At 34.9% G+C, this 144,179-nt stretch overlaps 4 protein-coding genes and 1 pseudogene across 12 annotated transcripts; 1 reads left to right on the forward strand and 4 right to left on the reverse strand.

The window, feature by feature from the left end:
* Positions 1-23,762: 23,762 nt before the first annotated feature.
* Positions 23,763-26,532, reverse strand: LOC7460199 (uncharacterized). Of its 2 annotated transcripts, none has more exons than XM_002307293.4 (5): positions 26,304-26,532; positions 26,133-26,159; positions 25,911-26,033; positions 25,344-25,593; positions 23,763-24,967 (listed from the first exon to the last, which is right to left on the reverse strand). In XM_002307293.4, exons 1-5 carry the CDS (start codon positions 26,363-26,365, stop codon positions 24,155-24,157), a joined length of 1,275 nt encoding a protein of 424 aa, XP_002307329.3. In that variant the 5' UTR covers positions 26,366-26,532; the 3' UTR covers positions 23,763-24,154. The 2 variants fall into 2 exon arrangements, with proteins under 2 accessions (XP_002307329.3, XP_006383570.2); XM_006383508.3 differs by having other exon boundaries at positions 23,763-24,964; positions 26,304-26,530.
* Positions 26,533-30,959: 4,427 nt separating this feature from the next.
* LOC7486543 (uncharacterized) lies at positions 30,960-33,437 on the reverse strand. The gene is made up of 8 exons (XM_002307294.3): positions 33,271-33,437; positions 33,085-33,172; positions 32,753-32,932; positions 32,469-32,651; positions 32,216-32,383; positions 31,970-32,124; positions 31,698-31,824; positions 30,960-31,231 (listed from the first exon to the last, which is right to left on the reverse strand). Exons 1-8 carry the CDS (start codon positions 33,312-33,314, stop codon positions 31,220-31,222), a joined length of 957 nt encoding a protein of 318 aa, XP_002307330.1. The 5' UTR covers positions 33,315-33,437; the 3' UTR covers positions 30,960-31,219.
* A 3,030-nt stretch (positions 33,438-36,467) lies between these two features.
* On the forward strand, positions 36,468-72,250 carry LOC18099583 (protein SABRE-like; annotated as a pseudogene).
* A 580-nt stretch (positions 72,251-72,830) lies between these two features.
* LOC7468843 (GATA transcription factor 24) lies at positions 72,831-77,996 on the reverse strand. Of its 8 annotated transcripts, none has more exons than XM_052453364.1 (10): positions 77,489-77,994; positions 76,875-76,961; positions 76,669-76,802; positions 76,051-76,161; positions 75,847-75,961; positions 74,778-74,837; positions 74,365-74,430; positions 74,207-74,277; positions 73,820-73,904; positions 72,831-73,291 (listed from the first exon to the last, which is right to left on the reverse strand). In XM_052453364.1, exons 1-10 carry the CDS (start codon positions 77,795-77,797, stop codon positions 73,226-73,228), a joined length of 1,104 nt encoding a protein of 367 aa, XP_052309324.1. In that variant the 5' UTR covers positions 77,798-77,994; the 3' UTR covers positions 72,831-73,225. The 8 variants fall into 8 exon arrangements, 6 of the variants coding, with proteins under 6 accessions (XP_052309324.1, XP_002307331.2, XP_052309325.1 ...); XM_002307295.4 differs by having other exon boundaries at positions 73,820-73,900; positions 74,209-74,277; positions 77,489-77,992; XR_002982047.2 differs by having other exon boundaries at positions 73,223-73,291; positions 73,820-73,900; positions 74,178-74,277.
* Positions 77,997-111,168: 33,172 nt separating this feature from the next.
* LOC18099585 (GATA transcription factor 25) lies at positions 111,169-123,544 on the reverse strand. Its single transcript, XM_006383511.3, has 7 exons — positions 122,968-123,544; positions 122,676-122,750; positions 122,462-122,595; positions 113,683-113,790; positions 113,482-113,587; positions 111,648-111,704; positions 111,169-111,560 (listed from the first exon to the last, which is right to left on the reverse strand). Exons 1-7 carry the CDS (start codon positions 123,244-123,246, stop codon positions 111,453-111,455), a joined length of 867 nt encoding a protein of 288 aa, XP_006383573.2. The 5' UTR covers positions 123,247-123,544; the 3' UTR covers positions 111,169-111,452.
* Positions 123,545-144,179: the final 20,635 nt, after the last annotated feature.

The raw sequence follows: 144,179 nt of genomic DNA on the forward strand, positions 1-144,179 counted from the left end.
GATGTTGTTTTTTGGTTTTTTACCTAAATTAGGTCATTAATCTCTTTTTTATTTCAGCCTCTAATCTTTTAATTTATTCAATTAAGTCAACTGAACTTTGATTCCAAGAATCAATTCAATTTCACCCATGTTTTCAATTGAATTAGGTCCCTAAATTCACATGTCTTTTACTCGAAGGTCATTGGTTTTGAATTTTTTTAATTTGGCCCTTAATTGACCCCCGACACTTTGATTTTCTTGCAATTTCATCCATGATTTCACCCAATTGAGTTTGAAAAAAAATTAAATTTGGTCCTCTAAAATTTCAATTTTCTCAATTAAGCCCAAATTAAGCTTCCAAACTTAATTTTTCACCAATTAAATCCCTAATAAAATTAATTTGACCAATTAAAAATCTAATTAAGTCCTTTCACTTAATTAATTATTTTAATTTGACCCAAATTAATTCTTAAACTTAATTAAACCTTTGATTGGACCCATGATTAAATCAAATTGACATATTAAAAGTTTAATTAAATCCTCAGACTTAATTTTTATGTAGATTTGTCTAATAATAATTTAATTTGACCTTGAATTTGCATTGTCTTTCAATTTTTGGGTACAATTAGGTTTTTGATTTTGTTCAAAATCTCAGTTTGGTTTCTCCATGCATTTGAAATCTTTCTCAACATGCTCTTACCAAGTTTCTAGTCTCTTTTTTTTCTTTTTAATTTTAAAAGAAAAATATATTTTTAGGGAAAATTCAAAATTGAGTTATGAGAATTATTATATTAAGATCTTGAAAGAACTTTCTCCATCATGCTTCCTATTTAAGTTCACATCACTTAAACATTTGAATTTTTCCTTACGTGGAGCGTATGTAGGAATTGGGTTGGCCAGCAAGCAAACCGAGATATCATGGAATTGGAGTTTTAGTTATATGGAATCTCAATAACAAGATGAACTTTACAAATATATATATATATAATCTCAAATTAATAAACTTTAGCAAAAATTCTTTAAATTAAATCATAAAATATATGAGATATCATTTGTATGGGTACAAGCATAAAATTTAATAAACGATTTATTAATTATATAAACACCTCTTTTTGGTATATGTGTATATGTTATTAATACATAATCTTGTTGTGAAGCATGCAGTTACCAAGTTTTCAATGCTGTGCTTAGCCTTGTGGAGGTCCTAGCTAGGTTCGAAACTCAACGTAAGCATTTTCAAATTTTTATTTTATCTATTGTCGTTAAACGTTGATTATGTATAAATATATTGTATATATTTAAACTTAACTTGAAGCAAAACTATTATATATAACTAGAACACAGATTCCAGCACATATAGATATATGTTAGAAAGTTCAAACAGATAAATATAAGTGGGGACTTGCATAGATAAATTTGAAGATAAACAAAATACTTGGACTTTGATATATAGATATATACACATATAAATAAATACAAGTACAAATAAACAAAATGATGGGGACATCAGACCCACTCTGCAAATTACACGGGTATACGGACAGAAACGACGTAGGATGGCCCAGCCTGTCACGCTTTGGTTGGGAGACTAAGCTCATTTAGGCCTGTCTCATTGTTATTTTATTTATTTGAAATTATTTATGTTAAACAATTTGATTTGATGGGCTGGGCCTAGTAGTGAGATATTTTAGGGTTTTACTATTTATATATTTCTTTGTCATTTTATGAGACAGTTTTTGATGATTAATGAAAATATTGCAAACTTTGCATATCTCTAATCCCCTTTCTTCTCTTCTTTAGCTTTCTTCTTACTCTAAAGCTTCTTTCTTTTCTTGCTTTAATTCTTATTATTTATTGTCCCGCATCAAATTTGGTATCAGAGCATGGCTTTTAATTGTTCTTACAATTAAACGATCCACATGTTTATGCTTAACCCTATATCCGGTTTGATCTTAAAAAAAATCATATTGTTCTAATTACAAAAAAAAAAAGCAACACTGTTCATCAACACTATTCATCATCAACGACAGTAATCAGATTTTCAGCAGCGATGCCTCAGCCCATCATAGCGGCAAACCCACCACCGAAAAGACCTGCACATCAGTCCACCGATCCACGCTGATTTACAACCTCCGACACAGACTAACGACAACCACCAGATTGACACCGTAAGAGACATCAGTGGATCTCCGGCTTCAGCAACCACACCAGCGGCACAAAACCACCAGCCACAGCCACCCACAAACCTATCACCTCCAGTACCGACTGGTGGTTCATCCCAGCAAAGGCAACGCCTCAGCCAGTGTCATCATCTTCAGCGCCAGCAAGAGAGCTTCAACTGACACCATCCACAATACCATCGCCCTCAACCATTAGCAACAAACAGAGCAGTAGAACCGACCGGCAGCAACCACCACCTTCAATAGACTACAGTTGTCATCGCCTTCAGCAGTCATGCCGCGCCGCCAGCAACAACAAGTTACAGGAGGTAAGGAAGAAGGAAACAAAAGCTGGTAAAATAATTAACCATGCCACGTCACCAATCCGAAGCAGCATCTGCATCATCTACCACATCAGCAGATCTTGCCACATCAGCATATCCCGCCACATCAGCATATCATGCCACGTCATCTGCCACATAATCCTTCACTGCACATCATCTGGTCAGAAATTCTTTTACCCATTGAAAATCATCATTCCTTGTATGCTTTTACACTTGTTAACCAAGATTTAACATTAATATTATTCTTTGTGCTTGCTCATAAAAAAATTACATAGCCCGTCTTTGAATTAAATTACCTTAATTTTGAGCTTGTTTATTGGCATTGAAGATCTGATCCTTTTAATTAATTGTGGAGCTTGGTTAAATTCATGGAAAAACTGAAACATTGTGTTTGGATTACTTGTGTGTATTTAGAGGACTTACGTTGTGTGCTTGTGAATTTTCCTGGTTTAATCTGTCATTACTTGTCTCAAAGATCTAAAAAAATAAAAATAAAATAATAAAATAACTTTTTTTTAATATTAGCTATAATTTTATTTTGTGTTTTTTACTTGCAAGTGTTGTTTGTGATCTCAGTCTTAGGATTAGTTTTTGCATGAATTTACGTAGTGGTCATCTAGTACACAATCTAGAAGTCATAGTTACCATGGACCCGAACTCTAGTAATGCTCTTATAGATATTCAAGAGCAATTACAACTTATGTGAACGGAAGTGAACAACATGTTCAATCAAATGAACAACCTTTCTAGGAGGGTGGAGTCCATAGAAACTTTGCAAGTAAGATGGTCTAGTGAGAGTGAACATTCTAGTGACAACTATAGAATTCCTCAAAGACCAGTTCCTCGTAAGAACCGCCAACGTAACCAACATCAGGGTCACAATGACTTTGATGACCCTAATGATAGTAAGCATTCCAATTATTACCGTCAAAGACCAGTTGATCCTAGGAACCGTCAATACAACCGCAATCAAGGTCATCACGACTACGATGACCCTGATGAGCGAGTCATGAGGCATATCAAAGTAGAAGCCCCGACTTTTGAGGGTCAACTTGACCCGTGGATCTTTGATAGATGGATCCGTGACATGGATCAATTCTTTGACTGGTATAATTTATCTGAGAATAAGAGGATAAAATTTGCAAAGATGAAACTTAGTGGGACCGCTCAACTCTATTAGGAAAGTGTGAAAGAGTCTTTGGATAGGGGATGTCAACCTCCTATCTTTAATTGGGTTGAAATGAAGATTAAGTTAGAAGAAAAGTATTTGCCTTGTTCTTATAGAGGAAATATTTTGGACCAGTGGAACAACTTGAGGCAAGGAGGCAAGTTTGCCAATGAATATGTGGGCATAATTTGATGAGTATAGGATAAGGTGTGCAGTTAGGGAGGATGAAGTGATGACTCTAAGTAGATTTCAAAAAGGCTTAAATGATTATCTTAGAAGAGAGGTTGTGCTTAGAGGTGTGTCCACCCTTGATAATGTTTATACCCTAGTACAAAATTATGACTTGGTCACAAAAAGCCAGTGGACGAGACATCAGGACACTCGTAGTATCCCTTCTAGATCCCAACTTGGTAGTAATAACTTCATATTGGGTGCCCCACCTCATAAACCCCATCCTTTGATTTCCCAGATACCTGGAGAAGACAAGGGTAAGGGTATTTCTCATGAAGCACCTAAGATAACCTCAAGAATTCAGTGTTTTAAGTGTCAGGGTTTTGGTCATATTTCCTCTAGTTGCCCTAATAAGACTTTGTTCATCAACGGGCAAGAGGATATGGGTGAAGAAGATAATTATGATGATAAGGTATATGAACCCAATCCCGATGATTTTCAAGATCTAAATGATGAGGAGGATGAGTCCAACTTGCTAGGATGTGTTAGGTCTATATCCACTCAAATCAAGACAACTAGGTTAAGTGTAGTTAGATGTGCTCTAACACAACTTAAAGGAACTGAGGATTGGAGAAGGACTGTTATTTTTTATACTTACATTAAATATGGAGATAAAGGGTGTAAGATCATCATAGACAGTGGTAGTTATATCAATGCAATTTCCTCGGGTAGTGTATCCTGCTTAGGCTTAAAGTCTGTTCCACACCCTAAATCTTATAGTGTGTCCTGGGTTAATGATACATCTATAGCGGTCAAAGAGAGATGTCTTTTTCCCATAAAGATCTTGGACTATCATGATGAAATTTGGTGTGATGTCATTCCCATGGATGTAGGGCATGTCATTTTGGGTAGGCCTTGGTTATATGATTTGGACATTACAATCTTTGGACGATCAAATTCTTATTCATTCACTTTTCAAGGTAAAAAAATCCAACTTATCAAATTACCCCCAAGATCTAATGATAATAGTCCGAAGAAGAATAAAGTGAAAGAAGAAGGGCTTAACATAATAAGTCCTATGAAGTTTGATAAGAAGATTTGTGAGGAGTCTGTTGTGTTTGTTGTAGTGGTTAAGAAGATTGTAGAAGACTTTTTAGAAGAGCCACCTGAAGAGGTAAGAGGAGTGTTGAAAGAATTTCTAGATGTTTTCCCTTCTAAACTACCTGATGCTTTACCCCTTATGCGTGATGTTCAACACGTCATAGATCTTGTCCCTGGTGCCACATTACTAAGCTTGCCTCACTATAGGATGAACCCGAATGAACATGCTGAATTGCAAAGGCAAGTATGTGAGTTATTACAAAAGGGATTTATACGAGAGAGTTTGAGCCCTTGTGCAGTACTTGCACTGTTAACACCTAAGAAAGATGGATAATGAAGAATGTATGTAGATAGTCGAGCCATTAATAGGATTACAATCAAGTATTGCTTTCCAATTCCTTGATTGGATGACATGCTAGATATGATGGCAGGAGCCCAGATCTTCTCTAAGATTGACTTGAAGAGTGGGTATCACCAGATTAGGATCTGTCCCGGAGATGAGTGGAAAACAGCATTTAAGACTAATGATGGTTTATATAAATGGTTAGTCATGCCTTTTGGCCTTTCCAATGCACCAAGCACTTTTATAAGAGTAATGACGCAGGTGCATAGGCCATTTATGGGAAAGTTCTTGGTGGTATACTTTGATGATATTCTTATTTATAGCAAAACCAAGGAAGAACATTTTGATCACCTTATTCAAGTTTGTACCACCCTAAGAAAGGCAAGTTTGTTTGCAAATGTCAAAAAGTATTCCTTCTTTACAGATTACGTGGTCTTTTTAGGGTTTATAGTGTCATGGAAAGGAGTCGCTGCTGACCCCCAGAAAGTCCAAGCGATAGTAGATTGGCCTGAACCTAAGACTATCCATAAGGTTCGTAGTTTTCATGGGCTTATAACTTTCTATCTTCGTTTCATTAAAGGATTTAGCACCATCATGTCGCCTATTACAAATTGTTTGAAACAAGGTGAGTTTCAGTGGAGTAAAGGAGCTAATAGGGCATTTGAGGAGGTTAAGAAGAAAATGATGGAGGCCCTGGTAATGCGGCTACCTAATTTTACTAAGGTGTTTGAAGTAGAATGTGATGCTTCGGGAGTCGGTATAGGTGGAGTACTTAGTCAGGAACGTCACTTTGTAGCCTACTTTAGTGAGAAACTTAATTAGGCAAAACAAAATTACTCAACTTATGATAAGGAGTTTTATGCGGTGGTTCAGGCCTTGCGCTATTGGCGCCATTACTCGTTACCACAGGAGTTTGTTCTTTACTTCGACCATAAGGCTCTCTGCTATCTTAACTCCCAAAAGAAGCTCAATCACAAGCATGGTCATTGGGTTGAATATTTGCAAGAATATTCATTTGTTTTGAAACATAAATCTGGAATAGAGAATAAAGTTGCAGATGCTTTGAGTTGTCGGGTAACGTTGTTATCTGGAATGAGTGTTGAAGTCACATGATTTGAGAGACTCAAAGAGGAGTATGAATCTTGCTCAAAATTTGGAGAAATATACTTGACATTGAAGGATGAGAATCATCGTGTTATAAATGATTATCACCTCCAAGATGGATACTTATTTCGGGATAATAAGCTTTGTATCCTGAAAACATCCGTGCGTGAATTTTTTATATGAGAGATTCATGCTGGAGGTCTCTCAGGACATTTTGGAAGGAATAAAACCATCGAAGAGGTGGAACGTTAGGTTTTTTGGTCTAGTTTGAAAAGAGATGTCGTGAAATTGGTAAGTCAATGTCGAACTTGCCAACTAGCCAAGCATAGAAAACAAAATACTGGTCTTTACACCCTGTTGCCCGTTCCCACTTGCCCTTGGCAAGATGTAAGCATGGATTTTTTGCTTGGGCTTCCACGTACTGCAAAGAAACATGATTCTATTTTTGTGGTAGTCAACCGCTTCTCTAAGATGGCCCATTTTATTCCTTGTACTAAGACCACAGATGTTTCCAGAGTTGCAAAACTCTATTTTGATAAGATTGTCAAGTTGTATGGTTTCCCCCAAAGCATAGTTTCGGATAGGGATGTTAGATTTACAAGTTATTTCTGGAAAACCCTTTGGCATATGGTGGGAACTAAATTAAATTTTTCTACTGCTTACCACCCCCAAACTGATGGTCAAACTGAGGTGGTTAACAGGAGTTTAGGTGACCTTTTAAGATGTCGAGTGAGTGATCATAATAGGAATTAGGATCTGATTCTTCCTACGGCCTAGTGTGCTTATAATAGCTCTATCAATAGGTTAATAGGCATGAGTCCATTTGAAGTTGTACATGGTTACAAGCCTAGGAAACCTTTAGACCTTCTTCCCATGTTCATTCATACTAGAGTGTCTGAGTCAGCTGAGTTTTTTGCATGTAGAATTCAGGATTTGCATATTGAGATCACTAAACAGATTCAAGCAAGTAATGTGCAATATAAACTTCAAGCTTATTTACATAGACGACATCATGAGTTTAATGTGGGAGATTATGTTATGATACGGATTAAGCCCGAGCGGTTTCCTTCGGGAACTAATCGAAAATTACATGCACGTAGTGCTAGGTCTTTCAAAGTGCTACAATGGGTTGGTTCATATGCTTATGTTCTTGATTTACCACATGATTTTGGCATTAGCTCTACATTTAACATTGAGGATCTAGTTGCATACCATAAGTCACTGCCTATCCCAAATGATCCATTTGAAATACCACTTCACTCCCCTCCTGATGATCCTATTGAAACCTCTATCCCTTTCACTTTGACATCAGCACAAAAGGATAATATTGATACTATTATGGATGAACAAGTTGTTTTTAACAAGAATTATGAGGTTCAACGGTTTCTAGTTCGCTTGGTGGGCCGACCTGATTCAGATTACACTTGGATCACTAGAGATACTTTGCAGCAGATTGATCCAGATCTTTGGGAGTATTATCAGAGTTGGCCAGTGCTACACTCGACGGGGTCGAGTTTCTCCAACCCCAAGAGAGTTGGTGGGGACACCAGACCCACTCTGCAAATTACATGGGTATATGGACGGAGACGACGTAGGATGACCCAGCCTGTCACCCTTTGGTTGGGAGACTAAGCCCATTTGGGTCTGTCTCATTGTTATTTTATTTATTTAAAATTATTTATGTTAAATAGTTTGATTTGATGAGCTGAGCCCAATAGTGAGATGTTTTAGGGTTTTACTATTTATATGTTTCTCTGTCATTTTGTGAGACAGTTTTTGATGATTAATGAAAATATTGCAGACTTTGCATATCTTCAATCCCCTTTCTTCTCTTCTTTATCTTTCTTCTTTCTCTAAAGCTTCTTTCTTTTCTTGCTTTAATTCTTATTATTTATTGTCCCGCATCACAAAACAACAGGACAAAAATAGAATTTGCAATTTCAATTTTCTATTAAAGCGAACGTACAGAGGCAATGCAAGTAATAAATATTTAAGATTGTTTTCCCCTTTGAACCTCGATGATCTAACAGAACATAAAACTTGAATATAAATCAATATGTAAAACAAAAATTAGCTTACAATACTTATTGTTCTTCTTACTCTCATCATTTACAAGAACGTACATGTTAGACGTATGAATTAATAAGATATTAGTTGTCAATAGACTTTATACAAACTTGGTACTATTATACATACATTATTTGAGATAATAACTCCATTCGAGGGTGTTTGGTATTGTGGTAGTTTTTATGGTTGTGGTTTGAAAAAAATTGTTTTATAAAAAGTACTTTTAGTTGAGGTTGGTTTGGAAAAATATATATTTGGTTAAAATTGTGGTTGAAATTGAGGTTGAACAAAAAGTAGTTTAATGTATTTGGTTAAGAATGCTTTTGAAATTGAGGTTATAAAATAATTTAAATATATATATATATATTAATATTGATGGTTTTTAATTTAAATATTGTAGATTTAACTATTGTTATTATATCATGAAATAAATAATACTTTATATAAAATATTTTTTATTGTTCCATTAAAGTATTTACAATTCCATCACATATGAAATATATCCGACAAGGACTATAATTTTCACAAATTTCTTAAGAGCGTCATTGAATAATGTTTAACACTAGTTTTTCAAATAAAACACAATTAAAATTTTTTTTGTTTTGTTTTGTTGGGTTGGACTCAGTTCAATGCATTTTTAGCTTTGAACCGGACCGGTCCGACCGGAACAGTGGAGAATGTCTCCACTGTTCACGTGAATAGTGGAGGCATGCTCCACTGTTCATTGAAAAAAACCCATGAACAGTGGAGCCATGCTCCACTGTTCATGGGTTTTCTCAGCACAAGAAGTAGCAGAGAGTTGCTTCTTGTAAACCTGTGGCACAACCACAGTTGATAATTGACCCTACCAGTAAAAAATTGTTTTTTAAGCATTATCAAATAATAATATTTATGGCTACGGGTGAACCTCACCCGCAACCACAATATCAAACGGCGTCTAGAATAACTCCATTTTAAAAACAAAAGTTTTCACTCTGATATGCTGTAAAAAAGTAAAAGAACGTTTCTGATTCTAATTTGCTGATAAATTAGTAGGTTCTGGTACAGGATATGAACTTGTATTTCATGTAGGCTACTTACCTGGAGTCAATGTGTGAGCTTCGAGTTTCTGTCAAAGACCAAACAAGGAATTAGTCAGAATAATTTAATTAGCACGCCGTAATTGAAAAATATTACACATCGAGATTCAAAGAGATCCTGAATGGAATATGACTACTCTTAATTACTTGCCAAACAAGAAATAACATCCCCAAGAGCTAGCAGAAAGCGATCTGTTTATATTTTGAGCATCCTTGAGTCGTTCCCCTTGAACCTCTGTGTTTGCTAGCTAGCCTCTCACTGCCTGCCGAGTCCACAAGCCATAGCTTGCTCATAGTGCACTCACCATTTACCAAGTTCTTTGCTCTTAATTACCACTGTGCAAAGCATGCTAGCTAATCACAATAAGAATATGGTAATGCCAATATGTACATGAATATCACATTTTATTCTGTCGACATATATAAAGCAAAGTATCGGTAACGAAGAAATAAAATTGCAGTCCAAATAAATATAGAGAAAGTTCTATCTTGAAGCTAAACTTAATTTTAGCAATGAAAACCTTAAAACTCAAGCATGAAAAAAACCAAGTTCAAATAGGCACTGGCTAATGTGATTGGCTGCTACGTTCATTCACATTGTTTGACCCCACAGCCCAGACCTGCTTGATTTCTCAACTTTTGCTTCAACTATCCCTGGCACGTGATGATTGTCGCACGGGTGAGGCGTCGTGGCGAAATAATATGATTCCCACTTTAAATCTAAAATGTAAACTTATTTGGCAAATATGGGGAGACAAGAAATTCTTGTCGTCTAATGGTCGAAAATGGAATGGGAGTCGCCACCTAGTATTTTGGTCACTAGGAACCCTAACTGGTCTCAGAGATCTGGTACGGGGACTGGTTGCGTAATGGGAAGGTATTAGCACCCCAAATACGCCTTACCTAAGGTAAGCTGCATTGTTTGATTGTCTGATAAAAAGCTAAGGTGTTATCGTATTTCTAGTTGTTGGTCTGTCTATGGTTGAAGAAAAGTCCTCCTCGGTAAGGAGGTTCTTATCTTATCGGGTAATTATCTTATCGGCTAAAAACCTAACCGTTCTAACATCTATAGGAAAAAAATATATATTAATATCAGGAATACGTTTTACGTATAAATTCGTAATTCCCAATACTAAAGGAAGACAAAAAGATTTTTTTAGAATTTTTGAAATATTGGCCTAGTTCTCGTGGTTCTAACAAACTTGTTGTTAAAATCAAAGTGCATGCTAATACATATATATCTTTTTTGTTATATGAAAATATGATGTGATGATTTTTTTTTTTAATTTTGGAGAGACTAGGCCGTATGCATTAAAACCAAAAACATTTTTTTTATGTATTTTTTTTGATGTTTTTTGACGAAAACCGGGTATTTTAATACTGGATTTGTATCTTTACGGTATAAAAATATAAACCAATATTAGGAAATTTTGATGAAAATATGCCGAAAAATCAACCATATTTTTTAAGGATCTTTCAGATTTATTGAAAGCAAAAACACATTTTTTTTTACAACTTTTCGATGTTTTTGATACTGGATTTGTATCTTTACAGTATAAAAATACAAACCAATATTAAACCATTTTTGATAAAAATATGCAGGAAAATCAACAATATTTTCAAGGATTTTTCAGGATTTTTTTTAATTTTTTTCGATATATATCTATATAAAAATAATATATAAAACATTATAATAAATAATAAATAATGTTAGGTGGGCTGGGCTGGGCCGGCCCAACTAACTGGGCTGGACTCAGCCCAAAAAAAAGGGTGGGCCGATCTCGGCCCATCAGGGATTTGGGCCAATCTCGGCCCAACAAAGTCTTTTATTTCCGTCTGGGCCAGACCTGGCCCAGACAGCCGGGATGGGCCAGAGTCAGTCTGGCCCACGAACACATCAGAAATGGGCCAGAACCAGCCTGGCCCAGTGAAAGGAACCCATCAATGCTGGGCCAGAACCGGCCTGGCCCAGCATTGGAAAATCAACCAGTGGGGGGAATTATTTTCCCCCCATCCTCCTGCATGCAGAACGAACGTTCTGCATGCAGGAGGAAAACGCAGAAAACCAAAAGAAATAAAGGGGGAAGAAAAGTGTACCTGATGCGGAGGAGGCGGTGCCCTGCTGGTTGAACTGCTTCGCTGGCGGCGCTGTGGTGGAGGCCGGTGGCAGTGTCGTGGCTCACGGACGGCAGCTCCAAGCAATAACTTTACTGTTTCCAGCGATGGAGAAAGCGGCTCCTGTTCTTCCCCTCTCCTCCGTTCTCCTCCTCTTCTTCTGCTGCATTTCCTTTTCCCTTTATTCCGGTTTAGGTGATGTTTCTTTCCAAGACCCGACCTCGTCAGCACCCCTTTTTTTGTTTCTAACCCTCACGGTCCACTCTCCTTTACCTCTAACTGTCCCTCTCGGTCGGTTCTTTCTTTTCCCTTTCGGTTCGTTTTCCCTCTCTTCTAACCCTCCAGTCCCTCTCATGTTTATGGCTTTCCCGGTTTTCTTTCCTTCTTTGGTCCGTTTTCCTCTCTTCAGTTCGTGCCGTTCTCTCTTTTCCTTTGTTAATTCTCTCTGCCTCTCCCTCTTTTTCTCCCCTTCTCTCCTCCTCGCGTGCTGGCGTTGTGGTGGAGTATTTATAGGGCAAAAAGGAGCTGGGGCGTCCCTATTGCTACCCTATAGCAGCGCCTGGGGAGCAGGGCTTTGCTGCCCTGCCACAGCACCGGGTTGGCAGGCCAATGGGTGGGGCTGGCATGGAGCGGCTCCCTTGGTTTTTCCATCATGAGAGAGCATGGGGGGTCGGTTTTGGCAGGCATGTGGCGTGAGAGAGAGGTAAAAAAACAAAACTTTTCTTTCTTCCCCTGCTGCACGTTCAGGGGAAGAAGAAAGAGGAACAGTGTCGTTCAAAACAACACCGTTCTGGTATTATTCTCTCTCTTTTTTTTTTAACATGAAACGGCGTCGTTTTGGACAAAACGCGCCGTTTCATTTAAATAAAACAAGGCGCCAGAATGCGTCAAATTTCAAATCAGCCCTCAATCATCTTTTGTTTATTTCAATCGCATCCCTTTCAATTTCCGTCTCCGCCCCTATAGTTGGCCTCGTTTTTCACTTCAGTCCTTGGCCTCTGATTTATGCAATTGGACCCTCAATTGATCAATAAACTTTCAATTTCTTCAATTTGGCCCCTGATTTTGTTAATTACAGCCCCTATATTTACGCGCCTTTTCCAATTTGGTCGTTGGTTTCGGATTTTCTTAATTAAGTCCCTAATTGGCCATTAAACTTCAATATTTATGCAATTAAGTCCCTGATTTAACCAAATCAACTCTCAAAAATTATAATTTAACCCCAGAACTTTAATTTCTTCCAATTAAAGCTCAAATTGACTTAAAAATCAATTTTTCTTGCAATCAAACCCTCTATAAATTCAATTAAACCTTCAATAAAATCCAATTAAGTCCATAAACATCCAAATTTGGACTTTCCTCTTCAAATTAAATTTTCTTTTCCCACAAGGCTCTCATCATTCAAGTATATACTGTAAAAAATTTCAATCCTTGTATTTTTGAACCTCCTTAATCAATTTTTCTGATCCTTTTCTGAGCGCTCCAACCTCCTATTATTTTTCTAATTTCTTTCGGCTATATATTTATTTTTATTTTTGTTTTTGTGTGGGGACCCAAAAATGGGTTACAAAGAAATATATAAAGCAAAGTATCGGTAACGAAGAAATAAAATTGCAGTCCAAATAAATATAGAGAAAGTTCTATCTTGAAGCTAAACTTAATTTTAGCAATGAAAACCTTAAAACTCAAGCATGAAAAAAACCAAGTTCAAATAGGCACTGGCTAATGTGATTGGCTGCTACGTTCATTCACATTGTTTGACCCCACAGCCCAGACCTGCTTGATTTCTCAACTTTTGCTTCAACTATCCCTGGCACGTGATGATAATACCTCTTAGTCGTTGAGGTGGCAAGCAAGTCTCTGATCTGCTCATTGTAAACTTCAAGTACGCTTGTAACTTTATTCTGTAGACCACATCAATTTAAGGCTATAATTTTAAGCAAAAACTCTCTTCACTTCAAATTTCAATACAAATTGCATCTAACCTGATCAGATGAGATTTTCACTTCAGCATCGGAATTGTTGCACGCTAAAAACTCTTGTTTAACAGAAGAATCTGCATTCAATTTATAAGAGAAGACAGACCTCGTCGATTGATACACCGAAGGTCTATCACCTCCATTAATTATGCTTTCATCTGTTCTTAAAACATCTCCTCCTTCAAAACTGCAATCTTTCTCAATATCAAGATTGATATTCCCTTCTTTTTTTATAGCCCCGCCTCCCGCATTTACAAATGTCACTGGTCTCTCTATATCAAACAAACACAAAAACTCTTTTAAGTTTCTTGTTAATAATTGTAACATTAAAGAAAGCAAAAGGAAGGCTTGGTATTCATTTAAGAAAACCTTTGAAATGGGTGGTGTTTATTAACCCTGACTGGATCAGTCTCGAACCCGAAACGCACAGCATGGAATCCATGAAATCTTGGCCGTCAATTGGGTCAGCGTCCATTTTCTTGGGATCTCTAAAGAATTTGGGTTAATGGCGTTTGTGGGGTTCTGGTGACAAGTAGTGTTTTCATAGGGGTTAGAATTTCTGACAGAGAATTTTGAACAGTCGTCTGTTGTTACAGGCATTCCATTAAGCAGATTAAGCAATAGAGATGTGCAGAAGTAGAAATGCAGCAGCAAGGGTAGTTAGTAGTTAGTTGAAGTTAATTACCGTAAATAAATGGTTAGTTACAACAGCAGCCTTAGCTGCAGTGTATAAATAAGAACAAAGTGAATAACGTGAGCGACAAGTAAAAATAAGACAATGTATTTCTTCTTCTATGTCCTCTTCTCTGATTCTCTCCTTCTCTTTTCTCTCAATTTCTTTCCTTGTTAAGCCATTAGCTTAACAATTGGTATTAGAGCTTGCACAAGAGTGTAATCATTCACTCAAATCTAATAAAAAATGGAAGAAAACAACAAGTTTAAGGCTATAGAGGAGCATTGTAGGAAGCTTGATTACTAACTACAAAACAATATCCATCAAGAATTCAGAGATTCCCTAGTGAATCAACAAGACAAATAGCAAGAGCAGTGGGTAGAACAAAACAAGAGGAATGATCAAATCAATTCCCAAATTGAAGTACTCACAATCCAATTCCAATCATTTCTGGATAATCAAAGGCAAGATATGAACAGAGGAAATAAATTTAGAGGAATCTTGAATACTCCTATTGCAGTACATGAAGTTCATAATCATAACAATCAGGAGGAAGAAATACTGGGATTTAGAAGCAATGTTCGTGGGGGAAAACACAAGTAGCCAAGAATACCACAAGAAAGGGTACAAGCCACCACTTCCAAATGCAGTACATGAAGTTCATACTCACAACTATCAGGAGGAAGCAGTACTGTGATTTAGAAGCAATGTCCGTAGGGAAAACACAAGTAGCCAAGAATACCGAAGGAATGGGTACAATCCACCCCTACCAAGGGTAGACTTAACTGTTTTTTTTTTTTTCGAGAAAATCCTGAAGGCTGGTTAAGAAGGTGCAAGAAATTTCTAAAACTCAATATTGTTCTTGTACAACAGTGGGTTGAAGTTGCATCTTTTTATTTGGAAGGAAAAAAATATGGTTTGAGGGATATATGAGTGGAAAGGATTGTGTAATAAGTTGGGATGAGTTCTCAAAGGCTGTAAGCGAAAGGTTTGGCAGTAAAAAAGATATAATGGAAGAATATTTCAACAAATTATTGCAAGAAATTGGTATACATGAGTATGTTGAAAGGTTTGAGAAATTAAAATCTTTAATGAGTGCATCCAATCCCTTTTTTCTTGAATCTTATTACATTTCCAGCTTTATTAATGGAAGATATCACACCAATGCTAAAAATTCTTAAACTATTATCATTAATGGTGGCCTTTGAGCAAACAAAATGGCAGCAAGAAGAGTCCAACAATGCCATGGATAGAAATAACAAGATGATGCAAAGTAATATTCCTTTACCCTATACTGGAAGAACAACAAGCAATATTCATAATAAGCCTCTTATCCAGTTTAAGAATGAGAATCAACAGAGACCAAGAAATTCATTTGAAACATTATATGAGCAAAGGCGTAGATTAGGATTGTGTTACAAATATGGAGACAAATTAAGCAAACAAAATGGCAAGAAGAGCCCAACAATACCATGGAAAGAAAGAACAAGATGATGCAAAGTAATATTCCTTTACCCTATACTGGAAGAATAATAAGCAATATTCATAATAAGCCTCTTATCTAGTTAAAGAATGAGAATCAACGAAGGTCAAGAAATTCATTTGAAACATTATGTGAGCAAAGGCGTAGATTAGGATTGTATTACAAAAATGAAGACAAATTTACACTTGGTGACTAGTGTTTAGTAAAAGGGGGTTGAATATGATTGAGGGTAACGAAGAAGAAGGGGAAGGAACATCATATGATGAAATGGAGAATGTTAATGGTAACAGTATAGAAAATGGTAAAGTTAAAGAGTTTGGGTTATCATTAAATGTCTTGGCTGATAGCTATGCACACAACACCATTCAAATTAAGGAAGGTTTTCAAAGAAGATAATTGATCATCTTGATTGGTAGTGGAAGCATTCACAACTTTATTGATGAACAGGTTGTTAGAAATATTAAAGCTGCTACAATAAAGACTACAATAAAGACTACAATTATAGCAGTCCCAGTAGCAAATGGAAACATCATGCTATGTGATTCACATGTACCTGTTATTCTAGGATTAATGCAACAATAATACCTAAGGGGAGTGAATTATATATTCCACTGATAATGTCAAATAATACAAATATATAACATAATAGTCAACAATATAATTAAAGTGCTTAAAGTAAAAAGATAACGAAAGAGAGATTGCGAACTTGATTTTTAACGTAGTTCAACAAGCCTACATTCACATCTCAAGTATAAATAATACTTCAGTATTGTACTCTTTTACTAATTCAAGTGAAAGATACGGTACCTTATGTATCCACACCAGACAATTACACCACATAAAGATGTCCTCTTTTCAAGATTTTCTCTTGGTGACAATACCTCATTAATACCAAGAGTTTTCCAAACTCTTAATTGTTTACAATTATGATTTGTTTATAACAAGATTCACTCTCTCAAGGAGTAAATTATACAATTGAAAACTATAATCTCTAGATCTTATTCAATAGCATTTAGGATGATTGAAAGTGTGTAAGTGTAATGAGTGTGAGATTTAATGCTCTTGTGCTAGAATATGAAGATTTAATTTAGCACAACTTAGAATATGTTAGGATTGATGATTTCTAGTTGGTTTTTTCTTTTGAAATAGTTTCTATATCATGTATGTTCAGAATTTTTTAATAATTTTGCATAAAAGAGAGCTATATATATGTTTCCAAAAGAAACTAGTCATTTATAGTCGTTGGAATGCCTCTAAAAGCTAAAGTGGTTGATCGATTCAAATGACCATCATTTGGTTAAACGGTTCCTGCGACATTCTCAAACATTCATCATGGAAGACCAGCGATCGATCAGTTCATTTGGTATGCCCAAGCAGTCAACCAGTTCAGCTTAAGTACTAGTTTTGGCAATTTTAAACCTGGTGAAACTTGAACTGATTAAATGTATATCAATCATGTTTATGCATGCAATGTGAAGTGTGTGAGTTTATTTTAGTTTGATATTGAGTAAGATATAAAGATTTAACAATAAACTCTAAAATGAATCCTTAATAGTGAAGTCTTCACTTGCTTTGCTTCTGACTTGTTGATGAATTTCTTCATTCAATTCCATATGCTTTTTTATATGATCTTCGTATAAAACTTGTTTAAATTTAATTTCATCCAAGCATATCATTAGTTCATTTCTCATTTAATTGTTTTCATAAAAAATACAAGATATTATAAATATTAATATCCAACCTATAGATTGACAATCTTTTTATTTTTTTATGGTGATAATTAATGTATACTTATAGACATAAAGATATGTATCCCCCCTGTATTTTGTAATATAGTTCCTTGGAGACTTAAACTATAATATACAATCTATAAATATATCTCCCCCCTTTAATTATGTAAACATGTATTTATATCTATTCTTTTTCCAATGTTTATTTTTCTATTTTCTCTCCCTTTTTGTTATCAACAAAAGTAAATAGGGAAAGTAAATAAGAATAGAGAAATGAGACATAGAAACATAACATAATTTTCAAAATACAACATTCATTACAAAAAAGGAAAGAAAGTAAAATGAAAAACATGAGAAGTTCATGGTACAATCATCTAAGATGGTGGATAGTAAGAGAGCAAGTTAGCCATTATATCCTTGATATCTCGTAGGTCGCCAACCATATGCTCTTGATTAGGGAGGATATGCTCTTGTAATTCTCAAAGATAACTCACATCAGTCTCACTATGGACTAGGCGATCATCCATCCTGGATCTTCATGAATTAGTACCAACATCTTTAGGAAAGGAAGCCGAAGGTGGTGTCTCAAACATATTAGCAAATTCATCATCACCAACTTGTCCATCTTTTTCATCATGCTCTTCCTTGCAAGTTTGGTCTTTAGGAACCCATGCATCATCCTCATTTAAGAAAAATTTCATCTTTGTTAGAGAACTATTATCTATCTCTAAATGTTTGGAATGTTGCATCCGATCTGTATCCATGAATTCAACGTTGAAATGCTCAAGGATAGTTGTTAAGCATTGACCATAAGGTAACGACTTTTTTTTTTTATCATTTTCCATTATCAAATTCTTCATTATAATATATGGAAAATTAATTGGTCTTCTTCTAATCATACAATCGATAAAGCATAAGTCCATAAAAGTCACTTCATCAAATGGCCTCTTCTTTGGCAAAATATTATGTGTTATGACCCTATAAAGCAATCTAAGTCTTAGCATCAAGTCTTGACTCTTAATCTTTACATCCGATGTAAGATTTTGTCTCCCGATATGCATGATAACCGCTTCATCATATATAAATCCCTCAATTTTAGGGATAACTTTCATCTCAAATACATGAGGTCCATCATTTGAAATAGCTAGTATGTTAGCCAATACTTTACAATTAAACTTAATGGGCTTGTTTTGAAGGCTACTCGTGATCCTAGGTTCATAGGTTATTCTCATATTAGCAAAGGACATTCTAATAAAACAGAGATATGAAGCATTTTTCATATTGTATATGATACTCCAACTCATTTTCTCAAATAAAATTTCTATCTCAAAAACACTTAAATCATCACTTTTACATCTTTTAATAGCAATGGACCTATTTGAGAAAGTGGGCATGTACCTTTCTACACTGTCATTTAGAGGAGATTGAGGATCATTGGCCTTTTTTCTCCTTAATTCAATTGTTTTTGTGTGTTTCTTTATTGTTATTCATGTTTAAAATTCAAGAAATTTACTTAGAAAGGTTGGGTCTAAATGAATTTGAGAGTTTTTATAAGAGATTTTTGTGTTAGGGTTTTAGAAATTGATTTAGAAAATTTTTCTTTTGTTGGTTAGTGAAGACAATATTATACTATCGAGAGATCAGTCAGTCGATTGCCTTAATTAGTTAAACTAGTCAACTAGTTTAACCTAAACCTTGAAATTTCCCAAATTTATCTTTTGATCTTTCTTATACACTTAAAAAGGATCCTTTTTGTGTAAAATTTTTGCCTAAAACATAAAGAAATAAGGGGGTTAAAAAATTTAAAATTTAAGCAATAGCAAAGGTTTTTGTTCTTTGAATCAATCAATTGGCCAATTGTCTCAGATGTATAAACCGGTCAACCGATTCACACGAAAATCATATATTTAAGTTTTGATCAAAACATGTCTTGTGAGACTAAAAAAAGCCTTTTGTCCAACTTGCAGTCTCAAAAACTAAACTCAATATAAACTTTAAAAAGCTATTGTTCATCTAGTAGCGAAACCTTTATTTTTCTGTTTCAAATGGTCAGTTAAAATGGTATGATGAATCGGTCAGCTGGTTCATCCCAAATTACATTAACAAAGAACTTTTCTACAAAACAATTTTTTTTATGCTAAAGGGGTATATATTTTATCACTTAAACATGTTCAACTTATATCCACTGACACACAAACATAAGACCTCAAATATCATTAGTATGTATACAGCTTAAATTCCTTTGTATTTCACAAAAGTGATCCTTACCTAATGACTTTGTAAAAATATTTGCAAGTTGATGTTCTGTGCTAACAAATTTCAGTACAATATCACCTTTCAACATGTGATCTCTTAAGAAATAATGTCTCACTTCAATATGTTTTGTACGCGAGTATTGTATAAGCTTCTTAGATAGAATTATAACACGTGTTATCACACATAATAGGGATATGATCAAAATTAAATCCAAAGTCTTCTAAGGTTTGTTTCATCCATAAAATCTAAACACAACAACTACCCGCCATAATATATTCCGCTTCAGTTGTTGATAGAGTTACTGAGTTTTGTTTCTTGCTAGCCCAAGATACTAGTGATGATCTTAGAAAGTAACATGTTACTCTACTACTTTTTCTATCAACTTTACATCCCACAAAATCCGTATTCGAATAGCTAATTAAATTCAACTTGCATCCTTTTAGATACTACAACCCTAAGTTAATTGTACCATGCAAATATTGAAAAATACATTTTACAGCATTAACATGAGATTTTTTTGGACATACTTGAAAACATGCACATAGACAAACAATAAACATAATATTGGGTCTACTAACAGTTAAATATAAAAGTGAACCGATCATACCTCGATATTTGGTGATGTCTACATTCTTATCGTTTTCATCCATATCAAGCTTTATTGATGTTCCAATGGGTTTATCGGTCTTTTTGACATGTTCCATCCCAAATATTTTTAGTAGATACTTAATGTACTTGCTTTGATTGATGAAGATGTCATCCTTTGTTTGCTTGATTTGTAATCCAAGGAAGAAATTTAATGCCCTTATTATGCTCATTTTGAACTCATCTTGCATGTATTTTGCAAATTCCTTACAAAAAGATTCATTAATAGCACCGAATATAATATCATCAACATATATTTGTGCAATCAAATTGAGTTTGTAAAAGTAAATTTTGATCCTCTGAAATTCTATTATTCTCAATTAAGTCTGAATTAAGCTTCCAAACTTAATTTCTTACCAATTAAGTCTTTAATAAAATTAATTTCACCTATTAAAAATCTAATTAAATTCTTGCACTTAATTAATTTTTTTTTAATCTTGGCCTAAATTAATTCTTAAAATTAATTAGATCTTAATTAGGCTTATGAATAAATCAAATTGGATTATTAAGAGTCTAATTAAGTCCCCAAACTTAATTTTTATAAGAATTTTTCTGATATTCATTTAAATTAACCTTAAATCTACATTGTCCTTCACATTTGGATCCTTCAATGGTGCAATTGAGCTTTCAATTTTGCACTTAAATCCCTCTTCAGTATGTCTTTGCCAACCAATTTGCTTGTCTTTTTTTATTGTTTATGTTAAATGTTTTATTTTTTATTATTATTTTAAAAGAAAAATGAATTTGGAGAACCTAAAATTGAGTTATGACAACATTAGAGACAAGTAATAATAAAAAAGTGTATTTCTTCTTCTGTGTTCTCTTCTCTAATTCTCTCCTTCTCTTTTCTCTCAATTTATTTCCTTGTCAAGCCATTAGCTTAACATCTGTTTGTTTGCAAAGGAAAGAAAAGGGAAAGAAAACTTGTGTATCTTTTTTTCTGCTTGTGCTGATGAGGCTGTAGGAAAGGGAGATATAACCATTGATTGTTGCTACTTTTATTAGGCTCCTACTTTCAATTAGAGAGCATTGGGTGTAGGTGACAAATTATACGTCCTGTTGTAACCCAATTTTGGCCCATTAGCTTTTTAATTTAATTTTACAAGGTTTAAAATGTAAAATTAAAATATCAGAGATTTATTTCGATGAAAAATGTGATTTGTAAGCTTGCGTGAAAACTAGGGATTACAATGTGCTTTTGTCATTCTATCCTTATCTTCAAGATAATCCCTATCTTAAAGATAATCCTTGTCTTCAAGATAATGATAGTTATCCGCTTTCAAATTTGATTCTTAATCAAATTCAAACTTCAAAGAAGAGAATGAGTTTGATTGAAACTTTGTTTCTCGCACGCGAAGGGACTCTTGTACTATAAATACAGATCTCAATGTATGCACAAGAAAAGGGCAGAAAAAACCCAAGAGGAGGCCATTACTAGAAACCCTACAAAAAAGATAAATAAAAAAATAAAAAAAGACATTTACAAAAAAAACAGCCAGAGCAAGCCCTCCATGGCTTTTCTTTTCCTCTCTGGCTTGAGACCAAAACCGCCACCACACCAGCCTTGGCCTCCCCTCTCAGCCGAACAAACATCCCCAACCATCATCATCGTCTTCGCCTTCGTTTCCCAACAATAGCACAAAGCAACAACACAGGAAAGAAAGACTAGAGAAGACACTGAAAAACAGAAACAGAGGGGAAAGCAGCAGCAGTCGGGCAACCCTCCATCACCATCGCCATCGTCTTCGCCTTCACTCCGCAGCTGCACCAGCCTCAACAGCTCTTCCACACCGGGAACATCCAGCGGTCCTCCATTGATGCAACTGCACTGATCTCAGCAACACCGGAAGCCACCATCCTCAACCGCGACAGCCCTTTACCCTGTCGTTTTTGTCCTCACCAGCGCAGCGTCTTTAACAGGCCCAGCACCGCAAGCTTCCCTCTGGCAGCAGCGGCATGCAACTCCAGAACGACCACACCACAGAGAACAACAAGTGGGATTTTCAACCGTCAGCGATTGCTCGATCACCATTATCGTCTTCACCCACACGCTGCAGCTGCACCGGACTCGTCCTGTATTGTTACAGAAACAAATTCATAAAAATGAGAAAGCACAAGACAAACGGAGAGGAGGGAATATCAGTGGAGAACAAGAAGAAACAAAAGAGGAAGAGAAAGCAGCCGACTAGTCTTCCTCCACCAACGCCTCCAGCCGCTGCCTCGCCAGGTAAGTCTTTCTTCCCTTGTTTTGCCAAATTAATTATCTTACTACTGTAGCATGCATGCGTGAGTTGTTCACGCATGCATGCAATAGTGGCCAGTCGGGTCACTGGTTTGGACCAGTGACCCGATCCTTTTTTTTTAGTTTTGAGATCGGGCTACATAAATAAACAAAAAAATGATAAAAAAGAAAAAATAGTTAATGTTTCTTTTAATACAGAATTTTACGAATTTATTCACTGGCGTCAAAGTCAGGAATACTGTACTTTTTAGGTTGTGCAATATTTATCAACGCCAGAGTTGAAAATATTTGTAGTTGATTATTCACTGACGCCAGAGTCAGGAATATCCTAGGTGGATCATGAAAAGCGTAATACAACAAACTCTTAGCAATTTTAAGACAAAACAAGCAATGCAACTTGCCTTGGGTGGGACGCTTAAGGGGTGATAATATCTTCCCTTTCACGTAACCAGTCCCGTACCGTAGAATCTTTGTTGACCAGTTAGAGTTCCTAGTGACCATAATACTAGGTGGTGACTCCTTGAACAAGACCTTTTCTCTTAAAAGAACAAGATGTCAGATATCTGTTCTTTTTCTAGAACCAGATAATTTTTTAACGAGTCGTCGTAATATCCGGGTGTGACACATCCTTCCCCTCCCTTCTTTATTTAAAAAAAAAAAAAAAAACAAGACAAAACAAACCCCTCCACTCCATTAAAAGAGAGAAACAAATTATCCCCGTCAAAATAACATGCATCGGAAAGTTTTATAACACACCTTGGTTGCTTCATTTCATTTTATAATTCCCAAAAAAGAAAAGAAAAGAAAAGGAGAGCATGATAATCTCAATGGTTGTATGTTGTTCTGCTATCAAGTGCAAAGTAGAGGTGGGGAAGTGGGCATCATAATTTACTTCTCTCTGATGTATTGTTGCTGTGAAGTTACATGGGAACTTCTTTGCCGGTATCAGGGCCAAGAATCACCACGAATCATGATATGCTAATCTTTGCCGCTTTTGCGCAAGCGTTCTTTTGTAAAAGACAATGAAAAGGTCTTTTGTTTGCAAGTATACAAAACCAGATTTGTATTGGTCTGTGTGCTGGTTGGGACAAGAGCTCCAAATAAATCACGAACATCCCGGAATCTGAATAAACCAAGATTTCCTTTCAGAATAGAAATTGTCTTAATATCATGACCTACAGAGACCTGATGATGAGAGGTCATTGTTCCTGCTGGTTGTTAGGGTACAACTACCAAATGAACATCACCGGACAAAAGAAAAAAACGCTGTTTCATTGCTAACCCAGCAGAGAGAGCAGATCCAAGTTGACGATATATGTGTGTTAGATGCTCTTCATGTCACCGCTGCTTCTTGTTTCAACATCCACCATGTTCAACCTTGGCCTAACAATACACAGCTGTCCTATAGTTGGCCTCTTTAGAACCATAATACTGCATTTACAGTCACAACCCTATGTTATGGAGTAATATCGTCTTCTATTCTAGTTGTATGAACAATGTCAGGTGGTGTCTGAAGTTACCGTCTACAATATACCATTCCTTCGGCGTCATCCTTGATAATGTTGTTAAGGCTAGTAGGAAAATCAGCAGGCCACAAAACTACATCTCTCTCAACAACCATCTTTGCAAGATAATCAGCTGCTCTATTAGTTTCTCGCCATGAGTGAGAAACCTTGTGCTTTTTGAACTTCTTTAAAAGAAGCCGGATCTGCTTCAAGCAAGCATCAGCCTTCCCACTGTAAGGCTGCTGCCTGTTAATGGTATTCACAACACTCAGTGAATCAGACTCAACCCAAAGTACTTGAATGTGCAGATTCAAGGCAAGAACTAGACCTCTCCATATAGCCCACAATTCAACCAAGAATATATCATGTCCAGAAGCTTTAGATACAAAACCGCATATTGCATTACCCTCGTAATCACGGAACAAGCCACCAATACCAGCATTCTCACTATCTATGGATCCATCGGTATTTAATTTAATCCATCCAAAATCTGGCCTTTTCCATTGACACCATCTAATTGATCTAGCAACAGGGCCTAGGAGGTCGCTCCATGTTTCAAGATTGGCCAGGTTCCCAAGAAAAACCATCCTAGGTTCTCTCTTTGCTGTAAGAAGAGACTTGGAAGTGTCCCTCGCCAGTTCTTCTGCACGTAGATTTTCTTCATTAGTCTCGTGTTCCTTCCCTTGAAAGTGTTTCTTCAAAAAAATTTCGCTGGAAGTGCTGAACAGACAAACAGCACAGCTCCACTCCTTTTGAACTTTCTTTGGACTTGTTGGCCCAGCAATTTCCTCCTCCACGAGGTCATGATTGGGCTCGAATATCTGCTGGCAAAGACAACACATAGAAGCAGCTATTGAAACAAAAAGATAGAATGGCATCCTCATCCAGTTTAAGATAGCAATTTAGCACATTGCCCAAATTTAAGAGTGGACAGGAGAAATGTGGTCAAATTAAGTCAAACATGCAAGCAAGATTGATAATAAACTGAAAATACAGCTCATACCAAGGCACAAGGTCATATGATGGCTAGGAAAAACCACTAAAGAAATGCATCTTGGCAAGCGGTTTCATATCAAGGCTCTATCAGTAAAAACTACTGGAATTATGTTTGGATTTGTAGGGTTAAACAATATATTATCCCTCCGTGTATTGCATGGCTCTAGTGTTTCCATTACTACAATCATCAACTCATGGGCGTACCTGGAAAACGGATTTCTCCAATTCTTCATGCCCATCCCCGATCATGTTTGTGTCAGCCACGTCAACAAAGTCGTTATGCCTCCATGATGGGAAACAATTATTCCTCGGCAGGGATAAGTTGATCCATTTCATTGAGTTCTCAGATAAATAAGGTCTCACAAAGTACATGTAAATATAAGAAGCACCACCAAAATAAGGTATCACTAGCAAGACAGTTGCTACACCTTTCACATAGGGCCAGAATGGAAGCCTGTAGCGAAAATCACAGTCAATCAAAATGATTTGCCAATAAACACCTTATAGACGTATAGAAAAGAAATATTTCAAGCCCAGAAGCATGCAATGAGCTTCAAGGACAAGCAGCGGTCTCAAGCAATTTTTTATTTTTATCTCAAAGATAGAAGAATCATCTCAAAAGCAAAGAATAAGAAAATCCAAGTCAAATTCCCCAGGATGTGCCCTGACTAATTTGTATCCCACCCGAGGGCTTCAGCCCTCCAAGCAATAAAAAGAAAACGTAAAGGTTAATTTAATTGTGAGAGAATAAATAACAAGGATTTAATTTACCATAATAAAAGCTTGGAAAGTGCCTGCTCCAATATTGTAAAAAGAGCAAATAAAACCCAGAAAGTAAGGCATTGCTGATTCTTGGAGCAGGAATCACTCTTCACCGCCAAAAATGAAGCATACCTGTAAACTCAAAAAAGAAAAAAAAGATGAAAGGAAAACTTGCTTAGAAAATTAAACAGAAGGAATGAAGAAGAAAATCAAGAGAGAATCTCAACTCACAAGGGACAGACGAGAGTAAACGAAGGCCTGCAAATTAAAAGGAAGGGAATCTTGAATTAACACACTGACAACGTTAAAGATCGTGATAAGGAATGAACCATGAGAGATTTTGCATCAGATGACTAAAGCAACAAAATGGTTTGTTACAGGTAAAACAGAGAGATGAATTACCAGGAGAGAATATCAAAGAAGCTTTCAAAAACTTTAAGGAGAAAAGTAGTTGTCCAAGCCATGTCTTCAACCTCTGTTCTCACTGATGTCTTAATGGCGAAGATGGATGTGGGAGGTTTAATAGTTTATCAAGAAAGACTTTTAAAGTCAAGCAGGCACTAAAATATTTAGTAAAGTTGCAGTACGGGAGAAACTTCGCCAAATGCAAGAACATTGGCGTTGCTCTTATAAAATGTAAATAATAATTTCCAAATTGTTGATTCTTTTCTTGATTTATTGTTGTCTTATGGAGTACGCTACATCGTTCCCCGCACTGCGTCATGGGTTGGTTGATTTTTTCTTAATATAAAGAAAAATATACGGGATCAATTTAGATTAATTTGAAGTAATCTTTTAAATTGATTATTAGAAAATGATAATTTTATATAAAATAAATTGAAATAAATTATAAAATATAATTTTTAATCAACCCAATATTAAATATAAAAATTTAAAAAAATAAAGAAAAAAGTCTCAGGTCGATTTGAGCTATCTTGTCAAATTCACAACTCGGGTCATAATACCAAAATAACCTCATATAAAATAAATCAAAATAAATTATGAAACACAATTTTCAATTAACTCAAATTTGAAGGAAAAAATTAAAAAAAAAAAGAATTCATTAAAAAAAAGGATAAAAAAACCTAAGTTAACCCACCAAATTCATGACCCAAGTCATGAGACTAGGATAACCTCATAGAAAGTAAACCAAAAAAATAAGCTCGGTCAACTTAAATTAACATACCATGTTCGCAACTCAGGTCATAAAACTAGAATAACCTCATGGAAAGCAAATCAAACAAATTATGAAGTCAAATTCCTAATAAATTCATTATTGAATGATGAAATTGGAAGAAAAAATCAATCTACAAAAGACACAATAAAATGACATGAGTCTACCGAATTAACTCATAAAACCAGTGATCCAAATCATGAGATCAAAATAACCTCATAAAAAACAAATTGAAACAAATAACAAAATTTAATTTTTAATCAACTCAATGTTAAAGATGTTGAAAGATGAAACTAAAATATTATCAATTAAAGAAATTGTTTTTTTTGTTGGGTTTGTGCTTCAAATGTTTTCCTAGTATTTTTAGAGACAAAAAGAAATTTGAGTCAACTAGGTTAGCTCGTCAAACCCATAACATTGATCATGAGACTTAAATAACTACATAAAAAACAAACTGTAACAAATTATAAAACTCATTCTCTAATAAACTAATATTAAGAGATAAATTTTTTTGAAAAAATAAACTAAAAATAAATATTATTATAATAAATAGTATTTTATAAAATGATACACTGTAAAATCATTACTTCTTTTAATTTTTCTTAATAATTTTTTAAATAATAGTTTTGATATTATTCAACCCAATAGAACTGCATGCTTCTCTTATAAAAATATAACATAGTATTGGCTAAATCATTCATTTGAAACATATCTTTCCCAATTCAAAAAAAAAAAAAAAAAGAAGCTTTTTTTTATTATCAATTCAATATTGATATTTTCTATTCAGTCACTTAGATACAATTTTTCAATATTAAAATTTTATCATAGTCCATTGAGTGCTTTCTCTCTCTATACATGAATTGAGTATTCTTTTTCACTACATTCATTAATTTTTTTTTATTTTATTTCTACTAGCATCATCACTCTCTCCCACCCTCTTATTAAAGGTTTTTTTTTTTGGGGTAAATAACGTGATCAAAGCCCAAATCTACAAAATCAAATGAGAAGACTAGCTCCCGTCATATCTGTATAGAGCAAACAAATAAGTTTCTTACGAGGAAATTATACTTGATTAATTGAAATAAAAAGTACAAATATTCGCTAAATTATACTTCATAATAGAAAAAAACTAATCAAGGTGCTTGAACACAATACCTTTTTCTGATAAATTAATAAATAAGTCGTTAATCAAAATCCCATGTTAGATACCATATACACCAATCAACATGAATCTCATTGTCATAATCTAATTTTCAAGTTTTTTCAAATTTAATTTTTTTTTAAATTAAAAAAAACTCACAACTTGTCCAGAGCAGGTTGAGAAGGGTTTCAAATATATACAGAAACCAAACTTGAATTTTAGATAAATTAGAAGCTCAATTGTATCTCATTGTACCTAAAACTAAAAAAATAATACATATTTAAGATCAAATTAAATTATTATTGAATGAATTTGTATATAAATTAAGTATAGGAATTTAATTAGATTTTTAATAGGGCAATTTGATTTAATAATGAGTCCAATTAAAGTTTTAATTAAGTTTAATAGTTAATTTGGGTCAAATTAAAATATTTAATTAAGTGTAAAGACTTAATTTACTTTTAGTGGGTCATATTAATTTTATTACGGTGAAAAATTATGTTTTAGTCCTTGTTGTGACATCCACTTAGGTACAATAAAATGATGACTTCACCGAGAATTTTAAAATTTAGCCCAATTACTTTTGATTGCCATTTTATTTACTTGATTATTTTCTATAAATATTTTATTTATTGTTAGCTTTGTTCATTTTTTTTCATGTTATTTAACTGCTGCATACACATGCATTTTATTTTCACTAAGTAAAGACTTGATTAATTAATTTTTTTTAAAATAAATAATATATGGATATTATTTAATGGGCAAATAATAATTTTTCATAAATAAAAATTTTATGATTCCCTATAAATATAAAGTTATGCCTCTTATTTTTTTTAAGATTGTTTATTAGACAGAAAAACTATATAAGTTACAAAATAGAGAATTAACATTCTAGGCATAACAATCATTCTCTTTTAAATAAGAATTTAGGAGATTTCTTACAACATCATGAATTACTATTAGAGGTTGGAAAATTGGACGGCTTGTGTGGTTTACGACAACCCAACTTTTAAAGAATGATTCAAAGCCAGAAAAGATCATATCTTCAGATAATAAATCTCCAAGCAACTCTAGATTACTCTAGATTTGTCTAATATGATCCTAGAAACTCTTGAATAATTTTATTTTATTGTTTTCACTGCGTATATGATGTTCATGATATTTGAAAACCCAACATTGCTAAGCTAAGATCTCTTGAGAAGTGCAAATAAATTTTTTGAAATGTAATAATATAAATAAAAATAAATATATAGGGCATGATTGCTTGAACTAAGCTTTAATAGCTGTAATTAGGACTGATGGCAACTCATCATTAATTCTCATGGACTTGAAAACTGCATGTGCCAATTTTAGTTAATTTATTTATCATTTTCCACTTGTTGTGAAGTGAAACTGTCATAAGCAGCGGATCTAATGCTGATGAGATGCTATCTGGAGTTGAGTTCATGATATGGCCAGCAACAGTTGTGATACTATCTAGTACTGCTTTTTTAACAGTAGTTAATGTTGCTGCATAAACAACTTGATATTTTTTTAAAAGATAAAATTAAAAAAAATTTAAATAAAAAAAAATCCTAGCCAACCAAACCTACAATCTGTAATAAAAATAACATGTAAAAACAATATATTAATTAAAAAAAACCACAAGGAAAAAAAAGAAAAGGCAAACAAGGTTTTTAAGAATGTGGGGAAAGGACTATTCAATGCTATAATATTTTTCTACATGATTTAGTATCTTATTAATATTAATAATAATTAATAATGCCGGAGTTGAACTTGAAACATACTTGAATTACATAATTTGCAAGTTTATAACCACACCAAGCACTATTTCTAGGTTATAAAATTAGGATAACCTTAAAAAAATCAAACCAAAATAAATCATGAAACTTAATTGTCAATCAAACATAATATTAAATAATAAAATTAAAAAAAATCAATTAAAAATTTTTTTAAATCAACTAAACTAACATACCAAACTCTAATTTATTTGGGATTAAAACAACAAAACTCACTACCCTAATCATGAGACTAAAATATCCTCATAAAAAACAAATCAATACAAATTATAAAACTCAATTCTCATCCAACCTAATATTAAATGATAAAATTGAAAAATATTTCAAGTAAAAAAACACTAAAAACAACCTAAATTAACTCGAATTAACCCATTAAGCACTATTACTGTGTCATAAGACTAGATTAACCTAATAAAAAATAAATAGAACAAAATTCTCAATTAATTCAATATTAAAAAATAAGATAAAAAAATTAAATAATAAAAAAAATCTTAGCTAACCAGATTAAACTATCAAACCTCCCCATCTATATTGTGAGAATAAATCATGAGAATGAGAAAACATGTGAGGAAAGTCCATTAATTGCAAAAGAAACCACAAGAAGAAAAAGAAAAGGAAAATGATTGTTTTAGGAATGTGGGAAAATTACTATTCAATGCAAAATATTTTCCCATATATTGTTAATGTTAGTAATAATTAATAATTAATAAATAGTACGGGCGAAGAACTTGAAACATACTTGAATTACATCATCTGCAGGTTCGTAACCAAACCAAGGACAACTTAGATCACAAATTGCAGGTGTAGCACAAATGCATAATAAAATATTGAGCATCTCCAATAATAAAAGTTATTTAAGAAAGTTAAAAGGTAAATTTTTTTGTTCTTATGAAAAAAAAATATGAGAGAAGCCATTTATATTTTAATATATTTAATATTAATACTTTTTGTTTTTTTAGAAAAACTTAATTAATAAAAGATGAAATCTTTACATAATCTATTTTAACATTGAAGCTGCAAAATCAGAAGACAAGACAAAAAAAATTAGTTTCTGGCTCTCCCACTGGAGATGCCCTTGCAAGCAGAAACTACATTTTGATGAATTCACAAGTAGGCATCCTTTTAAGCCACGAATTTAAAATGCTGCTCTTGAATCCCTTTTGGCTTTTACGCATCAAGAGCACAAACTGATGATGCGTTGTCATTAATACGTCCTCTGCAACAAAAATAAAAAAATAATAAGTCCACTGCAAATTAAAAAAAAAAACCGGGACATCTAATTCACTTGAACATAAACTGAAAAGTTTGTACAGATAACATAAACAAATATACAAACATCATGATAGCATAAACAATCTATGGATTAAGTTATCCAAACTCTGATGAAAAAAAAAAAGGTTAAATATGATTATCTAGCTGGAGAAATCACACCAAAAATACCAAACACATTTTGTCATAAATTGGCATTCATGTTCGGCAGACAGCTAGAAGACGTGATCACATTCATTCTACTTGGTGAAATCAATATACCACAATTTCACTGCAGAATTTGATTACTGTGAACTAGATCAAGCTTGGTATAAGCCACCAGAGAATCAGCATTGTTATCCAGCTGAGACAATAGATTGTCGTATAAGGTAAAGAGCACCAGAAAATATTTCATAAAACACTGAATGATGTACCTTGCGCTTCTTTAGTTTTCCCATTGCACTGCCGCCATTACTGATGGTTGTTGTCTGCTCATTTGTATCATCATCCAAGGCTAAGGTTTTGATTTCATCATTGAATCCATCAGTCAAACCAAGCAACCTGGAACAATGAAATGAGAATTCCATCAAGTCATGAAAAATATCAGGTTCAACTGGATAGTTAAATAAATTCAGCAGACCAAAATTAAAAAATAAATAACCCAAAAAATGGTAAGAAATAATCGATGTTGATCCATCGTGTATACCCATTTCTTGACTTCTTCAAATCCTTTTGCTTCCTTTTCTCCTTCTTGGTCAAAGGAACCCGTGTAAATAGTTCTTCTTCTTGTCGTGCTCGATCTTCAAACTGTTCCACATATCTTTGGGATTCCCAACTATCGAGTCCAGCATATTCTTTAACCTGATTTTACCATCATTGACAGGTGATCCAGTGAACTTGTGAAAGTAGTCTTCAAGCTTACACAATACCAGAAAAACAGTAGACAACAAACCTCAGCGGGTCTATCCTCCATATCATCTATCAGTTCTTTCATAAAACCATGTTTAGCTTTTCGAAGAGTCTCTTTCTGCCTTCTCAGAGCATTTCTTTCCTGTTTTGACATCTTATCCTCCTCCATAATCATGGGGGCAATTTTGGGTGGTCGATACACACCACCATTCTGCAGTATATAAACATGAACTTAGCAAACAAAAACCCTCAGATGTTTCAAAAACTACTAATAGATATATTTGTTAAGAACTGACCTGAGCCAACATATCAGTTTTGCTTTCAAGCAAGTCTGGGTTTGGTCTATATTTCAAATTATCCTCTGGTTTCTTAGATGCCTTAGATTCGTTTTCGCTCACATCTACTTGATCTCTTGCAGAACCGGCATCCCTTGTGAGCTTTTGAATTTGATATTCAAGTTTTTTATCAATCATCCGGATCTGTTAATAAGCATTAAAGTGAACACAGTAGTAAGAGCCACTTAACTGGTACACAGATATGCTTAGAGGAAAAAAAAAGAGAAGAAGAATGATATTCATACCTTCTCCAAAAACAACCTTATCTCCACAAGGCTACGAACTACAGGATGTTTCTCAATTGACAAACCTTTTGCCTTGCGTATCAAATAAAAAACCAGTGATTGGCAATAACTTAGTAGCAGTAAATGTTTAGCTTCAAGGTAGCTTATCCCTTCCGTAGTCGGAAAATTATTCGTTTTTACCTATTAAATGACAAAACAAGAATCGTAAAAGAAAGAAAGAAAGAAAGAAAAAAATAAACTGATTGCACGTTCTTTAAAAAAAGTGAGTAAAATCTCAGTATCAAAAGCAAGAATTCGTTAAATTGGTTAGTTTAGAAGCTCTGCTTGCTTACCTTGGCAGTTAAGGCTTGAACTTTATTCCTCACTATATCCAATCCTTCTTTTATTTCTTTCAACACTGTAGCTAACTGTGGAGCTTCCCTGGTCAAAAACAAAAACAAAGAAAGAAATGGAACCCATAAATCATTAAACCCTAAATCAAATTATCATATTGAGAATCGAAAATCTCAAATACTCACTTTTCTTTGACTTGAATCTGTTCTTCTTTGGTAGCCGCCTCCATCTTTTCGTGATCAACAATGACACAGGAGCTAGGGTTTTAGAGTTCCCCTTTGCGCTCTGAGGGAAAAGGAAAAGGAAAAAAAACAAGTTCTGCTCTTCTCTTGAGCACAGTGTCATATAAAATCTGGGTCAAATAGTGGGGCTCTTACTGATATGGGCCTCTGTTATTATCGGTCTGCTGTGCTATAATGGGCTTCTAAATTGAAATTGGATAAATATTAAAATAATAATTTTAAATTTTAAATTTTAAATTTTTAAAAATTATTTTAAAAATATAAAAATAATTAAAATAAAAGCATGAATACATGAAATTTATTTAAAAATTTATTTTTAATATAAAAGCATGAAAACTATTTAAAAATATAAAAAGTAATTAATTTGAAAAAAAATAAAAATAAAAAACACTAATAGTCTGTTCCTCTATCTTCAGTCTTTAAAATCTTCTCCAAACAATCCAACCAGGAAGGGCACAGGCGTTTGGCATAAAATCTCCATGAACGAGACGATGTTTGTTTCCCTAGGGAAATCCCAGCTACACCACTACACACCTGATTAAAATCATCAAATCAAAACGAAAAAGAAAAAATTTGAACAGGCCTCTATTTCTATTTTTATGTGTGTGTGTGTGTAATCAGCGAGCGTCTCACGGATCGGATCAACACTTGTATAAATAATTAAAAAGAAAAAACGAACGCGACCAACACGAGTTGCTACTTGTTATCAATTGACTCGCTAAATGGAAAAAAAGAAATGCGAAGAAATTTAGCTTTTCTAGGGTTTCGATTGTGATGCATTCGTGGTGGGTTGTGTCACGACTAGAACCTAAGAATTGGTTAACTAAACTCTTAGGCTTTGATTATGAGATAGAGTACATGAAGGGCAAAGATAACTTGGCAGCAAATGCCTTTTCCAGGATCTCAAGTACTGAATTGAGTGCCTTAACACTATCCTCGATTTCCACCAACATCATGGAGGAAATCAGACAGACTTAGGCAGCTGATCCAAACCTATAGAAAATCACTGAGGAATTGAGAAAGGATGCCAACTTGCATCCTGTCTATGCATGGGTCAATAACACTCTCATTCGAAAGGGAAGGGTAGTTATGGGTAGAGATTCACAACTACAAACTAAGCTCACCACCTTTTACCATGACTCTGCAGCTGGAGGGCATTCAGGAGCAACTGTCACTACAAAGAGACTCGGTCAGGTGTTTTATTGGCAAAAGCTGCAGAAAATAGTAAGGTAATATGCCCGAGAATGCTCCATTTACTAACAAAACAAGACTGAGAATGTGAAGCTTCCAAGAATTTTACAACCTCTACCCATCCCTATTACCCCCTTCATTGACATCAGCATGAACTTCATTGAAGGCCTACCCAAATCAGAAGGGAAGGAAGTCATCCTGGTAGTAGTCGATCGGTTTAACAAATATGCACACCTCATGGCTCTCTCCCACCCCTACCCTGCCCTTACAGTAGCTAAAGTCTTCATGGAGCATGTCTACAAACTCCATGGAATGCCAGCCACTATCATGAGCGACAGGGACATCATTTTTCTCAGTCAATTTTGGAAGGAATTGTTCAAACACCAGGGCGTTAACCTGCAATACTCTACCGCCTATCATCCCCAATCGGATGGGCAAACAGAAGTGGTTAACAAGTGTATAGAAGGATACCTACGGTGCATGACAGGGACTGCCCCAACTTTATGGGGAAAATGGTTAAGTGCTTGCGAGTAGTGGTATAACACCAACTACCATACTTCAATAAAGAAGACGCCTTATGAGATACTCTATGGCATGGTGCCTCCAATTCACATTCCCTACACTCACAAGGACTCTCCAGTAGAGGCCGTGGATCACTATCTCACACAACAAGAGGAAATGTTCAAAGAAATCAGAAGTAATCTCCTACAATCTCAACACCGGATGACCCAACAAGAAAAGAAGCGAAAGAAGTTTTTCAGTGGGAGATTCAGTCTATGTCAAACTATAACCCTACAGACAGCACTCAGTTCACAAGAGAGTTTCCCACAAGCTATTAGCAAAATACTATGGTCCCTATACAGTCACTAAAAAAATTGGCACCGTAGCATATGAATTACAATTACCTGCCATAACGGCTATTCACCCCGTCTTCCACGTCTCTTAGTTGAAGAAACACGTGGGCCATCATGCAGTCCAATCCGATCTTCCCACTCCTCATCATCGATCCCTGCTGCAGCCTTTACAGATCATCAAGAGAAGAATGGTTAAAAGAGGAAATACAACAGTCACTCAATTATTAGTTTTATGGAAGGACCTACCCCTGACAGAAGCCACCTCGAAAAATATTGATGATTTCTGCTTCAGATTTCCTGAGTTTCACCTTGAGGACAAGGTGGTGATCATAAAGGGGGCATTGCCACAACTGGAACCTAAGAAGATGAGGGCTAACGCAGAAGAAGAGGGATTTAATTCAAATCAAGCATAAACGACAGCGTTGGGAGGAAGCGGCAAGGAATTTAAACATTAGTTAAACGGTTGTGTTTCATACAGCCCAGATGATTCTAAATAAAATTAGTTGAAGCCACGTGTAAAGGCTAGGTGAAATATAGAAGCAAAGGAACGTTTTGGGTTATGTTAAATACCCTGAGAATGTAACATATAGTACACAATTAATATAATAGAATTCAGTATTCCCTCCTACTTTCTCTCGTTCTCCTTCAGTGTGTTAGGGGAAAAAACCCATGCAGGACACATGACACGTTCTTCCTCCCTTCTTCTAAACTTCTTCTCTTCTTCCATGGCATTCTAATCATCCTCTAGAAACGAACTCACAGCAGGTTGTGACATGAAATTATGGCGCAGAGAGATTGCTGTATTTGAATTTTATATTTGGATAATTTAAAGGTTTTGAAGTCGAGAAATTACGAAAATGGCAGCCTCGCCTGTCAAGTTTCTCTTCCCTTTCTTGTTTCTTTACATCACATTGTGGTTGCTCATCATGTATGTCTCTCGATTATTTAAGATCGTTTTTATCGATATTTTATTTGATTGCTTCAAGACTTGGATTGATGATCGTTGGCGTAAATGAGTTAAAATGGTTGGTAATTCAGGCGCGTGAATGAATGTAGTTTATGACGATGGAAGCAAGGAAGATACCTCTGACATGAATGACATTGATCAGAAAAAAGAATATCCCTGGAACTCCTAGTAGCTTGTCTGATGCAAATATACCATCCTCCATGACATGGTATTGGGTGATTCAAGGGCTTGATGTTCATATCTTGCTGCCATACAGATTGCAGTTGCGCGCCATTGATGATTCCATTGAGGATATATTGCGAGGTTTGAAGCTTATAACTGCTGCTAAAACTGCACTGATATTTCCTATGAAGAAAGAAAGCTCAAAGCCCAAAAAGCCTAGTTCAACAAAATTTGGAAGTGTAAAGTTTTGTATACGCAAGCTTACAACTGATATTGAGGAAGAGCCAAAGCAGGGTTGGCTTGATGAACACTATCGTCTGATGAAGAATGAGGCATCTGAGCTCACTGTCAGGTTGAAATTCTTTGATGAATTTATTTCCAAACTAAACAATGGTCCCAAAGCTGCTGAAACAATTGATTTTAGTCAATAAAGAAAGGTTTGTGTAATGGAGTTGAGATTGATCTACAAAACCCTTCAAATATTCAGGAAATGCGAGAAGGAATAAACAATCATTTAGATTGTATTACCATGCATGTCAAAAGCTAGTAACATCAGAAGGTTCAGGCGCCTGTGTGGAAGGATTTCAGGCTGGTTTCAAGCCCAGCACTGCTAGGGCTTCTCTTCTTTCTATTTCTGCTAGAGTTAAGAAGAGCTTGACAAGAATTGATGGTGGAGAAGCTGGGATGATAGAGGATCTAAAGAAACTTGATCCTATTTTCTCAACTTTATGGGAGTAATATTTTATTGTGTACATGGACTCTAGCTGTTCATTTAAGAAATTACACGTTTCCTCTTTTTGCTGCTACTTCTGGTAAATGTGAAGGCTGGATTGTGCTGGTACAGTAGGTAACATTCGAAGCTGCTTTCCACACCCTTCTTCTCCTTCCTCCCTACTCCATGATGCTTCAAGTTTTCTTCTCGAGTCCATGCTCATTTACTTTGTCTAGCTTTTCTCCATTACCATATTGAAAGAAAAATGGAAATGAAATTGACTAGCAATCACTTATTTGTGTCATGCCACGAGTTTGAATTCTAAAAATAAGATTTATCACAATACTGAGCAGATCTCAACTTGTTTTCTTGGAAGTTTAGTTGGTTGCCATAGTTGAGATTAGATAGATTAGCTGTCCTGCTGAAGTGACAGTACCAAACCAAAAACATTGTGATGTATGTTGACAAATAACTACTCTTAAAAAAGGTCCAGTTATTTAAATGTACGTGGATAGAGAAATGGCATGCTTTGGAAAGAGGCTATTCCTTTAACTAAAATACCCCTGGTATTAACTGTAACTGGTTCGAAGGCATCATCCGACAATCTAACCTATAATGATACTGATAAGCCAAGAAGATCTCAACTAATGCCTATCAAGAATCCCAGGTTCATAGAGTTATGAAGATCTAATGGAGTGGAATTAGTCACTGTGGTATGTGCACACACAAGAAGAAGAAGTCAAGTATGATTTGTTGTGTTTGAATAAATGCCAGCTATTTAGTAGGAATCAATTGCTAGACTCCTGATTTTATATAGTTGTGCTAGTATTTTTAGGAAGAGCCTGTTATTCATTAATGTATTTAAACTCTGGAATTATACAGAGAAGGATAATTTGTTATTAATAAAAAATACATGTGGTATATTCTCACCCAAAAAAGAATTCAATTTGTATAATACTAACAACTTTGATTGGAACCTATTAATTGGTATCATAGCTGGTACATAATGGAAACCAACAAGGAATGAATTGAAAATCTTGAAGTGAGGCTTGGAGGACTTCAGGATGGTATGAGTCGAATGGAGCTTAGCATTGTTGGTAGGTTCCACCAAATAAAAAGCACCATTAACAAGCTAACAAAGGCTTTACTATCAAACAAAGAGGGGTCCAGTAGCAACACCAATGATCGTAGCGGACGAACTCGTCATAATAGAGAAGAATTCATGGAGAAAATAGAAGGGGAAGACAAATGTTCTCATCCAAATTGGCAAAACTTGAGTTTTCAATATACTTGGGGAATGGTTCAACAGAGTAAATCAATTTTTTAAGTACCAAATCACTAGTGAAGCGTAAAAGGTGTCATTGGCATCTTTCCATATCCAAAGCGAAGCAAACCAGTGGTGGAAATGATTGCGACGTGCTTACAAAGAAGATGATAGGGAAGTGACGTGGGCAATTTTTTAGGAAGAATTATGGGCACGATTTGGACGGACAGAGTGTGAAAATTTTGATGAAGCTCTATTAAGGATGAAACAATAGGGCTCATTACGTGACCATCAAAAAGAATTTGAGAGACTAGGGGATCAGGTGCAAGGGTGGACCCAAAAGGCATTAGTGGGGACATTTATGGGAGGCCTGAAACCAGAAATTGCAGAAGGAATAAGGATGTTCAAACCGAAATCATTGAATGAGGCAATAAGTCTAGCACGAATGCGGAATGATCAATTAACTCACCAGCGAGGAATCACAAAGCCATTACCCTTCAATCATAATCAAATTACTCTCGCTTCTCCAACGAAAACACCAGCCGCCATGCTCATGAAACGTCTTGCTTGGGATGAAATGCAAAAAAGGCAAGCTCAAGGCCTCTACTTTAATTGTGATGACAAATTCACTTCAGGCCATAAGTGTTACAGGCCCCCAGATCCTGTTACCGGAAGAGGACTATGATTTGAACATGGTAGATGACAAGGACCTCGTAGTTGATGAACCTGAAACATCACTACATTCTCCCTTACTCTTTATGCCTTACCACTAATCGGGTTGGACTTGGTTTTAGGAGTTCAATGGTTAGAGCAATTGGGGACAGTGACTTGTGAATGGAAAAAAATGACCATGGAGTTCCGATGGAATAATCAAGTCTAGAAGCTACAAGGGATGGATGCTCAACCCATTCAATTTGCATCTCTAAAGGATGTCTCAAAGGAATTACACCAGGGCAAATCCATTTGCTATTTGTTTGCAAATCAAAGCTGAGTTGCTAGTAAATAAGGTTGAGTCAGAAATGTAGCAGCTGTTGAAAGTTTTTGAAGATATTTTTCAAGAGCCAGAACAATTACCTCCAGTAGGAGAGATTAACAACTCGTATCACTCTTAAAAAAGGAACTGAGCTTGTCAATGTGAAACTCTATAGGTATGCCTATTTTCAAAAAGCTGAAATTGAAAACAAGTCCAAGACATGTTAAAATTAGGACTTATAAGATCAAGCACTAGCCCTTTTTCATCTCTTGTCTTTTTAGTTAAAAAAAAGATGGCACATTATATTTCTACACCGACTATAGAGCCCTTAACATTGTAACCATTAAAGACTGATTTTTTATCCCTACTATAAATGATATGTTAGATGAACTATATAGGGAAATTTTTTTTACTAAACTAGATTTGATTGCTAGTTACCATCAGGTTAGGGTATATCCACCCAATATTCATAAAAATTGCATTTCGTACTCATAATGGTCATTATGAATATTTAGCCATGCCCTTTAGTCTTTGTAATGCTCCTTCCACTTTTCAAACCATTATGAATTCAATATTTTGCTTCTATCTTTGCAAATTTGTATTAGTATTATTTGATGACATCTTGATTTATAATCCTAATTGGACCATGCATCTTGAACATGTTTGCAAGGCTTTTGAAATTTTAAGGTAGCACCAATTTTTTGTTAAATTGAAGAAATGTGCATTTTATCAACATGAATTTGGGTACTTGGGTCATATTATTACTCTTAAAGGAGTAACGGTGGACCAAGAAAAAATAAAAGCAATGTTAAATTGGCCAAGGCCAACTAATATCTCTGAGTTGCATGGATTTCCAGGCCTTACAAGTTACTACAGGTAATTTGTCCAGGATTATGGGATTCTAGCTCGACCACTTACAACTCTATGAAGAAAAGGACAATTCGGCTAGAATGATGAAGCAGAAACAACCTTTGAAGGCCTTAAAAAAGCCATGACTTCCACACCAACACTTGCAACACCTAGCTTTGATGAGCCCTTTGTTATTGAGTCTGATGCTTCCAGGGATAGAATTTGTGCGGTTCTAACTCAACAGGGAAGGCCCATAGCCTTTATGAGCCGAACTTTAGGGCTGTCAAAAAGAACTTGGTCAACATATGCAAGAGAGATGTTGGCCATTGTTGTAGCTTTCCAAACTTAGAGGCCATACTTGTTGGGCCGTAAATTCTTAATCCAAACAGACCAGCGAAATCTAAAATATCTATTGGAGCAGCGCATCACTACTCCAGAACAATAAAAATGGGTGTCAAAGCTATTGAGGTATGAGTATGAGATAGTGTACAAGCTTGGCAAGGAAAACTCTCAGTTGCAGATGCTCTCTCAGGCATAACAAGAAGTCCATACCTTAATACTTTATATGTCCCACAAACTCTGGTATGGATTAAGATCAAAGAAGAGGTTGTTTCTCATCCTTGCATGCAGAAAATTAGCAAGATGGCAACTGAGACCCCGGACAACCCCTATACATGGCGAAATGGGCTAGTTCCTTACAAGAACCGAGTGGTGGTACGCCCTAATTCAAACATCATTCAGCAACTATTGTGAGAATTTCATGACTCACAACTTGGGGTCATTCAGGGTGCTTCACACTTGCAAGAATCCCAGGTTCATAAAGTTATGAAGATCTAATGGAGTGGAATTAGTCACTGTGGTATCCTGTGCACATACAAGAAGAAGGAATCAAGTCTGTTTTGTTATGTTTGAATAAATGACAGCTATTTGGTAGGAATCAGTTGCTAGAGTCCGGATTCCATGTAGTTGTGCTAGTATTTTTAGGAAGAGTGTGTTATTCATTAATGTATTTAAACTTGGAATTATACAAAGAAGGACAATTCATTATTAATAATAACAAATACATGTGGTATATTCTCACCCATAAAAGAATTCTATTTGCATAATCCTAATAGCTTTGACTGGAGCTGTCAGATACATAATAGAGTTTGGAAGGAAAAACTTTTGTGATTCATGAATTTCAGGATATCCCTTAAACAGCATTTCCGACTGATCATATGTCTGCGTGAATAACTTATTTGCTAAGATAGATCACTGATTATGACCAGAATATTTCGTTTAGGGCCTTGTGCCACTTTTTATTCAGTTATTTGGATCATTATCTGCTGCTCTCTTTTTCTTGAAACAATGACATCCCAGCACTCTTCATAGTATTTGCTTGAAACATTCTTACGAAAAGAGTTAAAATTCTATGGTACAGGCTTTGTTTTGCTGCATACGGTATTTGAAAATGGAAGGGACTAATAAGTCGGTGACATGGATTTTCCCAAATGCTGGAGGTGTATCTAAATATTGCTGTAGAAGTGCGGTGGCGATATTGTTTTTCCACTGCCATTTATATGATGACTGGCTAAACGTCCTATTTTTAGGATTAATGAATTAAACACAAGAACTGGTATCTGTTTTTATTTATTTGCATTTCTATTCATCTGTGATATTAGCTCTTGATTCCCCACCCCCTCTCGCTCTGATTATAACTTTTCTCCATTGAATCAGGCAACAAGTTTTCAGCCCCGAATTTACCAAGATGTCTCTTTATAGGGAGATGGAGAAAGGTGTGCATGCTCCGTTCTGCTAGTGGCACAACTCCTCCAGTTAAATCGTACTTTGATTTACCTTTACAATTTCAAAAAGGAGAAGTGTCATTTGGAGTGGGTTATGAACTATCCTTTTTCTGATGTAAGCTATGCTTTTTGCTGTGGCTCTTCGTAGAGCTAATCTTAGTGTTAGGAACTCTGGTGCTCCACAAGTTCAACCACCAAAAAAGCAGCGTAGCTTACCATGGTGGGATGAAGCGAGAAACTACTTTCATGGAAATATCACCTTATTCTTTTCTGAAACTAGATGGCACGTTCTTGCAACAAGTGACCCTTACGAAAAGCTTGATCAACTTCAGTTTGTATCTGGTTTGATGGAGATCCAGCAATCAGATGGTCATGTTTATGTGTCTGCACAGGATTTTAAGATTTTAATAAGCAGTTTGGAGAAACTGGCAAGCAGCTGTGGCTTAAAACTTCCTTCTGGTGCTTTACTTGAAGTCCCAGTCTTTACTCTTGAAGTCACAATGGAATGGGAATGTGATTCTGGAACTCCACTGAATCATTATTTGTTTGCACTTCCAATTGAAGGGAAGCTTCATGAAAAAGTTTTTGATCTCTTCAGGTCTACATCTCTGTCCCTCCGATGGAATTTCTCTTTTAGGCCCTCCCCTCCCTCATGTGAGAGTCAATCACCTTCTTCCTCTGCAGAAGATAGCAAAGTTGTAGATGGAACTGTCTATGATCCTCCTTACAAGCCAGAACATGTTTCAATCGTTACCCCGACATTGAATGTTGGTGCTCATGATTTAACGTGGTTAATTAAGTTCTGGAACGTGAACTATCTTCCTCCACACAAAGTACGCTCCGTCTCTCGGTGGCCTCGCTTTGGAATCACAAGAGCTACCAGATCGGGACAATTGTCATTTGACAAGGTGATGACAGAATTTTTTTCTTCGCATTGATGTTACACTTATCTGTATAAAACACGTGACTTTAGATGTTGATGATCCAGCAAAAGGACTAACATTTAATATGACAAAGAAGAAATATGAACTCTGTTATAGTCGGGGCAAGCAAAAGTACATCTTTGAATGCAATCGTGATCCTCTTGATATTGTTTACCAAGGTCTCGACCTTTACATGCCCAAGGCTATCTTAGATAGAGGGACTCTAACAGTGTGCCAGAAGCAGTTAAAATGTCCAGGAAAAACTCTCAATCTTCAGCTTTTGATAGAATCCCCAGTGAGAAACACAATAACATGGGTGGTTGCACTGAGAAGCGCCGTGATGATGGATTTCTTTTGTCATGTGATTATTTTACAATCAGAAGGCAGTCACGAAAGGCCGATGCTAACAGGTTAATTATCAGCATGGCAAGAGGCTGGGAGAAGAAACCTCAAGATGACATGCGTGAGGTCTGAGTTTGAAAACGGGAGTGGGAATGATGATCGCACAAGATCTGACCCAAGTGATGATGATGGATACAATGTGGTAATAGCTGACAACTGCCAGCGAGTTTTTGTTAATGGCCTCAAGCTTTTATGGACTATTGAGAATAGGGATGCTGTTTGGTCCTGGGTTGGTGGAATATCCAAAGCATTTGAACCCCCTGAGCCTTCTTCATCTCAGCAGGATGCACAGAGGAAATTGCATGAAGAGAACCAGATAGATGCTGAAGAGCTGCTTCAAGATGATATCTCAAATCTCCCTTCTACCAATCATAAACTACATTCCCCTTCTCATCACGCGGAGACATCAGGAACTCTTTCATCTCCATCAGACTCAGCAGAATTAGTAAAGAATTCATCATTTCCTTCAATTGGTATGTCAGCAATACACCTTGTGATTTCGGTTTTAAAGGATCCAACTTGGGAGTAATTTTTTTTTTTTTTTATCAAACTAGCAACATTTCAGAAGTCATACTGTTTTTTTTGGTGTGATGTAATGCGATTCGGCATCATTAAAACTCTTTTAGTTATGTTTGATCATTGTAATCTCAATTTTCTATGAGCTTTTTGTTGATTGAGATGCATCTATTTTGCTTTCTCAACAGTAACAAATGGAAACGCTGGTGATTCTGAGGAAGAAGGGATTCGTCATTTCATGGTGAAAGTTATTGAGCCACAATTCAATCTTCAATCAGAAGAAGCCAATGTCCCTAACCTCTCCTGCAACTTACTGTCTGTGATTAAACTGTCCAATGATTCTAACTGTTTTGTTGTGTTTTATCCTAATAAATGTGAGTTTCAGGACCTTGGCTTGGGGAGAACATTTGGTAGTGCTACGATGCAAGATGGGCTCTACTATTTTGTGGACAATCTAAGGAGCAACAACTCTGTTCTAGACTTAGCTTGTAGTGTTAGTTCTCTTCTTGTAAGAACCTTGGCTTGAGGAGAACATTTGGCAGTGCTACGATGCAAGATGGGCTCTACTATTTTGTGGACAATCTAAGTAGCAACAACTCTGTTCTAGACTTAGCTTGTAGTGTTAGTTCTCTTCTTGTAAGAACTCAGGTTATGATGTGGCATTTTAGACTAGGACACCCTAGTTTTTCCTATTTAAAGCACCTGTTTCCATCTTTATTTGAAAAAACTTCATCAAAAGATCTTCATTGTGATATATGTTGTTTCTCTAAAAGTACTTGAAATTCCCATGTTTCAAAATTATGTCGTGCATCAAAACCTTTTTATCTAGTACATAGGGATGTTTAGGGGCTATCCAATATACCTACTTTAAGTGGAAAGACGTGGTTTGCAACTTTTATAAACGACCACACTCGTTTATGTTGGCTTTACTTGATGAATACTAAAGCTGAAGTTGAAAAACTTTTTAAAGAATTTTATAACATGGTCGAAAACCAGTTTCAAACGAAAATTAGTATTTTAAGAAGTGACAATGGGACTAAATTTCTTAATCTAACATTTGAGTGGGTTTTTTTAACTCAGCATGGTATCCAACACCAATCCATTTATAAGTATACCCCACAACAAAATGACATAGCAAAGAGAAAGAATTTTCATCTCTTGGAGGTTAGTAGAGCACTCATATTATCCATGAATCTCTCAAAATACCTCTAGGAGAGGCAATCATGGTATCCAACACCAGTCCATTTATAGGTATACCCCCCAACAAAATGGCATAGCAGAGAGGAAGAATCGTCATCTCTTGGAGGTTAGTAGGGCACTCATGTTATCCATGAATCTCCCAAAATACCTCTAGGAGAGGCAGTCTTCACTGCTACCTATTTGATAAATAGGGTTTTCACTCGAGTCTTAAATCATGACACTCCCATGAACTGTTTTTGAAAATTGTTTCCTACTAATCGGTTAAGTGCAAATCTGCCTTTAAAGGTTTTCAGTTGCATTGTGTTTGTTCACCAACCAGTGTTTTCTCGGTCCAAATTGGATGCAAGGGCTAAAAAATATGTCTTTGTAGGGGTATGCTCCTAACTAAAAGGGATATAAATGCTTCAATTCCAATAATAGAAAGTTTCTTGTTGGTATGGATGTTGTCTTTTTTTGAAAAATAAATTGTTTTTCGAAAAACATCTTCAGGGGGAGAGTCAAAGAGAAGATGTTGAGATTTTTTGAGATAGTTCTATGGTATTACCCAATACCTACTTTTCTAATGAATTTTTAAGTACACAGAATATGAAAGATTCTATTTTTAGTTAAGGAAATTAATTCTTATAAGGATTCTCAAAGGGTTCACTCCAACTTAAATAAGGAAACTAGTCAGAGTGAGAGATTGCCTCAAATAAAGTTTTTTTTTAAAAAAGAAACAACATTAGATTTTGAACAACTTAAATCTAGTTTACTACCATATCATCCCGATATTGATACAGGGGGAGAAACATTACAAGATAAGGACTCGAATCTGGGTAAATATCCTGCCATAGAATTGCAGGTTTACAGACGGAAGAAACCTTTTCATGGCAGAGTTCATCCATATCACGCATTACACCAATCTCAACTCCACAGGCCTGATCAAGACTTATACCACAATTGTCCAGGCAAAACTTCTGATATCAATCTCTCTCTTCCCACTACATCTATTCCTAAACTTGCCAGCCCCGGACTAGCTGAAACTGATTTAGACATTCTCATAGCTATTAGAAAAGGTGTTAGGACCTACACATCTCACCTAATAGCCAAATTCTTTTCATACCATAGATTGTCAAAAACATACAAGGCCTTCACATCGAGTCTTTCACATGTCAATATCCCTAGGAATATACAAGAGGCCCTAGGAAATCATCACTGGAAACAGGCTGTTATGGAGGAGATGTTGGCTCTAAATAAAAACCAAACTTGGAGAATTGTTGACTTGCCTAAGGGAAAAAGGACTGTTGGGTGCAAATAGGTGTTTACTATTAAATATAGAGTGGATGGGTCAATAGAGAGGCACAAAGCTAGGATGGTTGCTAAAGGATTTATCCAAACAAATGGCCTTGACTATCAAGAAACCTTCGCACTTGTAGCCAAAATAAACTCAAATAAGATACTGCTCTCCGTGGCTGTAAATTACAGTTGGCCTCTATATCAACTAGACATAAAAAAATGTGTTTCTAAATGGCAGCCTTGAGGAAGAAGTATTCATGGACCTGCCACCTAGTTTTGAGAAGGAACTTTGAAATGGAAAGGTGTGTAGACTAGTGAAAGCTCTCTATGGACTAAAACAATCTCTGAGAGCATGGTTTGAGAGGTTTGGTAGAGTTGTGAAAGCATTTGGATATAGCCAGAGTAATGGAGACCCCACACATTATTATTTAAGCACTCTAATGAAGGAAAAAGAGCTATCTTAATTATGTATGTTGATGACATCATCTTGATAGAAGATGATATAACCAAGATTGAAATAGGCATTCACAAAAGAATTTGAACTCAAAGACTTGGGTGAACTAAGGTATTTTTTGGGAATGGAATTTGCAAGGATCAAGAGAGAGATATTTGTCTCTCAAAGGAAGTACATTTTGGATTTGTTAGAAGAAACAAGGCTGATGGACTGTAAACTAGCAAACACTCCTATAGAGCCTAATTTAAATCTATAAATATGGAGCAATATCAACGCCTTAAAGGTAAGCTTATTTATCTTGCACATACCAAGCCTAACATCTCTTTTTTAGTCAGCTTGGTGAGTCAATTTATGCACTCACCAAGCAGTGAACATCATGAGGCAGTGGTAAGGATTCTAAGGTACCTAAAAGGAGCACCAGGAATGACACGGAACAGTGAACAAAAGACTTAAAGCATAAAAGAAATAAGCTTTTAGAGAAAGAATAAAGCAAAGAAAGAGAAGAATGGAGATTGGAGATATATAAAATCTGTAATATTTTTAATTAATCATCAAATTGTCTCACAAAATGATAGAGAAATATATAAATAGTAAAACCCTAAAACATCTTACTATTGGGCTCAACCCATTAAATCAAACTGTTTAACATAAATAATTCCAAATAAATAAAATAAACAATGAGATAGGCTCAAATGGGCATAGTCTCCCAACCAAAGAGTGATAGGTTAGATCATTTTACATCGTCTTCGTTTATATACTCGTGTAATTTGTGGTGTGGGTTTGGTGTCCCCACCAACTCTCCCAGGGTTGGAGAAACTCGACCCCGTCAAGTGTAGCACTGGACAACTCTGATAGTTCTCCCAAAGATCTGGATCAATTTGCCGCAAAGTATCTCTTGTGATCTAAGTGCAATCTGAATTAGGTTGGCCCACCCATCGAACTAGAAACCATTAAACCTCATCATTCCTGTTAAAAACAACTTGTTCATCTAGAATAGCATCAATATTATCCTTTTATATTGATGTCAAGGTGAAAGGTATAAAGGTTTCAATCGGATCATTAGGAGGGGAGTTTAATGGTATCTTAAATGGATCATTTAGAATAGGAAGTGGCTTATGGTATGCAACTAGATCTTTAATGTTAAATGAAGAACTAATGCCAAAATCATGTGGTAAATCAAGAACATAAGCATTTGGACCAACCTGTTGTAACACTTTGAAAGGCCTTGTACTACGTGCATATAATTTTTGATTAGTTCATGAAGGAAACTGCTCGGGTCTAATCCATATCATAATATAGTGTCCCACATTAAACTCATTATGTCATTTATGTAAATCAGCTTGAAATTTATATTGCGCATTACTTGCTTGAATTTGTTTAGTGATCTCAATATGCAAATCCTGAATTCTACGTGCAAAAGACTCAGCTAACTCAGACACTCTAGCATGAAGGGACATGAGAAGAAGGTCTAAAGGTTTCCTAGGCTTGTAACCATGTACAACTTCAAAGGGACTCATGCATATTGACTTATTGATAAAGCTATTATAGGCAAACTAGGTTGTAGGAAGAATCAAATCCCAATTCCTATTATGATCACATACTAGACACCTCAAAAGGTTGCCTGAACTCCTGTTAACCACCTCAGTTTGGGGGTGGTAGGCAGCAGAAAACTTCAATTTGGTTCCCATCATATGCCAAAGGGTTTTCCAGAAATAACTTGTAAATCTAATATCCATATCCGAGACTATGGTCTGGGAAAGACCATACAACTTGACAATCTCATCAAAATAGAGTTACGCAACTCTGGAAGAATTTGTGGTCTTAGTACAAGGAATAAAATGGGCCAACTTAGAAAAGCGATTGACAACCACAAAAATAGAATTATGTTTTTTTTACAGTTTGTGGAAGTCTAAGCACAAAATCCATACTTACATCTTGCCAAGGGCAAGTGGGAACGAGCAATGGGGTGTAAAGACCAGTATTCTGTTTTCTATACTTAGCTAGTTGGCAAGTTCGACATTGACCTACAAATTTAGCGACATCTCTTTTCAAACTAGACCAGAAAAACTGATGTTCCACCTCTTCGATGGTTTTATTCCTTCCAAAATATCCTGAAAGACCTCCAGCATGAGTTTCCCATATCAAAAATTCACGCACGGATGTTTTCGGGATACAAAGCTTATTATCCCAAAATAAATATCATTCTTGGAGGTATAACCATTTACAACACGGTGATTCTCATATTTCAAAGTTAAGTATATTTCTTTAAATTCTAAGCAAGATTCATAATCCTCTTTGAGTCTCTCAAATCCTGTAACTTCAACACTCATTACAGATAATAGTGTTACCCGACGACTCAAGGCATCTGCAACTTTATTCTCCATTCCAGATTTATGTTTCAAAACAAATGAATGTGCTTGCAAATATTCAACCCAATTACCATGCCTGTGATTGAGTTTCTTTTGGGAGTTGAGATAGGGGAGGGCCTCATAGTTGAAGTAAAGAACAAACTCATACGGTATCAAGTAATGACGCCAATAACGCAGGGCCTAAACCACCACATAAAATTCCTTATCATAGGTTGAGTATTTTTATTTGGTCTTGCTAAGTTTCTCACTAAAGTAGGCTACACGGTGATGTTCCTGAGTAAGTACTCCACCTATACCGACTCCCGAGGCATCATATTCTACTTTAAATATCTTAGTAAAGTCAGGTAGCCGCATTACTAGAGCCTCCATCACCCTCTTCTTAACCTCCTCAAATGTCTTATTAGCTTCTTTACTCCACTAAAACTCACCTTGTTTTAAACAATCTGTAATAGGCGACATGATGGTGCTAAATCCCTTAATGAAACGATGATAGAAAGTCGCAAGCCCATGAAAACTACAAACCTCATGAATAGTCTTAGGCTCATGCTAATCTACTATCATTTGAACTTTCTAGGGGTCAACAGAGACTCCTTTACATGACACTATAAACCCTAAAAAAACCACTTAATCTATAAAAAAGGAACACTTTTTGACATTGGCAAACAAACTTGCCTTTCTTATGGTGGTACAAACTTGAATAAGGTGATCAAAATGCTCTTCCTTAGTTTTGCTATACATAAGAATATCATAAAAGTACACCACCAAGAACTTTCCCATAAATGGCCTAAGCACTTGTGTCATTACTCTTATAAAAGTGTTTGGTGCATTGGAAAGACCAAAATGCATTACTAACAACTCATATAAACCATCATCAGTCTTAAACGTCGTTTTCTATTCATCTCCCGAATGGATCCTAATCTAATGATACCCACTCTTCAAGTCAATCTTAGAGAAGATCTGGGCTCCTGCCATCATATATAGCATGTAATCCAATCGAGGAATTGGAAAGCAATACTTGATAGTAATCCTATTGATGGATCGACTTCTACACACATTCTCCATGATCCATCTTTCTTAGGTGTTAACAATGTAGGTATTACACAGGGGCTCAAACTCTCTCGTATAAATCCCTTTTGTAACAACTCACATACTTGCCTTACTAGGGACAAAATCTATGGTGTGTTAAACATCACGTATCGAGGGTAAAGCATTATGTAGTTTAGAAGGGAAAACATCTAGAAATTCTTTCAACACTCTCTTTACCTCTTCAGGTGGCTCTTCTAAAATGTCTTCTACAATCTCCTTGACCACTAAAGCGAACACAATAGACTCCTCACGAATCTCTTTATCAAACTCCCTAGGACTTATTATGTTAAGTCCTCCTTCTTTCACTTTATTCTTCTTCTTACTATCATCATTAGACCTTGGTGGTAATCCAATAAATTGAATTTTTTTACCTTGAAAAGTGAATGAACAAATATTTGATCGCCCAAAGATTGTAACGTCCAAATCATATAACCAAGGCCTACCCAAAATGATGTGCCCTATGTCTATGGGAATAACATCACACCAATTTTATTATAATAGTCCAAGATCTTTATGGAAATTTTTTTTCTCTTTGACCGCTATAGATGTGTCATTAACCCTTGACATACTGTAGGGTTTAGGGTGTGGAACAGACTTTAAGCCTAAACAGGATACGCTTCCCGAGGAAATTACATTGATATAACTACCACTGTCTATGATGATCTTGCACTATTTATCTCAACATTTAATGTAAGTGTAAAAAATAGCAGTCCTTCTCTAATCCTCGATTCCTTTGGGTTGTATTAAAACACATCTAACCACACTTAACCTTGTTGTCTCCCATCCTAGAAAGTCGTGTTTGATTTGAGTGGTTATAGACCTAACACATCCTAGCAAGTTGGACTTATCCTCCTTGTCATTTAGGTCCTGAAAATCATCGGGATTGGGTTCATATACCTTATCAACACAATTGTCTTCTTCACCCGGATCTTGTTGCCCCCTGATGAACAAAGCTTTACTGGAGCAACTAGAGGAAACATGACCAAAACCCTGGCATTTAAAACACTAAATCCTTGAGGTTATATTAGATGATTCCTGAAAAATACCCTTACCCTTGTCTTCTCTAGGTATCTGGGAAATCAAAGGATTGGGTTTACAGGGTAAGGCACCCAGTATAAAATTATTATTACCAGGTTGGAACCTAGAAGGAGTACTACGAGTGTCCTGACGTCTCGTCCACTAACTTTTTGTGACCAACTCATAATTTTGTATTATGGATAAGCTTCATCAAGGGTGGATACACCTCTAAGCATAACCTCTCTTTTAAGGTCATCGTTTAAGCCTTTTCAAAATCTACTTAAGGTCATTGCTTCATCCTCCCTAACTGCACACTTCATCCTATACTCATCAAATTATGCAACATTTTCATTGGTAGGCTTACCTCTTTGCCTCAAGTTATTCCACTAGTCTAAGAGATTTCCCCTATAAGAACGAGGTAAGTACTTTTCTTGCAACTTAGTTTTCATTTCAACCCAATCCGTAATAGGGGGTTGACCTCTCGTAACCAAAGATTCTCTTACACTTTCCCAATAGAGCCGAGTGGTTCCACTAAGTTTCATCTTCGTGAATCTTACCCTTCTATTCTCAGATAAATTATATCAGCCAAAGAATTGATCAATGTCACAGATCCATCTATCAAAGATCCACGGGCCAAGTTGACCTTTAAAAGTTGGGGCTTCTACTTTGATATGCCTCATGACTCGCTCGTTAGGGTCATCGTAGTCGTGATGACCTTGATTGCGGTTGTATTAACGGTTCTTAGGGTGAGCTGGTCTTTGACGGCAATCATTGGAACGCTCACTATTGTTAGGGTCGTCAAAGTCATTGTGACCATAGTGGTGGTTATGTTGGCGATTCCTACGAGGAGCTGGTCTTTGAGGATTCCTATGGTTGTCATTAAAATGTTCACTCTCACTAGACTTTCTTACTTGCAAAGTTTCTATGGACTCCACCCTTCCAGAAATATTGTCATTTGATTGGACATGTTGTTCATTTTTGTTCACTTAAGTTGTAATTGCTCTTGAGTATCTCTAAGAGCATTACTAGAGTTCGGGTCCATGGTAGCTATGACTTCTAGATTGTATACTAGACGACCACTACGTAAATGCACACAAACTGATCCCAAGACTGTGATTGAGATCACAAACAACACTTGCAAGTAAAAACGCAAAATAAAATTACAACTAATATTTAATTATTTTATTTATCTTAGAGACTAAGTAATGACGAATTAAACCAAGAAAATTCACAAGTAAGCAACGTAAGTCCTCTAAATGCAAACAAGTAATCCAAACACAATGTTTCAGTTTTCCCATAAATTTAACCAAGCTCCACAATTAATTAAAAGGACCGGATATTCAATGCCAATAAACAAGCCTAAAATTAAGGTAATTCAATTTGCGAGGCAGACGATGTAATTGATTTATAGGTAAGCACAAAGAATAATATTAATGCTAAATCTTGGTTATCAAGTGCAAAAGCATACCAGGAATAATGATATTCAATGGGATAAAAGAATTTCTGACCAGATGATGTGGCAGCTGACGCGAGACTATAGGATGACGTGATGGAATCTGCTCACATGACAGCTCGGTGACGTGTTTGCCTATACTGACATGGCTCCAGACAGCTGAGATGGCAGGTGATGTGGCAGGGTTAATTAATTCTACCTCAAATGTCTTTTGTGCTGCAATCTCTTTGTTGATTTTCCTTGTTGCTGTTGTTGGCAGCGCGACGTGACTGCTGAAGGTAAGGACGATTACAGTCTGTCATTGAAAGGTGGTGGTTGCCGCTGGTCGGTTATATTGCCAATGAGCTCAGGCATGACAAATGGCTGTTGTCACTGATGAATCTGTTGTGGAGGTGTTGCGAGAGTTTGCAGGTGTGAAATGTTGGCTAGTGACCGATTTGCCATTATTAATGGAGAAGATGAAATTGGTTGAGGCGTCGTTGTCGACGAAGATCTACTACTGCTGGTGTGGGCGACCTGTTGTGGATGTGGCGTTGTGGGGGTGTTGAAGGCAGTAAATCAACGTGTACCTATGGATTGATGTGGTGTCTTGGCTGTGATCGGCGTTGATGCAGAATTTCTGACGGTTGAGTTTTGATGATGAACGGTGAACAATATCTTTTTTTTGTAATCAGAACAGTATGATATTTTTTTTCTTTTCTTTTCTTAGATCAAACCAGATCTAGGGTTAGGGTTAAGCATAAACATGTAGATCATTTAATTGTAAGAACAATTAAAATCCTAGCTCTGATACCAAATTTGATGCGGAACAATGAACAAAAAACTTAAAGCATAAAAGAAATAAGCTTTTAGAGAAAGAATAAAGCAAAGGAAGAAAAGAATAGGGATTTGAGATATGCAAAATCTACAATATTTTTAATTAATCATCAAATTGTCTCACAAAATAACAGAGAAACATATAAATAGTAAAACCCTAAAACATCTCATTATTGGGCTTAGCCCATCAAATCAAACTGTTTAACATAAATAATTCCAAATAAATAAAATAAACAATGAGATAGGCCAAATGAGCTTAGTCTCCCTATCAAAGAGTGATAGGTCGGGTCATCCTACATTATCTTTGTCCATATACCCGTATAATTTGCAGTGTGAATCTAGTTTCCCCACCGAGGAAGGGGGTTGTTATTTGCTAACAAAGGACAACTTCAGATAGAAGTCTACACTGACGTAGATTAGGCAAGAAGCATCATCGACGGGAGATCAACTTCACGCTATTGTGTGTTTGTGGGTGGAAATTTAGTCACTTGAAGAAGCAAAATGCAAGGCATTGTTGCTAGAAGCAATGCTGAAGCCGAGTTCAGAGCAGCAACAACACTAGGAATTTGTGAATATTGTGGGTGGAAAGACTTCTTAAAGACCTAAATGTATCAACACCTCAACCTCTAAAATTGTACTCCGATCACAAGTCAGCGATTGCAATTGCACACAATCCAGTTCTACATGATAGAACTAAACATATCGAAATCAACAAACACTTCATCAAGGAAATACTAGAAAGTGGACAAATTTGCATACCCTATCTACCTACTGTAGAACAAGAGGTTGTATGTCTCACTAAAGGACTACCGAAGAACCACTTTGATAGGCTAGTGAGCAAGTTGGGCATGAAGGATATTTTCAAGCCAGCTTGAGAGGGAGTGTTGGAAACAGAATCCCTAGATTCTATGAATTCTGGTGTTGACCACAAATAGAAAACAATCTCTATAATTACTGGTGGTGACCAGAATCCTACAAATAGGAAACAATCTCTTAATTATTAAGAATATTATGTTAGCTATTGCTTGACCGCTTTTTATGATCGGCTTGTTTTAACTCGCAAGTGCACGAGTGTGCGATGTAGCAATTAACTCGGTAAGATCGAGGTCATATCCACAGAGAGCTAGATCTGGAAATTAAGCTAGGTAACAAAAAAAACTCAAGAGAAATTAAATTAACAATAACTTGGTTGAAAATGATTGATGGATTTGTTTTCAAAGATGAAAAAGTGTAAATAGATTTTAAATGACAAGAAAAAGTAAGTCTTGGTCCAAATCAATTCTAATGGTGATGTATTGGTGATTCCTTCAACATATATAAGATAACTCAACCTAATATCAACGATGGTGATATTAGATCGGAAGATATTACAATGAAGTTTAAAAAGATGAAGATTGATTATTGCTTAAGAATGAACAAGTACTTTCATATTAAGTAAGACATTGAATCAAGCAATCTCTATACCAAAACTAAGGTTTGTGCATAAAAATTCAAGATTATAACATTACCTAAATGATTTCTAAAATTTCTTTGCAATAATAAAACATTCATGAAGAAAATAAGAAGATAAACATTAAGATTTATTCATATCTTAAAGAACTCACCTCAATCACCATCATCCTTGATTTGGATCCAAGAAGAAGATTAGCCAACCATGATTATATATAAGAACACTTTAATAAACATGAAATAACTTGAATCACACTGAAATAATAAGTTTTACAAGCTAAAGAACCGAAATCTATAAAGAAGAACACAACACAATTTCAGTAAATATTCGGACACAAATCTGACTCTAACTTTGGACAGACATTCGACCCTCTTAGAAGCCTCCCTTGAAGATGGCTATTAGAGACATATTTATAGGCCATTCTGTTATCTTTCCAGATCATTAAATAAAAGCTCATTTGGACATCTTAGTCAAAAGTTATGGGCAAAACACCGAAAGGTGTTCTGGAAAATCAAATCAGGCCAGCTTCGAGAACACTTTGGTGCACGTTTTTCTTCCTCCTTTGTGAGCTGTCTCTTTCTTCTTTTTGACCCAAAATAATGTGACAATGTCCCCTCCAGCTTTCCATCCATGTGCTTGCCCTCTTGGATCAATGAATTATCCAAAATAAATCAAATGTTATTTGTTGTGTGGACACGTAAGATCATGGATTGTGCTTGGGCTGATTTGGAGGCTGATTTGAGGCTGATTTGGGGCTGATTTGGGGCTGAATTTAAGCATCAAATAAGGATACAAATGTATCTATTATTTGGGCTAAGATTGACATTAAAACCTTGAGTGTTTGATGGTTGAAGTTTGCACACAACATAAGGCAAGTTTGGGCTTGAAATAGATCATATGATATTCTTTTCTAGAATTGGAATAGAATTGATTTTTGGGGCAAATTTGGAGCACTTATTTGAACCAAGATTTTCTTCAATCTTCAACTAAATTTCTCTTCAATTCTTTGTTCCGAATTCCGACGTTGAATTTTCTGAAATAATTCATTTAAGCTCCAAAAACCTATCGAAACATTAAAAGAAACTTCATTACTAAAAAGCACATCAATTATTATAAAAAACCCAAATAAAAACAATAAATACATATGTAAAATAAGAGACTTAATGATACTTTTGATGCACAATCACACCCCCCAACTTAGATTTTGCTAGTCCTCAAGCAAAACAAAACATAAAACCTTTGAAATAAAAAGAATAATAACAACATAATTAGGCTCGACTCATCACTTAAAGGACCTATCATGCAAACATTGGTATCTTTAATTTAGTGTACATAATAGCAAATAAAGAAAAATAAGCATACTCACATTCTCTAAATCAAACATCCATACAAAATTCCAAATTCAATCGTATTAATCATGCAACCAACATAATTGATTCACGCGAAAACTCAACTTGTAATCTTCCCTTCTCACTACTACAAACAAGGTAGCAAACTAGAGAAATATTTGTATATATTTTTTTCTTTCTTTCTTTCTTTTTTTTTTTGAAGATATTATTTATTCTTTTTCTTTAAGTGGTCACTTCCCTTTTGACGCGAATACAAACATTTGTGATGAATGCACCCGGTTACTCACAAAGTCACAAACTTAAAGTGCTTTGCATACTCATATTTCAAGCTGCCGTTTGACGTAAAGATAAACATTTGTGATGAATACCCCTAGTTACTGAGCAACTCAAAACATTGGAGTAGATAGAACTTTGTACACATTTGTGTAATAATGATTACTCTATTCACTTAAACCTTGTTTAGGACTAGATCAAAAGGGATAATCACAAGTAAAGCATCACATTCATCTTTCATGCATAATCACACAACTCACACAACTTTTACAAGGAAAGATGTACTTCAATAATCTTAAAAAAAAAAAGTATGCTATATCTTGCTTTATAAGATATTATCCATCCCAAATTAAAGCATGCAATGTTCAACACAATAATGAATCCAAAAATATAATGTTGATCCTAAACAAGACTCGTTCACGTACGAATGCAATTTTTTTTTTCTAACAAGCATGGTCATCTCACGCATTCAACATAATCAAATATCTAAAATTAAGTTTTACATTATCATCAATGAAAAAAAAGAAAGAGAAGAAAGGTATAAAGATTAGAAAACTGTTACTCCCCTTTTGTTCTCAAGGATGAATGTCTGATTGAATTGGACATGAGCTGACTTCTTGCTTGATTTTTTTTTTTACCTGCATATCACAACTAAAAGAAAACATTGATGTTTTTTTTTTTTTGAAAATAAAGAACCTCACACCCCCCAACTTAAAGTAATGCATTGTCCCTAATGCATGAACAAGAAAATATAAGAGATGGAAGAACGAAAAATAAATAAATAAAAATAAAAATAAAAATAAAAACTCATTACTTCTGATACTACAATGGTAATGGATCTTCAAGATCCAATGTCTCAACTTCAGCCACAACGTTTTCAAGATAAGGTTTCAATCGATGACCATTTACTTTGAAAACATTTCCATTCTTAGGATTTTCTACCTCAAATGCACCATGCTCAGAGATGGATTTAATCACAAATGGACCAATCCATTTTGTCCTCAACTTCCCAGGAAAGAGATGTAATCGTGAATTATACAAGAGAACCTTTTGACCAACATGAAAGGATTTTCTAAAAATATGTTTATCATGCAAAGCTTTCATCTTATGTTTTGAAATTTTTGCATTTTCAAATGCATCATTTCTCAGCTCCTCTAATTCATCCAATTGAAGCTTTCTATTTTTGCCAACCTCGTTTTCATTGTCATTGAATTGTCGGATGGCCCAATATGCACGGTGCTCAATCTCAACAGGGAGATGACAAGGCTTTCCATAAACTAGCCTATAAGGAGACATTCCTAAAGAAGTCTTGTAAGCAGTGCGATATGCCCACAAAGCATCAACTAGTCTTAGGGACCAATCTTTACGGTTTGGATTGACTGTTTTCTCTAAAATGTTCTTGATCTCCCTATTTGCCAACTCAGCTTGGCCACTAGTCTGTGGGTGATAGGGGGTACTGACCTTGTGAATTACACCATATTTTCTCATCAAAATCCCAACGGGCTTGTTACAAAAATGTTTTCCCCCATCACTAATCATAGCCCGGGGCATGCCAAAACGAGAGAAAATGTTTTCTTTCAAGAATTTGACCACAACTCGATGGTCATTAGTTCGAGATGCAATGGCCTCCACCCATTTAGACACATAATCAACAGCTACAAGGATGAATTGGTAACCAAATGAACTTGGAAAAGGTCCCATGAAATCAATCCCCCAACAATCAAATATTTCCAAAACAAAAATGGGGTTTAGGGGCATCATGTTACGCCTGGTGAGGTTACCTAGTCGTTGGCATCGGTCACATGCAACACAGAAGGCATGGACATCTTTGAACATGGTGGGCCAATAAAAACCACACTGCAAGATCTTGGCAGTGGTTTTCTTGGAAGAGAAATGCCCACCACAGGCTAATGCATGACAAAAATTAATTACACTTGGAATTTCATGATCAGGGATGCACCGCCTAACAATTTGGTCAGGGCAGTATTTAAATAGGTAGGGGTCATCCCAAAAAAAGGTACGCACGTTGCGCAAGAATTTTTGTTTGTCAAGTTTAGACCAATGAGAAGGAATCTGACTTGTGGTTAGGTAATTTGCTATGTCGGCATACCATGGAGAGCCAATGTAGGAAACGGTACCTGCACAAAATAAATTTTCATCAGCAAAGAATTCATTTATTGGAGATTCATCAATTATGGTCTCATAGCTTGAAAGACGAGACAAATGATCAGCCACTACATTCTCTACTCCCTTTTTATCTCGAATTTCAAGGTTAAACTCTTGGAGTAGGAGGATCCATCGAATCAAACGTGGCTTGGCATCTTGTTTTGTGAGCAAGTATTTCAATGCTGCATGATCAGTGAAAACAATAACAAGAGATCCAACCAAATAAGACCTAAACTTGTCTAATGCAAAGACCACAGCTAAGAGTTCCTTTTCAGTTGTAGTGTAATTCAATTGAGCATCATTCAAAGTCTTGCTAGCATAATAAATGACATGAGGTTTCTTATCTTTTCTTTGCCCTAAAACAGCCCCTACCACAAAATCACTAGCATCACACATCAGTTCAAATGGTAAAGACCAATCAGGAGCTTGCATGATTGGTGCAGTGGTCAACAACCCTTTAAGCTTTTCAAAAGCTTCTTGACATTTTGATGTCCAATCAAATTGAACATCTTGTGACAACAAGTTACACAATGGTTTGGCAATGGTACTAAAAGAATGAATGAATCTTCGGTAAAAACCAGCGTGTCCTAAAAAGGATCTCACATCTTTCACAGTCCGAGGGGTAGGTAATTTTTGAATGACTTCAACCTTTGACTTATCTACCTCTATCCCTTTTGAAGAGACAATGTGACCTAAAACAATGCCATGTGTCACCATAAAATGACACTTCTCCCAATTGAGTACAAGATTACTCTCCTCACACCTTTCAAGAACTTTTTCCAAATGCATTAGACACAACTCATAAGAATCCCCATAAACTGAAAAATCATCCATGAAAACTTCCAAAAAATTTTCCACCATGTCACTAAAGATACTCATCATACATCTTTGAAAAGTGGCTGGTGCATTACACAAGCCAAAAGGCATTCTTCTATAAGCATAGGTACCAAAAGGACAAGTGAAAGTGGTTTTTTCTTGGTCTTCTAAGGAAATCTCAATTTGGTTGTAACCTGAGTATCCATCAAGAAAACAATAGAAAGCTCTTCCAGCTACTCTTTCAAGCACTTGGTCTAAAAATGGAAGTGGAAAATGGTCCTTCCTAGTCACCATGTTCAACTTACAATAATCAATGCACATACGCCATCCAGTTTGGATTCTAGTTGGTACTAGCTCATTATTTTCATTCTTCACTACCGTGACTCCAGATTTTTTAGGGACAACTTGGGTTGGACTAACCCATTTTGAGTTTGCAATGGGGTAAATGATACCTGCATCAAGTAGCTTAAGCACTTCACCTCTTACTACTTCCTTCATGTTTGGGTTCAATCGTCTTTGCATTTGCCTCACAGATTTAGCCTCTTCTTCAAGATAGATTCTATGTGTACATAAAAGAGGGCTAATTCCTTTCAAGTCAGTAATAGTCCACCCAATTGCTTTCTTGTGTTTTCTCACCACTCTCAAAAGTTCTTGTTCCTGCTCTATGCTAAGTTTTGATGAAATCACAATAGGATATGATTCATCTTCCCCTAGAAAAGCATACTTAAGATCACTTGGTAAAGGCTTCCTTTCTGGTTTATAAGGTTGGACAAGAGATGCCTCAGCTTTCACTTGGGGTGAAATCAAAGGCTCAAACGATGGGGTCCATTGACCTATTGACATAATAGGTATTGGATCTAGATAAGTCTCGAGTTCTCTTACTTCCTCATCAACACATTCCAAAGGACAAAATCTTTCATCATGAATTAAAGTTCTCTCCAATGGATCCTTGATCCACTCTCTCTCAAAGTGTTCTTGACAAACTGTTTGGATCAAATCCACCTCTCTAATGTCCTCATGTTCACCAATTTGTTTAGAGACATTGAATATGTTCATCTCCACAGTCATGTTCCCAAAAGACAATTTCATCACCCCATTCCTACAATTGATTAAAGCATTGGATGTAGCTAGGAAAGGTCTACCTAAGATGACTGGGATGAGAGCATTAGAACCTTGAATTGGTGCGGTGTCTAGCACTACAAAATCAACAGGAAAGTAGAATTTATCTACTTGGACCAACACATCCTCAACAATACCCCTGGGAATCTTGATTGACCTATCAGCTAATTGAAGGGTGATTCGAGTAGGCTGGATTTCTCCTAAACCTAACTGTTCGTAAACAGTGTAGGGTATCAAATTCACACTTGCTCCTAAATCCAACAAAGCTTGGTCTATCTTATGATTTCCAATAATGCATGAAATGGTAGGACAACCAGGATCTTTGTATTTGGGAGGGGTCTTAAACTGGATGATGGCACTAGCATGTTCAGTTAGAAAGGCTCTTTCTTTCACATTCAATCTCCTTTTGACTGTGCATAAGTCCTTAAGGAACTTTGCATAAGATGGGACTTGTTTAATTGCATCAAGGAGTGGAATGTTGACTTTCACTTGTTTGAACAATTCATAGATTTCTGAGTTCATAAGATCATGTTTAGGTTTCCCTAACCTTTGTGGAAATGGTGCTCTAGGAACAAATTCTAAATCACTCACTTTGACTCCAATTTTTCTTGAATCATCTCCTTTCTCACTCATCTCTTTCTCATTTATCTCACCTTCTTTGTCACTCAAGCTCTCATTTGTCACTTGTGTTTTGATTTCCTCTTCACTTTCCTTAGATTTCTCCTCCACAATACCTCTAGGAATCTCAAAACCTATAGCTTTGTCAACAATCTTTCCACTTCTAAGGGTAGTGATGGCTTGCACTTGTTCATGGTTTGAAGGTTCACTAGATGAGGATTCACTCATGTGTACCTGACCTCTAGGATTTGGCATTGGTTGAGCTGGAATCTTTCCCTTCTCTTGAATGCTTAGTGATTGAGTCAACTTGGTTAGTTGACTTCGAATGTCATCTAAGGTCCTATTGGTCTGGTCTTGAAATTTGTAAGCTTGGTTGTTGATTCCTCCTTGTGTTTGCATGAATTGTTGAAGAGTATCCTCTAGGGATCTCTTATGAGGTGGTTGGTATGTGTTATGTGTGGGAGCATGAAATGGTTGGGGTGGAGGTTGAAATGTTTGAGGTACTGAAGAGCCCTCATTTCTCCATCCAAAATTTGGGTGGTTCCTCCATCCAGGATTGTAGGTCTCAGAGTAGGGATTGCCTACTTGGTTTGAAAATGGCTTTCTAACATTACTTGAATCAGAAGTTTGGCCATATAGCACTTCCTTGAAGGCTGGAATGGTAGGACACTCAGTTGTCCTATGCCCTTTGCTCTCACAAACAACACAACTTTCCTCTTGTTGTTCACTCATGACATGCACTTTTTTAATCTCAAGAGACTCTACTTTCCTAGCCAATGAGGCTAATCTAGCATTGAGGTCATCAGTCTCTTTCAATTGGAACTTCCCACTTGAATGAGAAATGGTGTTTCTAGACTCAACATGAAGTGGGAGAGAAGTCTCCCATTGCTTTGTGTTTTCAGCCAATTGATCAAAGAAATCAAAGGCTTCACTTGGTTCTTTGTCATAAAACTCACCATTACACATGGTTGACACTAGCTTTTTAAAATCTGCGGTAAGAGAGTCGTAGAAGAAACTCACTAACCTCCACATCTCAAAACCATGGTGGGGGCATGCATTTAACAAGTCTTTGAACCTTTCCCAAGCTTGGTGAAATGACTCATTTGGACTACAAGAAAAGTTCATCATTTGACGTTGTAAGGCTGCTGTCCTATGAGTGGGGAAGTATTTTTTCAAAAATTCAGCTTGCATTTCTCTCCATGTACCTATAGACCTAGGACGCAAGGAGTTTAGCCAAAGCTTGGCTTTATCCTTTAGAGAGAATGGGAACAATTTAAGATGAATAGTTTCCTCGGTGCATGTTCTATCAATAAAAGTATTACATACCTCTTCAAAGTCCTTAATATGTATGTATGGATTTTCAGAATCCATACCGTGAAATGTGGGAAGAAGTTGAATCATGCCCGGTTTCAAATTGAAAGCTTGTTGGTTAAGAGGCAAGATAATACACGAAGGTGTACTTTGTCTAGCCGGGTGAAGATACTCCCTAAGAGTTCGAAAATTAGGTTGATCATTGAATTGTGGAGGTCCATTACCTTGAACACTCCCTTCACCCTCTACATCTTCAACATTAGCCATGATAAAAACAAATAATAATATAACAATTATATGAATACGAAAGGAAAGGAAAAAAAAGAAAAAGAAAAGAAAAAGAAGATTGCAAATAAAAGTAAATGAAACGTAAAAGATAAAGTAATAGCTCAAAAATAAAAATACAACAAATTAAGAAATTCTCCAACTAATAAGCAATATTAACAACAATAAACATTAAAAGATAATTATAACAAGCATGAATAAAAAGGCGGTAATACCAGCCAAGCACTTCAAACAATAAATATAAGAAAAATAATAACAACAAAACAACAAAATAAAATAAAATAAACAAAAGGCGGTAATACCGGCCAAGCACTTCAAACAATAAATATAGGAAAAATAATAACAACAAAATAAAATAAAATAAACAAGAGGCGGTAAAACCAGCCTTATAATATAAACAATAAATATTAGAAACTAATTAGAATAGACAATAAAAGAAAAATGTTGAACCAACCAAAATCCAATAATTAATAGTCCAGTCCACAGTCCAATATCCAAAAAGTTGAGGTCAAATTTTTTTTTTAGGCGGTAAAACCAGCCATTTGATTTTTTATTTATATGTATTTTTTTTTGTTTTCCAAAAATCAAATATAAATTTGTTACCTTTACTTGCTAGCTCCCCGGCAACGGCGCCAAAATTGCTTGACCGCTTTTTATGATCGGCTTGTTTTAACTCGCAAGTGCACGAGTGTGCGATGTAGAAATTAACTCGGTAAGATCGAGGTCATATCCACAGAGAGCTAGATCTGGAAATTAAGCTAGGTAACAAAAAAAACTCAAGAGAAATTAAATTAACAATAACTTGGTTGAAAATGATTGATGGATTTGTTTTCAAAGATGAAAAAGTGTAAATAGATTTTAAATGACAAGAAAAAGTAAGTCTTGGTCCAAATCAATTCTAATGGTGATGTATTGGTGATTCCTTCAACATATATAAGATAACTCAACCTAATATCAACGATGGTGATATTAGATCGGAAGATATTACAATGAAGTTTAAAAAGATGAAGATTGATTATTGCTTAAGAATGAACAAGTACTTTCATATTAAGTAAGACATTGAATCAAGCAATCTCTATACCAAAACTAAGGTTTGTGCATAAAAATTCAAGATTATAACATTACCTAAATGATTTCTAAAATTTCTTTGCAATAATAAAACATTCATGAAGAAAATAAGAAGATAAACATTAAGATTCATTCATATCTTAAAGAACTCACCTCAATCACCATCATCCTTGATTTGGATCCAAGAAGAAGATTAGCCAACCATGATTATATATAAGAACACTTTAATAAACATGAAATAACTTGAATCACACTGAAATAATAAGTTTTACAAGCTAAAGAACCGAAATCTATAAAGAAGAACACAACACAATTTCAGTAAATATTCGGACACAAATCTGACTCTAACTTTGGACAGCAATTCTACCCTCTTAGAAGCCTCCCTTGAAGATGGCTATTAGAGACATATTTATAGGCCATGCTGTTATCTTTCCAGATCATTAAAGAAAAGCTCATTTGGACATCTTAGTCAAAAGTTATGGGCAAAACACCGAAAGGTGTTCTGGAAAATCAAATCAGGCCAGCTTCGAGAACACTTTGGTGCACGTTTTTCTTCCTCCTTTGTGAGCTGTCTCTTTCTTCTTTTTGACCCAAAATAATGTGACAATGTCCCCTCCAGCTTTCCATCCATGTGCTTGCCCTCTTGGATCAATGAATTATCCAAAATAAATCAAATGTTATTTGTTGTGTGGACACGTAAGATCATGGATTGTGCTTGGGCTGATTTGGAGGCTGATTTAAGGCTGATTTGGGGCTGATTTGGGGCTGAATTTAAGCATCAAATAAGGATACAAATGTATCTATTATTTGGGCTAAGATTGACATTAAAACCTTGAGTATTTGATGGTTGAAGTTTGCACACAACATAAGGCAAGTTTGGGCTTGAAATAGATCATATGATATTCTTTTCTAGAATTGGAATAGAATTGATTTTTGGGGTAAATTTGGAGCACTTATTTGAACCAAGATTTTCTTCAATCTTCAACTAAATTTCTCTTCAATTCTTTGTTCCGAATTCCGACGTTGAATTTTCTGAAATAATTCATTTAAGCTCCAAAAACCTATCGAAACATTAAAAGAAACTTCATTACTAAAAAGCACATCAATTATTATAAAAAACCCAAATAAAAACAATAAATACATATGTAAAATAAGAGACTTAATGATACTTTTGATGCACAATCAGCTATGTCAGTGTATATTATGGCAAGAATATCAACAATATATGGCAACCAAATTGTAACAGAAAATCTTGTATTTATTATGGACTACAAATCAGGGATTAGAGACAGTAAATTAGGGATTATTACATGTATTTAGAGGGCGGAATTCCTCCTTCCGAAAGGGCAATGAAAGACAGAACAATTTTACATTGAAATTTGATATTTGTAACATGGTATCAGAGCCAATTATTTTGATCTAGACCTTTGTTCTTCTCTTCAGTTTACAGACTGAATTCGTCAGTATTTGGTGATTTTTTTTGGGTTCCTAGGATGTTTGGAGAGGCTTTTCTTACTCGATTCAATGGCAAAAACTATGCCAGTTGGGAGTTTCAGTTTCACATGTTTGTTAAAGGGAAGGAATTATGGGGACATCTCGATGGATCTTCACCAGCACCAACCGATCCACAGGAGCTGAGTATATGGACTACCAAGGATGCGAAAATTGTCTCTTGGATACTGGGGTCTGTTGAACCCCATATGATCAACAATCTTCGATCGTTTGGCATAGGGAAGGAGATTTGGGACTACTTCCGACGCATCTATTCCCAGAACAATTCGACTCAAAAATTTCAAGTCGAAATGGGTATTGCCAATTACAAACAAGGTAATCTCTCAATTGAACAATTCTATGCTGGATTTCTAAACCTATGGAGTGAATATACTGGCATAATTTACTCTAAAATACCGAAGGAGAGTTTAGAAGCACTATACCTTGTTCATGCCGAGAGCCAGAGGGACCAGTTCTTGATGAAGGTCCGGCCAAAATTTGAGGTCGTGAGAGCTAGCTTGATCAACCAAAGTCCAGTACCCACTTTGGATGAATGTTTGAGGGAACTGTTACAGGAAGAACAACGACTCGCCTCTCAACACGAGTTGACTCAGGACACTGTCACAAAGAGAATGTGGCTTGCATGGCTCAAGGAAGGGGACAACAGAGGGGTGTGAGTGTGCAATGTTTTTATTGCAAAGAATTAGGGCACATTGCCAGAAATTGTAGCAAGAAATTCTGTAATTATTGTAAGAAAGAGGGGCATGTAATCAAGGAATGTCGTATGCGACCACAGAATCGACAAGGGTTTACTATGCATTCGAAATTGGGGGTTGCTTCTATGGCTGCCGCAGCCGTGTCCTCACCGTCGGCACCAGAATCTTCATCGTCGGTGAGCTCTTCATCGAGCACTCTCACTCCTGAGATGGTGCAGCAAATGATAATATCTGTCTTCTCTGCACTCGGGATTTCGGGTAAGAAAAATAAACTTAACTTTCCCTTGGATTCGGCACACATAATAAACAATGGTTAATGGATTCGGCAGCATCAAATCACATGACCAGTAGTGAAAATGGGTTGTATAATGTGCGAAAATACATGGGTAATCAGCATATATAGGTAGCAAATGGTGATAATCTGCCGATTTTATCGATTGGTAATTTGGGGTCTTATTTCAAAAATATTTTTGTGTCACCAAAATTATCCACAAGTTTACTCTCTGTTGGTCAAATGGTAGAAAATAACTGTGAAATTCACTTTGATCGTCATGGTTGTTGTGTGCAGAATCAAATGTCAGGGAAGGTGATCGCGAAGGGGCCTAAAGTGGGACGTTTATTTCCAATACAATTTTCTATTCCTAGTATTAATTCTTGTGCTTATTCTACTGTCATTAATAATCCTTATTTTTGGCATAAGAAATTGGGGCATCCCAATTATAATGTATTGACTCATCTTATGAAACATGGATATTTGGGGAATAAAAATTCTTTTTCAACAGAACTTTTGGATTGTAGTTCTTGCAAATTGGGTAAAAGCAAAGCATTATTATTTCCTTCACATGGTAGTTGTGCTTCTAAATGTTTTGAAATTATTCATATTGATGTATGGGGCGTAAGCCCTATTATCTCTCATGCTCAGTATAAATATTTTGTCACGTTTATTGATGATTTCAGTCGTTTCACTTGGATATATTTTCTCCGATCTAAGGCTGATGTATTCTCAACATTTCAAGCTTTCGTTGTATTTGTTGAAAATCAATTTTCTGCTCATATTAAAATACTTCGTTCTGACTCTGGGGGGGAATATATGTCCAAAGAATTTCAGGAATATCTTAAAAACAAAGGGATTCTCTCTCAAAGATCTTGTCTTTACACTCCTCGACAAAATGGAGTTACTGAGCGTAAGAATCGTCATCTTTTAGATGTTGTTCGCACCTTATTAATTGATTCTTCGATACTTACTCGATTTTGGGTAGAAGCTCTGTCAACAGGCGTTCATCTAATTAATCGTTTGCCTTCTCAAGTTCTAAACTTTGCATCTCCATACTCTATTTTATTTGGTATTATTCCTGAGTATGATTCTCTCCATGTTTTTGGGTGTGTTTGTTTTGTTCACTTACCATTTACTGAACGTAATAAACTTTCAGCCCAAGCTGCTCGTTGTGCTTTTCTAGGATACAGTAATTCTCATAAAGGGTTTGTGTGTTATGATGCAAATGCTCATAGAATTCGTATCTCTTGAAATGTGATTTTCTTTGAAAATCAGATTTTTTTCCCTTCTTGTCCCTCTACAGAATCCACTCCTATCCAGCTTCTCATATTTGATGATGATAGTCCATCTTATATCTTTGAACGTTTTAAGCCAGGAATTGTATATCAAAGACGTCATCCATCATCCACTTTGCCCTTTCCGGACACGAAACTGACATCTGATCATTCCCCTCAACTAAGATGATCAACTCGAGTTTCATGTGCCCCAAACAGGTATGGATACTCAGCAACTACTATTGATAGTACTTTTATGCCTAAGACTTATGCCCAGGCTTCTACCCAAGACTGTTGGCAACAGGCCATGAAAGAGGAACTTCAGGCTCTTCAGGATAATCACACATAGGATATTGTTTCTTGTCCTACCGGAATTAAACCTATTGGCTGCAAATGGGTATACACTATTAAATTCCAACCTGATGGATCTGTGGAACGATATAAAGCACGGTTGGTGGCTCTTGGAAATTGTCAGGCATATGGTATTAATTATGTGGAGACATTTGCACCTGTGGCTAAAATGACTACCATACGAACCATTATGGCAATTGCTGCTTCCAAGAGATGGCCACTTCGTCAAATGGATGTAAAAAATGCATTTTTACATGGAGACCTGAAAGAGAATATTTATATGACTCCTCCTCCTGGTATGTTTACTCACCCATCTGATAAAGTCTACTGGTTGAAATGGTCCTTGTATGGTCTAAAACAGGCACCCCAGGCATGGTTTGAAAAATTTCGCACTACTCTTCTGAAACTTAAATTTATTCAAAGCCAATATGATTCCTCTCTGTTTCTTCAGCAAACTACTACTGGTATTGTTGCTCTTCTGGTATATGTGGATGATATTATCATTACAGGATCTGACATTCCACTCATTGAGGATTTATAGCGTTCTCTTAACAGTGAATTTCATATGAAGGATCTGGGACACCTTCAATATTTCCTTGGTCTATAGGTGCACTCTATGTCTAATGGGATTTTTCTACATCAGCACAAATACACCTAAGAGATTCTTCTCTTTGGCGGTCTTGAATCAAGGAATAGCGTTCTTGCACCTCTCGAGATTAATTTAAAACTTTTTCAGAATGATGGTGACCTATTATCTGATCCCTCCATATACAAGCAATTGGTGGGCAGCTTGAATTATCTAACCATTACTCAGCCAGATATTTCTTTTGCAGTACAACAAGTCAGTCAGTTTTTACAGGCTCCTCGTTAACCTCATTTAGCTGCTGTCCGAAGAATTCTTCGCTATCTTAAAGGCACATCTGGGCGAGGATTATTTTTTCATTACAATTAACAGGTTATAGTGATGCAGATTGGGCAAGGTGCATGGATACACGTCGGTCTGTTACTGGGTGGTGTATGTTTCTTGGAAATGCTTTAATTTCATGGAAAAGCAAAAAGCAAGACCGAATCTCAAAATCTTCCACAGAACCTGAGTATCGAGCTATGTCCTCCGCATGTTCTGAAATTGTGTGGCTCCAGGGTTTGCTATGTGAACTTGGTTTTCCTCAGCACACTCCTACACCTCTTCATGCTGACAACACAAGTGCTATTCAGATTGCTACTAATCATGTGTTTCATGAACGCACCAAACATATTGAAGCTGATTGTCACTATATTCGTGAAGCTCTTGATCATAATATTCTTACACTACCTCATATTTCCACCGAGCATTAGACAGCTGATGTCTTTACGAAGACCTTGTCTCGGCCTCGACATCAACTCCTGATTGACAAATTGATGCTTCTTGATCGGCCAGCATCAATTTGAGGGGGGATGTTAATGTATATTATGGCAAGAATATCAACAATATGTGGCAACCAAATTGTAACAAAAAATCTTGTATTTATTATGGACTACAAATCAGGGATTAGAGACAGTAAATTAGGGATTATTACATGTATTTAGAGGACGGAATTCCTCCTTCCGAAAGGGCAATGAAAGACAGAACAATTTTACATTGAAATTTGATATTTGTAACATGGTATCAGAGCCAATTATTTTGATCTAGACCTTTGTTCTTCTCTTCAGTTTACAGACTGAATTCGTCAGTATTTGGTGATTTTTTTTGGGTTCCTAGGATGTTTGGAGAGGCTTTTCTTACTCGATTCAATGGCAAAAACTATGCCAGTTGGGAGTTTCAGTTTCACATGTTTGTTAAAGGGAAGGAATTATGGGGACATCTCGATGGATCTTCACCAGCACCAACCGATCCACAGGAGCTGAGTATATGGACTACCAAGGATGCGAAAATTGTCTCTTGGATACTGGGGTCTGTTGAACCCCATATGATCAACAATCTTCGATCGTTTGGCACAGGGAAGGAGATTTGGGACTACTTCCAACGCATCTATTCCCAGAACAATTTGACTCAAAAATTTCAAGTCGAAATGGGTATTGCCAATTACAAACAAGGTAATCTCTCAATTGAACAATTCTATACTGGATTTCTAAACCTATGGAGTGAATATACTGGCATAATTTACTCTAAAATACCAAAGGAGAGTTTAGAAGCACTATACCTTGTTCATGCCGAGAGCCAGAGGGACCAGTTCTTGATGAAGGTCCGGCCAGAATTTGAAAATGAAAAAAAAAACTAGCATATATGTTGTATGTTCTCAGCATAATTATCAATGAAAAAAAAAACCCTTTTTTTCATCTAAATCTTTAAAATGTAATATACTTGCTCCAGAAAATGTTCATATTCGGGGTTTTCCAACTCCCTTCGTATTAAGTTTGTCTATTGAAACATCTAACAAATGGTACTTGTGCTTTGGGTCATTTTCTTCCGGCAGGGTAGATTCTTGCTTGCTGTCATTTCTGGTTTTGTATTAGCTCGATCATTTAATTCTATTCTTCATCTTGGATACGAGATTATTGAACAAGCACTGGTTAATGGAAACGTCCAAATTCCTGAACATGTACCTGAAATGACATGGAAGTGCATGGAGTTCTCTGTAATGTTGGAGCATGTACAGGCTCATGTTGCACCAACTGATGTTGATCCAGGGGCTGGACTGCAGTGGCTTCCAAAAATTCTTAGAAGCTCTCCAAAAGTAAAGCGCACGGGTGCTCTACTTGAAAGAGTGTTCATGCCTTGCGATATGTACTTTCCGTACACAAGACCCAAAGGTGGTACTCCAGACTTGAAGGTAAAACAACAATTTTATGCTATAGGATAGTTTATCTAGATTGCCTCGCTTATCAGTACACAATGCTTTGGTTGTGTGCACTATTGCTTATCCTTTGGAATCCTCTGAAGTTAATCTTTTAAATGCTGATTGTTTTATCAAGTTGAATTCTGTGTTTTGAACAATATGCTTACCTTCTAATTATTTTACTACAGGTCAAGCCTCTGTAAGAGCTTACGTTCAATTCTCATAACATAATGGCAACAATGACATCCCGCCAGTTTCAGGTTATGCTGGATGTGTTGACCAATCTCCTATTTGTATGGCTCCCAAGTGAAGATTTTTTTATTTTATTTGCATTTTTTCTTTGGTTTCCTTTTAGGTCCTGTCTCAACACGCTGTCTTCTATTTGAAATTATGAGTTGCATTCGATTTACCAGTTTTTCTTTTATGTCCTGCTTTTTTCGTTCCTTTCTTTATCTTTTCATCTTTCCCCATCTGTTTGTGGTTGGCTCTGATAGCTCGAAACAGTAGTTTTGATGATTGTTTCTTTTACACTGTAGATTAGGAATGGACTTTGTGGCATATGCTTGGACTTGTCAGTTAATTTCTGATTCAGATTGCTGTTAGTAGTATGCGTAGGCTCTTTATCAGTCGTAATTTGTAAAGACATGAAGCTTCTTCTTCATGCATTCATGCAACAAAAGAGTCTGATGTCCCATCCAAAGTGATTGGCAATTCAGCCCCTGGGTTAAGGAGAACATCATCTTCTCTTGGCAGAACATGGGATGAGATGGTTGCAGAGTCTGTTGCCACTGTACTTGTCATACAGGCCCACCCATCCAGCATTTCTTCCTCAAAAAGCGAGCCATTTGATTCTATTGAGCAACCAGATGAATCATCTAAAAGTAAGTTAAAAGAGAGTCCAAGCTTGTGAAGTCTAGCCGGTCATCTCAAGAGGAGAAAAAGGTTGGGAAAACAAATGAAGAGAAAAGATCTCGACCTCGAGAAGTAATGGAATATAACAACATTAAGATAAGCCAGGTTGGTTTACTGTGTGAAATGATCATCCATTATGTTGTGTGGCACTGATTTGTTGTACAGTAACGTGTTTCATATTACTCTGGTGTAGGTTTAGCTGCAGTTTACTCATGAAAGGTCAAGATTTAATCTGCATGAACTTTTGAGCTGCTGATTGATAAATTTCAGTGTGTCGAGTTTACAGGGACTTGGAGGAGACTGTTCTCACGAGTTAAGAAGCATGTTGAAGTCTGTCACGGGAATGCAGGTGATGAATCTGCACTGAGATAACTTCACCGCCTCTAATCTCATGAGTCAATAACCTATCTATTTTGCAAGGCTGCAGTTTGATTCTATCCAATGCTATCTAGCATGAAGGAGCTTTACCTCTATAATGAAAGTGATATAAACATTAAAGAGGTACATGATTGACCGTTCATCTCTTTTGCACGTGTAAGCAAGGGCAGGGCACCTGAGAAACTTTCCATGCATCCTGACTGGTGTATTATGCGAGTGATGAGCTGTTGGTAATCTTTATTTCAGAGCTTGACTGGTGTGGCATTGCATGAAATTTACATGAATGCTCCATGCTAGAAAATCAATGAAAATAACATTTCGCAATCATGTTTTGACTGCACCGAAGCTCGATAATTGATTAAACAATAACATATCTTGTTATTCATTACCAGTCTGTACACAACACAGTCGGAAAGTTCTACTCTGGATGCAGACACAACACGTGGTCCAAGCCAAAGTCACCTTCGCTATTCACAAAACGTCGGGTGCCCAAGGAAGGAAAAAAAAAAAACATCAGCATTTCTACCACCCTTGTCGCTTGGGCAAACCCATGTATTGAAACATCAGAATACCAGAAACATACTTATTTTAGCCATTTGGACCAGTGTTAAGAATGATTAACAAGTACATCGCAATTTTATAACAGCCTCAATCACATATAGACAGTAGTAAACGCACTCAGGTGTGTCCTAAAGGGTCCAGAACTAACATCCACAAGAAGCGTTGCCCCATATAGACAGTAGTAATCACATCTCCTGCCATGAAATCAAAGCTGCAGTTGCGAACCAAAGACATGCCTGTTTATAGTTACAATTCACAATTTGCTAATTACACCCTTCATGAGAGATATAAGTAACTTTCCGTCCATGTAGCATCACATCACGGTAAGAGGGATCAAAATGATAGCACCCATCTCCTATCCAAGTCTCTCCAACATTAATGGACAGGAGCAAACCGTCACCTTCTACTCAAAATTAGCAGGAATGTCAAGTTCTGTATCTGAAGGACTAGCGAGCTCAACCAGTGGTTCCTGCAAATCCCAAAACTTTGTCACGAAACCCTCTTATTTCCCAACATGTCATCCAAAATCATTGATTAAGTGAATAATACCTTATCATAATTTATCCAAAAAAAAATACCTATGCCTTATAATAAACAAGGCAAAGAAATTGGTCATATTTTGATGTAATGATTAAAAAAAAACTTCATTAGATTTGACATTTTGAAGATAACTCTTAGTTGCTTAATAGCACATGAACATACTAGTGCACTCCATGAACTTTGTTTTGTGTTCTGTTCAAGAAACAACTCTTTAACTATGTGCAATTGCACATAAATGCTACTGCCATCCCTGGCTTCCTGTATCTTGACTTCCAAATTTCCCCTTACATCTGACAAGAACTCTTTCTCAAGGGTAAGAGGCTTGCCCAAAAGGCTAACAGATAGAAAATGCACTGTTAGTGCACCAACAAGGAAGTCAAGGCACATACCACAGAGGACACCAGCACTTAGCAATCATGTAATGTGCTATCAATTGATTTTCATATAGGTATTATACCTGCTCATCATCATCTCCAGAAGAATGGACAGCTCCCATTGGCAAAGTATTTGTAAGATCTTGATCAGCTTCTTGCAAAACCTGCACCGAGTGATGTACAGGTGATCCAATTGGCTAGGAAAAATAAATCTGATGACATAAACAGAAGACATTCAGATACAGCTTTTGATAAAAATCCAGAAACATAAGGCGCGCGCACAGAAAACAACACCGAGTAGAAAAGAAATCGTTGCCACAATAAAAAACAAACTGCTTCCATCCATTGCAAAATTACTGAAGCTAGAAAAGACAGGAACTATACAGTTTTGCTCCAAAATCAAGCAATAAATGATTCTGAACAACCAACAAATTCATTTACTTGCACGTTAAGGCTGGGATTGGAAGCATACTTCATCTGGATTGATAGAACGATTGTTGAATCCTTCATTAACTGCCTTGGGAAGATTTTTAGCAGTTCCCTGCATGCCCAATAGATCAACTTAGAAAGATGAAACATGCAGTCCAGTTATCAACGACATAATAGCAATGGTAAGATGAGACAGTACATGCTCATCCTGGTTACCAGAGAATTCCCCTTCCATAATGGAAGGCTTGACATCAATTGGTGTTCCCTGCAAATCTCATCAACATCAAAGGTTAAACCAGTCAAACCAATGATAGTAACAGTGTCAATGCTATTACCACCACTATAAATGTTCAAATTAGAATGAGACTGCAGTGTAAAATTTCAGTGCTGGATTCAGAAATCAATAGATAAGAGCAAAAATCAAAGTCATGGCATAGAACTATCACATGTATATGTAATAAAGGATAATGCAGTGCCAGGATAAAATAGGAACTCATCATTGGCAAAGCTCAAATCCAAGCTTGTAAGAGAGCAGCACATTTTTAAAGCAGCAGTTCATAAAAAAAAATTAAAAAAAAAAATTAGAAAACAGCTATTACTCATCGTACATACAGGTTCAATTTGGCCCATTGGAAGATTCCTTCCTCCTTTACTGAGATCCCTCAATGATCCCTGCATATTCAACAAGGGAAATGTAGAAGTCACTTCAAGTAGAAATCCAAAATGATTAATAACATTAGAAACCACAGAGAAGCTCAATCTGAAGCATATCTGGAAACTACTGCCTAACAAACAGCTTGTAATATCCAATATCCAAAATAGGTGCACTTCTATTCACAACCCTACAGGATTGAAAAAAAAAAAAGAAAAGGAAAGGAAAGTAAACTATAAGACCATTGCCTGCCTAACATGTTTAATTTTGAACATTCACATGGTTTGTTGGTTTTGCACAACTTAATTATATGCTTGCACATAAATTTATCACATTTTGTCCTGGCCACAACAGTGACTTCAAATGTTCAAATCCTAGGTGGGATGGGATGTGGATTTAGGGACTAAAATGTTCAGACCTCGCATTGTAGTCCAAGCCTTCTTCAGCCTCCCAATAAACCAAGAAAAACCACCTTTTCGTCCTTCAATTTTTCATTAGCTATGCAATCAAGTGCAACAGAAGATTGAATAATAAGATTACTCATCAAGTGCTATCCCTGGACCATTATGAGAAATGAAATGTGAATTGTTCCTAAAATGCAGCATGAGAATTAGCGAGTCAAACAGTTAGTACAGATATCAAAGTTGTTGCAAAAAATGTATCCAATGACTAAACAAAATCATCTTTTCATGTTTTCTTCATCTTTTTTTCATATAAAAAAGGGCATATAAATGAACAAGTGTTTATATCGAAGCAAGTGAAATGATATTATTTGTCTAAAGGACTTTCACCAGCGCACTGGACAGATTTGCATAGATGAACATGTTAAAGAATGGGTAAGAACAGAGCACAAACTTATTACCTTTTTGAATAAACTTTGAAGACATCAGAAACAACGAGTTTATTTTTGCCATTTAGAAACACTTGTAAACAGATACAACTCATCTGATTGATAATTGACTGTTTAACTCTATGACTCCAACAGCTGCAGTTAACATGCATTTTAAAGCAAAAACAAAAAAAAAAAACCTTATTTGCCCACATAAGTCCACATGCGTTACACAAAGTCCTGGGTCCAGCTGGTCCACGACGCATTGCAGGAGTATTATTTTCACTAACACCACAGTGCTGACATCTCCTGACACTAAAACACATTGCAAAAGCACATCATTGTCATAAATATTTTTAAATAGTGGAACTGTCAAATCCAGATTATATTTTTAACTAACTCACACAGTTTCTGGACAAGGTATGACATCCTGAAGACAACTCTGACTGGAGTCCCAACTTGAACTACCTGGGCTTTCTTTTAAGGATGCAAATTGCCCATTCTTGCGGTGCATTCTGGCAGGACAACAAAGAGGAGAGTGACACACTGTTAATACCAAAATACTTTCAATGATATTACCAGACAATCTTAAAGGATGCCTGGGAAAAGGTTTAATTATGTAGCTTAACTAATTATCTCCACCCCTCACATCAAAGTACTTCTCTTTCTGTGACAAGCATCCCCAATACATACTGAATGCTCTGCCTAGTTCCAATAACCACCAAACATAGATGAGCACAATTAGGAGAATTTTTAAAGGAAAAAAAACCAGCAATGACCACAGCACATTCAGCTGCCTCCATTCGTTGAACTAAAAAAGGTTTTAACTCTCCGTAGCTATCACCCAAGCAAATACATAAAAAGGAAATAAAAGAAGAAAATCATCTTGTTTTGTTGCAAAGAAAAATCGCTGATCCTAGCAACCTAGTTCATTATTTTCCAGAAACATAACATAATCAAGCAGCATGAAAAACATTTTTAAAGGGGGGCAAATTTGAAGTTAAAGATTTAGTTGGCAGTACCTCTGTGCAACCTCTTTTCGCACAGTGTATCTTATTTTCTTGTCAAAACATCTCTCCTTTCGTTTTTCACGGAATCTAACAAGTGAGGCTATTCTTCGTGAAAGATTTGAGAACTTTGGGTTGTCGACCACTCCCTAGAGAATGCATGAAATGTAAGCTCAGGAAGCAATGGCATTGCTCTTGATAACCCAAAAACTCAGTATTACCCTATTATTTTGATCATATGGCACTTCAATAGTAGGTACTGCAGTGGGCATATCTCTTCCTCCCAGAAGCAAGAGTACTGCTTGCACCTGACAATCAAAACCAATAATTTCATTCTTTTAAAGGAAACATACCCAGACAGACAACTACACAGCAATTGTGGAAAACAGATGGAAAGATGAAAGGAACAAAAACAAATAATTGCATTTAATTACATTTTTCCAAATAAGTAGATGTAGCAAGCATACATGTATCCAATGCAATAGCCGAAGATGCAATTGTTGCTTCCGCAGTTCCCAAAAAACCACAGAAACAATATACATAGCACATGCAGTAGTTTCCCTAAGAACTGAAAGCATCTACATTCGCGTATCAATGCACAAATATGGTGTTGCTCAAAATTGAAAGCATCAAAGTACGATGCTAATTTCCAAAGTATATGAAGTTGAAAAGAGAACATAAATTTTTACACAAAATTCGAAAGGACACGCGCGCGCGCGCGCGCGCATATATAGGATTCCGTGCAAAAAATTAACAAATACGCACACAAGCATCATATGCATACAAAATTCCCATTTTTGAAGTTAAAATCATGGAGAACAAAACAAGGAGAGACCTTTTCTGGGGTAACAGCAGGGAAAACGTAAACTTCTCCTTCAAAAGAGAGAGTGAGCTCACTAGTCCTCGAAGTCGTAACCACACCACCACCAACTCCTACTCGTACTCCACGGTGGTGCTCTGCCACGCTCACCCCTGAATTCACTTGCGCTACTGTTGCTGCCTCTTTCATGCCATCCATACCATCAGCGTCTTCATACTCTCCGTCGTCGTCGTCGATCTGTATTGAAGCTCGCGTTCGGGGGTCCTCGTACGGACGCGCCTGTAGTGACTGTGGATTCGTCGTCGTCGCCGCCGCCGCCGCCATATAAAACCCTAACCGTCGTGGAAACTGGAAACCTTAAGTTAGGTCACTCTGCAACTCCCAGCAGGCCTGTTGCATTGAATTTCTTTATTTAAATAAAAATAGCTAAGGTTTGCAGGGGTGTGTAGTGTGGTGTAGAGCGCTCGTGTTCCTTCCTTGGAGAGTCTCCATTTGGAAATTTATTTTATTATTTTTCTGATTGAAAGCGAATTTGTCTTGTCTAGATAGAACAATTTCTCTTGGGCGTGATCTGGAGTTGCGCGGGATCATGATCTTAGGATGTGCCATCATTATGATTTTTATGTTCGAAGCTGTTTTCGAGCGACACGGGATGATATGTGTGCGTGGAACCCACCCTCTGGTTTTTGGGATGAGGATCCAACGGCTGGCGCTAATGGCCGAGAAATTAGTATTTATGGGATAGTGTGATAGCTTTCATTCATTTGGAAAAGGAATTTGGATATGCATATTCAAATGGGATCAAAAATTCCATATGCTTACTGATTTTGTCATTTTCAATGGCAAGCGGCGAGCTTCCTCTTTCCTTGCCATTATTTTACTCTTTGTATCCTCATACAAAGTAAACAATTAGTGAAAACACTGTTCTGAACAATATTTTCATAATCTTGCCTTTTCCAAAAAAAAAAACTGGCTATTAAGTGTATTGATGTACTAATAACTTGATTTTTTTATTTTAAAAATATATTTTTGACAATATTTTCAGCATCTTTTTAAAAAAATTTAAATTTCAAAAAACAATTTCAACACGTTCAACTTTTAGCACACCCGTTTTAAAGTCATTATCTATTTTTCTTATGGAGTCAATATATATATATAAACCAAAAGTGTAAAGAAATAAAATAAAAGACCAAAGTGATTTTGGTTTGCTTTGTCATCAAATTTGCTTGGGACCAAGCAATTAAAAAGAAAACGACAAATCATTTTCTCACATAAAAAAAAAAAAAAGGCATTAACCGAGAAAAAAAAAATTAGTTATAGCACACAAAAAAACTCACACATATAATTGCACTCTTTCTCAATCTCATAAAACACTCTCTCCTAAAAAAATCACTAACCCATAACCTCCACTTTCTCTAGTACACATATTCAAATAAACAAATAAAACAGAATGTTTTTTTTTTCATTCTCAAAAACTAAAATAATTAACTCCTTTAACAGCACATCACTAGCCATCATCCAGCTCCACTGTGATAGCTTAGCACTGCTACCATTCTAGTGCACCCAAAGCCACCATTTTCAACCCTAGTAGCTCCCTCACACATCAAGTCCATAACTTCTCTATCATTGGTCCCTCTCCTATTTTTTTCCCACAAACAAGCAGCCACCAACCATAAAAAAATCCAACAAACTCCTCTGTGAGCAACCCAGTGAACCCTTACAGCCACCTATATCTCCCTCTCACTCTGTCCTTTTATCTAAAAATCCACAAGTCCAAAACCTAAAAGAAACTAGACTAGAAGGCTCTCAAGGCATGACCATGGCTTTATTATCATCATTATCAGTAGACATGGCCATTACATTTGTCTCGTTTTCTTTTGCCAACACAACAACCACCCCTCCTCATGAAAACCAAAAACAAGCCATCGTGAGCAACTCTCTTCTTCACTATTGTGAATAGCCTCATACCCATGACTGTCCCCTCCAACGATAACTATTCTTCTAGTTGAGAGCCACACTACCCCTCTTTTAGCTGACCTAGCCACAGCCACCACAATAGTGGTGTTCCTCTAAAGCAACTTTCTTGCCTGTCACCTTCTTAGACCGAGAGTTGCAGTCACGAACAACAGCAGCAAATCCCAATACTAGTTCCTTTCTTTTTCCCCACCGCAAGTGGCCGCAGACTACCACCATAACAACAAGACCAATAGCAACCAACTATGTTAAATTAGTAGTCATAAGCTTCTCCAAATAGTAGTTGCTCCTTAACCTAACCCACAGTAGCCCAACTTGACACCTCTAGCCACTTCCTCTACCACTTGTGGCAGTAGCAACGGTAGCCACCTATGAAGAAGAAAAGGAGAAGATCGGTAGAGAAAGAGAAAAGTAAATCTATAGATAAAAAAAATAGAGAGAATTGAAGTATTATTGTGAGTTTTTCTTGGTTTTGCAGGTGGTGGTATCCCTCACAAATATTACAGGAAGAAAGAGAAGAAGAAGTTTCAAATCCACACATTTCTTGGTTTCACCTGCAGTGGCACGTGAACCCATGCACCACTAATGGCGGTGGTGCATGAATACATGCTCCGCCATTATTTTAGTGATCCTTCGGTCTTGATTATAGTAGTCCTTGGACATGTTAAACACCTTGAAAGGTCGATTCATAACCTCAAAATATTTTTTGGACAAATTGCTATAATGTTGTAAAATTTAGGACAAAATGCTCATTATCATGTATAATACTGGATTGTTTGGACATTTAGTTTGGACATTTATTTGGTTTGATGTGTGTTTTGATTTTGAAATGACTTGATCATGTTATGGTGGATTTTAAGTTTATTTTCTTAGAATTATGATTGCTAATTGAACATTAATTCATGATTTGTGCTTGGGTTTGTGTTAATTTGTTTGAATTAGCATGCAATTTGAATATAATTCATGAAGTTAACGAGACTTGATGTTTGATTTTTTAGTATTTTTGATTTTTATTTAAGTTGTTGAGTGATTGAATAATGGTGTTTTGGCTAGGGTTTTGTGGTTATAACAAGGGGAGTTTTAGTAGTGTTGGGTAAATGGGAGGTTTGGTTTTGGTTTTTGTTATTTTAGTACAGGAAGGTGGATTCTTTAAGTTGAATGGTGGTTTGGTTATTCAACAACATATAACAACTAACTATAAATAGTCATTTAGCTCTAATACCAACTAAAGTAGATGGAAGGAATATATAAAAGATAGCAAGTAAAAGTGACATAAATTATACCAAATAAAATCACCCCATAAAAATTCTAATTCAAAATTTCATCACTCAGTATTTTCTCTAATAAAAACTCATTATTATGCTTTTTTAGTTTGCTTATATACTATAAAAAAAATATATCCTAAACAAAGCTAGAAATATAATAAAAGATTTCTAAATTAAATAGAAAAAAGAATCATAAACAAAATACAAATAAATGACAAATCTCAAATAGTAACTTCTGAGAGTTAAGGAATTTTAACTCTATATAAAATAAGACATCTAGAATCTTATAGTAGAACTTTAACCCAATCGAATAGTCAGATTGAAAGTTACTCTTGTTAACATAAGGCTACATATTAGGAAAAAAATCTCCTACATCAATCTCTTTAGGTTAGAAAGAACTTGTTCTTAAGTTCAAACGACTTTTTCCCTGATTTCATGGTTACTCAATCAAAAGTTTTCAACCTTTTATATGCTCATCTTTTTTGTTATAAACATCATACTTGCTAGTAATACTTGCTAGTAACATGCTCATCCTTCCTAGCAATATAACCAATCTTAGTGTTACGTTGAAGATCATATACAATAACTTTACAGCAACCTTCTCAAACTCTAACTCAACTAGAAATGTAATACTATAAAGATCAAACAACCATTTCCCTATAATTTTTGTATCTTCACCAACAAGATGTGAGCTGGTTTTTTCACACAAAGAACTTTTGAACATCTGTTTCATAATTTTTATTTGAAGTCCAAGAACATCAACTTTAACCCATTGATTCTACAATTTTCCATAGCATATGTGAGGAATATCCTTCACAATATGCTTCATCAAAAAATCACCTCTAACTTATTAATGAGGATATTATTGATGACATCATTGTTGTCATTACTATCATTGTTTATGTTATTATTATCAATATAATCATCATCAAAATAAATATTATAAATTCATGGAGAATATCAATCTACATCTATTTCATTATAAACAAGATCACTAAAATATCATGATACTCATCCCAATCAAAAAGCTATCTCATTTGCTTATGCCTCTAAAATAAGTTCTTAAAACTAGCTATGGATTCATAATCACTCTTCTCATGATTCTCTAGTTTTCTCTTCTCCATCTTCTTTAATCGAAATGATAATTTTTTAACTTGACTCTGCAAGTTTATCATTGGTAGTTGAGTGATTAATTTTGTAGTTTATCTATGTATGTCTTATATCACTAGTTTTTTAACATCTCTTTTCTAATGGATAACTTCTTTATCCCCTCCTACACGAGCTCATTTTGTTTTATGACTAACCCTTTTAGTCATGGTTATTCAATGACATACAACAACTAAATACCAGGAATTATTTGACTCTAATACTAACTAAAACAATGAAAATAACTTAAGAAAGATACCAAGCACAAGCAACATAAGATTTTTTTCAAATAAGATAACCACATAGAAACTCTAATTCAAAATTTTATTATTCAATATTTTCTCTACTTAAAACTCAATATTACAACTATTATACGCAACTTATATACTAGAAAAAATATCCTAAATAAATTTAGAAAACTAATAAAATAATTAAAAACTAAATAGGAAAAGTAGTCAAAAAATAACTAGAAAATCTCAAATGATATCAGATGTCTATGAAATTTTAACCCTATATGAAACAAGACCTTTAAAATCTTTTAGCATAACCTTAACTTGATTTAGTAGTAGGGTCAAACGTTATACCCATTAATATAAGGTTGTATGTTAGGGAAAAAATTTCCTGCATCACATAGTCAATTTGATTATTAGTGCAAGGAAAATCAAGCCAAAATGGTAAGGTAATTTTATGAACTATTAGGAAAATTATTACCACCTATGCATCTACCTTATTCTTAGTTTTTGATCTATCGCACCATAACTGTTATGGAACAAACTCATTCATCATAATACCAATGTCTTATTCTAATTCATGGTCAATATTAAGACAAGGGTGATCAGTTAAGAAATCAACTAAAGCTTAGCATTTAACTACTCTTTATAGTATGTAATGCAAATTAAACTCAGACAATGCTAAAGTCTAATTCCAATATGACCTTACAAGAAAGGTCTAGATAATATGTACTTTATCAAATATGTCTTACAATTTACATACATATCTACTAGCAAGATGTACCAATAAAGCTTTACACAAGCAAACTATAAAGATATATAAAGTTTTTTATTGAACCATAACATTCTTCAACATCTATGAAAACATGATTGAGATGATAGACAACTTACTTCACTCATTTGTGCTAACATATTATCAATTTATCCTTATATAGTTGAGATGTATAACCTTAAAGGCTTTTCAAGTTTTGATGGGGACAATACTTAAGGTTTAGCTAGATAAGTTTTTATATCTTCAAAAGCAACTTAATTTCTTTTTAGTCTTTAGAAACTTCTATGTGCTATTTATTTTCAAGAGCTTAGTAAATAACTTAATCTTTCATGTGATGTTCGATATGAGCCTTATAAATAAATTAATTTTGCCATTAAAGCATTCTAATTCATTTTTATTTTATGAAGGTTATGCTTTTATGATGGATTTTTTTTATCCATATTTATTCCATGTTGATATACCAGAAATCCTAAAAAGCTTATTTCTCATACATATAAGGCATATTTCAATGAATTTATCTTGATATTATGTAACCTCATGCATTTAAATTCATAATCTAACTCACTCAAATGATTGGCTTGAGACATTGATTTAACCATGATATCATTAATGTACACCTCTATATTATGATTAATCATATCATAAAGAATCAGATCCATGGCTCTATGGTACATAGCACCGACATTTTTTAGGTTAAATAACATCACCACCTACTTAAATTTCCCTAGAGAGGTAAGATCATATATGGAGTTTTAACAAAGTTGCTTGGGCACATGATAGATGAAGGTTATGTGCTAGATAAGAGATACATTCTCTTACATAAATCAAGATAAAAAAAGGGATTAATGATGATTGATTACTAGTTAGAAAAGAAAAAAACTTAATTGTTAATTTAACTTTAAGAAAACTTAAGAGGGTTGATATGTTATGCTCATTACAATTTGGAAAGAAAGACTAAATCACTATATGAGTTTTAAGGAATATCAAAAGCAAAACTTGAAATAGAAGGAGCATATTCCTCAGGAGCTCCAAAAAGGATATTTGAGGTTGGATCAGCAGTTGCGGAAGCACATATTACCAGAGCACCAAGGGTTCCTGTCACCTCATCTTTTTAATTATAGAAATGTCATTCCTAGAATTTTTGTATATATATGAAATGAATTACAGAAAGTTATATGAAAAGAATTAGATTGGTTGTATGATCGGGGGTTATTCATGTTAAAAAGGAACTAGTCGATCGTATGAGCGAGAGCTATTTGTTTTTAAAAGAATTAAGCTAGCCTTATAAACGGAGGATATTTATTGTGACACCCGGACATCGCGGCGACCAATTAAAAATAATAATCTATATGGAAAAAGAACAGATATCTGGCATCTTGTTCTTTTTAGAGGAAAAGGTCTTGTTCAAGGAGTCGCCACCTAGTATTATGGTAACTAGGAACCTTGACCGGTCAACAGAGATTCTATGGTACGGGACTAGTTACGCAAAAGAAAAGATACTATCACCCTTTACGCGTCCTACCTAAGGTAGGCTGCATTGCTGGTTTCGTCTAAAATTGCTAAGAATTTATTCTCATTTTTTTATTTTTTTATTCTTCCTTTCATGTTCCTGTCTCTGGCGTCAGTGAACAATTCCTATGAATATTTCCAACTCTAGCGTTGGTAAATATCGCACAAATCCAAAAATACGATACTCCTGACTCTGGCGTCAGTGAATATTTTCGCGAAAAATGAATTTGAAGAAGAAATTTTCTATGTCATTTTTTTTTGTTTATCCTTTATTATTATTTACCCTTTTTAGATGGAAGTAAAAAAAAACATTGCACGAGATTTGTATTTAACAATAATAGGCCACAGATTGAGCACATAACTAAAAAAAAATACAAAATGCAAAGAAAAAATTAAGTCAAAGTGCGAGGGGCCCACAAATAAATCAACAAAGATCCCCAAATATTTTTGGAATTTTCTGATATCAAAAAGGGGTTCGTTTGGCCAAATATCAAACTAACATGGGCATAAAAATTATGGCCAAGGCATAAGGGTGTGTTTTGCCAAACACACCCTTAGAAAACACACTTTAGGTCGGCTGGGCCTAAAGCCTAGACCCGACCCACTCCCTTTTTAGGGTTGAGTCTAGCCCAACCCGCATGGGCTGGGTTGGACTCATCCGGCCCAGCCCAGTCACTGGCCCAAGCCAGTGACCCGGTGGGCAGCAGGCACGCGTGGTTCAAACCACGCGTGCGCTGCACAAGGCGAAGGTAATTAAATTGCCTTCGCCCTGTGTTCTTCTTCTTGTAATGAAATAAACAGAAATGAAGGGAAAAAAGGAAGGCCTTACCTAGCGATGACGAAGACGAGGGCGACAATAACAGTCGAGCACTCCTGGAGAATTCTCTCTTCTTCCTCCTTCTTTCGACTGCTTTTTTTTTTGTTCGATCTCCCCTCTCTCTGCTTGTGTTTGTTTTTCTCCAATCGGTCTTCTGGTTCTCCCCTTCAGCTCTGTATTTATAGGGGATGCGCTGGTGTTTCACTAAGACTTGGATATCTTAGATTGATCGTTATCTTCCCGGGGGCATTGATCTTCATAAGGATAGGGCTTGAGACTCCGTGTTTTAGTTGGATGGGGACACCAACAATCCTGCCATTGTCGAACTGTTGGAAGTGGTTTTCTTCATGCGTCAATGGTTTGTTCTTGCAGCGAGGGACACAGACACAAACTGAGCAGCTGGTGGTGGAGGTCGTGTGCACTGTATTGTGTCTGGTGGTGTTCTGCACTGTTGCTTGGTCACAGGGAGCTTCCTCTGTTTCCAGAGGGAAGAAGATGAAGAATGGAAATGACAAACGGCGTCGTTTCTGACTGGAAGTGGCATCTCTCCATTTGGTCCTCCGAGTTTCGACATTTTTTAATCGGGCCCCTGGATAGAATTTCGGCGCCTTTTACAAAATGGTCCTTGGACTTTAATTACTTGTAACTTTGCCCTTGATTAACTCAGAAACTAATATTTATTCAATTATGCTCATGATTTCATTAATTAAACTAATTCTAAGCCTAATTAAGTCCTCAAACTTATCCGTTCTTCAATCAGACTCCCGATATTAGTAATTAAACCCAATCAAAGTTTATTTGAAACCCCATACTAGTTAATTCTTTCAAATGTTTTCCAAATCAACTTTCAAAGTCATAAACCAACATGATTAACCCCTCAAAGCTTCCCATTTGTGTTGTCTTGATCCAAACCTCAATTTTTGTTCATTCATTTTTTGTTGTCAAAAATTAGGTTATGACATTTATCTTAAAAAGGAACTAGTCAACCTCATAAGTAGAGCTATTTATTTTTTAAAAGAATTGAGTCGACCGCAGAGCAATGGCTATTTTTGGAAAGACTATTGGTTGTTTGGACAAAGACTAATTATTATATGTTAAAAGATAGTCAACTCTTTGGACGAAGATAAATTATTATATGTTAAAAGATAGTCAGTCGTATGGATAAAGACTTATTGTGTTAAATTAAAGTTGACTACATTGGTGAGAACAAAAATCTGTAGATTAAAAAATTAATTTGGTCATAATGGCGAGGGCTAAAGATTGTCTAGTAGCACGAGTTATGATTGTTGAAACTAACCAATGCATATGATAAGGTAAATCATGAGCTATAATCATTGAAATTGATCATTAAATGTATGATCGCCATGAGTTCAAGCTCGAGAAATGAAATAGATCAATAATACATGAATTGATGTAAGACACGACCCATAATCATTGAAGTGGATTAATGATTGCATAAGTAAAAAGAGGAATTAAAACATGTGTGTTGAATATTAAATGGAAATTGATAAATAAGGTTGTTTTAAGGTAAAAGTCATGATTATGAAAAATAGGTTAATGAACCTTATAATTAAGTTGAGGCCCAAGTTAAGAGTATGAATATGGAATTGATTAAATGAATACAACCGTTTTAAATTATGACCCACGATCATGGAAGTGAAAAAAAGAAAGAAAGAGGGAAAGGTACAATATGAGTAAATGGTATTAAATCATGTCCACGTACATAGATAAATCCAAGAAAGAGCTAATATCTTTCAAAGGAGATTAGTGAATCTCATAATTGTGTTAAAGGCCAAGTTAAGAGTATGAGATTGTGTAAATAAATATGGTTACTTAAAGCATAAACCATAAATTTATGTGTTTGGTATTATGGTAGCTGTTATGGTTGTGATTTGAAAATGTTGTTTTATAAAAAATACTTTTAGTTGAGGTTGGTTTGGAAAAATATATGTTTGGTTAAAACTGTGGTTGAAATTGAGGTTGAACAAAAAGTAGTTTAATGTGTTTGGTTAAGAATGCTTTTCAAATTAAGGTTATAAAATAACTAAAAAAGACGTATATTAATATTGATGGTTTTTAATTGAAATATTGTACATTTAACTATTGCTATTACTTTATGAAATAAATAATACTTTATATAAAGTATTTTTTATTGTTCCATTAAACTATTTGCAATTCCATCATGTACGAAATCCACCCGACAAGGACTACAATTTTCCATGGCTTCTTGAGCATGCAACAACATCAGGTAAAATATCATTCGAAATAAAATTAGGATTGCGATCAAATTCTGCAAATGCTACGTCATAAATCGATCTCCTTCTAATACAAGGTGACACTCTACCGCTGAGTTATATCCCTTCCCTTGCCCCCATCGAGGAATAGAACTGACTAATCCTAAGTCAAAGGGTCGAATAAATAACAAGTAGAGCAAAAATTTTTACTTTTTTTTTTATGTAGTGTCATTGAATAATTTTTAACACAAGTTTTTCAAATAAAACACAATATTTGAGAAAATATTTTGGATTTTTTTTATTTTACTAAGTCAGACCCAGACACCGGGCATTTAGGTTTGGGCTGGACCCGGTCCGGCCATGAGCAGTGGACATGCTCTCCACTGTTCATGTGAACAGTAGAGCATGCAGAAGATGAAGGAGAAGGAGAAAGGGAATAGGAAGAGTAGTGGTTGGTGGTGGAAACGGTGGAGGCCGATGGTGAGCTGAGGGAGCTGCTCTCCATTGTGCTCTGTTTTTGTTCTTCTTCTTCGGATAATGGAGAATGCAGAATACGAAGGAGAACGAGAAGGGGAAGAGGAAGAGCGTGGCTGGTGGTGGAAACGACGGAGGCCGGTGGTGAGCTGCTCTCCACTGTTCACATACAACGTGAATAGTGGAGAATGTAGAAGACGAAGGAGAAGTAGAAGGGGAAGAGGAAGAGCAGTGGCTGGCAGTGGAAATGGCGGAGGCCAGTGGTGAGCTGCTCTCTATTGTTCACATGCAACGTGAACAGTGGAGCATGCAGAAGATGAAGGAGAAGGGGAAGAGGAAGAATAATGGTTGTTCCATCACGGCGAAGGCTGGTGGTGAGCTGAGGGAGTTGCTCTCCATGTGCTCTGTTGTGCTCTATTTTTGTTCTTCTTCTTCGGCGCCTCTGTTTACTGTGTTTATAAACATAGTTTGCAACTTAGCACAAAAAGCAACTTAAAGTTGCTTCTGGTTGTCTTACGGTTGAACCACAAATGTTCATGGGTCCCACAAACAGTAATGTGCGTTTATACCGTTACCAAACACATGACAACAACATTTTTATGTAAACACAGCCACAACGCCAAACACACACTAAGAAAATGGATTTAATGAATTAAAAAGTCGAATTAAAGCATGAATTTAAGGGTATTAAATGGGATCGATAAATCCAAATTTTAATTAAAGCATGGGCTAGAGGTATGGTATGGGATTAATTAATCCTTAATTAGATTTAAAGCACGAACTAGGAGCATTGTAATGGATTAATAGATAAGGTTTGCTTAAAGCATAAGTCATGATCATTAGAATAGATTAATGAGTGCATTCATGATATAATACCACAAGCGAGGAGTATTTAAATAAATCAAGGAATACAATTAATTCAAAGCCCAAGTCTTGATTATTTGAAATGAATAATTGAACGCAAATTGATGAGATTTTTCTTAGGATTCATAACACTGATAGTCCAATGTGTTTGATAGAGGAAATGGTAGTTGACCGAATGATGAAAAGGAATACAATAAATCAAAAACCTGGCATAGATTTAATATGCTTGAAATGATGTTGTGTTTATTTCAAAGGTTATAATAAAAATACTAGTAGTAATGAATGTGGTTATGCTTACCTTAGCTCTCTATACTTTTCCATGTATATTTCCACAATCATCACAACCTTGAGATTGTAATTCAAACTTTTATGGGCATTTCATCATTTGAAAGGATTTTGTACTTAATCGTCTTGAAGTTATATAATTAAAGTTGATGTGTATGAAAAATTTTAATATTATGAAATTGTAAACAAGTATAATGATGGATTATTAATTGTTCTTGATGTCATTGTGTGTGTGTGTGTGTGTGTGTATCTTGTAAAGTAATGCAAACCTTGTTGTGTATTAATAGGGTAAATAATTATAAACAAGTAAATAATTATAAGGACCATGATTAGAATGAATGACAAATTCCTTGGGCCAAAGGTAGTGCTACCACATCTCCAATGTCCCCACCAATGCGTAAAGTTATTTGTCATATATAGGGTAGTTCAAGGCTGTCTTATTGATCTTTTTGCTGAAATAAGTAATGAGAATTTTATCATGTATTAAAACAGCTCCAATACATATACTTGATGCATCACACTCAATCTCAAAAGTTTTAGTAAAGTCAGGTAAATCTAAAACAAGTACAAAACATAAGCTTTCTTTTAACAATTTAAAAGCATCTTTATGTTCATTACACCATTTAAAACCAATATAATTTTTTACAATTTTAGTTAATGGCGTGGCTAGAGTGCTTAAGTCCTTAACAAAACACCTATAAAAGCTAGTCAAGCTATGCACATAAATCGCATACTACACAGCAGAGGCTTTGCAGCCTATTTATAGACAAACATGTGAGCTGCAGGGCTCACCCATGATCTCTTATTTTTCAGGACATAGTGGGGCACTTTCTCCCCCATGATCTCCATGATCTTAGTGGCCTATTTTCCAGCAAGTGATGGGGCATGATCCCACGATCTCAGCAGCTTGGAGAGCACCCCAGTTATGCTCCCATGTTCTGCCCCCATGATGCTGCCACTTCACCCACGTTCTGCCCCCATAAGGCTGCCACTTCACCCACGTTCTGCCTGTCCACAAGGCAGTCCCAGCTACCTGTTATGCTGCGTCAGTTGCTGACTTAGAAGGTCCATTATCTAAGCCCCCACGTTCATGTCAAGTCGCAAGCTCAAAGACTCGCATAGACCATCGCACGCTGCCTGCCGAATTCGTTTCTGCCTGCGCAAGGCTGCCGCTGTCTGTCGCTGCCGAATTCTAGGCAGTGTGCTTTTGTTGGTGCGTCCCCGCGCCTAGAGCTCTAACAAACCACCCCTACTAGAAGAGTCTGACGTCCTCGTCGGAATAGACATGAGGTAGTCTTGCACTTGATCCTCAAACTGCCACAAATCTGTATCCTTCTCCCACGAAACCTCCTCATTTTTCTTCCATTTTACCAAAATTCTGTTCGCCGATTCTTTTTATGTTGGCTGAGTTGACGATGATCCATGATCTTGACGATACCATCGTCAAATTGCTTGTGAATCATAGGAGGAGCTCGTTGCAACTTACTTCTTTTCGGATCCTCGTTGTCTTTATAAAAAGGCCGCAAGTAACTTACGTGAAAAGTAGGATGAAGCTTCAGCCATTTGGGCAGCTTCAATCTGTAGGCGACAGCCCCTACCTTTTCGATGACTTCGAAAGGTCCATCATACCTTGGCACCAACCCTCGGTGCTTTGTTATCCCCACAATTTTCTTCCAAATTTACGGAGTTAACTTGAGCAACACTTTGTCGCCCACGCTCAATTCCAGCAATCTTCGCTTTTGATTGGCATATTTGAGCATTCTTTTTCTTGCCTTACGCAAGCTGTCTTGGGCTTACTCAAATAGTTCCTGCCACTCCATCGCAAACCTGTACGCCGCTGGACTCTTCCCACTTGATATCTGCACTGCAATCTCGGCAGGAGTTTGGGGTTGTGCTCCCAAAACCAGCTCAAATGGACTTGCTTCCATTGCCGAGGATTTCTGAAGATTATAGCAAAACTACGCACTATCTAGCAACTCCAACCAGTTTCGCTACATCGCTGTCATGTAATGTCTCAAATACTCCTCCAGCAAAGCATTTATCCTTTCCGTCTGCCCATCGATTTGCAGATGGTTGGCAGTCGAAAACTTTAGCCTTGTTCCTATCATATTGAACAACGCTGTCCAGAATTTGCCTGTGAATCGCACATCGCGATCGCTTACAATGTTTGAAGGTACTCCAAAGTACTTCACCATGTTGCGGTAGAATAATTCAGCGGCCACTTCGGCTGTACACACCGTAGGGGCAGCCACAAACATCGCGTACTTGGTGAATCTGTCCACAACAACCATGATCGTGTTCATGCCATCCACCTTTAGAAAACCAACAATGAAGTCCATCGAAACGGACACCCAAGGCCTTTCTGGAATCGGCAGCGGCTGTAACAAGCCTGCCTCACGCTGTCGTAAAGTCTTGTCTTGCTGGCACACTAGACAAGTCCTGACGTAAAGTTCTACGTCGTCCTCCATCTTCGGCCAATAATAAGTCTGCGACAGGAGAGCAACCATCCTTTCCCTGCCTGGATGTCCAGCCCACTGCGGATCATGAGTCTCCGTCATTAAATATTTCTGCAGCGCTCCCTTCAGCACGAAGATTCGACCCCCTTTTGCATAGAGTAGGTCTTGTTCCAGCCAATACCTTTGTATTGTCCCTTCTCGTACAAGCTCAACCAGCTTATAAAAACTTCTTACCTCAGTCACAGATTTAGATGTTGGCCAATCCTGGATGACTTTAACCTTCTCCTCATCCTTCTCAATACATTGTGTAGTTACAACATATCTGAGAAACAGAATTTTTTCCATGCAAAAAATACACTTTTTAAGATTACCATACAATTGTTCTTTACACAACACATGAAGTATATTACGCAAATGATCAATATGTTCATTCAAGTTCTTGTTATAGATAAGGATATCATCAAAATACATAACTACTAATTTACCTATAAATGCATGCAACATATGATTCATCAATCTCATAAATATACTAGGTGTATTTATATGTTCAAAAGGCATGAATAACTATTCATACAAACCATGCTTAGTCTTAAACATGGTTTTTCATTCATTACCTTCTTTCATCATAATCTAATGGTATCCACTTTTCATATATATTTTAGAGAAAACACAAGATTTATACAACTCATCTAACATATCATCAAGCCTATGTATATAATGTCTATATTTTACCATTATGTTATTAATGACATGAAAGTTAACACGCATCCTTCTTAGAAACGAGTATCTCGTGAATTTACTCCTTTATCATTAACTATTTCACTTGCCTTGGAAGTTTTTGTGTCTCCTCAGAACTACTTCGGTTGGCTGGTTGGTTAGGAATTGCAACTCCGAGTACATGATCTATTTGATGTTCTATTCCCCTCAATAATGGTAAACTACTAGGAATATCTTCGAGAAAGACATCATTAAATTCCTACAACAAAAAAATAGCCATACTAGGAACATCATAATCAAGATTGTTAGCATTAAAATAAGCCTTCCTATACATAAAAAGTAGATTTAATCTCACCCTCTCTTGCATAAAAATTTGGTTGTTTCTTTAATTTTTCCACACATTCCGCATATCGCACACGTATTTTCTTCTCTTTTTTTTCTTACCTCCACTCTCAGCCGAATTCATTAGGTTTTGATTAGTGGTCGAATCTAAGTTTCTTTTCTCACCATGTTTTTCACCTAAGTTTTCACTCCTCACGACCTCTATAACATCCCTAATATTTACATACAATCGCTGCATAATTTCTTCATGTGAATTCCATGTATTTACGTTATCATTTTGTTTATCCTTTTCTAGTTTTGAATACTACATATATTCCTCATGAAATTGATGACATTTCTATTAAAATTTTGGTAAAGTCTCTCCTATATTAGGAGATCTCAAGTTATCAACTAATTTTTGTTTCACATCAATTCTCATTACTACATATCTTAAAGGTTGTCCAATCATCTTGAACTCATCTCGTCATTAGATTAGAATACTTTCCAACCTCAACTTCCAATGTTTCATTCATCATAATCTATTATTATATTTCTTGCATATGATATACACATATATGCACACATAATCAATTCATATGAAAGTAGCATAATATAACCATATGCATTCATAATTTTAATACAACAAAAGAACTGATAAAATATTAGAAATCTATAAAGATGTTTAAATATAGTGATATATCCTACAATAAAGTTAATATTATTTACATTCTTATGTTACAATATAAAAGGATTAACTATTACATGTTCTTTAAATCTTAGTAAAAGTATTCCTAATAAAAAACCTTATCATTCCGCTTGTTGATGAGAGGTAACTGGAATTGATTATCACATAATAAAATCAAGTTGTTACATAAATTAATCAAATAATAATATAACCTTAATTATGCAATTCCACTATATTTTATCTATTTCAATTAGTTTTTTTTCATAAATCAATTGAATTCCTTCTAATTCAATTTAAATCTCAGGTCAGCTTGACTCATTACTACTAACCCTTTTTTCGGGCATAATCTTACATCTTCCAGCATTTACTCACATTACCCTTATCTAGAAATATCTCATTATTGAAAGACTAATCTCCTTGCCTATTTTCAGACTATAAATCATTCACTGAATATCTAATTTTTTTGCCCCATTACCGAGCACCAATCCCATCACTGGTAAACTAGCTCATTCGCCCATTACCGGGCACTAATCCTATTACAATAAAAACTAGTTCCTCTTCCTATAATCGGGCACTAGTCCCATTACCAGGAAAAGTAGTTCATCTACACATTACCATGCACTAGTCTCATTACTGGAAAATCTAGTTCCTCACATCTTTAGTCCATAATTGAAGTCATAATACTTTTCTACAATGCAATGTCTAGCATAATGAACATGGTATGGTAAACAAAAGTGTTAAGGTATTTGATACCTACCTGCTGTCAAAGTTCTGGTAGTACCTTCTTATTGTTTCATAGCTCCCGAAGCCTCCCTTAAATCCACAGGTATATGACATTATTTTTCACTCCATGTAAATTTCACATAATAACATACTAAGTTATTTTCTTTCAACTTAACCATTGTTTATGATTCAACTTACATTTAACATTCATCATTAATTTATATAAATTTTAAACCATTTTACATTCATAAATCCTAATTCTCATCCTTACTCTCATTTTATTGAAACATGCACAACAATAAAGGATGCAAATTCTCTTCAATTTATCTCATATAAAACACATTATGTATTCATTATCCTCACACATACACTAATATATCATCATTACGCTTGAATAAACACAAATTTTTCACATGCAATTTGGTCCCATATTGGTGACCATTGAGCCCTTAGTGATACCTAGTTTTCTTAATTATTTCTTCCTAATTTAGCATCCATCACAACCTAATGTAACCCAATTGACTTAATATACAATCCATTTGCTTTTCACCAAAATTTCTACTATAAAACCTAACAAAAAATTCATAAATTCAACCTTAATTGCCTTCATTTTCATATAAGCTTGCTAGGTTAGATTTAGAACTCCTTACCAAGTAATATTCTTAGCTTTGAGTTCCAATCGGTTAAAATTTCTCAACCTATAAATTACACTTAGAACTCAACATTATATATGAATTATAAGTGTGATTTATAGGTTAAGAAATCATTTTGGATTTTATTTTAACATAATTTCATGGCAACCGCACGATTACCTCGTTAACACTCAACCATAATCAATATTCCATACAATTCCATATTAAATGATAAAATTAACATACAAGACAATTAAATTATAATCATAAATAACGACTAAATACTCCAGTTCAAGTTTTTATACACCTCCAAATAACATTATTTAACATGCGTGTCACAACATACAAAGTCAGTTATTTACTATCTGATTAGACAAATTATATACATATTGACATTGCTTTCATCTATAAAAGATAATTTAGTAATGATCCCATGCTTTTATCTACTCTAAGATGAACTTGAAATCAAGTAATCAATATCATGAATGACTGAATACCATTACAAGCATTAAAACATGTACAATATATTAACCAAAGTTTCTTAATCCTCATTTTTATACAACATGTGTAATAACCTAACTTTTAAATACACTTCTTGATCAATGATATCATGAATTGATAACAAACTGGATATAGTTAACTATAAATTCAATAATTTTTCTTTTTTAAGCTCTACCATAATTTCTACCGAAATTTCAGCAGAGTTTTTTCTATACCAGAATATCTCAAGTTATCGACTAACACTTGTTTCATTTCTATTCACGTTCTTAATTTTCGATCCAATCATCTTGTATCTCAGTCACATCAATTGTACTCATCACATCATATTAATCAATATGATATTACACCATAGCAATTATGAAAGTTTTTTATTTTTAAATAGACATCAACATATATATGTGAATTTATAGAAATACAAAACATAAAGAGGAACAATTATACTCATATATCAATAATCCAAAATGCAACGAATACATTACAATCCCAAAATATGCATAACATACTTAATTTATATTAACAAAAATGAGATGGTCTTAAAAAGTACAACATTCAAATACAATTATTTAAATAACTAATACACTGAAAAGTATTACTAAATCTCCTTTTTCTTTATCTCAACTTATATATAAGACATTTCTTATCATACATTGATTCTTTTTCATATAACTTCCCACATTAACTTCATTATACTATTAGATATTCATAACCTGAATAATTTCCTTAATGCCGATATCAATTTCAAGTTTATATCATTAACAATCTTGTAATGGATAGTTAATCAAGAAAATGTCAACACTAGCTCATTGACATCATCAACTACCATTTCGGGTTAGCTAATCATAATCTTTAAGGAACATGTTGATGCTTAGGTTTCCATCTTAATATTATTAGCTTTCCCCATTGTCTGGGAAAGTTAATCCAATCCATTTTTCTTTTATTTCCCATCTATTATGTGGTTATAATTATGCTAATGAACCTCATTAGCATTATTAGTTTCTCTTATAGGGATTGACTAATCAAGTTCAAGTAAATGTTGATATCAATGTAACTCATTGATATCATTAGCATTCTGAATCCCTGAATAGCTAATCAAGTCTTTTATAAATACTTTCATTTAGAATTCAATAATGTTGATGTCAAAGAACTCTTTGCCATCATTAGCCTCTATATTAGGAGTAGCTAATCAAGTTTTTCCATCCATTTCCTTTATTTCTTTCATTTCTTTTTTTTTTCTTATTTAATGACTTTCCATTCTAATACAAGAAACTAAAGGAATTAAATCTAACAATTCTATTGGCATATTGATTACAAAATATATGTGCTAGACACCTACCTGTTATTGTAGCTTTAATCGTGATTCCCTACTCCCTTCCCGATACCATAACGTCTCCTATACCGATAAGGATTTAATCATCATCACTCTCAGTAGGAGAGAGACGCTCCCCTCCAAGGAGCGTCTCCTCATGTCTGTGTCCTCTTACTATCGATCTCAAGCTCTTGTCTTCACGTCATCCGCGGATGACCTTTTGTTCTTCCCTCCTCAGGTACAACAGCTTATAATGGCGAAGCCTTTGATCCAAACCATGGTTATACTCTTGGTTGTGCCTCTTGCCACCCAAACTCTTGCCATCCTAGAACCCAATCGAGCAGCAATAGAGAACATGCTGCGTGTCTTCCCCAAAACCCTAATTGGTGTTTTGGCTGTCGTCTTCCCTAATGTACGGAATTCTGACAAAGATATGATGTTTTGTACCCTATCAGAGGATGATTTTGATGGAGGTTTGTTCTTCTACCATTTTCTGGCATGGAATCGCACTTTGCTTCCCCTACTGGGGTTAATTGGCCTTTTATTTGCCGGTACAAAATCCCTCGGTTGGATTTGTGCCGGTGTAAACACCACTAAAGCATCAGATGACTGAATAGCCATCTGACAACTCATGCTATATGATTGGTCTAATTTGCGTTTTTGAGTTTCTCTGCAAGTCTAGCTTGCTATGTTTTGTCTGCTACTAGGGCTCTTCTCCTAGCCTTGTTGAATTTATCTTTGCTCTTCCCGGAGGGCTTTGTTATGGATGTTTCTACTGTGTACCGTTTGGTTTACTGAGCTTCCTGAAACTTGTTGTTAGCCTTTTTGGTTGCTGCTCTATATGTTTTTTATTGGCTGAGATGGTTGAGGTTTCACGGTCTCTCTCTCTAGTTTTTGGTTTGTGGAAGGTTTGATGTGAAGCATCATCTTCCTTCTGCTTGGTTATGCTGGCTGATACAATTCTTTGTGTTCCCATGTGTTTTATTAGAGCTGATGCATGTTCCCTCTCTAGCATTGTGTTGCTGCTTTTTGTAGGGTTATCTGTAGTTGCTGACGTTCTCTCCGACTACATGGATGGTTGGAAGATGTTAGGTTGTTACTATACGCAGCTTGGTTTCCTTAAGATTAGTGAGGCTGATTGCTGGACTATTTGTCTGCTGCACTGGTATGGTAGAGTTCCAACCTTATTTGCTCTGGCTTTTTGCTATGAGGTGTGTCTATTGTGAAAGGCTCTCTTAACTCGGGGTTGTCTCTGTTTGGCTGCTTAACGCAGTGTTGGTATGCTAGAGTCGATAAGATTCCAAGCTTTGTTGCTGCTGACTTGTCTTATTGCAGGTCTGTTGTGGGCTATTTGGTTGTTGCTGAAGGTTCTCCTGGGATTACCTCAGGCTGGTGACATATCACACTTCATCACCCTTGCAGGATGCTACTAATGCTGACTGCTGGGGTTGGTTTGCTAGAGTTGCTTTTCACTCTAGCGTTTATGTTATTGCTGAATGGTTGTTGCTACTTGCAGTGTTAGTTGTATGTTTGTTGAAGTTGGTTGTTGCGGTTTGCTAAAGTTGGCTTCCCTCTCTGGCCTTTGTGTTGCTACTGTTTGCATATTGGTTTGCTGGAGTTGATTGCTGGCTTCACTTTGAGTCACTTATATTCCTGCCTTGTTTGCTATGTTGATGCCTTCTCTATTGGTTGCCCTTTGTAAGCAATATATAGAGAAATGTGTGGTCTGCTACTATTATGTGTCTGCTCTCTGATGTTGGTGTTGTGCTCTACTTCTACTTATCCTGCTCTCCTACAAGATGTATTTTGACACTTTGGTGCTGTTTTTGTTTCACCTCTACGCCTACTAGGCTTGAAGAAGCTCGCTACTATCTGTGGGTCTCCAATCGTTATGCGTATTGCTGTTGGTTGCTTTTGATGCTGGCTATGCTAGCTGGTTGTTCATGTCTTGAGTTGGTTGCGTTTTTGTATAAGGCAATGCTTCATATTGTCAAATAGTCGTGTTTTGATGGCTATAATGTTCCTTTTGATTGTTCAAGGGAGCCTGTTCCCTTAGCCTCAAAATGTACATGCATATATATTCTGACTTGCTAGTTTCTAGCTTAGTTTTTTTTTTATCTATAAAATTTCTTACATTCGATCAAAAAATAAATAAAGGATTTAATCATCATCACTCATTCAACCCGTATTGAAAATTCCATTTCAACTTCTCATTCACTCCACATTCTTAACTCAATTAACAAGAGAAACTTCTAATTCTTTTCAATTCCATAAAAAATCCACACCATTTTCATTTATCTTGCTATCTATTAATTTGGTTTATCAATAACCCACACACAATTTCATTTGATTAAATAATACTATTTCTAAATATTTCTCAAAATACTCATTTATGTCAAAATCACCACAGAACATCAACATTCATTATACATTTCACAAACCAAACATAATCATAATTTATTTATCTCATTCATTCATCATAAAATCTTAATTCAAAATATAATAGAGATTCAACTATGACTAGATGAAATACTCAAATTCATCAAATCATTATCAATGCATTGCTAAACACATATGAATACGTAAACATTTCACTTAACTCCACAACTTCACATTTTCATCCCAACATGGTCGGCCCTTGACTTAATAAAATACCAAGTTTTCTTCTTTATAATTTTTCTTGATTTCCTTTAATTTATCACTAATTGTATATCTCATAAATTACAACCCAATCATATTAAAATTTAACATTATAACTATATGATCACAACATTCCTTCATCGAAGTACATACATCATTCAATCATATTCAATTTCAATATTTAATCCCATTTCAATAATCATATGAATTGTGCTACAATACATAATTATACATAATTATAAATATTAAACCCACTTAAATATGTCTTTCCATTCTTTCTTACTTGGTCGGCCCCATTGGACATTAATTCACCAAGTTCCCTACTTCAGTAACAAGTGATTTCACATAATTCTTTAGTTATTCTAGCCCATTTACATGATTTCACAAGTAATTTTTAATTCCCCCAAAATCATTCAAGAACCTTAATTAAGTAAAAAATTGAAATTCAACACTAACATGCTAACTACTTAAATTAATGAGAGTATTAAGGATTAAAGATGCATTACAAATTAAGATGGATGGTTATACCATTCCTTTGCAAACAATGCTTCCAATTTCTCCTTTCTCCTCCAAGCTTCTCTCTCTTTCTTTCTCTCTAGTCATCTCTCTCTTCATACCTCTTCCTTTCTCCCTAAATTTTCAGCCTTCATGCATGTCTCTTCTCACTCCAATCTTTCTTTTTCACCCCCTTACACCATCTCTCAAGAGAGAAGAAATTAAAAAGAAAAGAAAGAAAATGAAGACTCTTGGTCTCCCCCTTCTTCACAACTACACATTAGATTTTTAAAGGGAAAAAGAAGGGTTTTTGGCTCAAATTTCAATTTTACACTCAATTATTGTTTATATGTTATTTTACCCAAACTCCAACACTATTATGAGACCTTTCTAGATTCTAGTTTGCCTATAATTGTAACCTAAGGTAGAATGACATGTCAGGAAGTTACTCATAAAATTTTAGTCTGATCCAACGATTGGATTTAGAGTTATGCCTAATGACGTAAAACTAGCTAGCAGGTAATTTTTTACGCAGAAATCCAAATTTATGTATTATTTTACCTATTCAAATCATTAATATTTCCAAACTAATTCATTAGGGACTTGTATACACACACACACACTAGCTAGCAGGTAATTTTCTATTTTTGTCTTCCTTTCCCATGTACTAGTATTAGAGCCCATTGGGATCTGGGTGGGAATACTATCTAGGAAACCTTATTTGTGGTAAGGAGAGAAAACATTAGAAGTATAAGTGAATGCTACTAAATGGTAATAAGTCTCGTTGTGTGATGAAAAGGTAGTAAACTCATATAAACTGCGGCCTGTATTTTTGGTCTTATCTTTCTAAATCATGGATTCTGTTTTTTGTAGAACAACTTCTATTTCAGCTTCGTCTACCTCTGAGTCTTCTGAAAGCAAAAGATTTATCAATAGTGAAGAAATTACAATTGAAGATTTTACAAAAAAAATATTGATGATTGAAAAATTCCAAAAGTTTCAAAAACATAAATTTATCAAAATTCCAAATTTGATCTTTTCAAAACTGATTTCACAATCAAAACTGAAGAAAGAGATATTCAGCTTACAATACCATTTGAAACCATCAAACTCCTTTCTAAAAAATCCCTACAAGAACATCAAGATCGCAACTACAAATATATTCATATTGCCCTAATACAAGTTAGGATCAAGCCCCTTACCAAAGAAGGTCTTAATACTTATATCCTAACAGTACTCAGAGATGCTAGACTTCAAAATTTCCAAGACTCCTTATTGAGTTTCATCAAGTCTAGCTTATGCAGTGGACTAGTTTTCTTTGATTATTACCCAAACCTTACTATATCCCTTAAAGACCGAAATATTTTACAAAGCATGATCCTACAAATAAAAACCTATAATTACAATATGCTTGAAGGATCAATTCCAGTAGCCTTAATCTTCAAAATCCATTACAAAGCCATGTTCTCAGCCTTTGCCAACAAACACAAATTCCAATCACAAAAAGGTGAAACCCTACTACTTCAAACTAACATTTCCAAATCTAACACAATTGTTCCTAGAGCCATCCAGTGGAAAGATGTAATCCTTCCAAAAGATTGAATCCTCGAAGGTGCAACACAACTAGAACCACAACAACCACCAAAACTAAATGTCCAAATTAAAGAGATAACCTTTGATATACCTAGTACCAGCTTCTAAAATGCAGATTACACTACAAATATACCCAAACCTTTATATACAAACCCTAAACAACAATCCCCTCCAACCTCTCCAACCTTTTCTGCAATCACTGAAAATATCCAAAACGAGCTAAATGTTTTAACTTTAGAGAAAGAATTTATTATTAACAAAACCCCTTTCAAAAATGATTTGTATGGCAACCATAACTCTGAAAAAAAATTCTTGGTTTTTCAAAACTTTCTTACACCAAAGACATGAGATACAAAAATGTTTTTATGATTTCATTACATTGCATAAAGTTCAAATCCTATTTTTTCGATTAGTTTGAGTTATATTATGCATCTGAAAATCATATTACATATCCTTTCTCATAAAAAAAAAACATGTATGTCTCATAACATCTAGAAATAAAACTCTTGTTTAGGAACTTGCTAGTGGTCCTTTAGTTGAGTCAGATCATCCACCCCTAAGGAACCTCAAAATCCCTCACAAAGACCAAACAGTTGAAACTGCTTCTTACAAAATTCCCAGTGAAGATGTTACTATAAACACCAAACATATTATCCAGCAAAACAACTTCACCAATACCAACCTCAATACCATAAGCAAACAGCTAACCAAGATCGAAAAACAGATCTAAAAGACAATCGCCAACCTTGTTGACACTACAAAATCTACAGACCTTAGACTAAAAAAACTCAGTTTTCAAACCATATCAAGTCATCAAAACAAGCCAAACACAACTCCAAAGTAAAAATAACATTTTCAAAGCCATAAAAGACCACTTTTACCAAATTGAGACCTCAACTCTAATTGTGCATGACACCCCTCAAGTCAGTAACAATCCTACAACCTCTACAAATCAAATAAACACCATCAAAACTACCAAACAGATCACGTTCAAACTTCAGATGATGATATCTTCCAAAAAAAATCCTGAGATTAATAAACTCCTCTAGAGAAGCCCCAAATCCTATACTACCCCCAATATATCCATTCAAAATAAACCTACCATTATCAACCAACATAAATATAATGCCTCCTCACTCTATGAATGGAATCTGATCGAATGTCAGAATACACATCTTAAACACCTTTCAACAAATGACCATGACAGCCAATGCTTACAAAACCCAAACTGGTACTCTAGATAAAGCCATAGCCAAACTTCTTATAGTTGGTTTCTTTGGCCAGTTAAAAGGATGGTGGGATTATCATCTCATCGAAGCCGAACATCTCCAAATCCTAAATTATATCCAAATGACTAAAGAACAAACACATAACCTTGAATCCTCCAGAAATATCATTCAAGATGTAGTACCAAGCCTCATCTTAACCATCTCTTTACATTTTGTAGGAGATCCTTCCCATCTAAAAGATAAAAATGTTGAATTCCTTTCAAATCTTAGATGCAAGAAGCTTAGTGTTTTTCAGTGGTATAAAAACATCTTCCTCACCCGAGTTATGCTCCACGAAGACTCAAACTAGCTTTTTTTGGAAAGAAAACTTCCTTGGAGGTTTGCCTATCCTTTTAGGGGGAAAAGTTCGAAATAAAATCAAAGATACATTTACATCCAAAATCATCCCTTATAAGCTGACATATGACGAGTTAGTCAGCTTTACCCATAAGGAAGGTCATAAGATCTGCCAAGACCCCAAGCTCAAAAAACACTTAAAGTGGGAAATGAAGCGAACTAGACAGGAACTAAGAAGTTTTTGTCAATAGTTTGACTTGTCTATATAAAAATCTGTTTGAGAGAAGCTCCGGCTGTAGTGAGAGAAGCTCTCATTCTACGTGAGTCTGTTTCCTCTCATTATGCAGCATTTTCTCTTCTTGATTTATATGCCTCGGTGGCTCCCTTTCTTCATCCGATTCTCTCTGAGTTATAAATACATGGCCAAATCTAAGAAAAAGTCTTTGATTTTACGGTTTGCTCAGCAAGACTATGAGTTTCTCTCATCTCGTCCTTCATCTTCACTCGCTCTACGGACTTTGAGTCGCCCTGACATGCAGGACTCTCAAGCTCCTTCTAGAGCCTCTACCCCTCCGAGAACTAAGATGGCTTTTACAGATGCTGTTGATTTTTCTCGTGGTGCTAGGGTTCGCGCGAAGGGTCGAAATAGGGGCATGCAGAGTGCACCACCTACTGTTCATTTATCGATTTCTCTTGTCTCTTGTGGGCGAGATGTAGACTCTTTTGCCAGTACCAGGACTCACCATTTCTCTGTAGACCATTCTGTTAGGTCTGGTTCTCTAGGTTCTAACCCGGGTGCTGAAAACCCTAGCCCCGAGAGAGTAGGTGTTGCTGCTCCGCCACCCTTGATGAAAGGCAAAGCTCCTACTGGAAGCCACAAACATGCCTCCCCTAACTACCCTACAGGTACTCCGAGCACACAGTCTCCCTTATTAGTGTATTTTTCTGAATATAATCCTTCAGCACCTTGCGATTTGATGGAATCTGATCTTGGTGTGCATAAGGACATGTGGCAGTTTTGCTTAATTGGATGTATTGCTGGTAAATTCCCATGATTCACATCTTTGATAAAATTTATTAGTAATTCCTGGAAATGTAAAGTAAAATTTCTATGCATGATTCCGATTGGTTAATTTTTTCCTTCTCCTCTAAACTGGAAATGTTTGAGGTGCTTGGTGGTAGCCATTACTTTGTATTTGGCCGGCCACTGATTCTGAAAGTTATGCCGGAGTTTTTTTATTTTACAACCTTTGACATGGTAAGGACGTCGGTCTGGGTACGTTTCCCTAACTTGCCTCTCATGTGTTGGTTTTCAACCTGTCTATCTAAGCTTGCAAGTGTGCTTGGGAAGCCTATTCACTATGATGCGCCAATTGCCTCCATGACTCGACTCTCATATGCTAGAGTGCTTGTTGAGAATGACTTGCTAGCTGATCTACCCACCTCTATCAATCTCGTCCTACCCAATGATTTGCCCTTATCCCAGCAGGTGATGTATAAATCTTTACCACGCTTTTACAAGCAATGTTAAGTTTTTGGCATACGATCTCCGCATGCACCAAAGGTAGAAGTCACAAGCCCAAGAAACACTCCCAAGATACTCCCTCCCGCTCTGGTTGTACCAATCCCTCTGCAAAAATTGTTGCTGTTGAGAAACAACACATACATAGTGAAGAACCTCAGGGTGCGCCAGGAATTGATCCCATGTCTGCTGAAGTTACAACGGCTATGGATGAGAGGATTGCTGTTTTTGGGTGCAAACGAACTAAACTAGCTGAAGCAGGGCTTAGAGATTCTAGTGTTAAATCTTCTGCTCCTCCAAAGGTTGTGCATATTTTTGATGACCCTCATACTGCTGTCACAGATGTGCCGCCTCCTAGACGATAATATTTAACTCGTAGTCGAGTTGCTGCTTCCACCAACCTTGGCCATCAGGGGAAGCCGGATGGAGTAGGTTGTTATCCTACCAAGAGTTCCTCTACGACTGACTCTAAGCACCAGGGCAACACAAATTTTGCTACCTTCTCCTCTCTCTGATTTTATATGTACTTATGGATCATATATTTGGCAAGGGAGCATGTTCCCTTTGTTTTCTTAATATGTATCTTGTGTATATTTAGCTTAGGATTGTTTTGCCTATTTGCTGGCTATGTTACTTTGTTTGTTGCCTTTTGCAGGCCTATCTTCTTAGTTGGTGTACTTCCTGCCTGCTTCCTTCTGTTGTTGTTAAGGTTAGCTTATTGTTGGTTTCTCAGTTGTTGTCTTTGGTCTTATCGGCTGCCTCAGTTGCAGCTGGCTTGTTTTTGTTAATGGTGTAGTCTTCCTGCATGTTCTCTCATTGGATTTCATGGTGTCGTGTTGCTGGTCGTTATGTTGGTGCATTGCCTACGTGCTCTCCCAGTTACTATTATGGTTGTCCTGATAGTAGTTGGTTGTGGTGCCTGTTGGTCTGGTTGTAAGGCCCGTAGGGTTACTCTTGGCTGTTATGGGTTCCTGCATGTTCTCTTTTGACTTCTAAAGTTGAGATTTGCTTATTATTGATGGATACCTCATTGCCTCCTCATTGTAGGATGGTTATGCCGGTGCTTTACTTTCAGTCTTGCTATGTTCTTGCTTGCTTCAGGCTTTTGTTGCGATCAGCTAGCTACTGTATTATTGGTTACTGGTTTTGCTGGTGCATTACCTGCTTGCCTCATCAGTTGTTGCTACAGGTTGGGTAGTTGCTGCTAGAGTAGCTCCTTGTTTTTTGTTAGGTCTGTTTCGACTATTGTGGGAGTTTGTTCCCCTAGCCTCCTTTGTATTTAAGGGAGTATGTTCCCTTTTTTATGTTCATATCTGTATATATCTTAACTTACTGGTTCCCCAGCTCTGTTTCATTTAATCTATAAATTTCTTACATTTGATCAAAAAACAAATCCGCTTGTAGTGGAAACTGTTCCAAGTCCAAGCCACATCTAAAGCCCAAAAAGCTCTATTACAATAGATCAACCCACAAAAAATGTTTCTACTCCAAACCAAAACAACCTTACTATAAGAAAACCCAAAGAAAACCTACAAACCTTCACAGTCCAGGCCCAAACCCAAGCTTGACTTAAAAAACATTACCCGTTACAAATGTGGCCAGAAAGGTCATACTTTCTGATTCTGCAAAGTCAATACAAAACTACATGAGCTCCAAATAAATGAAGAGATGATCAACCAAATCAAAGCCTCTTCATTGAATCTTTTGATACTAAATCAAACCCTTCAGATACTTCTAAAGAAACTTTCCAAATTGATGAATTGGCAACTGCTAGTTCTGATTCGAGACCTCATCCCACTCAAAACAACTCAATGTTTTAACCAGAGACTAAGAATTCATCCTTGAAGCCATCAAAAGACTGGATGATCCCTAATTACAAAAATCCTATTTAGATAAATTGTTGAATAATTTCAACAAACCTTGGACACCTTGGCCTATCTAAAACCATTCCATTCTACCTACAACCAGTACCAACACATATGACCTTACAAAAATGCTCAACAAGAAAATAAAATCCAAACCCATAGCTACTATCCCAGAATTACAGTCAGAAATTAATATCTTTAAATCTGAGTTACAAACCCTTAGATAAGCCCAACAGAAAGACTCAGCCATATTACAACACCTCTTGTCTAAGATTGAAAATCACTCAGATTTTGAACCAGAATCAGAAGATCAAACCCCTGAGACCCATACATTAGATCATGCATTGTCACACATCAAACATATTCCTGAAGATTTTTTAAATGTTTGATAAAAACTACTCTAGTTTTTTCAGAAGATTACAAACTAGAAACAATTACCTTGTTTGATACAGATGCTGATTTAAATTGTATCAAAGAAGGGGTAGTGTTGATTCACTACCCACATACAATTTCATCGTGTTCAATCCATATTAAATATAAAAAAAATCAAGCATTGTCTTAATTCTAACATCATATGCAATTGGTAACAAATAATACTATTGTTCCCCAACTTTACACTTCCAAGTTATATCGACTTCAATATCATTATAATTTCACTCAAGTTCATGACATATAGCTTGTTTAACATCCATAAAGGACATACCTAAATTGTCATTCAACAATACGTTGCTTCCGCCATTGTAAGTGATATTATTGCTCATATAAGGAGCAACAGTAACACCATAATGACATAACATAAAGATGTTATAAGACATTCTGTAGAAAAAAAAAATGATTCCGGTCAATTTAACACAAATCAATCAAAATCTTCAATTTAAGCAACTTACCTAAAAAATCAAAGCAAAACATAAATGATCAAAACTCAACCTAATTCATGTTATTTTCATATTCAATTGCATGAAATAAATTGTAATTGCACAAATTCATAATTAATTTAACACAATTCAATCAAAATCCTCAATTTCGGTAACTTACCAAAAAAATCAATGCAAAGAATAATTGATCACAATTAAACTTAATTCATGTTATTTTCATGCTTAATTGCATGAAATCAACCCTAATTACATAAATTCATGGCTAATTTAACACAATTCAATCAAACTCTAATTTCAAACAAACCTAATTTTCAAATTAAACCCTAATTTCAAGCAAACACGAATTAAACATAAATTAAATATGAAATACACAAAATATAAATGTAGGTTGTTTACCTTGCTTTTTTCAATTGGGGAGTGGTGGCAGTTTGGTACTCATACCTTAGGGAGTGGTGGCGATGCTTTAGGCGTCAGTTTTGATGCTCAACACAATGATTTTTTGGTGTGTTTTAAGGCTATGAGATGGTTTTGACTGGTTTTTTATAGAGAGAAAGATGGTGTAAATGACAGGTTTTTATAAAAAGGAGCTGTAATTGTGAGGGGGAGAAGAAGAATAAGCTAGGTTAAATTGCATGACCTGTCACGATTCACAATCACGACATTGTAAGTTATAGCATTTTAAAATTAGAATATTTAATAGATGACATATGCAAATTGTACTATTTCACCAATTATTTTTCAAACTATTTTATTTCGTTAATATTTTGAGTTTACTATGTTATTTATTAAAAACAAATCCTTAAAAGAACCTAGTTTTTAAAAAGGAAACATAAAAGATTATACAAAATAAAAAATAATGATCATGAATATATATTTAAGTTGTGTATGTTTCATATAACTTCTGAATTTTGATTTAAGTTAGGTTTTTAACTTTTGACTAAAGTAATATGCTTAGTGAAGAATGCATTTTGACTCCAATTAAAAGTTTGTTACAAAATTGAGTCAAGATTTTTGTTTTAATAAAAAGTTGTTAATATTTTTACTTATTATTTTAACTTATACTATCTATTTTCTTCAAAAAAAAAAATTCCTTTAAACCATTATATATCAAACACCTAAAGTAACTTGTTTTACTCATTTTTTTAGAAGTTAATTATAAAAAATTAACTTTTGAATACTAGGTCTTTACAACTATGTTTTTAGAATTCATTTAGCAAAAAATTTGACTTTGAATTTTAATTCAAAAGTTATTTTTCATAAATAACTTGAAACAAAAATGAGTTAAAATAATTTTAATAAACAAATATGTTTTGTAAAAAGACTCAAGAATAATTGTTCTTTTAAATGAATGTAAGATAAGTTAAGATTCATAAGTTCAAAATCAAAACATTCAACTTTTGATTAAATCATATCAAACATAACCTTAGTAAAGGCATGGAAAATGGCTAGCTTTTGGTGGAGATGATTTTTTTTTAAGGTGAAATAGAACTTTATTGATGAGTTAGAAACATTTTCAATTCATAAGTTTTTCAAATTTTTTTAGTTGAGATTTTTTTACTTTTTTTTTTTTTTACTTGGATGTGTGAACTTTTAATTTTTTTCTGATTAATTATTTTCATTAGATTCCATCTATTTTATTTTAGCATAGCCATTTGATTGACATGCAATATGATGGCATGTTTGTCAAGCATACATAAACTTTTTAATTAAAACAAAAGTTAAAATTGATCAAGAATTTATTGTGCAAATACTTATAATATGCTATGGATTTGCATAGTAAAATTATCATGTTGCTCTCCATAATTGAAACTATTTAACTTGCTTCTAGGGAAAAAAAAAATTATCTTTTTCACGGGATCCATTTGTTATTACTAGATTGAATAGGGGTAGAATGATTTTTTAACCTTTTATTTGCATAGTATAATACCTAAAATATCCTTAAAAGTTAAATTTGCTTAACAATTTAGGTGGGGGCATTTTCAGTTTTCTATTTTTCTCAGCATAGTATAATTACTAAGTTACCATTAGAATAACAAAAGTCTATAGCTTAGGTCAAGGGGCTTTTGGTCCTTTGTTATAGATATTTTGTTATTATCACGTGGGATCATGAACACTTAGGCTTTTTTATATATAAATTAAACAAAAAAAGAAAAGAAAAGTTGTTGGTCCGAGTAGCACACACGCTAGAGTGTCGGAGGCACTTGCGCTCTTTGGACGGCACGTGGAGCACCTCTCTATAGCTAAAAACAGGCAAATGTCATCTCTATTGACGACGCATCCACAAAGGTGGCGCATGTAAGGCATCTCGTGGTCGTTAGGCAGTGATTGGATTTTTTTTCTCCCCCCTCATTTTCTCTCTCTTCCCCTCGGAAAATGTTATTCCACCAAAATTAAAAGTTGCCCTCCATTTTATTTTTATTTCAATTATGACCTTCATTCTTTTAATTGCTCTTTGTTTGTTTTGAATTCTTTTTTTACTGATTATTTTTTCAATTTCTTTCCTTGGTATTTTGTTCTATCTGGTATTGATATCAAATTTGATCATTGTTCTTTTAGTTGTTATTTTTAAAAAAAATTATTTTTCAGTTTTATCCCTTATCATTTAATTTAACTTAATTTTATATCAAATTTGACCCTTATTCTTTTAATTCTTTTTTTTTTGCCTTAGTTCCTTTTTAAATATTTTTTTCAATTTCATCCTTCAATATTTGATTTGTTTAGAATTGAGCTTCATTAATTTTTTTGATGATCTCAATCTCATGACTCCCCAAGAGTATAAAATTTTAACCCGAATTAATATCAGTCTTTTCTTTATGTCTTTTTTTCACCGATTTTATTTTTCAACTTTATCATTTAACATTGGGTTTATTAAATATTAAACACCTTTATTTTTTTTTTGTTCTTTCTATGACGTTAACCTAACCTTGTGGTCTAGGTCACACATTTGTCATGCTATCTCGGATTAGCTCATGGCTTTTTACATTATTTTATTTTATTTTTATTTTTACATCAAATTTGTTCCTCATTGTTTTAATTATCTTTTTTTTTGTATCCTTTAAAAAAATTGATTTTCTTTTTTGATTTTCAACCTTCATAATTGAATTGTTGAGAATTGGGCTTCATTACTTTTATCAATGCGGTCATTCTCGTCTCATAAGTCGAGTCATGGGTATGAGATATTAGCCCGGGTTGATATTGGTCTTATTTTTTAATTTTTTTTACATCTATTTTCTCTCTCAATTTCAATCTTTGACTTTGAGTTTATTAAATATTGAGTTTTTTTTTTATTCTTTCTATATGTTTTCTATAAAAATATCATAGTCTCATGATCTGAATTATAATTTTATCATACTTTCTCGGATTTGATTGGGGCATTTTTTTTTTCAGTTTCATTTTATCTATCTTTTAGTATTAAGATTTATAACTTGAGTCACATAATTATTTTTGCTTTAAAACATGTTGACTTTAATATCATCCTTCAATGAAAAGTGCCACCTATCTAGTTTATTTCTATAATACTTTTATTTTTATTTTTGTCTATGCTCTTAGTTTTTTATTTAATTTGTCTCAACTTCCAATAGTTTATTAATTTAGTATTTTTTTTTAATTAATAATTGATGTTTCCACTTAGTGACTTTATATGGGAAATTTATTAAAAAAAAAACTAATAAATAGTGATGGAGTATCACAATAAACCATATTCTAGATTTATACTTCTATTGCTAATTTTTTAACTTTAAGAAATTGAATGAATCTAAAATCTATTTCTTAAGGAATACTAATTTTAATTTTAATTTTTGAATTGAATAAATTAAAAAATAACAATAAATAGATTTTGGATTAACAAAGAAACTAAAGGTAAGGGTATACATCAATTGAAATATTCTCAAATAAATAATTAAAAGATTGAACTTAAAAGGAATAAAAATTCATGTATTTTAATAGTAAAAACAAAGTAACAACACTCAGATAGAAAAATTAATAATTCATACCAACCATAACCTTAGAAATGGCATGGAGAGCGGCTAGCGTTCCGGTGAAGCTGACATTGTTTTTTAAGGTGACAACTTCTTCCGAGGTCGTACGAATGGGCTCGGATATTGAAGAAAACCTTCGTTTATTCTTTCCCTGAGTGTCTTCATTTCAAGAAAATGGAAAAGCCCCACATGTGATCGCGTGAAGTTATTTGCATATTGATTAAAGCATTTGGTAGTATTAATTAAAGCATATTGATTAAAGTATTTGGTAGTATTAATTAAAGCATTTGGTACTATATATAACCAGCAAGCTACATCATCGAAACTTCTATGTGATACATCCAGAGTAGAATCCTATAGAGGTAAATCTCATGCACTACAAAGGTAAGGACGAGATAACTTCATGTATTGATGATGATGGCACTATAACATCTGTACATTCCACTGGACAAGCTGGAATTAATTACTAGAAAACCTTCAACTTTAATTGATGCCGACTGCTATAGCCATTCTTTAAATGCAACTCAGAAACACAGTCAATGCTCTGTTATTAAGGCTGTATCACCACCATTTGCGTAAGTAACAAGATTGTTGTCTGTATCAATGGCAGTTCCAGAGTCCGAATCATTGGCTTCAGCTTCACCCTAAATGAATTGAAAAAGAAGAAGACAAGAACCACATTTACATTTCATGAAGATACTTATACAACTTTATGCAGATAAGGAGTATACCTGCTCAATCAGAGTAGCAGAATGATCCGTTTTCTTGGTGAGGTCTCTCAAAGTTCCCTGCAGAGTTTTATAAGTCAAATGCAGAATTCAATGTCTGTTGTTTGAGTAAGGCGGGTTGCATAATGTTCTGTTTATTTAAGGTCAACAACTAACGGATGCATCAGTCAATTGGATGGGCATGAAACCAAGCTAAGGATTGCACTTTGGTGAGGTGAGCATTATTTGAGAGAGCATTACAGCTGAGACAAATTTCCAGTGAATTGTAGCATGCAGATAGAAGTTAAAGTGCAGCAAACAAGAACAGACTTCCACACAAAAAGCAATGGTTAAAATCAGATGGTTTAAAACAGTAAAGCATACATGCCAAAACCATCGAATCAGGAGTCTAATTCCAAAATAATGCATATCCACACAAGGATGTCGAGGGGCAAACCTCAAAGCATTATATGGTATCACTGATGATCTCACCTAGTGATGCACTTCCATAGTCCACACTCTATCCTCACCATCATAACAAAATGTGTATCCAAACTCCAAATTGGCAAACCTCGTTGCGAATACAGTGAATCTTATTTCTAGATATTAATCTAACCCTAGACCTCCTCTTACTCTTACATGCTATCATAGATCACACTTCTTGTCTCACTAACCCAGCTTCATATATTCCGAACATTTTCCAAATCACCCAACAGGATGCCCTTATCCTTCTTCAATAAGCTATAGCTACACCACCTCCATTATCTGGTATTATGCTTCATTGCAATGGCTAGAATTCAAAGTTCTTGAGAAGCCAAAAACAATCTCAGTAGACCTAATTCTTTTTAAGCATAAATCCCACCAAAACAAAAAACCCTCATCAATTCATAAAAATGACCACTTCCGTGAATTGACAGAAACCAGCTGATGACCCTAGAAGATCTAGACATAATCCAAATTCAAGAGTTGATATGACTACCAATTGTAAGTGTTCCCACCCTCCACCTTACAAATACATTAAAGCATGGCATGGGCTTTAACACAAGCTTATTTTAAAGCCTCATATCAGAGGGCTTGTTTGCTTCACTGTATCTTGACTCATGAGCTTGCCAGGTAGTCACCAGACAATCTCATTGCTTTTGAGCTCATAAAATTTTATTTGCCCGACACTGCCATGCTCAGAGTCTTGAACAGCAAGCTTGCAGCCACTGGGCTTCTTTTCATCCCTAATTCCACCTCCTACATAGTCCAATATTATTTGGTGAATTATAACATCTAGTTTTTTTCCTCCTGGGTTATTAAATCTTCTTTTTTTTCTCTGTAAATTTTCTTTCCTCCACTCATTCCATTAGCATTTCTAAGTCAATTCCTTTTTGACACACGATTTACAAAAATGAAAGTATTATTATCTTGACCTTGTTATCAATCCATCATTTATCAAACTGTCTGCATCATATGCAATTAAGAGGATGTGCACAAAAATAAAAGTCTGACTCTTATATCAATGGCAATGTATCAACATATACCTAAACTTCCAACCATAATCAACAGTGACAAGCTATATTTGAAAGGGAGGGAAGGGACAAGCAAACACAATATCCATCAAACAATCACATGCAAGTTTTCACACAGTATGTACAGAACTGAAAGCTATTGTACTGACTTGATAATAAATGGCAAACATAACAATAGATACTAAACAATCATTATTTTTTTCCAAATAGCAAATGCCTGGCCCTTATCTCTGCACTGAGAATGTATACACACACTTTGCACGAAAGCAATAACAATATAAAAAGGGACGAGTTATTAAAGCATGCGTATGTCCACATTTTATAGAGTTCAATAGAATAGATACCCTGTTTGCCCAAAAAAGCCCACAGGCATTGCAAAGTGACCTTGGACCAGATGGACCACGCCGCATCATTGGGGTGGATTTTGAATTAGTGCCACAATGCGTACACCTAGACAAGGACACAAAAGATACGATTACTCAACCAAGTAAGCAATAAAAGTCCTTTCAGGATCTATTTCACTAATTAAGGATATAGCAACTTACGAGGTTTCTTGTTGGCTATCATCTAGTCCTGAATCCTGAACACCATCCCAGCCATATCCTCCCTCAGACTTCTTGGCAGAAGTAAATTGACCCTTATTCCGTTGCATCCTGATGTAGTCATACATATACAGTAAGAAAATGAGAGAGAGAGATCCTTAATGTGCAGGCATCAACAGCAGCAGACAGTCCATAAAATTACGAATTCTTTACCACCATAGTTAATCAGATAAGCAGGAAACCTTTTTCTTTTCAAGTTGTTAATCAGGCAAGAGAATTACCAAGGAAAAAAAGAAGAAAGAAATAAACAATTAATTGATGAAAGCACTTTGTTCAGCATTGTCTAGATAACCTATCATCCAAAAAAATTGATTGTCCTGTTGAATTTAAAAAGGCAAGCAGATGAAGATGGCCAAAAAGCTACATTCAATGTGTACTGGTCATATTCCTGACACACTGGCAATGCACAGAATAAGACTTAAGACCCCACCTTAATCAAACATTTACATGAGGGATGGATAATTGTTTCATCTTAAAATGTGTACCAAGTGTACACAACTTTTTAGGTGCTAGTCTACATCAATGGTTTAGGAATTTCCAGGACCTGCTGATTACTGATATGATTACTGCATTTGCACATACAATTATCAAGCATCACAAAAGAGAACCTTCAAATATAGATTTTTAGAAGATCAGAATGCAGTGGTCCTGCAAAGGCTATTGCAACTTTGCATCTTAGATTGTATTTCCAGATGACAGTTCAGGTTTCCTGAAAAATCAAACTCCATAAAAGCAACAGTTCAGGTTTCCCCTCAAATCACCAAAAGTAGATTTTTTGAAGATCAGGATGTAGTGGTCCTTCAAAGGCCAACTTTTCCTCTCAGATTGTATTTCCAGATGACAGTTCAGGTTTCCTGAATAATCAAACTCCATAAAAGCAACAATACACATCGCTTCTCCACTTCTCATTTATGTAGTGCAATGAATGTGGATGGTATTTTCCTCTCAAACTATGTCTCTCTGCTACAAATTATTAGCACCAAGTTTTCAAAAATAGACAAATAGTAGAACTAAAAAGACTATTGTACGACCATAGACAGTATTTTCCTTTCAGTTTGTTTTTCCTGACACTTGCTAAGTTTTTAATACTTTTACAAAATCAATAGTGTGATTTCAGCACTTACAGAAAACATTGGATAATTGGCCCGTGCTATGCCATTGGTCAAGCCAGTTTTTTTTTTGACATGGTGATAACATATTTTCAAGCAACAAGAAAAATCTTGATACTTGACTCAAAATCTAATGCATTCATTTTAATAAAATAGATTGGGGATCACATACACCAACAAATGCCACATAGATTTTAACACTAACCAAACACAATCGCACAAATAAAGATATAGAAACCCTTTAATTTTTTTAACTTAATTACATGGCACTAATATTTTTTATAAGATTAATAATTTAAATTCCATGAAAACAAAATTATTTGTTAATAAAAGTTTCCTTTTTCTTATTAATATCTTTAATTTAAAAAATATAACATTTTTTTGTATTCTAATTATTTAATAAGAAAATTACATTTAACATCCTATAGTTGGTGCAAAATACACTTCACCTGTATAATTTGAAAAACTACACTTTACATCCTGGATCAATGCAGAATTTCAAATCAGGTGATATGTTCATCTTACCTTTATATATATTATAACTGAAAACTCACAAATGACAGAACAAACGACACAAATCTCTCTCTCTCATGAACTGCATCTATCACTCTCTCTCTCTCTCTCTGTCTCAAATCAAGCACGATTATTTCACTTAAACAACAAAAGATCAAGCATGATTTCTTGAAATCTGTTATTAACAAGTTTTGTCTCATGTAATGGGGCTAATAGAACATAGGTGGTGGGAATCTCTCATTGCTTACATTAAAGAGACCAGGAACAGGTATGTTCCCTTTTTAAATCGAATCGAGATAATTGCTATTTACTTGATTATTGTTATCGTTAGTGCATTTGTTGTCTGTGAAACATTGTTAATTACTCAATTCAACTAAAGAAAATCAAAATTTTAGGAGCGGAAAACATTAATCCTGATGGATGAAAAAACCCTAAGAAATTCAATTCTTTTACAAAACTGAAAGAATATTAGAATCTCAAACATGTTTTTGGTGGTGGAAAAGCAATCACTACAGCATCTTTCAAATCCCTAAAAAAAAAATCAAGAAACCGACAAATAGTGTTACCGTTCACCAAAATCCTAAATGTAAGATATTTACTTAAAAGAGTTCAATTGATTTTTATCTTTGTCTAAGCTTTATTGAGCATAACCAGTTGCTATGTTTGGAAAGCCTAAAGAAAATTCATATTGTAGCTTACGAGTTACCATGCAAAAATCTCTAATTTGAATTTTCTTTGTTTAATAAACTCATGCTTTATCCTTGCATGTTACAAAATGCCAATTGTTATTGTTCATCATGGCAGCAAAGTATGTTATGCAAGATATATATTATAAATATATCTCTTACATTGACATACTATTTTTTTGCAAGCAAATATATGACATAGACAAACATGGCTTTTAGACAAGGGATGATAAAGGAAATACATTTTTTTACGATGCCTCGACATTACAAGTGTTGAGCATGCATGAACAAGAAGGGAAAGAAGAAATTCATTTGCATATTGATGTTGATCATGATGTTGCTCCTATCACAATGAGAATGCCCCAGTGTTATACAAGCAAACACAATGACAATATGTCTATTAAATATTTTGTTGGAAATGATGATTATAAAAGCAATAAAATAACATTACTTGTTGATTACGATGATGATGTGGGTGCTAATGTTGGTGGTGCTAGTGATAATGGGGGTGCTGACATGGGAGGTGATATGGGAGCTGATGTGAGTGATAATGATGATGCGGGAGGATATTATGAGTGCTGATATGGATGGTGAAGAGGATATCAATGATGATTACATTCCTTCAAACAAGGAAGGATTTGAATTTGTTAACGTAGATGAAGATGAGTGGATTGACAACTTACAAGCTGATGCTGATGTGGATGGTGCATCTAGTTTCAAGAATGAATTGAGTAATAGCAGTGATGAAGAAGATATCAAGATAATGAGGATGTAAGCGTAAGAAGTAAAAAACAAGGCGGATCTTACTCAAGGTTTTAAATGTAAGAGATTTAAGATTGGAGAGGATGGATCAATTAAGTTTGAAGAATATCAATTGTTCACTAATGTAAAACGCTTCAAGGATGTGTTAAGAGAATATGAAGTTAAGCATGAATATCATGTAAAAAGATATATCAATTAGAAAAAGAAGGTTAGAGTCAAATGTATGGTTGATGGGTGTGCTTGGCATATATATGCTTAGCTCCTTCCTGGTAGCTATCAATTCATGGTAAAATCATTAAGAGATGAGCATAGTTGTATTCGGCCTACCAATATAAAAGCTGCAAATTCAACTTGAACATCTAGGAAGCTACTACTAGTTATCAATGTTGATCCTAACATCTCAAATGAAGACTTGGATACAATTTGGATGATAGATATGAGATTAAACCACACCATATGCAATTTGGAGGGCCATGACAAAGGCAAAAGGTTTGTTAAAAGAAGCTATAAGGAGTCTTTTAAGAGACTCCCAAGATATATCCAATTATTGAAGCAACACAATCCACCCTAATTACAATTGCAATGTGCATTCACCATGGAAGTTCCAACGAGTTTATATATGTTTGAAAGCAATGAATGAAGGATTTGTTAATGGATGTAAGTCATTCATTGAGATTGATGGATGCCATCTCAAGGGTCCATATACAAGCCTATACAAGCTTCAAAAGGCTTGGGAGTGAAAATAGGGTTTTGGGGTGCTTCAAAGCCCATACAAGCCTCAATTTCAAAAGCTACGTAAAGGACATTTAAGGATGTTGCAAAGAAGCTTTCAATTAGTTGAATCACATCCCTCATGAGACATGAGCTAAGCATTTATTTGACCATGAAAAAAAGGTGAAAAATGTAATAAACAATTTGGCAGTCTTTCAATAGTTAGATTAAGAAGTACAGGAGTATGTCAATTGTTTTGTTACTTGGGAAAATTAGGTCGAAACTATGGCAAGATTTCATGATAGATATGCACAAGCTATATCTTGGGAAACAAAGACAACTCCCTGTGTTAGAAAATTGGTTGATAGATCTATTGAGAAAGCTAGAAACATGGGAATTATTCCAGCCTCTTCTTATGAATACAACCAAACAGAGTTCGTGTTGAATTGGATAAACAACAATGCTCTTATGGTGAATGACAATTCTCGTAGACATATGGTGCCTTATGCGCATCACAAGATAATTGACAGAAGATTTATGCCATTTGTGCTAAACAGAGATGATTTATGTCATTTGTGCCATTTGTGCTAAACAATTGAAAAATTAAGGAAAACATACTCTGAGATTAATATAACCCTTTACCAGAAGCAGACATAGTTCCTACCAAAAGAGATGTCATTGTTCTACCACCAGACCTCAAAAGGAGTGTGGATAAACAAAGGAAAAATAGACGCAAGGAAGAAGGAGAAGATCAATATGATACTGTAAGGAAAAGGGGCTTCTACACTTGGGCGCAACATTTGTAACCAGCATGGCCATAATTCAAGGACATGTCAAAGAGATATTGCTGAATAGATTACTAGTTTTAGAGTATCTAGAGGTGGGAGAGGATCCGATAGTGGTGGTGAAGAGGGTCCACTAGTTCTTAGAGGGGATCTAGGGGATCCAATGCTAGTAGAAGAGGATCAAAAGCTATTGGAATAGTACACCAATGTTGTTACATGAAGAACCAGTGGTTCTAGAAGAGGAAACGATAATGCTACAAGATGGACAGGAGATTCATGAGGTGGAAGAGCTGGCATGGGTGAAAGTAATGGTGCTGACACATCTTCCTCTCAACCCACAATACAAACACAGGAGATTCACCTAAATATGCATTATGAATTATCATTATTATTCAAAACTTTACATTAACTTATCAATGTCTTTATCTAAATATGCATTATGAATTATCATTATTATTCAAAACTTTACATTAACTTATCAATGTCTTTTTTAAACTATAAACCGATGTATCCTCTCAACACTCAACCCAAACTAGATGCATCCCTTGAGGAATATAGATGAAGATTGTTGCCTTTTGAAATTTAAGATTTGTTGATAGTTTATATTGTTAAGTGTTTTATGATGGATGGAATATTTGTGGATCATTTTAGGTACCATGTCAATTTTAAATGTTTGTGGGTGTTTATTATGTGCACGCTTGTTATTTGCATGCTTCGGATATTTATATGTCAATTATAAATGTTTTTGCATGTTTTTATAGTGTTTCGTATGGTATATAAGCAATACATTGACTATATTTCATTTCTTCAACATTAATAATATAGTTTGGCTTGCTTGATTGTTACACAGTTTGGCTTGTTTTATTGTTGGACAATTTAGATGTTGATGAGTTGGTTGTTGACTCTAAATGATGTAAATGGTGGTGGAAAGTATGGATTTGTTTTATTGTTGGACAATTTAGATGTTGATGAGTTGGTTGTTGACTCTAAATGATGTAAATGGTGGTGGAAAGTATGGATTTTGATGTTGTTGTGGTTCGAATTGTTAAGAGAAATTGCAGGAATGAAATGTAAGATTTTGGCTGGTCAGCAATTTGATATTTCTAGTAGTTGAAAATGGTGAGGGAAATGTGAAGTTTGTTGTTGCTAGAAAAGGTGTGGGGAATGGCTAAAATTTGTTGGTGACAGCAACTGAAATTGATGAGAGTGTGATGTTTGTTGATGTTGTAAAAGGTGTGGGAAGGGGCTAATTTGCTGGTGAAATTGGCTAGTAGTGACATGAGAAAAGGGGAGAAATGTTCTTATATATGTAAATTATGGCATTGTTGTAATTATTGTTAAATAAGTAATGGCTAGTTTTTAAAAAAATTAAGCAACAACCAATTTGAGTTTGAGTGGTATTTTCGTTATTTTTTCGCTCTAGGTATCTTTAGTTGTTTTAAAAAAAAAAAATAGCAATCCTATAAATAATCTAACAATTTTTGTTGACTATTTTTGACATGCTTGTGAGAGGATGTAAGGTATGTAGTGTTTAAAACTATAGGATGTAAGGCGTAACTTTTTAAACTAAAAAAGCAAAGTGTAATTCACATTAAACTATAGGATATTAAAGGTAATTTTCCTTTAATAAAAACTAAAAGCTAGTGAAAAAAATAGCTCTCTAACTAAAACTCATTTAGCTCATCATCGTGCTCTATTTAAAAAAAAAAATCAACAAAACATTTGTTTCTTAGACAACATTCATTCATTATTTCAAAAGCAAGTTCCAATTCTAAAAAAAATAACACCATTATAATGCGAGTGTATTAAAGACATAATAACAATACAATAATTGTGCGTTGTCACAATGAACTTTTTGAAAGCGGCATTCAATATGGCTTTGTTGGCCATCCATGAAACCCTCTAACCCAAATCCTTAGCTAGCCCGAGTCTAAAATTAAAACATGTAGGAGTTGACTTAAGGTGACCCAATTAACTTAACGAATCTAAAGGCAACCCAAAAAACCAGTGAAAACATAGCTTAACTTAAAAAAAATTAAGACATCCTTTTTTTTTCAATATTAAGGCAGTGACGTATCAGATCGGTACAAGTCAATCCGTCAAACTCGTGACCCAAGTTATGGACCTTATTTGGTTTATTAAGTTTGTTTTTCTAAAACCATTAATTTTTAATTATAGGATAACAAAAATTAATGATCGCAACAAAGCAATCGAAAAAAAAAATGATTATGATAGGTTGTACAAAAAGAACAATTGTTCAAGAACAAAGCAAAAATAAAATGGAATTTCATATAATAATATCTAAACACATTCTTAATCAACCTATAAATTTAAAAGAAATTATTTATATTATATTTTAAATAATTTATTTTTTAAGAAAATAAATATCATTAGAAAAAATTTTAAAAAAAATAAGCCAAGAGCGCGAACCTGGGTGGCCTGGTGCACCTAGGCCTTTAAAAATAAGCTTAGGCACGTTGGCCCACAAGCCCAAGCTCACGCGCCTAAGCCTTTAATTTTATTTTATTTTCAAAATAGGAGATGGCTTGAAAATCAAGCAAACTATTTTTTTACCCAAAAACTCAATTTTCAACCCATTTCCACCTACAAACACATAAAAAACTCTCTCATAACCCCCACAAAACTAATTCTCCAACTCAAAAAACCCCAAAAATGGTTCAAAAACACAAAATCAGGCTGAAAACAAAAAACCTCCCTCAACTTTGATCTACTTTTCCAAGCAATTTGAAAGGCCAAAAACATCTCAATGACACTCCTCTCATCGAGAGAAAACACTTCGACACCAAGTTTGGTCATTTTTCCCACTAAATCGGACAAACCAACCACTTTCTCTTTTTCATCATTTTTCAACGATGCTCTCTCAAGCTTAGGGATACAACGCAAAGAAAATGAAGACCTAGAATATAATGTAAAACTTCAGAAAATAGAATTAAAAACGAAAAAAATTGAAAAAAAAACTAAGGGACTAAAAATGCTAAAAGCATGCCTCTGCAACGGTAAAGAAAAAAAAAGAACCTAGTAATTCTTTCCTATGTCAATTTTGGTCCTTAAAGCCTTATTTATGTTTAATCAAGAATATTGAATTTAATTCTACTAAATCGAGCATCAATTTGATGTGTGATAAGCCCTCACGAAGTTAGAAGTTAGCCGAGACAAATCATCAATTCTAACCTTGAAAATAACTAAATTTGGAAGGATCACATTGAACAAAATTAACCAAAAAAAAGAACAAAAAAAAAAAAGAAAACAGTGTGAATCCAAGTGTTTCCTCTTAGATGGCACAATGTTTTACTGAGCACTCTTGGTTTTTTTAATAATTTTAATAAATTGCTCAGGAGTGGTGGTAATTGAGCACTGAATCATACTTTCTACAATTTAAGCATAAACATAAAAGAGGAACACATATATTTAGGAAAGCTTATGATGAATAACTAAACTATGATTTGAGTGTGCAAATGCAAGCACATATAGATACCTTAAAACAAAAAAGGATAAAAAACATTGATGCACAATTAGGTGCTCTTTTTTTTATTTATTTTGAAATTTGAAATTACAAAAACAAATCATTTTCATTCTTCTATTTACTATATATATGAATGCAACAATAACATCATATGACGTCTGGTGTTTTAGCAAGATTTAGACCACTGAGTCCATCAGCCTCGGTTGTTTCAATAACTCAAACACAATTTGTTGTTATCAGCCAATAACAATAGATGCTTATGTCCAGCATTTGGATCATAACTGAATATTATTTAGTCTTTATAGTTACTAATGAAATTACCGGAACCTTTCTCTTTTCAAAGTTATTTAAACATTAAAAACCAGTAGATGTAAATTATAATGCAATGGAAGGAATATGATGATATTCCAAAGTGAAAATCATAACTAACACAACAATATTACATTCTACCAGTTAAAAGAATAAATCTCAATCTGTCACTCATCTGAGAAATGTTAAGAGAAATAAGAGATTAAAAAAATGCCAACAGCCAAAAAAGTGCACAATTTTTTTTTTCTTTTGGATTTGATTCTAAACAAGAAGAGAATTTGACACTTTGTTACAACCAGTATCCTTAGCAGCAGCTAGTGCACTAAGCAATCATAAAGGCAGAATATAAGAAAATAGCCACACCTGAGTGCAACCTCCTGACGGACACCATATCTAACTTTCTTATCAAAGCATCGCTCTTTTCTCTTCTGCCGGAACCTACTTAATGAAGCTGCTCGTTGAGGTTGAGTACACCGTGACGGGTAGTCCACCACACCCTAGATTAAAACAAATTGCAGATAAATCAGATCAATTCATAATCTATCAACATCCAATACTCTCATGATTGAGAAAATACCCTTTGGTTTTGAGGCGTCATTTCCAGACCAGGAGTTAATTCACATCCTCCCAGTAATAATAACACAGCTTGAACCTGTAAAGATTACAAAATATACAATGATGTTAAAAAATCTCCCAAAAGCCAATTAGCCAAACCCTAATTGTCCTTTTTCTTTTCAGATTCACAGTTTCGGATACACAGAGATGACGTTGTTCTCATTACCATGTACCTCAGAATGTAGCCTGTGTCGGATTCATATGATAAAAAACGTAAATAATTTGTTTTCACAAATAAGGAACAAAAACCGTACCTTATCGGGAGTAACGGAATCAAAAACATAAACTTGTCCGCGAAACGTCAAGGTGAGCTGACTGGAGCAATCACTAGGCTGAATCCCGAGTTCCGACGCAGCGACACCGGCGTTGACGTAGACGGATTCGGGAGAGACGTCGTCGACGACGGTTGGGGTGCCGTCCTCGTAGTGAATGTGATGATGATGGTCGATGGAATCGGCGGGGGCCCGGTCGTCGTCGACGCCAGGAGAGGCGATCTGATTGTGAACGTTCATAGGCTGTGAGTGAGTGTACATTGGCGAATATCGAGTGGACTTTGAAGCATTACAGAGAAGTGAATTGGCAGGCAATTTATGAGACCCTAACCCTAAGTCAGTGAGTCACTGAACGAAAGAAGAAAAGAATTTAGTCTTCTTCGGAGAGAGATAGTTTCCTTTAATGAATGGCAAGCTAGAGAGTCAGGTTATTGTTCGGGGAAGAGTTTTCTTTCTTCGCGCGTTCGAGAAGGGGAGGGAAGAGAGAGAGACCGGAGAGTGAAAGGCAACGCGAGACGGGACGGTGCGGGTGAGCAAGTTATAGGGCAAAGACCAACTCAAGATAGGAAAAAGGGTTTAACTGCTAAAAGTGGGCCAGGGCCTTCAGGATGAGCACTTATATTGAACTTAAGCCTATACTGAGAAGCCCACCTTATATCTTTCGAGTGTGATTTGAAGTTTCCATTTTCAAAACATTTTTTTTCACAATAATAAATAATAATAATTCAGCATACTTTGTGAAACAATATCTTTTTAATAAGTTATGAAAGGGAATTGTACAATAAGAATTAAAAATAAAATACTTACTATTTACTACTAAATTAAATTTTATAACTTCATATATTCTATAATTATAAACAAACTTTATAATATACAAATAAGTAACTCTTTAAATTTCTACTTATAACAACCCGTAATAAAAAAGAAAGAGTTTGGTTCATTATCTTGGTTTGTCTACCGATTTACGAATGGCATGCATACTAAATAATAGTTTCATTCCAAGCTTCCTCTAAATAATCTTTCAAAAATAGCTAAGGAATTTTGCATCGCAATTAGATATAATATTTTTTAGGACTCTATGCAAACATACAACTTTTATAAAGAACAAATCAACAATGTTTACAGTATCGTCAGTCTTGTGGCAAGGTATAAAATGTGATATTTTGGAGAATTGATCAACCATAATTGAATTATTTTCATGTTGTGTTCTAGGCAATCCAAGTATAAAGTCCATGTTACTGTCCATCCATAGCTGCTCTAGAATAGGCAATGACATATACAGTTCTTATGCATTCTCTTTGCCCTTAGCCTTCTTACACACAATACATATCTTGATCACTTTGCGAACATTCTTCAACATACCAAGAAATGTTCTTCTAGCCACTCAGTCTTCTTTTCACTGAAATGATCATTAAAACCATCACCATGAGCTGCTTGCACAAGCAAATCCCGTAAATAACTTGAAGGAATACATATTTTGCCCATCTTGAACAAGTAACCTTTATGCATAAAGAACCCATACAGGTTAGGTACATTTAACAACCACATTAGCAAAGTAGGAATCATTAGTATATTGATCATTTACTTGTTCAAAACCTATCAACCTTGTATTCAATATAAAAATTATTGATACCTCCTAGAAAGAGCATCAGCAACTACAATAACTTGTCCCTTCTAATACTTGATGACACATGGAAATGACTTCATAAACCCATCAACCTTGCATTCAACTACATTAACATGTGTTCGGTTCAACTTGTTTTGACCCTTAATATACTTTAAATATTCATGGTTAGTGTGTACAACAAACTCATTTGGTAATAAGTAGTGTTGTCATACCTTTAGAGCTCGAATTAAAACATAGAACTCTTTCTTAAATGGTTCAATCATACACCATTTAACTTTTCACTAAAGTATGCAATAAGTCTTCTTTCTTGCAATAACATAGCCCTCATTCCAACCTTAAGAAGCATCACATGTTATCACAAATGTCTTAGCAAAATATTGAAGTGTTAAAACAGAAGCAGTACATAACTTCTCTTTAATCAACTCAAAAGATTTTTGTGCATTTTTGCTCCACCAAAACTCACTTTCCTTTTTCAACCATTCGGTTAAAGGTGCAACTATAGAACTGAAGTTCTTCACAAATCACCAATAAAATAAAGCTAAACCATGGAAACTCCTCACATCAACAATACTCAATCATACACCATTTAACTTTTCACTAAAGTATGTAATAAGTCTTCTTTCTTGCAATAACATAGCCCTCATTCCAACCTTAAGAAGCATCACACGTTATCACAAATGTCTTAGCAAAATATTGAAGTGTTAAAACAGGAGCAATACATAACTTCTCTTTAATCAACTCAAAAGATTTTTGTGCATTTTTGCTCCACCAAAACTCACTTTCCTTTTTCAACAATTCGGTTAAAGGTGCAACTATAGAACTGAAGTTCTTCACAAATCACCAATAAAATGAAGCCAAACCATGAAAACTCCTCACATCAACAATACTAGTAGGTTTCGACCAATCTTTAATTACTTTTATCTTTTCTTTGTCAACATTAACTCCACTACTAAAAATAATATAACCAAGAAACACAACATTTTCTTGACAGAAATGGCACTTTTTTAATTTCTCATACAATTTAGTATTATACAAAGTTTCAAATAAAGCCCTACGATGCTCCACATGATCATCAAAAGTTCTATTATACACCAAAAAATCATCAAAATATACAACAACAAACAATCCAATATGCATCCTCGAGACATGATTCATAAGTCGCATAAATGTACTAAGTGCGTTAGATAGCCTAAATGGCATTATCATCCATTCATACAACCCGTGTTTAGTTTAAAATGTTATTTTCCACTCATCCTTCTTTTTCACCATAATCCAATGATAATCACTCATCAAATCAATATTAGAAAACATATTAGCAATCTTAGTAAATCTCAATGCAATTTTCAATCAAGTCAGAAAAAAATACGCATCATACATCTCTGAATGTATTTGGGGCATTACATAATCCAAAAGGCATACTTTTATAAGCGAGAGTTCCAAATGGAAAGGTGAAAGTTGTTTTTTCTTGATCTTCTTGAGCTATAATAATTTGATAATAACCAGAAAGCCCATCTAAGAAACAAAAAAATGACTTACCCGCCAATCTTTCTAGCATTTCATCAATGAAAGGGATTGAGAAGTGATCTTTTCTTGTGGTAGCATTCAACTTCCTGAAGTCGATGCACATTTTTCATTCATTCTGAACTCTCATAGGAACAAGTTCATTTTTTTCATTGAGAATAAGAGTCAAACTTGTCTTCTTGAGAACCACATGCACCGAACTTACCCATTGATTGTTGGATATGGGATAGATGATCCCTTGGTCTAATAACTTCAAAATATCATTCATAACAACCTTCTTCATGGCTATATTTCATTTGCGTTAAGGCTCTCTCACTGGTTTTGGGTCATTTTTTATTAAAATCTGGTGCATACAAATTGCAGGGCTAATCCTTTTTATGTCCGCCAATGTCTACCCAATCGTGTCTTGTGTTCCTTCAATACTCTCAATAGCTTTTCTTTTCGGACTTTGGTTAGATCATTTGCAATAATTACCAGAAAGGTTTCATCCTTTCCCAAGTACACATACTTCAAATGTTTGGGCAAAGACTTCAATTCCAGCTTCGAGGCTTGTTCAACAGAAGGTAAAACCCTTTCATGTGAATTAGAGAGTTGTAAAGGAGAGTTAACCAAACTCTTTGACATTTTAAATAGTAAATACAAAGACACAATTGCTTCTTTCATGTCTTCATTATTCTCTAGCTTTGTATCCTTATCTGTCTTGCTATACTGTAATACAAAGTTCAACTCATCTTGCAAGAAATTCTGCTAAAAATCATCTTGCATAATGGGGTTAATCATATCAACATGAAAATAGATTTAGAGTCATCAAGATATTTCATAGCATTAAAAATATTAAATGTTACTATTTCTCCATCAAACTCAAAAGATAAAATTCCCTTATGCACATCGATCTTAGTTTTTGTTGTTTTCATAAATGGTTTACCTAACAATATATGAGTTGAATTTGAAGCAAATTCATCATCCATGTCAATGATGCAAATCCATGGGAAAAATCAGTTCATTTACTCTAATTAAAACTTCATCAACAATGTCTTTAGGGTATGAATTAAACCTATCTACTAATTGAATTATTACCCTTATTTCCTTTAAAGGCCTTAGATTCAAAACCTTATAAATTGAAAGTGGCATAACTTTGATCGATGCTTCTAAATCAAGCATAGCTTTTTCTACCTTATGATTTCTAATCACACATGGTATAGTAAACATACCTGGATCCTTGCATTTCTGAGGCAATTTCTTTTATATGATTGTGGACACATTCTCTCCAACCCTTATTTTCTCATCAGTGTTCAACTTTTTTTTTTATTGATGCATAACTCCTTGAGAAATTTTGCATATCATGAAATTTGTTTGATCACATCCAATAGTGGAATATTAACTTTAATATTCTAAAAGGTTTCCAAAATCTCTTGCTCTCTCTCTTTTCTTTGCTTTCGTTAATCTTCTAAGAAATGGAGATGCAACTAGATTTTTAGTAACGAGAAAAATGGGTTTACTACTTACCTCACTAGTTGGTGTATCTAATGTTATTTATTTTGTTCCTTTCTTGTTGTTCTCGGTCGTTATTCTTGGTTGCTTGTTATTTTCGATTGTTGTTGAATCTGATAGGGAGGTTTGCACCTCCTTTCCACTTCTAAGAGTTATAACACTAGCATTCTCTCTTAGGGTTAATCTTTGTTTGTGATGGCAACTTCATTTTACTAGACTTAATACCCTTCATAAACGATGCAAGTTGTGAAGTTTGAATTTCCAAATTCTGGATGCGACTCTTGTTTCCTGTTAGAACATTTGAGTGTTTAGTGGCTAAAGATTTCACAATTTCTTCTAAAGATATACCCGAGCTTGATTTTTGGTTAGTTCGAGTAGCTGGTTTATTATGGCCAAAAGCTTGATGTTATGGTTGATTACTTGGTTGTCCATATCTCATGTTCGAGTGGTCTCTCCAACCGGGGTTGTAATGGTTTGAATATGGGTTGTATTTTCTTGGTTGACTACCAAACCCACCTATCACATTCACTTGAGGGGTTGCATCTTTTTGAAGTTGTGGGTACATATCAGTAGAATGTTCTGGGACTACATAAATTCCACACATTCTAAATTGTCTAACCTGTCCCAACGCTACCTATATGACATGAAAAGTTAGTTCTAAAAGTTATGCCTCAATATTAAAATGCATTACCTCATTTACCTTTTTAGGGGCGTGGTTTGCTATGATTCCAAACTACTATGAGTTTGCTGCCATTTTAGAGATCAAATCTTTTGCTTCCATATGAGTCTTTTCTACAAGTACACCTCCACTTGTAATGTCTATTATGCTTGGGTTCATGGGAAACAATTCTTCATAAAAATATTGCAGCAATAATTGGTTAGAAATTTGGTAATATGGGTAATTCACGCACAATTGATCAAAATGTTCCCAATACTTATATAAAGTTTTCCCATTGTTTTGGCGAATTCCACTAATTTCTTTATAAATTGTTTGATCCTTGAGGTCGAAAAGAATTTTTCTAGGAACTTTCTCTTCAAATCATTCCATGTTATTATTGACCTTAAAGAAAGGTAATAGAGCCAATTCTTTGCTTTGTATGCCAAAGAGAACGAAAAAGCTCTTAATTTAATTTGTTCCTATATTACTCATTGCAGCTTCATGGTTGAGCAAACCACATGAAATTTCTTTAAATCCTTGTGGGGGTCCTCATCTGCAAGGCTATATAAAGTAGGTTGTAAATGAATCAAACCAAAATTTAACTCAAAAACTACATCAATATTTGGAAATTCAATGCATGAAGGCTACTGGTTCATGTTGGGAGTTGCTAACTCCTTTAATATCCTTTTTTTCGCCATGTTTTTGAAAACTTCATCTTCTCTTTTGCTTTCAGAATTGCTGGTGGAAAGCATTATATTTGACAAGCTCTCTTCTTGTTTCTTTACCTTTCTATTTGCTCTTGTGGTTTTCTCAACTTTTGAATCAATTCCACCTGTATGAGAAGATCTTTGCATAAATCAGTTAACTATTAAAGGAAAATTAGATAAAACCTCCCCGACAACGAAACCAAAATTTGGTCAAGCATCGGAACCTCCAAAATATAATTTTGACTTTACTATCACAAATAAAATAATTTTGTAATATAATATTGAAGACCAGGTCGAACCTAAAGAAAATTTTGTTTAATCTTCCTATAAGATACCAAAATTAAAAAGGACGAGGGGTGATTTGAATAAAAAATTAAAGAAATATAATTTTGAAAATAAAATTGATAAATCAATATGTCATCAATTTGGTTCAAGGGTCAATACATCCATTTCTAAAACTTTGTTGATCATTGAAGTAAAATAAATATTCATACAGTCAAGCATATAAATTTGATATCTTTTAAAGCTAAGGGGAATCAAAGAGATTATAAGTAAATTAATTAAACAAAAAATTATAATTAATTTCTTACCATCAAACGAATTTAATATTGAAAAATATTTTTTATTCACTTGGCAATAACCTTAGGAGCAAAGTCTGTAAAATTTATTTTAAGCAACCGTTCAAAAGCTTGAGCAATTTAATTTAGCTTATTACTTCCTAATAGCAATTATCAAGTTAATTTCTTTGCTTCTTATTCTAGTCCCTAACAACAATTACAGATTAAAAAAACTAGAAAGCATAAATACCATCTCAAAACAATTCAACAAACATGAACATAAATCAATAGCATAATTCTGAAATAAAGATAAATAAGTACTTAAATATGAAAGAATTACAATGACAACGTTACTTCTCACAACAAATAATGGATATAGAGTCTATTCCCATTGAATCGAACTTATGAATTAGTTCTCTTGGTCTAGTAAATTCCAGCAACGAAGTCCTATAGGAGAATTCTAGCAGTCAAGACATTTAAAAAATCCCTTGTCACGTTGATCTCCTCTATTATTGTATCCTAATAGGCAACTCTCATGATAAGATATTAAGGTTAAAGACTAAGAGGTTACAAGTTGTAGAGAAAATCTATTTGATCCCATTAGATTTCTTTTTAACAATAAGACTCCTACTGTTAGTTCCCCATCAGATTAGGAGATAAACCCCATTCATCTTGCATCAGGAGTTTCATCTTGAAAATGATTTTTTTTATTTGAATCCTTCATAAAGGTTATAGGCCTGAATGTATAGATGAATTTAGGCTTTTGAATTGCTTTATTTCGATATTTGAGCCTTAAGATATGCCCGTTTGAATGTTAAATGTGAAAAATAGAGAATCCAGTAATTTAAAGGTCCAAACAAAATCAAATTTCTGCCATTAATACCTTAATGGAAAGCTTGATATGTGTAATTCAACTCAGATTAAGCCCATGTTCATATTCTGGAACTTTAACTTGGTGAAAAACTTGTCACAAGAAGTAAGGTCCGAAACATAAAATGCAAAATTCTTATTTTTTAGCAATTAATTCACAAAGTCTTTTAGGTATGTCAAACTCATAAAATAATTTCCAGCAAGCTCAAATAATCTTAAAACACATTCAAAAGCATAATTTAAAAGGAATAAAATTATATGTATATTTTGCACTTATCAATGCTCAATTCTATAAATAGGGGGTAAGCTCGTATGTAACTTTTCTGGAAATACATCTGAAAACTCCTCAATCAACTTCATAATATATCTTGACAATTCCATATTCTCTACTTGCAATAATGGTTTCACCCCCACCATGAAAACAACCCCAATTAAAGCTTAACGTCTCCTTTCTTAGCTAACATAAGCCCTTTACCTATTTTCACCTTTTTTTATTGACTTCACAACTAATCCTCTCTAACTTGCCAAGAACTCAATGACATCAAATTCATCTTCTTCCCATTCAGCATAAATAAGCAAGTATTCTTATGTCCATTGTAGGTCATATCTTTATCAAATTGCAATGGACACCCTAATAAAACATGTTTAGCTGACATCGGAGTCACATCACATAAAACCTTATCATGATAGGTTTTGATGGAAAAAGGCATATGAACTTACCTTGTCACTTGAATCTCTCCATTCTTAGTAAGTTACCACAAACTATATGATTTAGGAAGTGGAACAGTAACTAAACCCAATTTTTCCACCAAAGTAGTGGATGCAACATTAGTGCAATTTTCATTGTCAATGATCATTCTACACACCTTATCCTGAACTTGACATCTCATATAAAAGATATTCTTATGTTGTTTTTTTACTAACATAAACTTGTGCATTCAAAACTCACTGCACTACTAACAAATCACCTTACATTACCTCAAAATCTTCTCCGTGTTCATCCTTTTTTATCTCATCCTCAACTTCAGTTTTGGCCTCATCACTACTGACCAACTCCTTATGTTTCTCATCCACCACCATAACTATTTTGTTCAGACATTCAGAAGCAATATGTCCATGCCCTAAACATTTGAAACACCTAATGTCCTATGACCTCTTAGGATGTTGAAGTTCGATCACCTTTTCTTTACCCTTTGTAAAGTTTAAACTTTATACTCCTCTTACTAAACCCCACTTTCTCATCTGGTTTAATTGTATTTCATATTTGTGAAGATGTGGAAATAGATTTTAAAGCATTCACTGCTGTTATCCTAGCTCAAAAACTCCAATTCTTTTGTTGTCTCTCTACCTCATTGCAAGTTTTATCACATCCTTTAGGAAGATATATGGTTACAACTCAACAATATTAGCAATATCTTTCCTCAAACCACCAATAAACCTAGCTATAGTCTATTACTGGGGTTCTATTAATTCACAACGTATCATTAGTAGCTCAAACTCCATCATAAACTCCTCCACACTCAAATAACTTTGTCTTAATGTCTGAAGTTTTATGTATAACTCTTATTTGTAGTATTCAAGTACAAACCTCTTCTTTATCACCCTTTTCATAGTCATCCAAGTTGTGATATCCTCTTCACCATCCTTTCTCCTTTGAATTTTCAAGTTCTCCCACCTTACACTTCTTTTCATCAATATACTCATACCAAGCAAACACATTCTTAACCTTATAAACCTGTTCCAAGCACTCCTCAAGTGAGTTACTACCTCTAAATGATAGAAATGTAAGTTTAATTCGACTAAGAGGGTGATTATTCTACCTTCTTGGTCTACCCCTTTTATCGGCCTCATCATCCTCATTCGGCCCAATTCAGCCTTTACGACAACATTTTGTTGCACCCTATGAGCTTGTCTTTGTTAGGGTTGCAAATTGTTCTTTTGCATCATTTGTATGAGGGCATCTATATGATCATAAATTCCTATCATTTCTTCCTGAATCTCGTCATGAGATCATTACAACCCAATAAGTTGCACTTATTCCAAACTGATTCCCCTTAGAACTTCATCTCTTTCTCCAACTATAGCATATCAGTTTCCTACATTTCACACACAAATCCGAACAACAATGTTTTTCAACTCAGATAACAAATTCAATGAAAAATATGAACAACCACCACTATCAGTAAAGGAAAACTCATTCCAATTCAAATCCAAATCAAAGTAAATAATTTATTTCAGTCCACAATCCTTGATATCTCTGATCCCAAGTCAGCCACATAAAAGTACCAAATCGATTTTGAAATCTTAACTCTAATACCAAGATGATGTGCCTTAACTTCCTAACTCGAACAAATTAGCAATTTGATATGAAGATGAAGGAAGGCAGGTTTGGTTAGATGGTTTTCTCTTATGGTGTTTAGGCTGAAAATTACATGATTTGTAATGGAAATAAAAGATAAAGTCTAAATGAAACTCTTTGATAAGTTAGAGACACCATAAAGGAGTTCCCATCAGGATAAATACACCACACTCTTTGTGATTAAAAGTGATAAGTCTAAATTTTTCTTTAATAAATTCTGGAAATGGAAGAACAAGAAAGAAAACTCTTTAAATGAGAAGTTGAAAAGTTTTATATTATTTCAAAAATGTCTAATACTTGGTCTGAAACATCATTACATACTTGGAACAACCCTATAAATCTAGAAAATACCAAAATAATATAATTGAGACCTAAATAAATAATTTTGTTCAGAAAACTAGACAAATAATAAGTATCAAATGTTTTTTACTTATAGAACACACACATACATACACAAATTCAAATAACCATAACTTTTCGTACAAGACTTAATGCATGCATGGTTGGACAAGCTGGAAAGATGACATTCTGGACTAGAAAACCATGTAAGATAGGCTTATTTTCCAATGTTATAAAATGGTGAAAATTCAGGCTCAAATTGGTCCATGGGCTGACAGCAAACTCAAACTCTCCAAAACTCCCAAATCATGACTCAAGCCTTATTTGAAAACAAGCAAACATATTTGAACCATTTCCATTCAGTTTACAAGCCTCTAAATTCATCGAAGCTTTAATCATGCTAATCTGACTTGTTAAGGCACTTTGTAGTTATTTCACTTGAGATCTTGTCATTGGACCATCTGAATGCTCATACACATTAGAATCAGCCCCTTTCATGTTAGAATCATGATGCATATCATATAGCGACCTTTGCTTCAATGGACATACACACACTATAAGCAGAATAAGAAGTTTTTGGATCTGCTTACTTGGTTAGTCCTCTTTACCACAATTTACTTCATCTGGTATGAGAGAAACAATCGAGTTTTTCATTAGGCTTATTGACCTCATCATGTTGTTAGTGAGGAGATTTTTTAGTTTATCCGGTCCAGGTTAGTTGAGCTAGAACCAAAATAACATATTTCAGCTACTCGTAGGCCTGTATGGCGTCTTCTAGAGTCATGAGGTACCTATAGTTTGTTGTCCTTCAAGTTCCACTTACTGTGTTTATTGTTTTTGCAAAACCGGTTAACCTGTTTCACAGCTATTGTCCATGTAATCTTGTTTTCGAATATTTTTTAGTTTTTCTTAGATTTTGCTTTATTCTTGTTGTCTAAGGTTAGTTAGATCTGGATTACGGGACGTTGTATATCTTGCGATATGCCTTTTATATTTTTATATAGTTTTTCACTTTAATACAATTACACTTGTAAAAAAAAAGTTCGAAGGCTCTTTTCTTGGGTGTTTCTTGCAAAGAACCTGAATTGAAGCCTGGCCAAAGTTTGCAACCTGGTCTTCAATTGTTGATCTCTGCAACTCATCTTCCATAGTGTCCAGATCAACAACACCTTCACAAGTTAAATAGCAAAAAATTATTTGCAGCTTGCAATCCTATTTCATTTCCAAAGAAACTAGTGAATAAGAACAATAAATATTAGCTAAGGTAAACCATATGTGAAAAATAAAATTGAATAGTCCAACAATACTCTACTGCTGGTTTTCCTCGGAGTTTATGTTCATACACTAAATCAATCCAGTGGTGGGTATTTGAGCTAACATATTCACTTTCAAGTGCCTCTCAATTTTTGTTTACAAATAATTCACGCGAGCTCTGCACTTAAAGATTAAGGTCAAACTTATTCTAGATCACATGTCAGATATAATAATATACTTCTACACATAAATCTCAACACGATCCGTTACAATCTATAAGCAACAAAACAGAGTATCATTTATCAAACAAGCTCTTAAATACAAGTATCATGTGTTATTTCTTTCAATTTCAAATGACTTCCATCCCCCATCAAGCTTTGGGGTTTGATGTTGGGGGGTTGAAAGAATAGATAACACTGCCATATATCATGTGGTCTGATATGAGAGAAGAGGGACTCATTTGCTCACTAGTTCCAAAATGATGCTAGACTCCAAGATGGCCATGACTCGTAGCAGTGAACATCAAAGATTTACGAGACGGTTGTTAACTCATTAACTCCACGGAGTAGATTATTTATTAAGACCAAAATTGATATTGTGTATAAAGCTTATAGTTTAGAATTCATTTCATCTGTTTGTAGATAGTTTGTTTAAAGCTTGATCTTAATTCATATCTAACACCTGTCAACATTTATTTCAGTGACAAATCATATTTGCACGACAACAAAAAAGAGTCGTGTTTGGATTAGTATAACAACACTTGTTAAATAAGTAATGGCTGAATTCTAGAGTTTATCTTAAGTTTGAGCACCTTGTGGCTACAGCCTTAATTCCCCCTTTCCTGGTTCTCTCCCCAGCATCTCTCATTCGGTTTCTTTTCCTCTATTGTTTGGTCATTCTTTTAATACATACAAACCTAATTATACGTGTCTGAATATTTTAACATGGTAAAATTCAACAACAGAGTTGCCTACCCTTTCAATCATAACTTTTGTTGTTTCCTTCAGTTATGCTTTGTCTTGAATCTTTATAATCTTTTTCTTCTATCAAAATAGTTTCATCAAGAAATAAAACTCATTATACTTGCATCACATTAAGTTTCCAAGTACAGTAGCATATATTTATCAAGAAATACTTAAAACCAGTACTTGTAGATTACGGTGAAGAGATGTTAATGGCTTTAACCTAAAAAGGTAATAAGGCACAATCCCCATGCTTGAATTATGAGATCCATAGTAGAAGCTGCAGTAAGGAATGCAACAATTATCACACATCAAGGAAGAAAGAACCACCAAATACATGTAGAAAACCATCGCAAGTCTTATAGTTTTGGATGAGAACTGCATGGGTATAAGTAAGGAATGCAACAATTATCACACATCAAGGAAGAAAGAACCACCAAATACATGTAGAAAACCATCGCAGGTCTTGTAGTTTTGGATGAGAACTGCATGGGTATATTAGGATCAGAGAAGTTACGATACCCTTTTCCAAACACCTGAATTGGTGAAGCAAATACTAAATACTTCTAAAAGCTTAGTTAGAAAATCTTTGTTCATCATGCTAATAAACAGATGATGAGAAAACAAACCTCAAAACATTTTACATCCAGTGCTCCAACAGGTTCGGTAAGATCTCGAAAGGTCGAAGCCTTGTTAAAATCAAGATCCTCTGAGGAATAATTAGCCAAAACCCGAGGGAAGACATGATACTGTGTTAAATCATTATAACAACTTCCTCAAGTGTGTTTAGAATCATCAGGTATTCAAAGTTTGTTATATCTCTTCTCCTCTAACTCTCCATGACAATTTCTGCTATCCCCAAGGTTACATTCCTATCAACAAATGAAATAATTCCACTCTTGTCCTTCTACTTCCTTTTGGAAACAAAAATTCATTTCTGGTAGCAACTATTAATGTTCAACTTCTTTTGCATCCTTCTGTGATGCGAAATTCATGAAAACAGGGGCAATTGAGTCATAAAAAAATCTCTATTGCAGTGTATCTAAACAGATAAAGAGTTTACCAACCTTGCCAACACTCGATCTTCTATGCTGCCCAACATGTTTTAACTGCCTTTGCTGCATATTTTCATTTGCCAAGACTGTATTATTGACAGAAATCCCCTTCTTAGAACTTAAATTGACAAGTATAGGCCATTTAAGAGACTTACGTTTCTGTTCAAGCTTGTTCGCCAGCATGGAAGTTTTTTGAATATGGATGATCCCCTGGTGGCTTCAACCAAATACTCATAATAAAAGTGCAAGACATTTTTCATGATTGTTAAATTTATAGGGTTTTGAATATCATATACACAGTAGAAACAATAAAATAAAATTATTTGGAAGTTCTTAAGACTTCATTAGATAGATCTAGAGTTGTTTATGAATTTATTACCTGAAGATCTAATCTTTTTTGTTTTGCTTTAAATAGTTCTTTAAATGCTAGGTTGTCGCAAACCACAAGTTGTCTAATTGTTCGGTCTCTAATGGTAATCCACATGAACCACCAATAAGAAATCTCCTAAATTTTTATTTAAGAGAGAGAGATTGTTATACCTAGAGTGCTAACTTTCTATTCTATGACTTAAGTAGATTTTCTATCTAACAGACAACCATAAAAATAAAAGGCATAGCTTACTATTTATAAGAAAATTTAAAAAACCCTATAAATTGACAAAATATCAATTTGTCCCTTGAATAATAGTCATATATTAATTCAGGACAATATTAGAAATTAACTCAATCAGTCCTTAATTGATTTTTCTATGTCTAAATGTAACGACCCGTCTTTTTCATAGCAAACAATCGATGGAATTTTTATATATATAACATTTCTCTCGACTTTCTTTAATGGTGAATCCACTCCTTTTTAATCATTAAATTAAACCTCATTTATTCTTAAAATTTTCGATAGAGTTTCCTTCATTTTTATAAGTACCAAGTTATCAACATCTTTTTTATACGCACTTATCATCAAAATAAATCTATATTTCCACAACTCAATCATATCAGGACAACCTCAGGCATATCCAACATATCAACCCATTTATTTATCCCTTCCTTTTCAAATTTATATTTCCATCACATACTTCCCCTTTTAAACTGTAATACCCATATTAAATGTCACCATCGTCATCAGTTATGCATATTTTCAAAATATAAGTGTCGTACAAGTATTACAATCCAAAAGAAATTACAATACTTTAAATATAAGTACAACCTATTAAAGTAATTACAAAAGATTACATTACCTAACAAAAGTACAAAATAACTAAAAACAAGGTAATGTCTAAAGATATCCAGTAGTACGAGAGAGTCCTGCATAAACAAAACATAAAGAATACCCACAATATTATAATGATTTTAAAGAAACCTAATAATTACGTGTAAAATGTCATATACCACATTTCACTTTATACTTAGGTTTAATTTCCCACTAAACATTTATTTCACAATAATTACCCATATTCTCTCAAAATATCTAATTCCTCCAAACTCCTCCATTTCAAACTCATATTTTAATCCATAATTAACATCCCCAAATAAAACAAACACTTTAACTTGAGAGTTTTTTCTTCATAACCCTTCTATTTTAACTCATTCAATTCTAACATAACTAAAATGGTCTTCCCAACCCCAACTCTTCAATTTCTCAATTACACCATACTAATTGCATCCATGCCTTAGTTTCCGACCGTTGGACAACTAAATCATAACTCCTTCTTCTTATTCTCTAATTTATCAGGTGGTTACGGTTAAACCACTAACCCTTAGTTTTCCATAACTACGGACCACTAGGTTAAAATTTCTTTTCTCTTGATCTTTCAATTTATGGACGAATAAGTTACTTCATTATCTCTTAGCTTCCGTTTCTACGAACGACTAAGTTTTATATTTTCCATTCCTATCCTCCACTTCGTTGACAATTAAGTTTTAAATTTTTCATTCCCTTAATCTTCCACTTCGTGGACGATTAAGTTACTTCACTAGCCCTTAGCTTCCCTTTCTACGGACGACTAAGTTTTATATTTTTCATAATACCTTTATCCATCATTACCCGTCATAACTCCATTTCAATCATATTCTCCCAAGAATCATTTTTGTCAAATTCATAGTCTTAGTTCCAACCTTTCATTTCCATCTAATTCAAAACATTAATTTAACAAGAAAATTAAACAACTAAGGTAAACAAGTTTAAGGTAGCAACACCTACCTATAGTTCTTGATGCTCGAGCTCCTTCCGTTGGTGTCCCGACTCTGAATGCTACTCCTAACATTTATCGGAAGGCATTCATATTAGTACCAACCTCTAAGTCAACAATATCCTAAGTCCATTTCCCTTTTTCATATAATATTTTCACAATGTTTATATCATAACATTTATTTAACATATCCCTCCTATACCTACATTATGTTTCATCAATTCTATTAGTTCTTTTTATATAATCACCATATATAACATTATTTACTTTTATGCTAAACAAAATATTTCTTTCGAATACTTTCCTAGTGATAATCTTAACCTTGACATACATTACTCATGACACACATTTTTAAACAAAACCATATAACCTCATTTCCTTTATTATATATGCCATAACCACCTTCCCTTCTCTTATCATTGTTATATCCTTTTTTTAATTCTACAAAGTAATCACACCCCATTTCATTTAATTTTCCTTCTCTCATGGCCGACCATCTAGCCCAATTTTTCTCCTCTATTTTTTTTTTACCATCATCTAATTTCACAATATCAACATAAACCACAAAAAAACCAATTTAAAAGAATATTCTACCAACATTAACACAAACCCTAACTTTTTCAAAATTTAAAAATTTCAAATAATCATGTGTAAAACATAACAAATCAAGCAATTATCACTTTAAAACAACTTACCCAAATGTATTAAGCAAGAATCAAAGCTCACTGCATTATCCTCGTTTCCTATTCATCATCTTCCTCATTCAAAGTCTACTTTCTCCCTCTAGAACTTCTCTTTGTTTTCTAAGTTCCCTTGTTCTTTTTTTTTCTCTCTTGTTTTTTATTGATTTATAGCTAAAAACACTTTTCCTAACACAATTTTTTTGGGTTCCTCCTTGCCTTTTTCTCTCTTTCTCTCCCAAGCTCTCTTTTCTCTTGTTTATTTTCATATTTTTCTATCCAGCCATGGTTTAATGAAGAAGAGAGTTGCTGGAAATTTTCCAGTTCATCAAGCATATTTACAAAACTGCCATTAATGATTTTCATGCTATTCTAATTGTCAACATTATTTGACAACCTTACCTAACTCTGATTGCTCTAAAATTTTAATTGTATATGAAACTATATGTGAAGGCGGTCCTCGTAAATGTTCAGTTTGATCCAACGGTCGGATTGAGCGTTATGTCTGATAGCGCTAAATTGGTCGGTAGGTGATTTTTATGCAAAAAAATTCAAATTTTCTTGTTTAACCCTTTCATAAAACATATACATTAATCCTCTAAACCCTATAGGTAATTTTATCATTTTTAAAACAAGTATATGTTTTTTTTAAAAAAAATCAAAATCTGGAGGTTTACACTAAAAATAGAATGATTTTTCTAGGTCTCAAAATATAATCTCTATATTAATTATATTTTAATTCTTAATTTTTAAAATATATTTTAATCAAGTCATACTTAATTAAATTATCCCAGTTTAATTTCTGACTAATGCTTCTTAATGTGTGTGGCCCATTAGGTTCTTAATATATTGACTCAAATATAAATTATAATTCTAATTAAATAGAATTAAATAAATTAAATAATTTAATTTTTTATCAATTCAACAAATTGATTAATTTATATTTAAAATCGGGTACATTATCTAGCAACGTGTCATAATCTTCTAAATATTACAAAAGTCATTAGTGGTTTGACCTAACGTTTCAGTGATCGTTTTTTAATGTAATTAATATCCTTTCATCAATAATATTATGATTTAACATTAAAGTATGAGTATGTCTATCATGTTAAATCATGTTAATTCTTTACATAATAGTCATTGATCGTTTAAATAAGTTTTGAAACTCTTTTCAAATCTCATTACATCTTGACCAAGGATTTCTTAGTCAATACTATTTGAGAATAGATGAAATATTTTTTTCTAATTCACTTAGGGTGTTGAATCCTCTCTTGATTACTCAAGTACCTTCATATAGTTCATGATATACCCAATGCTTACCCAGTAGATAACTCAATTAAGATAACATGTAACAAGATCAAAACATAATATTTTCTATATAAGATAATTAGTGATATTAAGTTTAAGGATCACTTATACGACCGTTATGTGAGCTTTTCCATAGACATAGGTGATCTTTCCATATAAAATTTTCATGCGGATCAGTTTAGTGTACATATCTTATAACAAGCACCTACATATTAATTCTAAATATCTCTTATACCTCAGCTTGTAAGAACAACTGCTTCTTTTTATAAAGGAAAAAACATAATATGTATCAGTTTTCATGACTATAATAAATGTCCCATATGAGAGCATCGACCAAGAACGTTTTAAGAATAATGCTTTAATGTAATAGGAGTTCTATAATTATAACAATTTTATAATTTTCTTTGCAAAATATATTTATTTCATGAGTTTTATTTTTACTCTATATTCATAAATCAAATATTAAATTTATTAATCTAATACTATATTAATATTAAAAATAAATTAAACTTTTAATAATAATAAATATATATTTAGATTAATATAATAATAACACGTAACCAAAACATATTAAACTAACAAAATTTCTAGCCATTTTTCTTTTTGGGGTTACAAGTACACATGGAACAGTCATGAGAACCTGAAACAGGAAATCAACAAAATTTATGCAGCAATTCTAGCTATTCAGCAATTCTAGCTCTAACGTTTCTCGAACTTGACTTAGACATACCTCACTAGTTTCTGTATCTGGTGAAATGGAAGAAGAATCTCTTTTGTCTGGTACAATAATATCATCCTGACCACTACTGTCTCGAACAAGATCCATGCATTGACTCTCTAAAGGATCATCAGGGATAGAGGTTGTTGCCCGCTAGTTTCAGCATCATTTTAACTAGCTTCTGAGCTCCCCTCATCAGTTATCCTGCACACTCTTTTCAGTAGAAATCGCTTCATTTGCTCAGGAATATGACCCACAAAGCTAGTTTTGGTTTCATTTACAGGAAGAGTATCATCATTGTTAGAGGATGATGGAGGAAGACATAGCTTCTTATCAAAATGATAGTTCTGTCTTAACTTGGGTCTACGTCTCCATGCATCTTCTGTCTTGTCAAGTTTCCAATGCTTTACAACACAATTTGGAAAGGGATTAGCTTACCAGGGACCTCTCTCATCAAATCAATGTGCGGAACATGTGCATCCACTTCTCCTATCAAGGCAAAAAAGATTCAGAAAATTTCCAGAGGCAATAAGACAACAGTTAGAAAAGGATGGTATATATTATAAAGAAACTAACATACCACAACATTTTGCTCCACTTCCTCGTGCGCAAGCTGGTGTGCAGTTCTTTACTGTTATCTGGCTATTTTGTATCTCATCTTCAAATGCTTTCTTGTCAGTAGTTTCCACAGTGGAATTCTCACCCACCCTAGCATGAAGCTCCTCCAATTGCCTGGTTCGGTCAAATATTGATGATTGTATTTTGCCTCGTCAGAAACCTGAAGAGTAAAATAACAATTAATCAATTGATGAAACATGAGAGTGAGAAATGGACATGCAATCAACAGGTGTTTGATAATTAAAGCCAAAACAAACTTGGCCATCCACCTTACCTCAATCCATTGGAAGGCCATCCTTTTAAAAACAAATGAGGGGCTCCACATACAACAAATAGAAATTTTGATATATCTTGTCTGCGTGCTCTTTTTTTTTTTAATCAGGCTTCTTACTCATGGAGCATATGTCTATGGCTAAGAACAAGGATGTGTTGGTTAAATAATTTCTCAGAGATGACTTTTTCCTATTGTTACATGCACAAACTATTTCATTTTGTTTTTATGTTAGTCTTTTTTGGTTTTATCTTAGTGTTGATTCAATGGATTTATTGATATACAGATTTGCCAGTAGTGAACTATGTACTAAATGCATCAAGAAAGAGATTTCATCACATCTTAATACCGGCTATACACAAGTCATAGACCTTGCATATACAAAGACATGATAAAAACTTCGACCAGAGTTTTTCTAATATGGTAATTTCAAATAACATGTAATTTATATAAACTAAATGAAAAAATATACTAACTTTGTAACTTGTCATGTTAGATGGTGTGGGGCTAGATATTTCATAATAAATCTCACTCATGTTTATAAGTTTTATCGGGACGAGATATGTCGTGAGGGATTTGAGATGTGGTTACTAAAAGTCTTGTTGTATCACTTTGATATAGTCAAGATGCATTGCCTTGATTGAGTAATGTGGCAATTTAGCTTATCTCAACACATTTCGGATTATATTGATACTGGTGACGAGCTACATGGTATTAGTCGTAAGGGTAAGCGGGAAGAAAATTAACTGTTGATTCATACAACTTACCTAGATTATTAGGATGCTAAGAAGGATCAAATATTTGAGGAGCAACATCCAATAATTGATTACAACCTATATGAGATGGTATTTGTCCATTTCGTGCCAATTTATTACACCTACATAGTTAGCATTCCCGAGGAGTCTAAGTAATCCAATGTATTATGAGCCCTGATATCCAAGATTGAATTGATTAGTATGCAATACATACACACTGTTAATGTTAATATAGATGATGAGTGCTAATTATTTTTTAATTTATGTATATAGATTCATTATTTATTATAGGTGGCTCGAAAAGCAGTAGTCATTATCCATGAAGGCATCAATCAAATAGAACTTATCGTGGCCAACACTATGCTCAATTTATGCCATAGTGGACTTCAACAGGTTAAGGAGGATGCATATTTTAAAGTAGCATTAAAGGAAGATAAGATCGCTTATCATGAAAAGGGACATGTTATTGGGGATGCCGGTCCATCCACAAGCATCCCAAGCTAGTTTACGAGCTGGGGTGAACATAGTGTTGACCCCTATATAAGTGCTATATGCCTCATCCTAGAGTTGGACAAGCTGGGGTGGTGGTGCAGACCCATCCACGAGCACTCCAAACCCATTAACAAGTGCTCTAAGCTTGTTCGCGAGTTGGGATGGTTTTCAGATGTAGTTAGATAATATGATTTAATGTAATAAGAATTATGATTTTTGTTAAAATTTAATAAAATATTATCTGAATCATTGTGTTTAATTATGAATTATGAAGTGTGTTGATCTTTTAGTTGTGTTGGGGAGATCAATTGTAAATTGTGTTTTTGAATTGTGAAGTTGTCTTTGTAAAGGTCGAAATTGAGTTGTGAATTGTGAAACTGGTATAGTTTTTTTTTTTAATTAAAGTAGAGAGTTATGAAGGTTTAAAAAAGCTCCATAGACACATTTTTTGGGCGAGTTGTAATACTCAACCGCGACTCGAGAGTCGTAGATGTGAAATGTGACTCGAGAGTCGTAGATGAGAATTATGACTCGCCAAGTGCTTTTTGTATAAATATTTTACGGACTATGTTATTTCTCTCATAGTAATTAAATCTATTATGGGGGTTGGCTCGCCAAGGGACTAGGTCTCGGGTCACATAGGTTGACCTCAGTCAACCCAGGAAAATAAAAAAAATATGTTTGAGGTTATAATATCCAACATGTAAAAGTTTTGAAATAATGCATGTAGATGTAGGCTATATAAAAAAATATGAGGCATGAGGTG

Source organism: Populus trichocarpa, chromosome 5 (assembly GCF_000002775.5).
Source record: "Populus trichocarpa isolate Nisqually-1 chromosome 5, P.trichocarpa_v4.1, whole genome shotgun sequence".
NCBI lineage: Eukaryota > Viridiplantae > Streptophyta > Magnoliopsida > Malpighiales > Salicaceae > Populus > Populus trichocarpa.

Excerpts from the sequence above, each read along its gene's own strand:
- LOC7460199 (XM_002307293.4), bottom strand. The coding sequence starts at position 26,365 with ATGGCTTGGACAACTACTTTTCTCCTTAAAGTTTTTGAAAGCTTCTTT. Across the intron at positions 26,160-26,303 it reads TTCTTTGATATTCTCTCCTG|GCCTTCGTTTACTCTCGTCT; the intron begins GTAATTCATCTC and ends TTTAATTTGCAG. Across the intron at positions 25,594-25,910 it reads CTTTCCAAGCTTTTATTATG|GCTTCCATTCTGGCCCTATG; the intron begins GTAAATTAAATC and ends TTTTCGCTACAG.
- LOC7486543 (XM_002307294.3), bottom strand. The coding sequence starts at position 33,314 with ATGGAGGCGGCTACCAAAGAAGAACAGATTCAAGTCAAAGAAAA. Across the intron at positions 33,173-33,270 it reads CAGATTCAAGTCAAAGAAAA|GGAAGCTCCACAGTTAGCTA; the intron begins GTGAGTATTTGA and ends GTTTTTGACCAG. Across the intron at positions 32,384-32,468 it reads AAACTGATATGTTGGCTCAG|AATGGTGGTGTGTATCGACC; the intron begins GTCAGTTCTTAA and ends TATATACTGCAG.
- LOC7468843 (XM_052453364.1), bottom strand. The coding sequence starts at position 77,797 with ATGGCGGCGGCGGCGGCGACGACGACGAATCCACAGTCACTACAGGCG. Across the intron at positions 76,803-76,874 it reads CATATGATCAAAATAATAGG|GGAGTGGTCGACAACCCAAA; the intron begins GTAATACTGAGT and ends TGCATTCTCTAG. Across the intron at positions 73,905-74,206 it reads TCTATCAATCCAGATGAAGT|GCAGGTTTTGCAAGAAGCTG; the intron begins ATGCTTCCAATC and ends ACATCACTCGGT.
- LOC18099585 (XM_006383511.3), bottom strand. The coding sequence starts at position 123,246 with ATGTACACTCACTCACAGCCTATGAACGTTCACAATCAGATCGCCTCT. Across the intron at positions 122,751-122,967 it reads ATTCCGTTACTCCCGATAAG|GTTCAAGCTGTGTTATTATT; the intron begins GTACGGTTTTTG and ends TAATCTTTACAG. Across the intron at positions 113,791-122,461 it reads CGTCAGGAGGTTGCACTCAG|GATGCAACGGAATAAGGGTC; the intron begins GTGTGGCTATTT and ends TGACTACATCAG.